Below are 144,179 nucleotides of genomic sequence, written 5' to 3' on the forward strand. Positions count from 1 at the left end.
GGTCAAGCAGTCAGGCAGAAGCAGTTGTCTCTTACTCAAGGGAGGATCAGCTGTTTTGTTCTATTCAGACTTTCAACTGATTGGATGAGGGTCACCTACATTAGGGAGGATAATCTGCTTTATTCAGTCTACTGATTCAAGGGCTGACATCAAGAAACACCCTCACAGATGCACCTGGAATAATGTGTGACCAAATATCTGGGCCCCCATGGACCATTTAAGTGGACAAATAAAATTAACAATCTTATATATAGTATATAGGTTAAGCTAAATTCACTATACATGGTTTTTATTTTCTCTGTTTAATTTGGATAATACTTATTGCTGTGTCTTCAAGTTTGTTGATTTGTTTTCATATGTGTCCAAATTGCTATTAATCCTATTCTATGTATTTTTTATTCCAGTGTTGTATTTTTCATCTCTACAGGTTCCCTTGGATCTTTTTATATATTCCATTCTAAAATTGTATTCATATTTTCTGATACTTATTTAAATATCTGGAGCATAGTATACTATCTGTTTTAATGTTCTTTTCTATTAATTCTATCATCTCTCTTACTTCAAGATCTGTTTCTACTGAAAATATTTTTGCAATAGGTCACATTTCTCTGCTTTTTTATAATCTAGTGATTTTTATTTGAATAATGAAGTCTGTGAATGTTATGCTTTTAACTGCTAGATTTTACTTCACTATTTTAAAAAACAGTGGCTTTATCTGGCAGGTAGTTTTGTTACTTTTGTGTTAGTTTCATGATTTTGAGGCTTTTTTTTAAGTGAAAGGCAAGTGACTACTCTTTATTTTACAGAACGGTTTCCAAGTTTTAAAAAATACAAGCTTCTTTAAATTATCTGATTCTCTTGTTTTTAAATCGACTTGATTTATTGCATTTATTTTTCTAAAGGAAGGTATCACTGTGATTTACTGAAAAAAGTCTTATTATTACATTCAATTGAAGATAATTTTATCATAGTCCTTGCCAGAGTTTTATAGAATAATGTAAATGAAGATTTAATTTAATACTTTGTAAACTGTCTTGTTACACAAACAGACCTTTTAATATGTCATACAGTTCCTAGAAAATGAAAATTACTGTTATGCCTCTTCCATAGAGGGTGATTCTATGGTAAGATAAATGTTGAACATAATACTAAGTCAAAATAAGCACTGGGTTTTAAAACACGTGAAGATTGTTTTTTTAAAGGTTTATTTTTGAGGAGGACCAGAATTTAATATGAAAAAATTATCTTTTATGGCATAGCTCCTCTCTTATCTCTACTGATTGTTCTGTGTATTTAACAAGGTGTCTCCCATAGGGGTCTATAATAATATCCAACTCTGTGTGATCTCTGAGAATTATTTGGCTTACAGTTCCACAGTAATGCTTCTTTCCTTGAGTTTTTATTATCTGCTTTGTGGGATTTCACTCTATACACGAACAGGTTGGTATTCAGCTAAAGACTCAAGAAGACCCCTGATAAAAACATTTCAGAGTTTTTTCTAGACATCTCCTTTCTCTTGGACACTCAGTTCCACATATTATAGCTGCCTTTACCTTCCTTACTTTTATCCTTGCCTTTTCTACTCAGCAAGATTGCTGGTCAATCTGACATCACCTGACAGACTCTCATTCTGTAATTCCCTCCAGTCAGAAAGCTGGGACAATCATAGGGCTCACCCACCTTGTTTGTTTTGCTTTTTTCAGGCATCAATAAAAATGCTGAATGTTGTCCATCATGTTAAAATGGTTACTTTCTATATTTTGTCCATTTCTTTTTCGTTTATATTACAGGAGGGTAATTCTGCACTATTTCATTTAATCACGGTCAGAACCTAAAGTTTAAAATGCATTCTATATTTACTTTCCATCTCAAATTATGTCTAGCCATGTTGTACAATGCATCTTATTAGTGATGCTACAATAAGATTAAATGCAGTTAAGACACTCAAAATGTCAACAGTATGAAAATGGTCCCAACTTTAATTTAAACTGTGTCCTGTAATTTCAGGAAGTTTTTAAGTCCAAAAATTAAAAACTGAATAATTTTACAAGTTAAAGTCTACAGTGAATTAATGCCTAAAATGAAATTCTTCTTCCTTGTGAATTAAAGTTCAAGAAAATTCAAATTTAAAATTCATCCTTCCCCATTTCTTATTCGGCTCAGTTTCAGCAAGACATTCTTGATGCTTGGTTGGGTCAAAATTCCTTTTGTAGTAGCCAGAAGCCTCTCGTTCTGTCTCTGTCTCTGTCTCTTTGTCTCTGCCTGTCTTTCTCTTTATCCATCTCTGTCTCTCTCCTTCCCCTTATGTTTTAGTTCCATGGTAAATTCTATCTTTATCTTATTTCTCAAGGAGTCTAAACAGAATTCACATTATAAGCACTGACCATCAGAGAATGTCATACGTGTTATTACTAACTTCTTGCAAGTTTTAGAAATGTTCAGTAGTGGTAGCCCAGGTCACCAGGTATTTTAAATAACTTTTTCTCCCATCTAGTATATATTTATAAATATATCTATATCCATATTTATAACTGTGTCAATATATGTCTCTCTTATTTCCCATTTCTCCTTTTATCCTTGAAAATAATTGCTAATGCATGAATTCTTTCCAGTGACATAATGTTCGCTCTTCCCTGTTTAGTCCTTTGCCCCAGTGCCTGCTTCTACTACTTCTCACCGTGAAATTTGTCATAGCTATTCTTTTTGCCTCACAGGGAATTATTTAATCTAGAGCTAACTTGAGACCATCTGGAAGAGGTGAACCTGTGGACAAGGTCACATTCAGGTTTTGTGGGGTCTGAAGTTTATATAATTTGCAACGTCCTCTTATTAAAAAAAAATAACATGGAATTTCAATTACTAAACAAACTATGACCTCTGATACTGCTCCTGTGTGTAATGCCTTTGGGTGGGTTAGCACAGAGATGGAAGGGATATTCTTGGAATCATGGCCTGTATCTGGATGTCTAAAAATAGTATAACCCTTCATGAAAGTGATCGAGATCCACATGCATATATACCGCTCAGCCCAAACTACGTGTTTTAACTTCCTTTTAGTTGGATCTCCAAAAATGTCTATGGCAACTCCCATCTCATCCATAAACTGGGGAAGACAGATGAGGGAAATTCAGAGTCTAAATAACTAATGGTCGTAACTGATTATGGCTCAGATAGCTTAATTTTGCCAATTTTATAAAACATATGGCCCTCTGAACACATTGCTAGGAAATTTCTGAGAGCTTTGGAGGGAAACTACATAAGAGAGACCCTGAAGCCTATGCTTCATTACTTTCACCATAAAGCAACTTATGCAGAAGCACTTCCATGCATCCAAGGTTAGCCTCTAGTCCTAAAAGAAGAATACAATTTGGATCCCCTAGTCTACCACTACATGACTATTCCTGGGACTAACAATTAGAAGTTGGGGCCCTAGTACCTTTGTCTAGTTCATGGGCAACTCATGTGCCTAACGTTTGAAAGGAAAAAAAATATATTCCTCTCCTTTACTATCTAAAAGGCTAAGAAGATTTTTTTCCCTTATGATGAAATGTTTGCCTTGCCCAACCCTGCTCAGGAAAAGATGCATTTTCATATCTCAATATCAAGGCACAGAAAGTTGGCCCACTCCTCTGCTGAGGCCAGTTGTAGCCTCACCTGAGTTTGTGGCTAGGATCCACAGAGCTAGCATGTGCTGTGGCCACTCTAGAGGACAATGCATGACTTTAGCTTCCACAGCAACCTATGTGCTAAGGCCAAAGCTTTTGTAAGTGTAAGGTCAAGGTTTAACAGCTACCCCATGCATTCTGTCATTGAGCCTGCAATCCATAACTATGGAAATTTTCTCCTTGCAGAAGCTAGTGTGCCCAATATTTGCTTGCCAGACCAGTCTCCATGGTTTTGCTGAAGTGTCAGAACTTCTCTGCTATTACTACATCCAGGGGCTGCCATACCAAACTCCATGGTCCACAACTTTCCTGAGGCTCACTTTTGCAAAAAACAAACAAAGCCTAAGCCCTACTGCATGGGGATTTATATATCTGGTGATGCTTCTATAAAGTATACTGTCTGACTTTACAAAAAATTGCCTTAAATGGTAGAGATCAATTAAGTTCAAAAGCCCACATGCTCTAAGGCCTAAATCAGGTAGTCAGGTGACAGTGGTTACAATTCAACTAAAAAAATGGCCTTGTATCCCAGCATATGCCTGTAAAAATCATGAAGCTTAACATGTCATATCCACATAATAGGCTCAATGCTGGGTTGGTTGAACACAACAAAAATATTTCCAAGTATTGTTTTTTAACCTAATATCTGTTGTATAGACAAAGTTTAGTGCTAAGAATATTAATATTGGGGACATAATGTCAGGATTGTAATCCTTGCTCTGCCATTTACTAAATATGTAACTTTGGGAAATTTACTTCCCTTCTCTGTGCTTTAATGATGCTTTCCTCATCACTTAAACTGGGATAACACTATGATACAGTAACACTATATGATAACGTACAATAATGCTATGATATAGTATTGTTACAAAGATTAAATGACTTCATATTTGCAAAACACATAACAAGCACTTTATAAGTGTTTATCAAGTATACATACATACACACATACATACATTAATTAATCAATTACATCCTGTTTCTCAAAGTTCACAGCCTAATGCACCCAAATGAAATGAACTCGACCGAGCTCCAGCTCTTTTGCTGCCATCACCACCACCTTGAAGGAAGAGCCCTTTCCACCAAGCTTACTGCATGGAACATCTATCCCAATCCTTCAGGCCCAAACTTCATATCTTGGGGTTTGAAGAGACTCAAAGATTGGCATTCTCCTTTCTTTCCTTAGCTCTGAACAAATTGAGAAATAAGATAACATAAGGCAGATGAGGCTAAAACACAAATTTTATTACTGTTAAAGCTAATGTTAATGACTATGGCTTATATTTGTAGTCCTGTAAACTTTCTGATACTGAACCTCAAAATTAAGCAACTTACCCACTCAGTCTGACTGTCCCAAATGGAACAGGTCTCCATACATGTGTCGTATGTATTTGTGTGTGTGTGTGTGTGTGTGTGTGTGTATTCCACTCTGTAAAACTTAGATGAGAAGTGGAGTAAAATACATATCCCTGCAGGCACCATGTACAGTAGTTAGTTCATAACCTCAGGAGCCTCCTGGGTGTAATCTGAAACCAGCCCCCATATGTGGAGGGCAAGAAGAGACAAAAGAGAGAGGCAGAGGCAGACAGTTCCAGGTTGATCAGTGGCAAGTTTAATAAAAAAAGGGAACTTACCTACAAGGCTTGCCTTGGGTGGCCAATAGGCTTCGAACTTGCCCACCAAAATCTTTTTATAGTTTATATACAGATGTTATATACAGTTTATATACAGGTGTTTTTTATAGTTTATATACAGGTGTTAAGTGGGCTCAGTTGTGTATACATCCAGATGGTTTCAATAACATATTGTTATTTCAAGGCATTGTCCATAGATAGCTTTTAGTGAGGGGAAGGCAAGCAAGATGTACATTCTAAGGTCAGGGGAGAGGGTGGGGAGCCTCCCTTTGGCCGGGTCCAGCTTGAGGGTCAACAGTGGTCACATTCTCTCAAAGACTTCCTACAACGTGTGCACCCATAATAATGGAATAAAGGAAGAAGAAATTACTTGACTATATGTCTCCAAATTATTTTTCCAAACTCACCAATCAGGAAATTGGAGAAGTGAGGGGATAGGAAGAGGTCAGCAGAATTGAGCTAACAGATAGGAAATCAGCCATTGCCATTAAAACATTTGATCACAAAGCACATCCAAACGCAGTGGCTAAAAGCAACAATCATTTGCTCTTAACCATCTGAAGCTCAGATGAGTACTGGATGATCTAGGTTGGGCTCAGCTGGGTGGCTCTGTCTTAGCCTACAGGTTTGCTTGCTGACTGGGGTGACTCTAATCTTTGTGCATTTATTCTGGGGCCCAGGCTGAAGGGACATCAGAGACATATTCTTTTCAAGGTGATGGCAAAAGCATAAATGAGAAAGAGAATGGAAATACACAAGATGTCTTAAGACCTAGGCTCAGATCTGACACAATGTCACCTCCAGCCACATGCCATTTGACAAAGCAAGTCACATGGCTAAGCCCAGAATCAAGAGGTGGGAATACACTCTACCCACAATGAGGTGACAGAACTGGAGAGAGGCAGAGAAAAATGAAGAATTGGGGTCTGTTATTCAATCCACTTCAAGTCCCTAATCTAACTGTCTGGAATGCTAAGCAAGATTCCTGGTGTTAATCTCTATACGAAACACTGCTTATGGCACACACACTCATTTGGAGACCCTTGCTCTAAACAAACAAAAGAAGAAAAAGTAAACACCACATTCTTGCCTGAATTAATGATGCTTAGCTTTTGGTACATTCTCAAATTTTTTTTTAATGAATGAATGATGAATAATTATATGCCTTGAATGTTACCTACACTCACTGAGTCCCATAATTATAATACAACTGTGACTAATTTAGCTATTAAAATGGTCATGAATAATCTTTTGTTATTATTAATTCATAGATTTTTTCATTGATTTTCATAGATGCTTTTGAAAATTTGTTTTTGTTTTTGTTTCTCTAGTATCTCAAACTTTGCCTTTGTTTTCAAGGTTTTTTTTATGCTAAATTTATCCAATTTGTCAATTTAAAAAATATCTCCAGCCTTCTGTAACTTTAAAGCTTTCTTCTTACTCCTTAATCTTTTGTTTTGGACTCTGACATTGAATGATGGCTTTGGAATGAGAATAAATGACCAAAAACAGAAGGCCTTAGAGCTATAGGGCCTGCTTTCAAACAGATGGAGATTATATCTTGATTTCATGTTATTTCAGTTTATTTTTAAAATAAGAAATTGAAAAATCTACTGTAACCTAAAAGAACAAGATAAATATTGTGACAACATAAATGTCAACTGTGACTGAAGATTGACTTAGAAGCCCCACATTTTTAATAAATTTGCATATATGTGGTAAGACTACAAAGCAATTTTGAGCAAACCTCAGAATATATGAATGCATATGAATGTAAATGTAAATGACATCGAAATACTTTAGAAGATCAGCATAGTTTTAAATAGTTGGATTTCCTAGGCATTTACTGAGCACATACTACACTCACAACATAGGGTGAATCCTTGTGGGTATATAAAGATCAAAATGTCATAATGCAAAGGATTTTGTAGAGCTCTACCACTTACTCACTGGCCTGCATCATTCAGTTCAATCTGTTGAGCTTCAGTTACCTCATGTGTATAAGAGTAGGCATTAGTTTTGTTTGTTTGCTTTAATCTAGAACCAAGTCACTAGCAAGCTTCTTTAATTTGCACAAAATTTCTCATTTCCCAGTTTACATTTGAGGAAACTGAGAAACTAAGTATAAAACATATCAGGTTAACATAAAAGTAAAACCTTGGAAGAAGGAAACCAGATATGTAAACAAAAGCTCTAGAGTTGGCCCAGTTTTAAATCAAGCCTCTGTCACTTATCTGAGCTGAAAAAGAATTATTTGTTGTGCTTCTGAATCTTCTCAGGAAAATGGTGCAATGGCATTTTTCTATCTCATGGAAATGATGTGAGGAATGAAAAGGAAATCCAAGTAAAGTGCTAAGAGCAGTGACCAGCATATGTTAAGTGCTCAGTACGTCTCACCAGATTAGGCATGAAATTCCCACTTGGTTTCCCAGATCCCATAGTCCATACTGTTTCCAGACATGATCAGGACTTGTAGGATGATTAAATAAAATTACCCTTGGCATTTACTTTCAGTGCCTGACAAGCAGTAAGTACTCAACAAACTTTTATTTATTTATTAAATAAATAGATGCAGCTCTTACACTTTGGGAACTTAGTGGAAAAGTACAAACACCTATTTGCATCCACTCTAAATTTTAATTCCTTCAAGTCACAATGACAATCAGATTCAGATTTTGAGCAAAACAGAAAGTGCTGCCCTACTGTTTTAGCTTATCATTATCTACTTCCAATCAGTATTTCCTAACCAGATCACAACTCTTGTTCACTAGCCTTGGCTCTGACTTTAACCATTTTTAAATTGACTGAAAGAAAGATCAGGAAGCCTTCTCTGAAAAAAAAAAAATCTAATACCAAGTAGGAAATTATTTACCTAACAAATCAGAAGGCCAATGCCCAAATCGGTTTAAAGCAATGACTCTTATCAGACCTTACTTTGCACTAGGCAGTATAGTAGGTGTTGGACTGTTGTAAAACTAAGGCGGACTGTTTTCTTTTTCTTTTTTTTTTGAGGCAGACTGGGGTGGTGGGTTGGGTGAGAAAGAGACATGGGAAAAACAAGGGCAATACATTTCAAAATGAAAAACTCGAGGTGTTCATAACCCAAGAATTTGTCAGTACTGATAAAGACAGGCCTTCTTAATCTGATAAGAACCAGTATTTGGTAAATTCATAAAAAATGTTTTATTAATGTATAAAATATTATTTTTTATTAATGATATAAATGATACACACATAACTTGTACATTAATTTTATTTTAACCTGAAACTATTAATGTATATAGATTTACTAGCCTTATGTCATAGACTGAACACTTTCCCTGGAGTCCAGATTCCTGCTGGAGTCCTGCTTCCCGTTTCCTTTATAAGCCACGCCCACCGTGAATCATCTTTGATTTCCAGCCTAAGTGTCTTTAAAGTGGGTCAGAATGTAAAGATAGTTTCAAAACAATACGTGATTAGAATCTAATTAAACTTTTAAAATAATTTTCTGTAGTTTACAGTTGTCTCATTAATACATAATTTGACATTTATATTTTTAATCAACTCTCTTTTTATAAGTTATTCTAAGATATTTAGGTTAGTTTTCAAAGAAATTATGACTCTCAAGAGTCTGTTGTTATAGTTCTCTGTTTGTTTTCTATTTTGTTAGTTAGCAGGTTGGTTAGTTGGTTTATTGATTAGTTCATTCATTTTCTAGAATTCTGTACAATAAACCCAAAGACCAAGACCTTGTTAGCTTGACTTTTAGAAGCTCTTGGGAATCTAACATAAAAGCTTCAGAGAAACTGACCCAAAGAATGTAAAGGTACCCCTGATTCAAATGATAGAATCCTGATGCACGTCTAGCCACTATCATAAGCAGAATTGCTGTCAGTTTATGTGTATAAGACTGGGTCTAGGAGAAAGTCACTGTTTTTCTCAGATAATCTGCTCATTTATTCTTAAGCTATAATCAACAACTATCTGTCTCCTTGTGGGAATCTTGAAGTCCCAAATCTTGAGCCTCCATCTGTCATTTGTTGACCTATTCTTTATTGTTCTACTCTTCTCCTGATTACACTGGGCTCCTTCTTTTATCCCTTCAGAAAACCCAGTGTGATTTGACCACATGATGTTTTTGTATGAGTTTTAAGTCTATTTGTAACTCTGCTCATCCTCTTATACAAGTAGTTATGCATATTTATATCCCATTAATTTACATAATGCTGAATTGTATCATTAAATAATTGTATAAACAAGTAGAACTGGTATAAACAGGTTGGAGATAAACACAACTGCCCCTTGGTATGCATCCATTTCAAATGCTCTTGGGAGCCCAAGCTGCTTGAAGGCAGCAAAAAGAAGCCAGTGGTAAAACAAAGTTAAGGTTAATCTTCAGAGTGAGTTATATGAAGGTTTCATGGAAGTTGTACTAGCTTCCTGAGGCTGCTATAACAAATTACCCCAAACTGTGTGGCATAAAATACCAGAAATGTTCTCACAGTTCTGGAGGCCAGAAGTCTAAAATCAAGGTTTCAGTAGAGTCATGATTCCTCTGGAGGATCTTGAGGAGGATCACTCCTTCTTTGCTTCCTCCAGCTTCTGATGGCTGTGGGCAATCCTTGGCTTCCATGTCTCATGGCACATCATTCCAATCTCTACTTCCATCTTTACATCCTCCTTCTCCTCTATATGTCTCAGATCTCCCTCTGCCTTTCTCTTACAAAGACACCTGTCATTGGATTTAGGGCACACCTGGATAACCTAGGAAAATCTCATCTCGAGATATTTAATGTAATTACATCTGCAAAGACTCTTTTTCCAAATTACCAAAAGGTAATATTCACAAGTTTCAGGGGATCGATGTGGACATGTTTTGGGGAGGTCCTCACACTCAGCCCACTACAGAGGTCTTCTACTATTAAAAGAATCATTCATATTGCTCTACTTCTCTGTTTGAAACACTTCAGAGGCTTTAATCTTGTTTATTCCAGCCAATGTATATGTCACTACCTATTATTCTGATCTCTACCCACATTCTCTTTGTCACTCAACACACCAGCCACATTGACCTTCTTCCTATCTTCAGACATCATATTTGTCTCTATCTCCAGGACCTCTGTTCTTGCTCTTCTTTCTACCTGGAATATTCTTCCAAATATTTTCACACAGCTAGCTGCTTCTCAGCATGTGGGCCTCAGCTTAAGATCATCCCCCATGAGACCTTCTGTGATGTATATCTGTCAGACACCAACAGAACAGAGACAACACATGCAAAACAGGATAATTTGAGGATTTACTTTTCAGGAGACTATTTATAAACATGAGTATGGGGAAACCCAAGTGATAGTGCAGAGTAGTAATAGTTACCAGAAGCCAGAATGAAGGACAGCTGTGTAGAGTCCTAGGAACAGTAACCTATAGACAAAGGACAAAGCCAACCCAAGGTCACCTTACAGGAAAGGAGCAAAAATAAGTAAATATTCAGACTTCATTTTCTTCCAATCTCTATAGGAAGCGAAATCCTCAAGAAGCCTTAGGTTACCAATCAATGTAGTCTTCCTGAGTCAGTCTCCTTCCAAAGCAGAGAGAAGGGTAGGGACAGGGGGAGAGTGGATGTGGAGGGGCAGACAAAAGGTATCAGTTGCAGTCTGTTTTAGTGTTCCATCACTAGGCACTCTTGGTCATTCCTCTCTGCTTCCTTTATTTCATAACATTTATTACTACATGAAATTATGCTGTCTTGCTGTTTGTCTGTCTATTCCACTCCAATATGTAAGCTGCATGGGATCAAGAATTTCTCTATATCATTCATCGCTCTATCCCTATTGCTTAGAACTGTGTATGGCATACATTAAATATTTGATAAATATTGTATGGGAGTTTAAATAAATCAATCCATATAGGTATTAATCAGTATTCTCCAGTGAAGCAGAACCAATAAGATGTGTATACAGAGAGATTTATTTTAAGGAATTAGTTCACATGATTATGGAACCTAGCAAGTCCAAAATCTGTAGTTCAAGTTCAAAGGTCCTCTACTAGCAGAATTCTCTCTTGTTGGGGGGTGGGGAAAGGGGAGATCAGTCTTTTGTTCTAGTCAAGCTTTCAACTGATTGGATGAGGACCACACACATTATTGAGGGCATTCTGTTTTACTCAAAGTCCACTAATTAAAATGCTAATCTCATTAAAAACACTCTCACCAGAACATCCTGAATAATGTTTGACCACATATCTTAACACTATGCCCAGCCAAGCTGACATATATAATTAACCATCAGAATACCACATGACATTAACAAAGAGCTAGGTTACTTTATTTTCAGATCCCTGAGAAATATGTATATCATATCTTCTAACCCCAATTTTACACATACTGACTGAAACTTAGATAAATAAATGGTATATCCAGTGGTAACAAATTTAGTAATTTCAGAACCAGAATTCTTTGTACATTATCAGTATTAAAAGGAACATTTTTGAGTATTTACTATGCTTACTACATGTATTATCTCATATATTGCTTCATCTCTTCCCAAGGTATTATAAGTATCTTTGCTTTCCAGATGTGGAAAATTAAGCTTAGCATGATTAAGTAACCTATGCAAGATATACTGGTTATTTACCTCTTCTGCCTAAAAATCTGCATTGTATCCATTCACCAGTTATGGAAAGATCAAGAAGTCGACCTCCTAAATTTAAAAAAAAAAAAAAATTAAAAATGCATTGAAGAAATGACAGACAAAATTTATGGAAACTTACTTTTTCCTCTGTTACATCATGCCACTGGTTGAACTTGTTACAGAACTGAACTTGCATCTGCTCACCCACCACAGCAAAGCCAATTTACAGACACCAGGTTGTGGTGAAGGAAAGTATAATATAGCATTTATTGAAAGACCCAGAAAGGAGTACAGGCAGCTCATGCTCAAAAGACCCAAAGTCCCCAATGGCTTTCAGGAGAGCATTTTTAAAGGCAACATTTGGAGGTGAGGGCTGCAGTATTCATGATTTTCTTCTCATTGGTAGGTGGTGAGCTAGAAGTGTGATGTTTCATGAATCTCAATCATCAACATTCTGATTCCAACCAGCCAGGGGTCTCTGTGCTTGTGTTCAGCACGTGGTCACCATCCTCCACCTAGGGAGGGAAGGGTCTTAGTTCCTGAAGAACAACTCAGATATCCATCAGATTGCCATGTATATCCCTTCAGGAGGAACTAGGACTCTGTTTTATTGCTGAACTATTGTCATTACTTTTCTTGTTTAACTGTTTGTCTCTAATTAGCAAGTGCTTGAGTCTGCTCTTTGGAACTCAGGGCAGACCTAGGATACTAAAGCCTTTTTCTGTAAACAAGAAATGGGGGACATGGAGGGTGTTTTGTACCTGGAAGGGCCCTCCCTCCTTTGTTTCACCCCCCCTTTTCTTTGATACCACTAGATTTTGAGGGGACAAGAAAGAGAGTGAAGTTTTGGATAGAGAAGTTAACTATAAACTCAGCTGAGGAGCTCAATTTTAGGGGGACTTGGTTTCAAACTAAATTTCTGACCAGATGAGACATTTTCAGCTTTCTCTATGTAAGCGACATTTATCAGAAAAATTTCTCAATACAATGATATTTTTGAAGCACACACTAAGGAATATTGCCCTTTTACCTACTGATTATGCCACTGAAAAGGAGACTTCTCAACTCTCACTTGGGAAATCTGGCACTGTCTGATAAACCTCTGGGTATTCGTGAACAATAATTTAGATTTAGAAGCCAAACAATGCTGATAGCAATTGTTAAGCAGCCATAAAGAAGAGGTGTACTACAAAGAGGTGAATTAGTCACAACCTCAGCTGCACTGCTCTTACAATTAAAATAAATTTGCATTATAGCATGTCTAGCGATATAGGTTTAATATTGCCAGATACAGGAAGAAAGCTAAAAACAAAAAGCAACAATTAATGAATAATCTTCTCCTTTGCCTCAGAATGCTTACTAAATAAATAAATAAATAAATAAATTGCTGGCTATTAGTGTTTAGGGTGAGGAAAACTTTACCATTATTTACTTATTGACAAATCACCTAATTGTTTCCCAAAGGCATTTGAGGCAAGTTATAGTGCAAGGATATATGGGAAAGATGATTAAAATCTCAAGAGTGAGGAATAAAGAGAGAGAAGTTTAAAAGAAGTGGATGAAAAGGAATCTTGTTCAGGCTCAGCATAGATTAAGAAATTTTAATGAAGAAATTTTAATTAAGAAATCTCTTCTGTTTATACTTGTACTAGCCAGCTCGGACTGCCATATCAAAATGCCACAGGCTGGATGGCTTAAACAACAGAAATTTATTTCTCACAGTTCTGGAAGGTGGAAGTCCCAGATCAAGGTCTGAGAGGGTTGGTTGATGGTGAGAGCTCTATTTCTGATTTGCAGACAGTACTTTGTCCTCACATGGCCTTTCCTCTGAGCTAGCAGAGAGACATCTCTCTCCTCCTTTTCTTATAAGGTAACCAATTCTGTAGGAATAAGGCCCCACCCTTATACCCACATTTAACCTTAATTACCTCCTAAAAGTCTTCATTTCAAATACCACCACATTGGAGGTTAGGACTTTAACTTATGAATTTTGAGGGGACACAATTCAGTATGTAGTAGTGCATTTAACATTTAACTGTAAAATATGTCATTATCCCTTAGTCCTGCACTTCTTGAAAATTCAGGATTAGGCTTTTCAGGTCAGCTTTGCACTCTTAGCCCTAACTTCCTACCTCTGGGTTCTGGTACCCTCCACTGGGCATCCATGAATCTCTGGCTTATACCTTATAGCTTATTTCATTGTGTCTCCTTCTCTAGAACCTTAGTCTGCAATAAATTATAAGATTCTGATAGTAGGGACTGTCTTACTTGTCTTGAATTCATTCACTCAGGTAGTCACTTCATTATCAAATATGCATTGACTTCCACTATGTGCCAGAGACTATCTTCAAATAAACTTCTCACCAAGTCTTATATTCCTGCCCTCATGTTGGTTACATTTTGTGGAATAGGGATGGTGAGAGTGAATGACAGTCAAAAACAATTAAACTGACAGATTAGAGAAATATTTTTGCTCAGTAAGTTCAAAGAAGTTGTTAAATTAGTGACTGTGATAAAGAGTAATGGGAATTCTTGACAATATTCATGGAAGAACTCTTTGATGTTAAATTACATTTAAGCTGAAGTCAAAAATGACAAAGCAACCACCGCTGCAAGGAGCTGTTTGTTTATGTTCCAAGAAGAAGAAACAGCATTTACAACATCTTAACATGGGAAATAATTTGGTATATTGGAAAAGGTGACCAAAGGTCTGGGTGGCCAATTAATTTTAAATAGGATAAAATGACAGAGTAAATTTGGAGAAGTAATCAAGGGCCAGGTCACAAAAAAACATGTAACACAGTTTGGTATACAACAGGAGCTTATAAACATAGAGTAAATGAACAAAAATATCCAAAGTGAGTGGTCAGTGTAACCAAAAAAGGGTGATTTGGAGATGTAATAAAACAACAGGCCCCTACCAAATATCCTAGAGCAGATCTCAATGTCTACACAAGGAAGGATGGAGACATAGTACTAAGCCCAACATCATCCAGGGCCCATGACGTTGGAGGCACTCAACAATGTCAATCATTATTCCTTCCTTCCATACTCCATCCATATATACTCGACTCTGCCCATTTTTACCCTTCACAGTTAGATGGTATATTTCTCTATAGACATACTTCTTAGTAGAAGACAAAAAAAACAATTATTATTTTCCTACGAAAGCACAATATCCTTAAAGAAAAAGACTAAACTAATACTTAAGCCTTATCAGATCCTCCCTGTTAATTTAAACTAATAAGCACTGAATACCTATTAGGTGCAAAAGATATTGCTGTCTGCTACAGGAGTTGTAAAGGTCCACAAGCCACTGTCTCTGTTTTCAAGGAATTGATCATATAACCTACCTCCTCAGAAGGCCAAAATTCTACTTCCAATAAATGTACAAATGCATGGGAGTCCAATAAAGACTTGTCAAATGGCAACTGAATGGATGGGTGTATAATGCAATTTGGAGATATAATGAAACCATAGGCCCCTGCCAAATATCTCAGAACAGACCTCAATGTCTGACCAAAGGAAGGTTTCTACTAAATGTTAGATGAGAGAATAATATATAAACTATGCTTTCCCTCCCCAAACACACACACTATTCATAGGGTAATGTTAGTATAGTACGTGTGCTCATAACTTCTGACAATTTAATTTTCAAATTATGTGTCCAAGTCAATTTTCTTTTTTAAAAATTGCATATAAGAAGAATTTAGGTGGAGTAATGATACTAATTATTGAATGATAGCTCTATGAGGCTAATAACAATTGATGTCATTTAATTTATCAAACAAGCAATAAATCAAAACACACTGACCGGAAGCACAATGTATCTGATTTCTTCACTGAGACTCAATAATTCTATTTACATGTGAAAAATAATACATAAGGAAAACTGGAATTTTAAGATTTCCCTACAAGTTCTCTTTAAAAGACAATTCTGTTCACGTAGCTGTAATTTTGCCAATATCAACAGTTCCAATAGCATTTTTTGGAAGGGTGATTTTGGCACAGCTTGGTTTAGACTAAGTAAGTACTGTATGATGTTTATACATTATAAAATAGGCATGTTTCTCAGGGACGTAAACCTGGGCTGTGAGATGTCATTAAGTATTTGTTGATAGAGAAATCAACACTGTAATTAATTAGATGTGGTAGAACCATCAGCTGGCTCACCTGCCCCCACAAAACTGGTTCCAAGAATCTCTCTCTTAGTCAAATCCTGTTCTTGTTCATTATTTCCTTTCAGCTGAGCAGAGATAGAAGTCAGGAGCCCTTAACCTTAAACCAGTATGCGTATCAACATGCTGGCTATGCTTTGGGGGGATAGTTTAGAACTGAAAAATCTATCCCCTTCCTTTGAAGTCTGTAAGAGATGGCAGCTTTGCATTAATTGTTTTATCTTCTTCCATCCTCACAACAGTCATGAGACTTAGACTGAACACAAATCATGTGCTATTTTTCAGATGAGGATGAAGGTCTGAGTGGCCTGGTAGTTAGTAACTAGCAGATTGGTCTAGAGGGCTTACAGAATAGATTTTGAGAATCTTTATTTTCACACACTTCACCCTTGGTGTCATCAGTTCTTTATTTTCCCAATTGCACAGCTTCAAGCAGAGATCTGTTTTTATTCCTTCTGAGGGAGGACCTCTCTGCCATCACTTAATTATAAATCTTGCACGTGATCCAATTTCAAAAGACTGGCAAACTGTAGTCATTTTTAAACCCAGTGGCAGACATTATCATAGAAATCTTTATGAGTGATGAAGAAAGAAACTATTAAAAGGAGAAAGTGGAGAGAAAAACTAAAGTGAAAAAAGGCTCATATCATCCCCAAGAAAAATGCTTCAGTTATTACATAAAAAAGAGGCAGTTTGCTGCTGGCACAAAAGAATATGGGAGGGATACTAAGGCAATTAGTGAAAAGAAATATTAGAATTTCCAGGACAGGTGGCTACACATACGTTTAAAATAGTAAGGGAAAAATTCTTCTTTCACTTTTGTAAGAGGGAATATCACTGAAATATCTTAATAGCATGTATATATATTTCATTTGTTAATTTTTCAATTTTAAAAACAGTATCCCAAAATGATTTAAATTACTTGAAATAAAGGGAAGAAAGTCACTTATATTTTCATCTCCTAAACATAGCTGTTTTCATGTCCATATGTCTTTCTTGTCTTTCTATATAAACATACATTGTTTAATATAACACTCTTCAAAAAGGTCATAGAAGGTCCCCTCTCGACGTTTTCGTTAAAATCAAATGTAGTAGTTGTTTGTATCAATTTAGCCTGTGATATGTTTTGTGTCGGAAAGTAACACATTAAATGAGTGTTTAAAACCAAAACCAAAAAAAAAAAGGTCATAGAATACTTGTATGGTCTATGCTTCAGAAAGTTCAGTTAAATAATGAATTAAGTTGTTCATCTTGTCTCCATTAGATTCACTTACTTTACTACTCACCCAGTACTTTATCCATGGTGGAAAAAAAATGAAGTTCCTTATATTGAATAGGAGGGAGGCGGGAATGAGTACCAACTGGCATTCTATCAGGGTGGCTTCTGGATGATTGTCCACTGAGCCTAGGAGGAAGCTAACCAATTCTGAGTACTTACCATGAGTTAGGAATTGAGCTAAGAAAAATGTTCAAGCAGATATACATGTATGCATAATTTCACATACTTCTGGACAGATATGCACTATTAATCCTATTTAGTCATAGTAAACTATATTTTTGAATGATACATGATAATGATAAATATTTCCTTTATGAAAATAAAGTCTCAAAACTAACTTATTTTAGGACAAAGAATTTGATTTGAGGACGCATGAGACTGTCTTGGGAGGACATCTCCTCTACTAAAACAAACCCAATTTAAAAAAAAAAAAAGAAACACTAGTAATAACCTCATCATTGATGTTCTGTCTTGTACATGATTCTTAACCCCTCTATAGCTCTGTCCTTAAACAGAACAAGTCTTGCCTCTTAAGGCATTATCTGCCCCATACAGTGCCAATGGCTTCCTCAAAATTTTCTGAGTCCCCTTTGACATTATAGAGGTGGGAGTGCCTTGCCTGCCATGAGCCTACACCAGATCTGTGTGATTTCTCCCACTTGGGAGCTCTTTGACCTTCTATTTTTTCCAAGGATATAACCAATGCACCTGGGAACACCAGTATTTTGCCTCCAGGTTTGCTTGAGGTTGGGATTCTTGTTCTAGGAGGATGGCTGGTAAGGGTCCTTTAAGGTACCAATGCTGAATTTGTTTCATGGAATCACAAGACGTTGGACCATCATAAGAGTACTGACCTGCTGATAATCTTCTCACAATATACCTGTAAATAAATCCCAAAGAATTCAACAAAAAGAAAAAAATCACACACAAAGTGCCTGGAAGATTAACTAACTTAATGTCTATCAAATGCTCGGATCTGAATACAAGCTAAGAATAAGTGTAATGAAATAAGCAGAAGTGTTCTAAAAAGTTAAGTACAAAAAGAAAAATGCTTTTAAAAAGCTAAATGGGGGCTTCCCTGGTGGCACAGTGGTTGAGAGTCCGCCTGCCGATGCAGGGGACACGGGTTCGTGCCCCGGTTCGGGAAGATCCCACATGCCGCGGAGCGGCTGGGCCCGTGAGCCATGGCCGCCGAGCCTGCGCGTCCGGAGCCTGTGCTCCGCAGCGGGAGAGGCCACAACAGTGAGAGGCTCGCATACAGCAAAAAAAAAAAAAAAAAAAAAGCTAAATGAATGAAATTCAAAGAAAAAAATAGCAAATAAGTGTAATAGCTATGTTAAAGAGTTATTTTTCATAATGAATAAATAACTATGTAGATCAAAGTTTAAGGGGAAAATCAGCAAGTTCAGTAGACAAATGGTAAGGATCACAGGGGCTTCATAAAATAGGAAATATCAATGATAATAATATTGAACACTACACATTGATTTAAGGATGCCAAGGTAAAAGTAATAGAAGTTTGTCTCTCAAATTGCATCTATTGGAAAAATGGCAATTCTCAGTGCTGGCAAGTATGAAGTAACAAGGGCATTTTAATACACTATAGGTAGACTAAGAGTCAACAGATTTGATAAATAGAGTTTAATGTGGGAAATATATATGTTTAAAGAGATCCACATCAATAATTTTTATAGAACAAAAACCTGAAATGTTGAAAAAATATGAAAATAACTAGAGTACTTTCACGTATTAATATCATGCAGCCTTTAAAATGGTGTTTACAGTGACCTGTCAGTCACTTGATTTTACTTTTTTATGCAATGTTAGCTGATAGACACAGAATATAGTTGTGAATAACATGCATAAAATTTAGACAGAAATGTCTTAGAATATATTTTGAAATGGATATTTTTACATCATGTGTTCTTAAACTTGAGTGAAACTAAGAAACTTGTCTAAAGTGCCTATTCCTGGTCTACAGTCCTAAAATTTCTGATTCAATGAATCTGAAGAGGAGGCACAAAAAGAATTTGTGATTTTTTTCTTTTGGCACTGAGATATCATTTTTCCAGTTTTATTGACATATCACTGACATACAACACTGTGTAATTTATGGTGTACAGCATAATGACTTGACTTACATATATTGTGAAATAATTACCAAAATAACTTTAGTTTACATCCATCATCTCATATAGACACACACAAAGTTCAAAGCAAAATTTTCCTTATGATGAGAACTGTTAGGATCTACTCTCTTAACAATTTTCAAATATTTCATACAGCAGTGCTGACTATATTTCATCATGTTGTACAGTAAATCTCTAGTACTTATCTATCTTACAACTGGAAGTTTGTACCTTCTGACCACATTCATGCAATTCATGCAATTTCCTCTCCCCCCATTCCCTGCCTATTGTAACCACAAATCTGATTACTTTTTCTAGGAATTTTGTTTGTTTTGTAGTTTTCACATATAAACGAGATTATACAGTATTGTCTTTCTCTATATGATTTTTTTCACTCAGCATAATGACCTCAAGTTTCACCCATGTTGTTGCAAATAGCAGGATTTCCTTCTTTTTATGTTTTAATAATATTCCATTCTATATATATTCACCACAACTTTATCCTTTCATCTGTTGATGGACACTTAGGTTGTTTTCATGACTCAGTTATTGTAAATAATGCTGCTAATGAACATGGCGGTGCAGATATCTCTTTGACATGGTGTTTATGTCTCCTTTGGATATATTCCCTGAAGTAGAATTGCTAAATCATATGGAAGTTCTATTTTTCTTTTTTTTTAACTTTTTGAGGAAGCTCCATACTGTTTTTCATAATGACTATACCAATTTACAATTCCACCAACAGTTCTCAAGAATTTCCTTTTTTCCATATCCCCGCCAGCATTTGTATTGCTTGTCTTTTTGATAATGGGCATTGTAACAAGTGTGAGGTTATGTCTCATGGTTTTTTTTTTTTTTTTTTTTTTTTTTTTTGTGGTATGCGGGCCTCTCACTGTCGTGGCCTCTCCCGTTGCAGAGCACAGGCTCCAGACGCGCAGGCTCAGCGGCCACGGCTCACAGGCCCAGCCGCTCCGCGGCATGCGGGATCCTCCCGGACCGGGGCACGAACCCGCGTCGCCTGAATCGGCAGGCGGACTCTCAACCACTGCGCCACCAGGGAAGCCCCTGTCTCATGGTTTTAATCTGCATTTTACTAACGATTTGCTGTGTTGAGCATTTTTTCATGTATCTTTTGGCCATCTCTATATCTTCGTCGGAAAAAATGTCTATTCAGCTCCTTTGCCCTTGTTTTTTTTTTTTTTTGCGGTACGCGGGCCTCTCACTGTTGTGGCCTCTCCCGTTGCAGAGCACAGGCTCCAGACATGCAAGCTAGCGGCCATGGCTCACAGGCCGAGCTGCTCCGTGGTGTGTGGGATCTTCCTGGACCAGGGCACGAACCCATGTCTCCTGCATTGGCAGGCGGATTCTCAACCATTGTGCCACCAGGGAAGCCCCTCTCTTAGCTTTTGCTTGTCTGTAAAGGTTTTAATTTCTCTGTCGAATCTGAATGAGATTCTTGCTGGGTAGAGTAATCTTGGTTGTAGGTTTTTCCCTTTTATCACTTTAAATATGTGCTCACACTCCCTTCTGGCTTGCAGTTTCTGCTGAAAGATCAGCTGTTAACCTTATGGGGATTCCCTTGTATGTTATTTGTTGCTTTTCCTTTGTGTCTTTTAATATTTTTTCTTTCTATTTGATCAATATGTGTCTTGGCGTGTTTCTCCTTGGATTTATCCTGTATGGGCCTCTGTGCCCTTCCTGGATTGATTGACTATTTCCTGTCCAATGTTAGGGAACTTTTCAAGTATAATTTCTTCAAATGTTTTCTCAGTCCCTTTCTTTTTCTCTTCTTCTTCTGGGACCCCTATAATTCGAATGTTGGTGAATTTAATGTTTTCCCAGAAGTCTCTGAGACTGTCCTCAATCCTTTTCATTCTTTTTTTCTTTATTCTGCTCTGTAGTAGTTATTTCCACTCCTTTATCTTCCAGGTCACTTATCCGTTCTTCTGCCTCAGTTATTCTGCTAATAATTCCTTCTAGAGAATTTTTAACTTCATTTATTGTGCTGTTCATCATTGTTTGTTTGCTCTTTAGTTCTTCTAGGTCCTTGTTAAATGTTTCTTGTATTTTCTTCATTCTGTTTCCATGATTTTGGATCATCTTTACTCTCATTCCTCTGAATTCTTTTTCAGGTAAACTGCCTATTTTCTCTTCATTTGTTTGGTGTGGTGAATTTTTACCTTGCTCCTTCATCTGCTTTGTATTTCTCTGTCTTCTCATTTTGCTTAACTTACTCTGTTTTGGTCTCTTTTTCGCAGGCTGCAGGTTCTTTGTTCCCATTATTTTTGGTGTCTACTCCCAGTGGCTAAGCTTGGTTCAGTGGGTTGTGTCGGCTTCCTGGTGGAGGGGACTAATGACTGTGTTCTGGTGGATGAGCCTGGAACTTTTTTTTCTGGTGGGCAGGACCGTGTCTGGTGGTGTGTTTTGAGGTGTCTGTGAGCATAGTATGATTTTAGGCAACCTCTCTGCTAATGGGTAGGGTTGTGTTCCTGTTTTGCTAGTGGGGTGTTCTGCACTGCAACTTGCTCGTCATTGAGTGGAGCTGGGTCTTAGCGTTGCGATGGAGATCTCTGTGAGGGCTCTTGCCAGTTGATATTATGTGGGGCCCAGAGGTCTCTTGTGATCCAATGTCCTGAACTCGGCTTTCCCACCTCAGTGGCTCAGGCCTGACACCCAGCTGGAGCAACAAGACCCTGTCAGCCACACAGCTTTTGGGAAGTCTGAGGTCTTCTGCCACCATTCACTAGATGTTCTGTAGGATTTGTTCCACATATAGATGTATTTTTTGTTTTTTGTTTTATATTCCATATATATGTGTTAGCATACGGTATTTGTTATTCTCTTTCTGACTTACTTCACTCTGTATGACAGACTCTAGGTCCATCCACCTCACTACAGATAACTCAATTTTGTTTCTTTTTATGGCTGAGTAATATTCCATTTTATATATGTGTCACATCTCCTTTATCCATTCATCTGTTGATGGACCCTTAAGTTGCTTCCATGTTCTGGCTATTGTAAATAGAGCTGCAATGAACATTTTGGTACATGACTCTTTTTGAATTATGGTTTTCTCAGGGTATATGCTCAGCAGTAGGATTGCTGGGTCATATGGTAGTTCTATTTTTAGTTTTTAAAGGAACCTCCATACTGTTCTCCATAGTGGCTGTATCATTTACATTCCCACCAACAGTGCAAGAGGGTTCCCTTTTCTCCATACCCTCTCCAGCATTTATTGTTCATAGATTTTTTGAAGAGGCCATTCTGACTGGTATGAGATGATATCTCATTGTAGTTTTGATTCACATTTCTCTAATGATTAATGATGTTGAGCATACTTTCATGTGTTTGTTGGCAATCTGTATATCTTCTTTGGAGAAATGTCTGTTTAGGTCTTCTGCCCATTTTGGGATTGGGTTGTTTGTTTTTTTGATATTGAGCTCCATGAGCTGCTTGCAAATTTTGGTTGTATTTTTAATGTGTTTGTGGAGAGGAAGGTGATCTCCACATCTTACTCCTCTGCCAGCTAGAAAGTCCTCTCCTACTGAGTCTTCTCAGTCTTTTCTTTATTTCCTTTTTTTTTCCTTTCTGTGTTTCATTCCATTTGAATAGTCCAGAAGGTCTCTATTTTAAAGAGAGATCCAAGTACCTGACAGGTTTCCTAGGGAAAAGCTGCACATCCCAACATCAGAGGTGGTGCACAGTGAGTGCATTAGAGTGTCAGGAGAGTTGCAGTCAAGGATTCAGGGCCCTTTGTGTATATGTTTATACAGTCATCCCTTACAGTTGGTGCTGCAAGCCTGCATGGGTTCTGACTTTGTGGTTTCCCTGTACGAGTAAAATCTTCAAAACAGTAGGGACACCCCCTCCTCTTACTGAAATAGTGGAATAGTATCCCAAGTGTCTATCTACAGACCTGGTATGTCTTTTAAGAAATACCTTCATTTATTGTCTCCCAGACACTGCTGATCAATGGCATTTTGAGGCTCAAGAACCTATTAAGGATTTCTACCTTCTGATGCTTGTTCAATTGGATCAAAATCTAGGAAAAGAATATTGAAGCATTATTTCTTGGCAGCCGCCTAATTCCCAACAATATTGTATAACAAACAGTACTAAACTGTTCAGTACACTTGAGGATCTAAATAATACTGATGATGAGGCAATGGTCGAGTCTCTGTGGTCAGAGTGTTTGAAGTTTTGTACAGTTGTTTGAGGTCAAAGCAATAAGTAAGCCAGAATATTAAGTATTTCAAAGAAGAAGCACCAAAACAAGTCAGCAACATCCTAATGAGCTTTAACCTCATAGTTGGAACTGTCAACTGTCTATTCTATTTTCTATTTTCTAAATGGATGTTTCCCAATGCCTTGATTCTCTTAAGTGTATGGGCATGGGAGTCTTGAGGTAGAAGGATAAACAAGCGAGTTATTTATAAGTGATTTAATAGAAAAGATTGTATAAGGAATCAAAATAGGTTCTTTTGGATTCGATTTTGACAACTTTTAATCTTTTAACCATTTAGTTAGGTCTTCCTAAGAAGAAGTATTTTGCAGAAATATAGATTCATTGTCTCTTTAGAAATTGACAACAATTTGAATATGGGTTACTATAAATTAGATATATAGAGAGATCAAGTTTAATAAAAACGTTATTAATGTGAGTAGAAAGGTGCTAATGTTTACTCTTATGGTATTGGTTTACAGTAGAGATGTATTACAAACAATATCTAAGATCATAAGATATGATAATTCTTTAAAGGTCACTTTGGCCAATTCCTAAATTAAAAATAAAAAGGTAGGAGGAGCAAGCTTCAGAATATAGTGGCTAAGGCTATTGCCTAAAACCACACAACTATTTGGTAGATAAACTACATTTTGAACAGAGGGCTCCTGATCTCTAATTGAACGATCTTTCCACAAGCCTAAGATAGTGTTGCTCCAAAGTTTAACTTGTATTTAAAGTTTGTTGTTCTTATAAATTTGGGTTCTTTTCTTTTATTTATTTATTTATTTATTTATTTGTGGTACACGGGCCTCTCACTGTTGTGGCCTCTCCCGTTGCGGAGCACAGGCTCTGGACGTGCAGGCTCAGTGGCCATGGCTCAAGGGCCCAGCCGCTCCGTGGCATGTGGGATCTTCCCGGACCGGGGCACGAACCCGTGTCCCCTGCATTAGCAGGCGGACTCTCAACCACTGTGCCACCAGGGAAGCCTGGTCCTTTTATTGATTTTTTCTGTCCCCTCCCCTTTTTTCATTCTAAGTTTCTCCCTTACATGTTGAAAGGGTTATAAAATAGATAATTATCCAATCTGGTATAAATCACAGAGCAATTTGATAGCATGAGCATGTTCCATATATGTTATGCTCAAATTCTTAATAAAAATTGTTAGCCTATAAGATGGCTTCTCTCTTCTTGCTTCTGCCTTCAGCCACTTATCCTTGTTAGCCTTGAATTTACAGTAGATTCAATTTTACAAGGTCTAGATATTATTGTCTGACATTACCTCCATCCAGCCTTAGTCATTCCCCAGCTTCTGCTGCAGGGCCATCTTAGCTTACCAAGGCCTTTCTCAAGGCACATCTGCTGGTGTCAGCTCAGTGACCATGCCTCACAATGTTTGACCATGCTCCATACCTGAGTTAACTTTGATATGATGGTGCCCTAGGTTGGTATAAATTCTTGGCCTCTCCTCCAATATTATAGGGATAGCTATTGTCTATGACTGGTTTGATAAAGTTAATTCTGAACATTAATATTAGCAAGTGTTAAGAAACATAATTGCCTAACATGTAAGTTATGTCTTCAGTCTTGCCTTTGAGAGAAATAAAGGTAATAACCGGTCTCCATCTGTTGAATCCATTCCCTTACTTCTAAGTTTCATCAGAACCCAAGTAGAGAAGATAGATGCTCTTTTTTGTCACCCCTCAACCAAAACAAAGTATCAGGAATATTCTTAGGCATTTCATCTGTATTTCCAGATTATGATAATCTATTTTCCCATCTCCTATAGCAAAAGAAAACCTATAACACTGTATCTATTCAGTTATCTTACTTTAAAAAATATTTACTAATTTGATAGGCAAAATAATATGAACTGTGCTTACAAATCTTGTATTACTTGTCAATATTCTATCATGCCTTGAATTTTAAGGAGTCTTTTTATAATACAGTGAAAGCTCCAGTTATTTATATCGAGTGAAAAATCATGCTACTCATTGTATGTTTCAAATAGAGATTCCCCAAATGGTAACCTAAGTATCTGGAGCTCAGACATGTTTTTGCATTACCTGTATTCAGATTTCTTCCTTCCCAGTAGACACACTTTGTAAATAATTCATAAACCATGTTTATAATTTTCTGCCAATTAATAATGCAATACCTAAAGCACAGAAAAATTGTCTGTAAGTGATTTACTGGTGATGGATCATTGTAGGATAATTTGGTGCATGTAAAATGCATATAGAAATCTCAAACATTTTAAAAACTAAACAAAATAATGCCATTTGCAGCAACATGGATGGACCTACAGATGATCATACTAAGTGAAGTAACTCAGACAGAGAAAGACAAATATCATATGATATCACTCATATGTGGAAACTATATTTTTAAATGATACAAATGAACTTATTTACAAAACATAAACAGACTTATAGATATCAAAAACAAACTTATGGTTACCAAAGGGGAAACATTTGCGGGGAGGGATAAATCAGGAGCTTGGGATGAATATTCACACACTACTGTATGTAACATAGATAACCAGCACAGGGATATAGCACAGGGAACTCTACTCAATATTCTGTGATAACCTATATAAGAAAAGAATCTGAAAAAGAATGAATGTGTGCATATGTACAACTGAATCACTTTGCTGTGCACCTGAAACTAACACAACATGGTAAATCAACCATACTCCAATAAAAGTTAAAAATAAATACATAAATCTCAAACAAAAATGAACTCTGGAGAATGTGAGAGTAAAATCATGTCTTTGGGTGTTTTCAAGTCTAACATGTAAAGAACAACAAAAAATGATAACTTACAGACACATCACATTTCAATTGCTAAACTTCATAAATATGTTTATATCTGTTATTTGTTAGTTACACTATGTTGAACATTTTCTTAGGAGAAGTAAAGGCAATTCTTATAATTTGAGAATTGTAAGAAAATTACCTAAATTTAGAAAAAGAGATGTGAAAATAGTAACATAATAGCCATAAAACAAAATTCAAGATCTCATTGTTTCAAAACTGGACTCACAAAAATATACAACCACAGAACATTAGAAATTGTTAGATTTTAACCCTCCACTTGAGCTTTTACTTCCCTATTTTGTTAAGTGATCCCATAGATGATCTGAGTGAGTTTTACTTCTCATATTACCTGCCCATTCATAATTTCCAGCCTGTAGATTTCATCACCAGTGATGAACGGATGTATGGATATTGGCACAGTGTAAAGAGAGATACATTGGACCATCTATAATAGATTGCTTACAGAATGGCTAAAATGATTCCCCTTCCTGTATCCATGCCCTATCACAAAGGAACATCTATTTCCACTCCTCTAAAACCCAGGTTAGCTTTGTAACTTGCTCTGGCAAGAGAATGCAGTGAAAGTGTCAATGTGGATCAAGGGGACTTTAGTGCATCTACTCTTGTCCTGCTTTCTCTTATATCCTTGTCATTAGCATGTGAAGACATCTATCCTAACATGCTAGAGCATGCAGTGTCATATGAAGCAGGGACAGTTATTCTACTGAGATGCCTCAGCAAAACTGGTAACTGATCACAGCTTCACAAATGAGCCTAACAGACTGGAAAAGTCACCCAGCCAAGCCCAGTCCAAATTACCAATCTGCAGAATTGTGAGCCAGTGGTTGTTTTGTTAAGCCATAACTTTTAGGAGAGTTTATTATGCAGCAGATGCTAACAGATACTCAGTCATTTTAGCAGTAGTAAAAAATGTTGCTGTTTGCTATAGGTTATTGACCACCCTGCAACACACAAGGCTCTGTCCAGCTAAAAGCCTAAAAAGAGGAACATTGTCTTTCTAAGGTATCAGCAGGAGCTCAGATTGACATTTTACACTGGTGCCACTTAAAATACAAAAGATGCTTGTTTCTGGTTACAAGCAAAGGATAACCTGTTCCAGCCAGGTCATTCTGTGGTAGGATTAAGGAGCAGAGCCAGTGATTAGAAAATCTCTTTGCAGCCAAGGGCAAAAACAGCGATGACTTATAATGATGGAAAGATTTCTTTGAAATTAATCTCCAGAGTACCATGGTCCATCAGCCAATACCAATATGGAAGATCAGGTGAGAAGTAGTCTAGTTACTCAAACAAAGTGACCATTTAGAAAGCTTGATGCGTGTTGCCAGGAGGATGAGGGACATAGCAAATGGCACTTGACACTTGCTTTGAGAAGTCTTTTCTGCCAGCAGCATAGAGGAGACATGGGGTACATTGAGAACAGCCTGTGACAAGAAAGTATAGCAAGGCATTTCAAGTTGGGACATATGGGCACCCTGTGGAAGGGAGGTAGACAGAGTGGTCTAGAGGAATTCATCCAAGAAAGCAGACTGGATGGGTAAGGTGACCCAACAATGGAAAGGATGATGGGAAGAGAGGGTTTGAAAGTTAAGAAGTAAGTGGCTGAAATGAGTCATTACCTAGACCAAGAAAACTGGAACTGAGAGAAATTATATAGGCACTTCAAATAACTACTCCCTCTCAAATAAAACAGCACAAAAGAAGGGAATTAGCCACATACAAAGAACACCTGGGCCAAATTAAAAATTTTAAATCCATAAAAGATTTTTCTCTCCCTTAACTCTTGTACCTTTATTTATTCCTACCCAGAAAGAACCCAAAACATCAGTGACGAGTTGGAGGAGAAAATGAATGAAAAAGAGAGGGAAAAAAAATAGTTCCTTCCCCATCTCAAGTTTTCTGATTTAAGTTAGGGTTCCCTAAGCTTTTTAAAATTGAATAATATGTGGTTTGATAGTATATTGAGGAGGACTGCCTTTAATAAACTCTTTTTAATTACTTGAATTTAACCAGATAACTTATTTTTAACTTTAGTATCATCCAAGTTTGGGGAAAAACAACTCAGGTAAGGTGCTTTGGAACGACATTGGTCAGAAAGAATAAAGTGGTACAAGTGTAGCTCATGCAATAAATAAGTTTTACATATACATAAGTAGAGTTTAGTTCTAATTCCCTTTAGAAGATACATATTTAATAGTTATAATGAAATTACCTTAAAGGAGGAAATGATTTTATTTAACCAGAAAAAGAGATGACTGATTATAAGTCCAAGTGTTCAAAATGAAAAAAATAAATGATAGACATTTCTTCCCATAATCCCTAGCTAGCTGTTATATCATTTTTTCCCATGCACTTAAAAGTATTTTGTGGCAATGATATTTGTACACCAAGAGTGCATCCCATTTGGACCTCCCTTCTTCTTGGTAATTTTCACATATTTTCTTTCCAACCAATTATTCAATCAGCTGCCATTCATTGCCCATCTACCGAGCAAAATCATGTGATTGATGTTAGAGAGAAAGAGCAAAAGTCACAGCCCCAACCCCCACTAAAAATTTATAACATAGTACAGAAAATAAAACAACAGACAAATACATTCAGATAATTAAGATCAGTATGCAATATATGGAAACACAACAGAGGGGACTTTTCTTAGCTAAATATTTAAAGATGAACAGAAATGTTCTAGGCAGAGAACCAGGAAAAGGGAGTCCTCCTAATAGGAAGGATGTTGGATGTAAAGACATAAGGACATGAAACCAACATGGTGCATTCAGGGAACACCAGGTGTCTCAACTGACTGCAGAGAAGGGCATTTGGGTCCAAGATATAAATAAAGGGAATAAAGAGATAAGAGCCAAACATTCAACAGCCTTATTCTGAAGGCAGTGAGGAACCCAGCAATGGGAAGATTGACTTTCATGTTTACAGTTTAATGAGTAAATGTTCAATTGAATCTCAAAGTCATTTCCTACCACCAGCCTCACAGCCTTATGCTCCATGCTCTGAGGGGTCTGTGGTTTGTGTAAGTCTACCTTTTCCCTAAGGTATGGGCTGTCTGGCTGTCACCATTGTCCATTCCTTGGAAATATGATTAGTAATTTTACAGAAGAGAATGAAAGAAAATAGCTATGAGTTTGGTAATTGTCTGCCCTTTTTCCATTTCCCTCTTTTTTTTTATAACGCTCTGGGGACACTTTTTTTTTTTTTTAAGATAGTAGAAAAGATTTAGTGGAAAAGTAGAGAAAACAGACTAATTGAGAGGAGATGAAAAAGATAGCAAAAAATACCAACCTAAGATTAAGATAAAAGAGTTAAGGCTGAGAAACGAGAAGAAAAATAAGCTAGAAAGACATGAGAGAGTAACTGAGATTTGGTTAAGTAATTAGTGCAACATTTGGGGCCAGGTGGCTGACAGAAAGAAAATAATAAATAAAACAAGCAAAAGAAATATTAATAAAGCAGTCTAAATAAAATGGTGATAAAGAACATTTTATTACAATACATTATTGATTTATATTGCATTATTTAATACTTGACCAATAACACTTAGATACTGACTCTGGATGTTATAGCCATAACATAAATGGGAAATTAGAGAATTTATTTATTTATTTTTGTATCTGCAAAAGACAAATGAACACTGAGGTGAATAGTATCTACAGAGGTGCACAAGTGGTCAGTGCTTTTACAGAAAACCTCTGTTTCCTTAATGCCTCCTTTATAGTGACATGCCTGGGCTTTTCAGTAAATGTTTGTGATTGGGAATAAAGTGATGAATAGGAAGCCACAAAGTAAATCAATAGGAAATATGTAAATAGAACTCTTAGCTCATGACGTGCATTTTTAATCATAGCTCTACAAAGCTGTTCTCACATGTATAAAAAGCAGTAAAATCACAAGGGAAACTCCTTCCTGCTTCCTCATGATTCAGTACTTTAATCCAGGGTAGGACTTCTCAAACATAGCCCTGCTGACATTTGAGTCCAGATAACTCTTTGTTTGTGGAGGTGTCCTGTGCATTGTAGCATGTTCTAACAGCATTCTTGATCTCTACTTACTAGATGCCAGTAGCATTACAACCAGAAAATATCTCCAGATATTGCCAAATGCCCTGTGAGGGGTAAAATCACCCCCCTGTTGAAAAGCAGTGGTCTAGTAGAAATGGCCATAGTTCAGGCTAAGGCAGAAAATAGATCTGGTCCCATAACTAACTTTGCAACTTGAAGCAAACCATTGTTGTTTCACTTCATTCATTCATTTGTCTAGAGACAAAGATTCTCTCATTGAGAAAATTCTACTCATATTTCCCTGAACTCTTTTCTCAACTAAGCTTGACTTTTGGACTTCCGTTATCCTCTCTGCATTGTCCAGTTTTAGCAAGAATCCTGATTAGTCAGTTTAACCAGAACTCCCACACTCAATATCTAATTATCTTCAATATCTGATTGAGTTTCTCACCTCCACATCCCTAGATGAAGTCTGATCACCCTGCATGCCTTCAGCAAGAATCCTGTTAGATCAGTTAAACCAGAATCCTCCTTACTCCTGAAGTTTCCTCTAACTAATTTTCCATCCACTGACCTCCACCCTAACCCTTGGCCATAAATTCCGACTTGCACATGCTGTATTCAGAGTTGAATCCAAACTCTCTCCATCACTGTAAAATTCCAACACAATGGTCCTTATTCCTACCATGATGGTCCTCCCTTGAATAAAGTCTTTCAAACTATGCTTTAACAAGTGCCACTGAATAATTTTTCTTTGACACTATTTCCTTTTTAACTGAACAAGATGCACTAGGTGTGAGCCTAACAAAAGAGGAAGTAATGATAAGAGGATTGCCAAAGCAACTCAAGTTTGGAAAGATGTTTGTAGCAGTCATTGATGCAGAGAGTTGGTGAAGACCAGAATCACGGATAGGAATCAAAGTTATACCTGGGGGAATGATGGTCATTATCAAGAGCAAAGAGGCTACTATGGAAGTTGAAGAATGAGGAGGAATACTGATGGCAGTAGGGTCAATAGCAGAGTGAAATTGATTCAATGAAGAAGAGTGGAGAATGGATATGAAGCAAGTAGAACTAAGGCTGAAGGACTGCACATGTGGCTGGAGCTGTCTGCATATGCAGGACTTTGGGCCTGTTCTGAAGCTTGGCATGGGACACTGAGTGACATACAGATTAGAGAATGCTCACCCATGATGTCTCATCATACTTGCATTTCATGTTTCATTTCAGAAATCATTTGTTAAACTTAAAGCACTGGCCTGGACACTTTTTTAATCATTTATTTAATATTCCCAACATCTGCTTTCCTTACTTGCAAAAATTGAGATAATACCTTTTGAATAATCTGATGTATATGAAATGAACTACAACAGAACTTGACTTGCGGAATGTTCTTAATAAAAGCTACATTACCTCATTTTTTTCTCTTTTCTCGGGAAACACAAAGATAAATAAAACATAATGCTTTCTTCCAGTAAAGAAAGGGTGGGAATAGTGGAAAGAAATAGTTGAATGATTTCATAGCATACCATGCATACAAGGTCTCTTTCAGTATTCAGAAACTTCTATGAAGTAAATATTATTACCTGCTTTTAATGGACAAGGAAAATGAGACTCAGAGAAAATAAGTTACTTAATACTCATATGAAAAATTAAGTGATCTAAAAGTCACACGTAGATGGGTCACCCCAGAGTCCATGCTCTTTCACTCATACCACACCTCTGCTCTCTAACATCTATCCTGATAGAATCAATTAGGTTAATGTTATTTGTAAAGGATAAGTACACTATAAATTATGAGATGTTATTATAATTTCAAAGTCAGGAGGAGAAAAACACACCTGGCAGTTGGAAAAAAAATGGTAATCTGAATATATCATATCTCAGAATTTTAGAGGAAGTATTTGCTATTCTGTTAGCTTGTGGGAGTAGACAAACAATTCCAAAAATATGAAAAGAAACAGGTATCAAATATTTGGGAAGCCTCCAAATTTTGCAAGGAAGTTGGCAAGCATTTTTAAATGCAGAATCTCATTCCAACGTTGCTAACTGAAGAATGTGGACAAGATTTCAATGGATGAAAATATACATAATGCTAATATTCTTTATTTAAAGTGTGCAAGATAATTTCTGAATCCATAATACTTTCTCTTAAGTATTCAAGGCAGCCATTCCTTCTAATAGACAAAGCAATTACTTATTTCCTATGAATGAGAGAAACATACTTGCATGGACAGGATAAGTTATGCTATTGGATCATGATGAGAAAACAGAAATCTTTCTTCATCACAGTTACTGTAACATGACATTTTCTAAAAACTTCTTTTCTTTTAACTAAGAGCAACCCCCCAAAAAAGAAACAAAAAAAAGATAATCAGTAAGCCCTTCTGCATTGATATATTTGAGGAAGCTCATATATCATAAGATGAGTGGTCTTCCATTGTCTTCGCTGGGAAAAAGGGAAAGTTGGATGAATCTGAGCAGTTGCTTGTAATTGTGCTACTTCAAATTGCCATATCTTAGTCTTGGACATTTTATCAGTGCCAAGCATTGGAGAAAAATAGTCCTTAATAAGATAGTATTTGAACTAAGGAGCCACAATTTTGTCATTATTACCAGCACAATGGAAAGGCTCACCGGAATCAGCCAGCCAAGCTCTGAAGGGGCTTGAAGTTAATTACATCAACTTAGACAATAAGTTAGTCTTTGTGGTTCCAGTTATCTCTGTGCACAGTTGGCTCTATTTTTTTGTTGTTGTGTAATGTCCCATTAATCACAGTTACATTTGTTCCCTGCCATGTGATTCATCATCCTTTCCCCCTGAAAGGACTTTCATTCTCCAGGACTCAAGATAAACCACTAATTTAAAGTGGCAGTGGCCAACCTTGCCTATCACAGTGGCTTACTGTGAATGAAGAGGGTCAATGGCTGACTTGAGGAGTTTCAGTCGACTCAAATTATCTCCAGTGATTGGGTTCAGGCACTGGGACAGAGATCAGGTGTTACAATTACAGGATGGACTCCTGAAATGGAGCTGGAGGTGCATTTGCCTCTGGAACTGATCCAAGCACCATTCATTTAAAAAAATATGACAAAGTGAAGTATATGGAAAAGGAGGAAATATAATAGAAAAAACACTGGCTAAGTGTGGAGATAAATGTGTTCTAGCTTTTGCTTTAAAAGAAAAGAAGTATGTTACTATGAACAAGTCATTTCATCACTCTGGGTCTCATTTTCTTAATTAAAAAAAAAAGTGATGACCTTAAAGAAGACAGTGTATCTACTTTTTTTTTTTCTTTTTCTTTCCCTGAAGTCTGATTTCTTGGATTTGTGTATTGGCATGGGAAGGCCTACTTTTGATCAACTATCAACAAAAGAATCATGTAAAACATTCTGAATTTTTTTCTAAAAATTATTATTTGGTGAATAAATTAATTCCTGCTGTAAATTATAGCTCTTTCCCCTTACCAAATCTGGGGCTTCAGGAAGAGGTAGTAGCTCTAGGCCAGCTGATGTTTATTTTCTTTTCATGTCCTGCTAATCCTAACTTTGCCAAACAATTGCAAATCCCTCTTAACTCTCTGGTTAATTATTTTATGCTGTTTAGCAGACTAAGGAAGAAACAACTTGTATGAGTCCCTCCAAGGTATTTTTTAAGTTTGGTTAAAAGGATTCATCACTTAATACAAATAGCTAAACCCAAAAGGAAATTTCCAGAGATGTGGACTATTGATGGAAATTTTGGAATTGTAAACCAATTATTATTTTACCAAATTAATATTGTACATAAGGATAATCATTTTTATCACATCAATTCTTACTCTTGAGATGAGGCATCACAGAAATATCACCCCTCTGAATCTGTTCCCTGTATTAGTATAATTCATTTACTTATTATGTGCAGACCACCTTGTACTGTCACTATGTTTCTTTTTACCTGTCAGTGAACTTCTTAAAGACAGGGTCTAGATATCACACATTTGAAAATTCAGTTTTCCATAATCCCTAGAGAGAGTACTCAGTAAAGTGGTAAATATAATTCACTACCCAGTGCAGTGCTGATCAAGGAATATTTATTTTCCACCTCTGCAGTCCCGCCCTTAGGCCTTATGAAGAGCTCCTAATTGCCACATACATTGGTCTAAAATGTGTTCTGGACCACACATATATCATTACTAAACTTCAGAACACTTGTGTAAAGCAGCTGCTTCCACCTCCCATTTACAGATGAGAAAATGGAGACATAAAGAGTTTAAATTATGCCTATTAAACTGTATACTGACTAGATAGTGGAGTTAAGAACCACACCCAGGTTATATGTCCCCAATGCCCTTGCACTTTCAATTACTTAGTGCTGGCTAAAGCACATAAACTGGTAGACTTATGATTACTGGGAATCATGGAATTAATGTATGTGAGGCTCTGAGGAAATCTCTTGGCATGTCTATCTCTTATAGCCAACATGTTAGGTCCCATAAGTTTTCAAATTAAGAACCAATTAAGATTGTATGGAACATGGGAAACATTTAGACCAAATGAGAATGAGCTGCATGCAGCACGTAAGAACCCATCTGTACTTTCATAAAGATCAGTGCTTCTCAACCATGGGCAATTCCATGCCTCACAAGATATCTGGAGGCATTTTTTAGTTATCACAGTCGGGGCAATGCTACTGACCATATATTGCATAAAGGCCAACGATTCTGCTAGACACTCTACAATGCACAGAACAGCCTGCCTCTACAGTGAATTATTGGCCCAAAATATTAAATTGTGCCAAGATTGAAAAACCCTGATACAGTCAGATAATAATTAATTAGAAAACATAATTGTAAAAGACATTAAGTGCACATTAAGAATAATAACAAAGGCTAGAGACATAACAAATAAAACATAGAGAGAAATATAAGAAATGTACAGATTCATTTGTGGGAAAAAACTATACAACTTTTCTCTAGAACATATTTAGAAAAGAAAAACAGGAAAATACATACAGCTCATTCTAGGATAGCAAAACTTAGTCATGTAAATGTGCTAATTCTCCATAACGTAATCTCTGCAGGCAATGAGATCCCATAAAGTTGTGTTCTGAGATGCTGGAACAGCCTGGGGCAGAAGTATACGGGGTAACAAGGTTACTATAGTAAACTAAGAACTGTGGCACCTTGTAGAACATTGTAAAAATTAAAATTTTTCTCTTTGTGAAAAAAGGTTAGCACTGGAAGATTCCAACAGTTTTGAAATTTAAAAGTCTCAGTCATGTAGTGATGTTGAAAAGTTTGTGTGTGTATATTATGAGAGAGATGATCACGGTTGAAGTAAAAAGATAACTAGGATGCTATTGTAGTGGGATGGGTGAGCAATGGTGGTGCTTGTTCTTGGTTGGTTACAAAGAATATTATAGAAATTGGTTGGCGAAGGGAAGTCTGAAGTTAAAGCTAAGAGCAGTTGCTTTGTGGTGGATATCTATAAATGTAGAGAGAGGAATTATTCAAAAATTACTTAAGTTTTTGACCCACATGACTTCTAAAGTTTAGATTTGTTATTTACTGGGATGGGAATAACTGAGACAGCAGATTTGCATGTAGGTGGAAAAGAAGAGCTGGGTTTGGAAATCTTAAGTTTGAGATGTATATTAGACATTCGATAGATCTCATAAACAGTTAGATAATTGAGTGTGAAGTTCATTGGGAGAAGTCAGGACTTGAAATACACATTTAGGAATCATCAAGGTTAAGGCACATAAAATCATTCAGTTGATGAGGTAACCTAAAGTGAAAGTTGACAACAAAGAACAGGTCTAAGAACTAAATACTAAAACATTTAAATCTTTAAAGACCTGAGAAAAGAGTGAAAGATACTGAAAATGAGTGGTCAATGAGATTAGAGGGCAAATTACAAAGACATAAAATCAAAGTGCAAATAGGATATTTTATAGCTTCCAGTTTAATTGATAAAACCATTTTGCTAGCAATTAGACTGTTTACCAAGAGTGATAGAGTGTTTTAAATAACCTTCAAAAGATAAGTACCACTTTAAAGAGTTTATCATTAAAAATCCACGATATAAACAAAACTTACCCTAAAATTCTAAATATATCTATTTTCATGTATTGGCAATTTTTTTAAAAAAGGAAACAACCCGTAAGAAAGAGGAATTTACAAATGTGGATAATCTGAATAAATTTTTATAAGTACTTTGATGTAAGTTAACATTATAAGAATATGATAATAGCTAATTATGTTCACACAATATATTACTTATTGTTTTATTTTAAGTCTACAAAGATATTCATGTCATCAGCCTTAGATAATTCAAACTGTGCTCCACTTAATGGCCCATCTTTGAATAATCTTCTTATATTTCTAGTGTAGCACTCTGTCTACTGCCATAGCAGTTATAAAAGTTTCATGTATCTTACACATTTTATGAAGAAATATTTTCTTAAGGGAGTTATTGCTCACACTTTGAGAAATAACTTTCAAAGATAAACTCACACTTAGGGAATAAATATATACTGAAAGAGCAGAAAACAGTCTGTATGTTGGCCATGAATATTTGACTACATTAACTACTCTAATCTTTCTACTTTGTACAGCTACAAAATTATTTCAGTGAACAACAGTGGTCCTTTTCCCATCCTTCCATCCAAAAATAATTATTACATTATTGATACATGACAAGCACTACTAGTTGTTAATAAAACTGAATAAGACTTACTTTCTGTCTCCAAAAGAAAGACAAGCACACAATGAAAATACAAAATGGAAAGTGCTAGAATATGGGTATGCACAAAATGTTTGTTATTAGAGCATAGACAAATTTGGGTAGAGGTAAGGGGATAAGGAACACTCCTTTGAAGATGCGATACCTTAGCAAAAACAGAAAAAAAAACTAGCTGGAATTAGATAAAGATTATAATGAAGAGAAGAAAACACTGTGCAGAGATAAGGGCAGGTAGAGAGGCTCAGGTGAGAGATAACATGTCTGTACTGTGTTCAAAATATATGAAGGTCAGAAGACAAGATTACATTCCAAGTGCTGAAGGTACACTTGGACTATTCTACAGGATAGACCATACATTCACCCATAAAAAAAAATCAATAACTTCAGGAGGATTAAAATCACACAGAGTATATTCCTCCACTAAAATGGTATGAAATTAGAGAATACAACAGATAAAAATTTAGGGAATACATAAATGTGTGGAAATTAAACAACACACTCCCACATAAACAAAGGGTCAAAGAAGAAATCACAAGGGAAATTAGAAATTATGTTGAGCTGAATAAAACTGAAAACACAGCATATCAAGATTTATGAGCTACATTGAAAGCAGACATTAGATGGAAATATATAGCTATTAATACCTATATTAAGAATGATAGCAGGTACCAGTATTAGTTTGCTAGGACTGCCATAAGAAAAAACTATAAACTGGGTAACTCAAACAAGAAAAATTTATTTTCTAACAATTCTGGAGACTATAAATTTGAGATCAGAGTGTTCATATGGTTGCTTTCTTCTGAGACCTCTTTCCTTGGTATATAGAGGGCTCTCTTCTCCCTGTGTCTTCACGTGGTCTTTTCAATGTACATGTCTGTGTCCAAGTTTCCTCTTCTTCAAGGACATTAGTCATATTGGTTTAGGGTCCACCCTAATAACCTAATTTTAATTGAAATACATCTTTAATACTCTATTCACTGGTAGAGTAGGAAGATACTGAGCTAACCTTCTCATTCATACACCAAAATTACAACTACTTACAGAGAAACTATTGATGAGAAAGACTGGAACTTATGAGAAAAGACCTTCTAGAACTAAAGATACAAAGAAGGAACCAAAATGAGACAAATAAGAAGGACAAAGTCACTGTACAGTCAAGGTCCATGACCCAGGGTGGGCAACCCACAAACGAAAGAATAACTATAATTGCAGAGGCTCTCTCAAAGGAGCCACGGGTTGAACCATATATTGGGCTCCCCAGGCCAGGGCTTCTGTCTTAGGAAGATGAGCCCCTAGAACATTTGATTTTGAGGGTCAGTGGAGCTTACATTCAGGAAAGCCAGAGGGCTGTAGGAAATAGCAGCTGTGCTCTTCAAGGGCACATACAAAATCTCATGCACTCTGGGACCTAGGGAAGAAGCAGTAATTTAAAAGGATCTGGGGTCAGATCCACCTTCTGGTCTTGGAGAGTCTCCTGGAGAGGCAGGAGGCAACTGGAGCTCACCCTGGGGACACAGACACTGGGGGAAGCTATTTTTGGAAGCTCCTTCTACCATGTGGACACTGGTGCTGGAAAGTGCCATTTTGGAATCCTCTTTCTAGCTTATTAGACTGAGGACCCAGCCCTGCCTCACCTACCAGCGTAGAGGTACCAGTACTATGACACCTCAGGCCAAGCACCTAACAGGGTAGGCACACAGCCCCAGCAACCAGCAGACCATCTTCCTTAAGACCTCCTGAGTGACTTCCCTGGTGGTCCAGTGGTTAAGAATCCACCTTCCAATGCAGGGGACGTGGGTTCCATCCCTGGTCAGGGAACTAAGATCCCACATGTGGCGGGATCTTAGTTCTCGTGTGCCACAACTACTGAGACCACGTACCACAACTAGAGATCCCACACACCAGAACTACTGAGGCTGTGCACCACAATGAAGAGCCCGTGAGCCACAATGAAAAGATCCTGCGTGCTGCAAATAAGACCCAATGCAGCCAAAAATAAATAAATAAATAAATATTAAAATAAAAAAGACCTCCTGTGCCCCCAGCCACCCTTGGACATGGCCCTGCCCATCAGGGAGACCAGGACTCAGCCCCACACACCACTGTGCAGGTACTAGACCTGGGACCCCCAAGACCCTGTAGCCAGAGACTCCAGGACCAACCTCCAATGACCAATGAGCAGGCACCAGCCCCAGGATCTGCTGGCCTTCAGCCTCACCCATCACACTTCAATACAAGCTTTGGGACACCACAAACCCCACAACCAGCTGTGTCAGGAACTGGCTCCACACACCACAGGTCTGGCACCAGCTCTAGGATCCCAGGGTCCTTCAGCTAGACCCCAGCACCTGGCTCTGCCTGCCAGTTTGCTGGCACTAATCTCAGGACCTGGCTTCACCCACTGGTGGGAGGGCATCATCCTCGAGGTCTCCTGGATCCTGACTCTGCCCACCAGTGAACTAACACTACTTCTGGGGCCCCTCAGGGTTTTTCAGCCAGCTTCCTCATGACCCTGTTCTGCCAACCAGTGGCTGGCAGCCTCCTCACAAGGCAGGACTTGGCAACCAACCAAACCAGGTGCCAGCAACTCCTACCAGACTGCCCACAGTAGTCAGCTCACCACAACAGAAGTACCAACGCAGCCCACATTGAGGGCACTCCTAGAGCATATAGCTCTGGTGACCAGAGAGGAGTGTGCTGTTGAGATGCATAGTACATCTCCTACAAAAAGCCACTTCTCCAAGGTTGGGAAACATAACCAACATACCAGATACATAAAAAAACCCCAGCAAGTTAGGCAATATGAGATGACAGAGGAACATGTTCCAAAATAAGGAACAATATAAAACACCAGAAGAACTAAGTGAAGTGAAGATAGGAAATCTACCCAAGAAAGAGTTCAAGGTAATGATGGAAAGATGATCAAAGAACTCGGGAGAAGAATAGATGAACAGATAGAGAAATTACAAGTTTTTTAACAAAAAATTAGAAAATATAAATAACAACCAAACTGAAATGAAGAATACAATAACTGAAATAAAAAGTACACTAGAAGGAAACAACAGTATACTAAATGATGCAGAGGAATAGATCAGCAAGCTAGAAGACAGAGTAGTGGAAATCATTGACATTCTGGGACTGCTATTCCTGATTATGAGCAACAGGTGTTACTTGCCTGTTAGTTTGCACAATGCAGGGTTGGCATCAAAGTACACCATATCATGGTGGAGGCACAACAGAATATAAAGGCTCTAGGATTCCCTGGGTGAACCTGGGACTTCTGCTCGCTAGGTACATGTGGGCAATATTATAGAATATGTCATATTTGTTCAGTATGCGACCTCCCTTCCTAGGTTGCACAACCAGAGCTGAAACGTTTGGATGGAGCAAAAGGTGCAGTGGATTCCTGTGGAAGTTGTAGCCTCAGGACTTGAACAAATAGCCTGGGTAGATATACCAGGGTAGTTCTCACCCTGGATCATTGGACAAGAGCATCTCCAATCTTAGGAGTTTCATAAAATGGGAGGAGTGTGGGAACATGCATTTTACCTCTCCTCATTCCTGCAGAAACCTCTGCTGTGTATGGCACAAAAACACTGGGATACAAATCAGAACAGTTGTGGTGACAGAAGGCGGACTCAAACATTGCCGGATCTGTCCTCCCCAATTGAAGTTCCTCTCATCCTGCACTCCCTGTGTAATGGCCTGGTCAGTGCACAATAACTTGGACTTTTCTTAGGCTCCAAGACCAAGAAGACACACTAAACTCACTAGCCAAGGTGGTAACGAGCAACTGAAAAGCCCTCAATTATCTGCTGGTGGAACAGGGTGGCATTTGTGTTATTGTCAACATCTCTCGCTGTGTGTATATAAAAATAATTCAATAAAGGTAAAAATTGAGCTGTAGGAAATCCAGAAAATCACCTATGAGAAATCTACAGCCAACATCATGGTGGAAAACTTAAACCTTTCTCAACTATGTTGGACCAAGACAAGGATTTCTGCCTTAACAACTTCTATTCCACCTTGTACTGGATGTTCTAGCAAGGTAATTATGCAAGGAAAAAAAATGCCAGCCAAATTAAAAAGGAAGAAGTAAAACTATATTTATTTTCAGAAGCCATTATTTTTTATGGTCTTAAGAACCTGCAAAATAACTATTAGAGCTGAAAACAAATTCAGCAACATTGAAAATATCAATATAAAAATCAGCTATATTGTTATACGATAGCTATAAAAATCTAAATTAAAAAAATATATTTACAATAGCATGAAAGAGAATAAAGTACTTGGAAATAAATGTAGCACAAAAGGTGCAAGAATTGTACACTGAAAAGTGCAAAAACTCATTGAAAGAAATTTTAAAAAATCTAGATAAATGGAATGACATCCATATTCATGGATTAGAATACATAATATTATTAAGAGGGCAATAATTCCCAAGTTGCTCTAGAGATTGAATACAACTTCTTTCAAAGTTGCAGCTGTTGTTTCAATATAAATTGACAAGCTGATCCTAAAATTCATATATAAAAATAAAAGAACCAGAATTGCCCAATCTTGAAAAATAAGATTAAAGTTGCAGGATTCACACTCTGCAATTTCAAATTTTTTTACAAAGCTATAGTAACCACAAGACTGTGTGGTACTGGTAGAGTATGTAAATAGGTATAGAGATCAGTGGAATAGTATTTAGGGTCAATTGATTTTTATTAAGGCTTCCAAGACAATTCACTAAGGAAAATAAATCTTTTTAACAAATGATTCTGGCACAATTGGATACTCACATGCAAATGAATGTGAAGTTCTATTTCACATTACATACAAAAATTAACTCAAAATAGATCAAAAACCTAAATGTAACTACTAAAACTACAAAATTCTTAAAGAAAATAAGGAAGTACATTTTTTGACCTTGGATTAATCAATTAATTTTTAGATATGACACCAAAAGAATCAACAACAAAAGGAAAAAATAATACAAGACCAGTTAGGCTACAACAAGATTAAAAACGTGTGCTTCAAAGGATAATGTCAAGAACATGAAAAGACAACTCACAAAATTGAAGAATATATCTGAAAATCATATATTTGTTAAGGGTTTGGTGTTCAGTATATAAAAATAACAATTAACACCCAAGTATTAAAAGACAAATCACCAAATTAAAAAATCTGTAAATACCTGGATAGACATTTTCCCAAAGAAGATATGCTCATGGTCAAGAAGCACATTGTGCACTTAACATCATTAGTCACTATGGAAAGGCAAATCAAAACAAAAATGAGATATTGTTCCATGCACATTAGAATGGATATAATCAAAAAGATGAACAATAACAAGTGTTGGAGAGCATCTGGAGAATTTGGAACCCTCATACATTCCTACTGAAAATGAAAAATTTTGCAGTCACTTTGGAAAACAGTTTGGCATTTTCTCACAATGTTATATATAGACTCACTATTATAACCTGGAAATTGCACTTTTAGGTGTCTATGTATATACCCCAAAGAAATGAAAGCATTCATCCATACAAAACTTACACACAGATACATAGCAATATTATTCATAACATCCAAAAAGTGGAACAACCTTAATGTCCATCAACTGAGGAATGAATAAAAAATACCTAAAAATTTGTAAAATGGAATATTACTCCACCATAAAAAGGAATAAAGTACTGATGCATGTTACAACATTGGTGAACCATGAAAGTATTATGTTAAATGGAAGAAGTCAGGCATAAAAGGTCATATCTTGTATGACTCTTTTCATATAAAATGTTCAGAATAGGCAAATCCTTAGTGATAGAAAATAGATCAGTAGGGCTTCCCTGGTGGCGCAGTGGTTGAGAGTCCATCTGCCGATGAAGGGGACACGGGTTCGTGCCCCGGTCCGGGAAGATCTCACATGCCACGGAGCGGCTGGGCCCGTGAGCCATGGCCGCTGAGCCTGTGCGTCTGGAGTCTGTGCTCTGCAATGGGAGAGGCCACAGCAGTGAGAGGCCCGCGTACCACAAAAAAAAAAAAAAAAAAAAGAAAGGAAATAGATCAGTAGTTTCCAGGAGCTGGGTATGACAAGGTCACATCCATTGTCCTTCCATTGGTCACAGAAGGTCATAGGGTCAGTCTCAACAAAAATGATGTGCAGCCATCCACATATACTGGAGAGAGCCACCAAAAATCACATAGCAACTCTTGGAATTGTGTCTCTTATAGGAGAGAATCAATTAAGAAACTAAAACGATTTACCATATATATGTTATTAATTCAGTCTCTCACTTACCTCTTTGTCTTTTCAGATATTGCATCTCTAATATCCTTCTGTGCCTTGATGCCTGGTAACTTCTATGAAGTTCTTCCAATCAAATCTCTATTATAAAATTAAGCATATGCTACCATGATTTTGTTTTTATTTATTTTCTATTACCTTTGTCTAACAGTAAGCTACTCAAGAGTCAGACTAGAAAAATTCTCTTTGTTACTTGGATTCAGAAACTGTAAGTGCTCAGTGAGTATTTGATGAATTAATGACAGAACAATGTCAAGTTCTGTTATTAAGCTAGGCATTTTATGTCTTATTTCATGACATTCTCTTCTTTCCTCCTCCCTCCTTCCCTGCCTTCTTTCTAACTTTAACTAACATTGGTTGAGTGCCTTCTATTTGTTCAACAATGTAGCATGAAAACAACAATGAATAAAGCATTCTTTGTATTATTCAGGGTCCCACAGTTTACTAGGAGACAGAAATACTTGAACAAGAAGTCAGATTAACTTTAATAAATAAAGCCCAGATTGATGATACCAGCATGAAACTGAAATCTGACAGTCTCAATATCTTACCAGAAATTCAATTGCAGGGCTTTCTGTATTCCAATTCAGGGCATTTTGAATGGCATTATCTTAATTGTAGAATGTCTAAGGGAATTCTGAACAAATTACCTTTCTGTCAAAATTCCTTGGTCATATTTTTTGGCTGACACACTTGCTTTACTTTTCAGACAGTTGTCCTTTATGGCTCATATAAGACAATCATTTCCTCTAAGTCTATATTTTTGTGGTTTTCAAACTGGCCTGCTGACTTTTAAATAGCCCTTAGCATGTTATCAGAGCTTCCATCAAATCACCATTATTATCTTTACCCCAACATATTACGGTTATCACCAATGTGTTCATTGTTAATTAAATAATTAGCTATACTATAAATGTTAACATTTATAGTATTTGATATGGCTAAAATGGAAGCTAGTCATCTAAATTAAAATACTTCCTGGGACTTCCCTGGTCACGCAGTGGTTAAGAATCTGCCTGCCAATGCAGGGGACACAGGTTCGAGCCCTGGTCCGGTAAGATCCCACATGCTGTGGAGCAGCTAAGCCTGTGTGCCGCAACTACTGAGCCTGTGCTGTAGAGCCTGCGAGCCACAACTACTGAGCCCACGTGCCACAACTACTGAAGCCTGTGCCTAGAGCCCATGCTCCACAACAGGAGAAGCCACCGCAATGAGAAGCCTGTGCACTGCAATGAAGAGTAGCCCCGCTCGCCACAGCTGAAAGACCGCATGCAGCAATGAAGACCTAACACAGCCAAAAATAAATAAATATTAAAAAAAAGCAAAACCAAAAACCTTCCTGGTTGAAATAAGGAGAAAAAGAAAAAACACTTTTTCTAGACAGATGAAGCTCTCTGAGAACAAAAATACCTTTGCAGTAACACAATTTTGAGGGTAATGAAGTAGCTACAAGTTTTGGTATTCTGTTCAGAACAGACAAATCCACAAGGGAAAAGGTAAAGAGCTAATTTTCACTGGTGCAACAAAGTTTGATCTTTCCCTTAATGTAAGCTTTCTCTGTAATATCAGTTGATTGGGCTTGTCAACTGAAGAAAGTGAGTTGATAACACAATAATCCAACATCTCAGATGCTTTTGAGGAAAACAATAGGCTTAATTATCTGAAATGATTAAATCATTGTCCTAGGAGGAAATTTCAATCTTACCACCATCCTTTTAACTCTTTTTGACTGTAGAAAGAGTATTGTGTGGGTTCTTCATGTCACACTTTAGAAGAAAACTTAAGCATTGTTGCTTCAATTGCTGTATAACAAGTTACCACAAAACATGGAAGCTTTACACAGTACATTTTTATCTCTCACAGTGTTCTTGGGTGAGGCATTTGGGAGTGACTTAGCTGAGTGTTTCTAGTTTAAGGTCTCCTGTGAGGTTACAGTAAAGATAAGAGACAGACTTCGGCCATCTGAAAACTTGCCTGGGACTTATCACGCAGAGGAGCAAGTCACCTCATGCTGGAAGTGCTATCTTATATTTGCATTAGATGTTAGCACCACTTGTTCTCTAAGGCCAAGTTCTGGTTCTCCCATCAGAAAAATGCTATGACTTTACCTGGAGAAAACACTAAAACCAGTAGACACTGAAGGTTTCCTATCCAAAAGTTATTTTATCCCTTTCAGCTCTCTGCCTCTTATTTTATTCCTTTGGTGGGGGGAAAAAAGCAACTACTGCCATCCATCAAAGGTGGAAGTCATGAAAGAGCGAATTGGTCTTGAATTTAATCTCATTAGGGGGTCAAGACAAAATTTGTATCAGAGCTGACAGTTTTGAGGTTGTCCTTAACTTATTGTTTTTGGCAAAAAAAAAAAGATGAGATGCATTTTTCAAAAGTAGAAGAGAAAATAATCTCCCAGGTATCTAATTTGTATGTTAGAAACAAGCCTTGGCTATCAGGGTTCATGGAAGTTTGAGTTTGTACTGAAAGGGATAGTCAACTCTCAGATAACAAAGGAATGAAAGGGAACATGGGCACAGATAACCCCAAACTGTGGCATCAGAAGGTACTGTTGAGATGACTAAGTTGACACAAGATCTGATAGCTCTTCCCAGCCCACCCACTGTGGGTATGATTCTCTTATTCTTTTCTTTTTTCTATGTAAGTACTTTTCAATGTCATGCTTGTCATCTATGCTTACAAAGCTTATAGAAGAGGAAATACATAGAGAAACCTCAGTCAATAAAGGTCTCTATACCTCCTTTTGACTTGATCCTGACCAGCTAAAATTCCAACTTCTTCTCTCAAAACCCCAATCATCTAGAAAATCCAGGCCACATATCTATTAATTCCTGTACACCAGAACCAGCCTGAATTGCTTGATTTAAAGTAACATATGGGTGAAGCAATGTAGGAGGAACCATGTGTTGAATTTAGAGAGAGTAGAAATTAAAGGTTGCTTAATAATGGACCCCCACCTCCCTGAAAGGGAAGGACATCTCTGTGTGAACCACATAGAATTTGCAAACCAATCAACATGACACTGAATAACTGACATTTGAGTGTTTACATCAGATGTTCCTGGAGTCATAGATCTTAAGAAGTATGCACCTACCCTAATGTTCAGGGCTCAGTGAGAGCTGGATTCCTACAAGAATTTATAATATACTTAATTTGAGGAGGGTCCCTCCTCCAAACATCCCTCATCCCACTTCAGTTGAGTTCAATTTGACAAACATTCTTTAGACACATGTTATGTGCCAGGGACTAAGATACTGAACATACAACAATGAATAAGATAGGGTCCCCCTTGCTCATAGACTAGTGGGGAAAGTAGCTATAAGTAGACAATTTCATTGTATTATTATAAGCTCAGTGGTAAAAGTAAGCATTGAAGACTATGTAATTAGAGAGAGATGTAATTGCCCCTAAATGGGGCAAATCTTTCTTTTCCATCCATAAAAAAGGCACCTGAGGGGCTTCCCTGGTGGCGCAGTGGTTGAGAGTCCGCCTGCCGATGCAGGGGACACGGGTTTGTGCCCCAGTCTGGGAGGATCCCACATGCCGTGGAGCGGCTATGCCTGTGAGCCATTGCCACTGAGCCTGTGCGTCCGGAGCCTGTGCTCCGCAACGGGAGAGGCCACAACAGTGAGAGGTCCGCATACCGCAAAAAAAAAAAAAAAAAAAAAAAAAAAAAAGAATGAATTTAGAAGAAAGCAACATGCCAGGGATAAAGAAAACATGTCAGAGAACATGGTGAGGGGTTATGAACCAGTCAAGCAGGTTGCTCTATAAAAAGTATCATAGTAGCTACCAAGTTGGAAGAATGAAGCAAGAGATATCAAAGGACATAGACAGGGCAAGTACAGAAAATTCAAGGACTGAATTTGGACTTACATGTTGAATGTTGACGTTTTTGCCCATGGAGTTTTTCTTACATGTTTCATAATTTGTCTGTAGTTCAGTCTTCCCTAAAGTATATTGGGATATTAATATTATCTATCTTATAGAATTCTGTGGAGGATTATACTGATATGTACAATATACACACATACACACACAAAATATGTATATGTATACACGTTACAACTGTGCTGGGCTGGCATGTAAAAATTTAGAAATAATTCAACAAATATCTATTTTTATTGTTTTATTACTATTTTGTTATTTTTGGAATGACATATTATAGAGTCTGGGACTAGATCCTTGATGTTGATGGATGTTCCTAAACATCCTTCAAGTATCTTGGGGCATATGATTAGTGGCAATTTTTTGCTCTGTTTCAACAATGCCTCTTCTCCAACCCCAGTAATTGAGGGTGAGGGATTGTGGCTTCTCTGCAGTTTGTAATTTCCTCTTATCCCTCAAAATCCTGACATTTGATTTAATCATTGTAAGTCCTGCTTGGATACAAGCACACATCAAATGTGATCCATGGCTCCCGATTCCCCATGATCATTGGCTGATTCTCTTATTACGACCAATAAAAATATTTTAATACTTTATTTCCTTAATAACTATGTATTAAGTGTCTGACATAGTTCATTTAATCTCCACGAGGTTATTGCAACTGCCCCTACTGTACAGATAAGACAACTGAGTGTCTGTCAGAGGTTAACTCACTTATACAAAATCAAATCACTTGGGTAAATTGGAAACCCTGGATTGGAACCAAGGGCTGTTTGGTGTTGGAGCTCAAGCTCTTTACTCTTCCTCCTGCTGCCTCCTCATAATTCCATCATCAAGTCATAATGGTGTCTCCTGTCTTGCACTGCACTCTCAAGAGGTTTGCCAATCCCTTACCCTGAAGCCATCTGCCTTAATCTTGTGATTTGGAAGGATCAAAGGCACATTCCTGAATTTCTCCCTTCTTGTCTCTATCTTCTGCTGAATGTTCTGATGTAGCCTCTCTCTCTCCCTTTAGTGAACACCTGCAGCCATCTGTCTGAGTCCCCTTCACTCCCCTGCCAGCTGATTAACCCCCCAGCATGCTAAATCCTGGTCGTTCACAGTAGCAGCAGCACCTCTTGGGAACTTAGAAATGCAAATTCTCAGGCCCACTCCTAACCTCCTGCACCAGAAACTCCAGAAATGGGGACCTCTTGGTGATTCTGACACATGTTCAAGTTTGAGAATCACTGTGATAGTCTAGTAGTGTGGACATCACACGGATAGGCCCACACATTGTTTAGCCGTGTAAAAATGCTAAGTGGATCCTCTCTTGTTCAAATCAGTGAAATGATAAAATACAAAAATTTTAAAATATTCTCTCATTAGAAAATTCTGTTTTATCAATTGGATGATTACAATAAAACCAGGCCTTTGATAAGTGCTTGTATATGCAGGGGTGGGATGGTGCACAGAAGGAACAAAGGAATCCCATTGAAACATTAGGAAATTGTTGGCTAGAAACTAAACTCATGGACTCTGAGTTACAAAAAATGCAGCAGTTACATTTTGAAGACCCAAAAGACTTTGTTCTTATGTTGATTTCTGGGGAATGGGCCAGTCCACTTCTTATTCTACAACAAAATGTGCTATTTGCTTTCCAAATTCTTAAGGAAAATTAGAGAGAAATGCAGGGAATTAAGAAGAGGCCGATTACCAAAGGAAACAGAGAAATTTAATTATGACACAAAGGAAATGCCCTGAAGAAGCACTGCTTGTGAGGAAAACTATCTTAACAGGAGAACTGTTAAACTTGGATGAACTCAACAATGTTGAACTCTTACACAGCTAATTATACTCTTTCTTTATCCTGCTTTGCAGAACTAAGCAGAAATATTGGTTTGATTATGTGACACTGTCCAGATCAACCAAGGGTATCATATAATAAAAGGCATTTGTTCCATATTATGCTTCAAAAATCTGAAAAATTCCAAATTCCCAAGCACCACTGAACCCCTATGTTTCAAGGAAAGGATGAAGCAGTGAGCCAGGAAGCTGCATTCTTTATCCAGGTACCTTTCCACAGTGCACCTCTCACCATTCCCCTTTCACACCCAGTTCCCTCTTCCTCCTCCACTTAAACTAGCTCCCACACAACAGGCAAGAACCTTGCAGAAATGATCCTTCTTCTGAAATCCTTAGAGAGATAGAGTTGCTTTTCCTCTGTGCTCCCATTTTGCCCAACCCTTACCACAGAAGTGAAGTGATTTTCCTAATATCACACAATAGCACAGATTTGGAAACCAAGCTCACCCTTAGAAAAAGAGGTAAAAGAAATATAAGAAAGAAGTGTTGAGTACAAGCAGGGCCTCCACCTAGGTGTTCAAATGTCTTAAAACTCTTGGTTCCAAAAATTCAGAGAAGCACAAAGACTGTCCCATTCTGTAATCTCAGTAGGATACTCCTGAAACATCTGCCTTCAGAAAGGGGACATTAGCCAGTCCCCTCTCCTGAGTGGCTATTTCCTCTTCCATTCAGAAGCAGAGAAAGAGGTAACTTATTCATACTATGTTTCTTTTTTTTTTTTAACATCTTTATTGGAGTATAATTGCTTTACAATGGTGTGTTAGTTTCTGCTTTATAACAAAGTGAATCAGTTATACATATACATATGTTCCCATATCTCTTCCCTCTTGCATCTCCCTCCCTCCCACCCTCCCTATCCCACCCCTCTAGGTGGTCACAAAGCACCAAGCTGATCTCCCTGTGCTATGTGGCTGCTTCCCACTAGCTATCTATTTTACGTTTGGTAGTGTATATATGTCCATGCCACTCTCTCACTTTGTCACAGCTTCCCCTTCCCCCTCCCCATATCCTCAAGTCCATTCTCTAGTAGGTCTGTGTCTTTATTCCTGTCTTAGCCCTAGGTTCTTCATGACCTTTTTTTTTTTTTTCTTAGATTCCATATATATGTTAGCATACGGTATTTGTTTTTCTCTTTTTGACGTACTTCACTCTGTATGACAGACTCTAGGTCTATCCACCTCACTACAAATATCTCAATTTTGTTTCTTTTTATGACTGAGTAATACTATGTTTCTTTATTCCTCTTTAACTGCTCCCCACTTCCCAATACAGCTCTTCTTAAGAGTCATCCATCATAACACCTAGCCTATGCTGCATTCAAGCCCTAATAGGTTCCTTTTTACCACAGGGAGATTATTGTTACGGCTTGAATGAGCAGCAGCTTGTATTTACTTCTCTTGTAAATCGTTCATTATCTTTGCAAGGAAGGACAGTTTCTTGCCATTTTATTATCTGAGATACTCATGTTAAATCACTTTATGTGCACTTTTATTTGCAAATCATATATATCCATCCTTCAATTTCAATTTTAGGAAGAATAAAATATTTACATCTTGAAGTTTGACAGCTTGAAATTTCTTTAAAAAATTTCTGATCAGTTTTTAAGCTGCAATAATCAGCTTCCAAAGACTATAGCATTTTGCCTTCAATTCAGTTAATAAAATAACAGAAGATGTGAGGTGTGGACGTGCTAATGGTGGAGAACTTTGGCCCTGGAGACAGGCTGACATGGCTTTTATAGGAGGTGCTGCTTTTTACTAAAAGTGGGTTACTAAACATCTTTAAAAGCAGTAGTGATGGCTAATATTTATTCTAAGTTCCCTTAGTGAAAGTTACTGTGATAAGAACTTAACAAGTATTATTCTCTTTCAGATTTATGATAATCATGTGCAATAAGTACAAATGTTATTCCCATTTTACAGATGAGGAATCTGAGGTCAAACAACTTGCTCAGAATCACATAGCTGGTAGATAGGGAACTGGGATTAAAAACCAGGCAAGGTGTGCTCAAAGTCTACTCCTACTGCAATGTTCTTTTAAATGTGGGTTTCTTATTTTGTAAAATGAGGATAATAATGTTGCCTATATGAGGGGTTCTTGAGAGGATGTGGAGAAACAGTGGGACTAAGACAGGCAGCACACTGCCTGTCTGGCTTTGTAAAGTCTCTTTCCAGAGACCACCATGAGAAACTTCCCAAGGTCACAGGCAAGTAAGGAGCTGAAGTTATGCAGGAACTTAAGGGAAAGTCAAACAGATGATAAAGAATTTTGGAGAAATTTAGAAGATGGGAGCATTTAAATATAAGATTTGACACTTTGGGAAATAGCACCTAGTTCCTATTTTAGAATATATCACAACATATATACCTTATATCAGAAGTTCTGATAAAAGGAAAACTCTTCTCAGAAATGTAAAAGAAGTATAACTTGCTATGTGTTTTTTTACTCTCTTGGGGTTATTTTTTTCCAATCTTTCTCTTATGTTCACCTTTTTCTTCATACAGTTTTTTCCAGCAATATGACAGAACTATAAATGTTTTGCATGGTTTATGGCATTTATGGAAGGAAAAGAAGCAACTTTTTAACTGTTCTCTCTGTGCCAGGACCTTAGTTAGGCTCACTCCATCCTCACAAACTCTGTAAGAAAGATGCTGTTATCCCGTATCACAGATGAGGAAATTTGCCTTAAATCCAGGGAACAGGCCTTACCCTCTGTCTTGTCTGACATCCAGGGATAATCTCAAAAGAGTTGATTCTCACAAAGACCTATAAATAATAAACACTGCATCAACAATGAAAATCCTATGTGTCTGTTTTAAAGAAAAATCTTCAATTTGTTTCCCTTTTATTTATTAATGTAGCAAATTACTCTCTTGTAGCTCTGTGTTTGATTCTCCAGGGAAGAGAAACCTGTTTTTACTTACTGTTTTTCTGACTATAGACTGACAACTGGTTTACCGCTCTGCATTCTCAATCAATTATAGGGGGCTCATTGCTGGGATCCAGGTACCGCAAGGGCAGAGCAACTGGTCCTTATTTTGAGAGAGCCGCAAGTTTAGAACTGTACTTAGAACTTGAGCCCTCAGCATTCATTTGCTAACTTTGGACTTGCATGGTTTGACTAGACATGAGATACAGATGAAGTGAGCTGAGTGTGCATTTCATTCCTCCTCCTAACCTTTACCATGAGCTTCCATGCACCCAAAATCATCTGTTCTTTACCTTATCATTTCAGCTCCTGCCATAAGAGGATTTTGCTAACTTACCTTAATTCTGAACCATAACCATTCTGTTCTTCCTGCAGATATTTTCCCCTTCTGCCTCCTTATTTCTCCTTTTATTCTAAGGTTGAAATTAAGTCACTTATTTCCAGAATTGCATGGTGGTTTTTTTGTTTTTTTTTTTCTTTTTTCCAGATTGGTAGCAATAAAATAATGAAAACTGAAGTCCTAAACACAGAAGATAGGGAGAAACTGAAGTTTCCTTTTTATATCAGAAACTTAGGCTCCCTGGAGGCTCTAACAGAGCTGATTGTCTTTCACTCTAAAATTGTCTCCTGGCACAAGCATAGAAAATAGCATTTCTTTTTGCATTTTTTAAAAACACAGTAATGTAGAAAGGTTGATTTCAAAGACTTCAGGTGAATTAGCTTGATTGTATATCCCTGAGGAGATATTACCACAAAGGAAAAGAGCTAAGAGGGGAATATGCACTTAGGACTTAAGGATGCTAAGAGTTTGTACTTGGTCATATAAACCCAGGTGAAAGAAATAGGGAAGGGAAGAACATTGCACTTGAAAAAAATTCCAGGATCTGACTTCATAGAGAGAGAGACCCTGGCTTAGTCACATTGTCCCCTGAGACTTGGTTTCTTTCAGCTGTGCAAAATGTCAATGCTATTTTCGTTTAGATTAATAAAAGAGTATCAAGAGAGAAGAGGAAAGTAGTGGTGCTGCTAAAATCTGCAGCCATCCTTGGCTCTTCCCTTCAGGTCTCACTCCAAAAGAGGACCTTTCCCCCACATAAAAAATAGCCCTCTTCCTGAGCATTGATTTCTAATACATCCCCATCCTTTGGGATGCTGTTAACCAATTACAGCCTTTCTCCAATATCAATTCCATTCTCCCTCCAATATCTTCATCATCACTTTCTTAACTGGTTCTTTCCATAAAGAATTTAAAACACTTGAGTCTCTCTCATCATAAGGAAAGAAACAAACCAAACATGATTTTCTTTTGACCCCATGACCCCTTCATGAATTGCTCCCTCATTGTCCTCCTCTAAGAGCCAATCATTCCATTTTCTTTAGAGGCTTTCCCCACTTTATCCAATTTCCCACTCCCTCCTCATCTCTGTCCCCTCTTCTCCTTTCTATTTTCCCTTTTAAACATTTTCCTTTTGTCTTCTGATAGTCACCTCTATATCGCCACTAATAGTATTTTTACAAGACATTATTTGTTGGCTTTGGCCATGAAAGGTGAGAATTCAACTTTTTTTTTCCCTTTCTGTTTCTCTACAATTTTGATAGTTATTATTTTATTTCCATTTCTCTTCTAAGCTCTTAATTTTATATCATCTTTGTGGTTTTCCCTCACTGAGATGAAAATATGATTACACCCTTCTTTCTACTTTACCTTCCCCACTGCTCCCCCCTATATTCTGTTAACTGTAACTTGACTTTTACATTGAAAAAAAATATATAAATTTTTTTCTGTTTTCTAAACATTATTCTGTCTTCTGTGTTTTGTCAAAGGTTGATCCTTAAAGGTTGACATCAACTAAACAGTGTTCAATCCATTTTCTTCTTTTTTGCATTGTTGAAATAAAAACACGTGTTTCTTTACCTTCTTGCTAATATTTTTTTCCCTTCTTAGTAATTCTAATTTGGGATCCATCCCACATTTATTTTTGCAGTTTACAGGTTTAATATTCTAATTTAGACCAGTAACTTTCTAAGCCTGATTCTCAACAGTGACTGTGATTTTTGTATATTGGGTTCCTGCTCTAACTCATATCTACCTCAAGCCATATTTTGCTACTGTCAATTCTGTGAATTCTATTAAAATTTGATGCATACAACTGCCTGTAATATTTTTAAAATGTTTATACTTAGGATATATATTTGTGGGAGGTGGTGGCTTTTACTAAATTCAAATCATAAAATAAATGTTATTTGAGAAGCACATATTCATGAGAAATTAAATATTTAATACATATTTTTAGAAAGGAAGATGCCCTTAGACTTGTCTAAGCATTTTTTAAAGGTAATAATAAATAACAGAATGTTCAAACCACCAATAGTTTACTTTCTAGAGTTATCCAGAGAACTGAGATGAGTGGAAATTTTCATATATAGAGATGAGATTAGAAAGATACATTTGCAGATAGAACGTGATAAAATAGAAACACTCCATACTCTTATTTCCCTATCATTGCTTTATTATATTCAACACCCTATAAAATCATAGTTGTTTTAATCATCTTCATGATCATCATTATAGTTGCCAATGTAGAATTTCAAAATAAAGGAACAAATCAAATTACAAAAATTTCCTCTGAGTCTTCCTCATTTCCAAGCCCATTAGCCTTATTATTATTTTTTTTTAAATTTTGGCTTTATTGAGGTATAATTGGCATAGAACATTGTAAGATATTTAAAGTGTACATTGTGGTAATTTGATATACATATATATTGTGAAAGAATTCCCCCCATCTAGTTAACTAACATGTACATCACCTCATATATTTGCCTTTTATTTTTCTTTTTTGTGGGAGAATAGTTAAACTCTATTTTCAGCAAATCTCAGTTACATAATACAGGATACTGTTATCAACTATAGTCAACATATTAGATTTTCAGACCTTATTCATATTATAGTTGAAAGTTTGTACCCTTTTACCAACCTCTCTCTATTTTTCCCACCTGCGGCCACTGGCAACTGCTCTTCTACTCTGTTTCTATGAGTTTGACCTTTTATTTATTTATTTATTTTTTAGGTTTCACATATAAGTGACACCATGTGTCTTTCTCTGTCCAACTTATTTTGCTTAGCATAATGTTCTCAAGATCTGTCAATGGCAGGATTTTCTTATTTCTAATAGCTGAATAATATTGCTGATACAGGGTGTATATATACCTCATACTTTCTTATCCACTCATCCATTGACAGACACTTAGATTGCTTCCATATCTTAGCTATTGAAAATAATGCTGCATGGGGGTGCAGATATCTCTTTGATAGTCTGTTTTCATTTCCTTTGGATACATACCCAGAATTGGGATTGCTAGATCATATGGAGGTTTTATTTTTAACTTTTTTGAGGAACTCCATACTATTTTCCATATTGGCTGTATCAATTTACATTTCCACCAACAGTGCACAAGAGTTTCCTTTCACTGCAGTCTCACCAACACTTGCTATCACTTATCTTTTTTTGTGATAGCTATTCTAACAAAGGAGAGGTAATATTTCACGTTGGTCTTGATTTGCATTTCCTTAATGATTAGTGATGTTGTGTACCTTTTCATATACGTGTTGGCCACTTGAGTGTTTTATTTGGAAAAAAAATCTATTCAATTCCTCTGTCCATTTTCAATCAGATTGTTTACTTTCTTTGATATTAAGTTGTATGAGTTCTTTATACTTTGGATATTAATCCTTTATAGCTTTGCAAATATTTTCTTCCATTTTGTAGGTTAGTTTTTCATTTTGTTGATGGTTTCCTTTGTTATGCAGAAGTTTTTAGTTTGATGTACTCTCACTTGTTTATTTTTGCTTTTGTTGTCTTTGCTAGTGGTGTGAAATCCAAAATATCATTGCCAAGGCCTACATCAGGAAGTTTATCCCCTATGTTTTCTCTAGAGTCTTATGGTTTCAGGTCCTACATTTAAGACTTTAATTCATTTTGAGTTGATTTTTGTGAATAGTGTAAGAGAGGGGTCATTTCATTCTTTTGCATGTGGCTGTCCAGTTTTCCCACCATCATTTATTGAAAAGACTATCTGTCCCCCATTGTATAGTCTTGGGGTTTTTGTCATAAATTAATTGACCATATATGTGAGGGCTTATTTCTGGGCTCTATATTTTCTTTCATTGATCTATGTGTCTGTTTTTATGCCAATACCACACTATTTTGATTATTATAGCTTTGTAATATAATGAAATTAGGAAATGTGATGCTTCCATCTTTGTTCTTTTGCAAGATTGCTTTGACTCTTTGGAATCTTTTGAAGTGTCATACAAATTGTAGGCTGTCTTGTTCTATTTCTGTGAAAAATGCCATTGGAATTTTGATATGGATTGCAGTAAATCTGTAGATAACTTTGGATAATATAGATGTTTTTAACAATAGTACTTCTCCTAATCCATAAGCATGGGATATCTTTACATTTATTTGTGTCTTCCACAATTTATTTTATCAGTATCTTATTCTTCAGTATACAGATCTTTTACTTTCTTGATTAAATTTATTAGTAGTTCTTATTTCTTTTTTTGCAATTTTTGTGCATGTGATTGAATTTTAACTTTTTCTGTGTATAGAAATGCAACTGATTTTTGTATATTGATTTTGTTTCCTGCAACTTTACTAAATTTATTTATTCGTTCTTATAAATTTTTGGTGGGGTCTTCAGGTAAACCCATTAGTGTTAATTTCCAGTGTGTATTACTTTTCTAAAAGTACTATTTCATTCTTTTAATCATATTCTAACAGGGTGTTTTAATCCAAGTTTTCTCTCCCTTAGTTTATCTTTATGCTTATAAGCTCTGACATAAAAAAAGAAAAAAAAGAAAGAAGGAAAGAAAGAAAAAAAATAAGAAAAGGGAGATGGCAGAGGTCAAGCAAATAAACTAATACTTTTCTTTGAAAGTAGAATATACCACTTATAGCTTCAATGATTTCAAGTTTAAAATCTTTCAGAGTTCAGATGTAAGCAAGAGGGTCAGAAAAAACAAGATTTGCTTTATAAAAGAAGAAAAGAGCTTGCTGCCCTGTATTTCAATCCATTTGATGTTAGCACAGTACCAGCTCAGTGAACATTTTTTAAATGTCATTTACTCATGACAGAGGCAAACAATCTCACCTCCTGAAGGTGATACTTTGTTAAGAAGCATAATGCCTTCCTAATAAAATCCAGGTGATTTATAGCAGGTACACAGAAGAAGCAGATTTGGGATAAAAATTGACAGTTACCCAAATATCAGAAATGCCAGCTGCTGCATTTTGGTTCCCTCTGGAAAGGAATTCACCCTCTTGCTGGGAACCATCTGCATAGGAGTAGGAAGAAACATTCCCAGGAAGTCTCTTCATATCTATGTGCTAAAATAATCTAAACAGACTCTTATCACCCTCTTTCATGTGGTTAATGATAATAAAATTAATAATACATATTTTAATACCAATTCATCATAAACTAGCAAGAATAATAACTAAAGATATTAATGAATAACTAAACATTTGGGGTGATGTGTTCATTTAAGTTTGAGTATCCCTTCCTTTAAGCCTTCCTCTCTGATCATGCCCAATCCCACAAGGACTAAGGACTCTTCATGGCACCCTACCGTAGCATCCTGAGCTTAACCTTTACAACAACTGACACACGGTATTTTAATTATTGCTTTCCTTTGTTTTGTTTACTGAGATTAGAGATTACATCTCACTTGAATATATATCCCCAATATGTGGTTTAGTTCCTGGTGTATAATAGGCACTTAATAAATTTTAATGAATGAATGAATTCACAAAGCACTTGCACACACAATTTCTCATCTGATTACTATAATTATACTGCTGAGTTGAAAGCACGGAAAATTTTATTAGCACCCCTTTCACAGATGGGAGGGAGCAAAAATGATTTGGGACATGACTTACAAATGTTATACTGAAAATCAATGGCAGAGGCAGTGTTTCAAGCTCTGCTCTTTCAAGCTGCTACCTTGCACAGAGAGATGATGATGAACAACAGATTTAGTGCCCACGTCTCCTTGGACCCTAGATGTGTGCTACAAAATGAAAACTCTAAATAAACTAACATTTTTTTATCATTTGTAATCTATAAAGAATGATATGGCCAAAAGTGACCATTTATGTATTCATTCAGGGGGAACCTATTTAGAGACTAACTGGTTAGGTTTTCACTCCTAACATCTAATCCCTTGCACATCATTATCCATGCTGTAGCCAAGTGAACTTTCCAAAAGGTGATTCTGTTGTTTCCTAACTTAAAACCTTCCAAGGGCTCATGGTACCTTAAACCATTTGCTTTGCAACATGATCCTTTATGACGCAATCCCTTCTTACTACATCAGCTTCATCAAGATGCAGTCTACCCTCTCTGCTGGGCAACTCTTGTCTCATTGGTCTTCTATACTTCCTCAAAAGTGTATATATTCCCCAAAAGTGGATAAGGGATGGTAGAAAAATGGATGTTATATGTGTGAATATATATGTATATCTATAGTAACAAAGATATGAACATGTAGTACACAGTGTGTGAGCAAATTAATGTGGAGGTCTTCTGAAAAATAAAGACCTGCATCATAAGGTATTATTATAGCCATTTAAAATAGTGCCTAGGGCTTCCCTGGTGGCGCAGTGGTTGAGAGTCCGCCTGCCAATGCAGGGGACACGGGTTCGTGGCCTGGTCTGGGAGGATCCCACATGCCGCGGAGCGGCTGTGCCCGTGAGCCATGGTCGCTGAGCCTGTGCGTCCGGAGCCTGTGCTTCCCAATGGGAGAGGCCACAACAATGAGAGGCCCACATACCGCAAAAAAAAATAAAATAAATAAAATAAAATAGTGCCTCAAGTGGCTATTTATTTTCTCATTTAGGGAGCATTTATTGAAATCTATAATTATATCCCTTACTAGAGAGAGCCTTCCAACTTCCTCATGTACTTTAAAGCCCTCTGTCCTGGGTTTCTAGAGGACCTTAGAACCTTATATTTCTCCTTTCATAAAACTTATCTTTTTTTTCCATGTCTGTCTCCACCATAGACTCTAGGTTCTGTGAGGCCAGAAAACCTGTTTACTTTATTCATCACTATGTCCTCAGGATTTAGTAGAGTTCCTGTCATATAGTAAATGTTCAATAAATATGTTTTGGATGAATAAATGATAAAAAGGCATATGAATGTAACATGCTGGACTTGGCTTAAGTGAAAAAGATAGAAAATTGAAATGCATTGTGATAAATGCTGTGAAAATACATCTACCGGTTTGTCTTTTAAGCATCCTCTTTCTTTTACTTCTTTTGGGGAATCACCTCGTCTCACTTCTTTCACTCTTGGCATCATTGGTTCAGGCAGGCTGACCCAAAGTCTTATCCTCAGGATGTGCATGTGGCCAAAACAAGGATGCTTAATGTCAGTAGAGGCACCTTGACTGAGACTAATAGGAAACGGATATCATCTTCCCTTTATTGTTGTTTAGTAGAATATAAGCCTATATCTGCAGGGAGCCCTGTCTTTGGACCGCTTGAGCAGAGTCCACTAAATAATGACACCATTACCTGTGAGAGAAGAATTGAGCTAGCAAAAGAGAGACCAAATTCCAAAAACATTTTTGGAAAATTCTATCAGGTCATGCCTGAATTTAGTGAGCCTTTTAAATTGTTCTTTTAATCGATAGTCCACTTTAACTTAAACTTAATTTTAGTTTAAGTTAGCTTGAATTCAGTTTCTGTAAGCTTCAGTGGAAAATATTTGAACTCATGTACACAGGCAAGTAGAAGGGACAATGGGAAGGAGGAGACTTTAAAGAAGCCCACATAGAGAAAGTTATACCTGAAGCTAAACTCAAACTAGTGTTGTTAATACTTGCAGAAAATCAAACCTGAACTTGGTACTAATTGCATTTTTGGAACCCATGTTCTTGATAGAAGGAGTCATACAGAAATGTATAGCTTTATTACCTGGAAACAAAATATGCCTAAGACTCATACTTATACTTAGCCAATAGTCTTCCCTTCCCTGATCTTCAGTTATCTGGGTGTTGCAGCGAAGCATAACTTCCAAAGTTGTGTACCTACCAGAGTGGTGGAAAAAGCAAAAGATCTTGAACCCACTCTAATTGCAACATCTAAAGATAGTATTAAAATACCACAGGAATGTTTTTCAATTGCAGAGATTTTCCTGTTTCTTATCTGTAAAAATTGGACAGTAATACTTATGTCAAAAGAATGAGATAACATACAGCAGACACTGGCATATAGCAATCAGTTTTAGTTTAGCTAGCCAAAATGTTCTACTGAGAGAATCCTGGATCATGAATTCTTACAGGAAAAGATATTACATCACTTCTCTAATTTAAGTATAAAGTCTAACACAATTTGGACATTCAAATGTTTGTGAAGGAAACAAAACTTTCTCAAAAGACCAGCATAGGCTCACTGGACCCAATTCATCATCCAACTCTCTTTTCTGTCCACTGTAACCATGCACGGTTCTATTTTCACTACTCCATGGAAATATCTTATGGAAATATCTCATCTCCAAGTTCAATAGATATATTTTAGCTGTTACCTAACTTAACCTCTAGGCAGCAATTACATTCCATGGGCCTTTTGGGCCATTTTTCCTTTCTTAAAACTACCTTCTCTAAGTTTAAAGAACCCACTTTCATTTTCTTCTCCTTAGTAAATACCTGCCTCTGGGTAGTCTTTCTGTATCTGATCATTAAAAGCTGGTGTTTAGGGGCTACTAGGGGCTGAGGGGAGAAGAAAATGGAGAGTCAGTGTTTCATGGGTACAGAATTTCAGTTTAGGAACACAAAAATATTTTGGAGATGGATGGTGGTGATGATATCACAACATTGTGAATATACTTAATGCCACAGAATTATGCACTTAGAAATGGTGAAAATGGTAAATGTTGTGTTATGTATATTTTATTACAGTAAAAATGTTCATGTTGATCCAAATTGTGTCCCTGCCTTCTTTGTTCTTACCATTCAATACTTTTTTTTGGACTAATCCCATCCAATTCCAAACTTTCAGCTAACTCTTATGCCTTAAGCTATCACTTATACTTAATTTAAAAATATATTACCTCTAGTTTCAAATGATCCCCTAGCTCCATCAATTCAGTCATTCAGAAACCATTCACTGCTTGCCATTTTCGTGTCTAGCACTGGACTAACAATTAGGAGTAAGCTGTAAACCAACAGATATTTTCATTTGAATATCTGTTCTAGTCTGGGTTTACCCAGAAGTAGACCCCAAGACAAGGCTTGAATACAGATAATTTGTTTGGGTTGTAATAAGCACAAGAGAATTGGTGAAGTGAGACAGGGAATAGTGTGTTAATGAGGAGTTAGGTATCACTGTGGAATACAAGTATTTCATCCTTTTGGAGACCCTCTGAAAACTGTGTAAAACTACCTGGGAATTATCCCACCAGAGTTTTGGAAAGCTATCACACGAATCAACAACTCCCATCTCCCACTGTTTGAGGATTGCCCACAGGAGCATCAACTATCTCATACTTGTAGATTGTGCCTGTTTGAAACAGAACAAGTCCCAATGATATTGGAGAAATTTTTCAAAGAAGAGGGACTCAGATCCAGACTCCTGAGATAAGGAATTAACAGTGTGCTGAAAGCTACACTCTACAACTACCCTGGAGAACTCAAGTAGACCAGGACAGTGTGGACCAGTGAGACAGCTTGGGACCTGGGACCATTTGCAGCAGTGCTGCAATGCTTGCACCTGGACAAACCTCTCCTCGAGCAACAAAATACAAAGAAACTATATGGGACTACAACTAACTGCATGCATGCTCAGTAAGGGCAAATTATAGACAGAAAGATACAAAAAGACCAAAAAACCCAACTGCCACTTCTGAAGAGCTGGGAGCAAAAACCAGGTGTCAGGAGCAAAAGCAGGGTACTGTGCCTGACCCCTGCACTCAACACCACAAAGGGGTGGGCAGAACACCTAAGCCACCCCTCTGGCCTGACTCCTGGACATACCCCTGCCCTCACCTCATATAAGGAATCAGCTTGCTCCTGCTCTGGGAGTGAGCAAGGTAATCTGTTACTTGTTCTTTCTCCCTTACTGCTGCAGTAGGGGCCCCAATAAAGCCTTGCCTGAATTTCTTGTCTCGCCTCTAGTCAAATTCTATTGATTGGGGAAGGCCAAGAACCCTGGTCTGTATCACCAGGACAGCAGCACTTGTTACATCTCCTGGGCCTCTCAAATCAGCATTCCCCAAACTAAACATTCAGTCATCTCTCTCACACCTGTTCCTGTGTCTTCTCATCATAGTAAATAGCACCAGTATATATCCCAATCAAATGTGAAACACAATGTCACCATTATCACAGTTATTATTCAGTAAGTGATATTTTCCAGCCACTGAAACAAGTTTATTTACTGTCTCTTACATGTTCAAAAATGCTGCAAGAAGGAAGTATGTTTCTTATTCTATAAGTAAATGTAAAGATCACAGCCTTCAAGTAATTTGCCCAAACTCATAGGATTGTGATATAATAGAAGCAGGTTTAAGATCCAGATCTGACTGATTTCCAAATATAGACTCTGAACTATTTTATTATATATATACATATATATAATTTTTATTATACATATATAATTTTTATTTTATATATATATCATTTTCTGCTTCTGTAAAATGAGGATAATGTTACTTCTTCAAAAACACTGATGTAAGAATTAAATATATTAGCACATATTTAGTATCTGACATGGAGACTATCATCACAGATATTTCATGCATGTTGATGGCCCGGACTGGTCCATCTCTTTCTTGGTAAAGCAGTTGAAACAAAAGCACCCAAAACAAAATTTTTAAAAAGAGTGCTGTGCTTTCTTTTTGCTTCCAGTGCCTTGTATAATGTCTGAAATAATAGTAGATGTTCAATAATGTGTTCATTTTTACTCAGTTTTTTCCCTTAAATGTCTCCTATCTTCCAAAATCTACCACTTCAATTCTTTTTCCACTTGCACTAAAATGATATAGCCAAAATGAAAACTGCATTGCACTGCATCCTTGCTTGAAGCGTTCAAGGATTATCAACACTTACACTGTAATCCATAGTTTTTCAGCGTGTTACTGAATGTGCTTCATTGTCTGTGTTGTTTTCCTATACACACAACACCCAGCTCTTCAGGGTTCCCTGTTGGTTCTGGGATACTTCCCTCTAAGGCCTCTGTGCCTTCACTCTGCCTGGGATCTTCTCTCAAACTGATTTTCACCCCCAGATCAGGTTACTCATGCTCTGTGAATACTTCTTTACTTGACTATTGAGCTCCATACCTTCCTCCAATCCAGTCTATAAGTTCCCCCTTAGTATGTCCTCCATGCCTTATGCATACTCTGTAATAGTACCTATTGCATCCAGATGCTGCACTCCACAAGAGAAAAGATTATAGTTTATTATATTTATTATATTTAGTTTATTTTATTATATTTATATATTTATTATATTTAGTTTATTTATTATATTTAGTTTAACTATATATATATAGTTTATTTATTATTTCTTTAATCCTGAAATCTAATCAATGAGATAATAAATGATTAATTATATAGTTTAGTGAGTTAATTGAATGCAGTTGTAGTTCACGCTAACCTTTCTAAAATCTACAAAGAAACGGTCTCGAATAGTTTTATAGGTAGAAGTTACATTTTAATAAGTCATGATATGTAAGTAAGGCTAGTTGATTAAATAACATTTTTGCACAGATTGATCTGGAACTAAAAGGAGATAAAAGAACATAGTTTTTTAACTAGTGGGAAAATCTACCAAGTCACAGTTTATATATTATGCTTTCTCTTCCCTTGAGGGCTATGGGACTGGGAACCAGTCTGAGAATGTGTGAACACTTAACCACCAATCTTAGTTTTGTTTTTGGCTTTTGGGAGTCTCAGAGAAGAGCAAAAGCAGAAAACAAAGGTCTCATTTTAAATTCTGTTACACAAAGTTATAAACATGTGCTGGATATAATACACGGGGGTTTTGAATGCCAGGCCAAGGAAACTGGAAAACGTTAAAAATGCTCCAAACTAAGTTTTAGAAATGTTTGTTCTTGCCTTTATATGTATTTCTTTGTCTCTGCTTGCAGGTTCCGCTAAAGCTCAAAAGTTTTAATGGCACAGGCACTTTGGAACCCAGCGAAAATTTGGTTTTCATTATATGCCCCAGATAATAAATCAGCTCCTATTGATTTGCAACTTGACTGAGGTCTTCTAAAAAGACTTAAATTTCTTTTCTGGGTTGTTAGATTGGACCGATTTCACTCAATTTTGAATTTCATTACAAACTGCCTTCTGCATTCAGTGGAAAGCTGATTTCCTTTGCAAACCCACCAAACGCATCTCTCCAAACTGTAGTTGAACTTTTCTTAGTGGGATGTCTGCAACCTCCATGATAAATATTGATCTTGTATTCAGACATTCTAAAATAAAACATTTCCCATTTTCATGTGTTTCACCCTGTGGAGGTAAATCCTCCAAAGAAGAGGCTAGTCTTCACCTCTCATCAAATAACTAGTACTACCAATTTCTATTGAGCCAAGAGAATCTGAATAGGTTTTCAAATGCCTTTTCCCAAAATCACCTTTTAGAACTTGAAGTCCAATAATCAAATGCATATTGAGAATTTGTGGTGTCAACAAGAAAATTACAAGCATGCTCACATATAATCTACGCCTGGGAAAGGGATTTCTTTTCACTGATGGAAAACTGATCATTTTGCCTAAGACTACAGATGTAAATACCTAATGGATATATTAAATTTTAAACAGTAGAAAAAAAATAAAAGCATTATTTTTTTGTTTGTTTTTTTTTTTTTTTTTTGCGGTACGCAAGCCTCTCACTGTTGTGGTCTCTCCTGTTGCGGAGCACAGGCTCTGGAGGCGCAGGCTCAGCGGCCATGGCACACGGGCCCAGCCGCTCCGTGGCATGTGGGATCTTCCTGGACCGGGACACGAACCCGTGTTCCCTGCGTCGGCTGGTGGACTCTCAACCACTGCGCCACCAGGGAAGTCCGCATTATTGGTTTTTGATTAACATGCCAGAGGTCATTCTGCCTCTAGCTCGAGTCTTTCTAAATTCATCTATCAGTTAGAGACATACTAATCTTCTCCCTAAAATCTCAGTTTTATTCTGTTACATCTGAGCCCCTCAAATTTTACTGTTTCTCCATGGTTTAAATTTCCAAAGTCTTAGCCTAAGGATCTAAATCCTTTGTATTCTGATTCCAGCTTATTCTTGCAGACCCATTCCTCTCAATTTCTGCAAGAATGGACTCTTTTCTTAAGTACCTTGGCCCAGTAAAGATATAGAATTTTCTAGCTTTTCCCTGTCTGTATCTCAAGGACACCAAGTTCTCTCAAATTATTTCATAATTGACAAATTTTAATACCACAAAACCTTAGACAAGGACTTAGGAGTAGGTTTATTTGGGTGGTACCCCTGAATACAATTGTGAGGGAGTGGGGAGAGTGTGACAAGGAGAGGAAGGTACATTATGAAGTAGGTTACCATGGTGGAATATGGGACTCAAAGCTCTTGGGGAATTTCAAGTCTGCTAGGATGAGCTTAAGCATTACCTTTCTGAAGGCTGGAACAAGGGGCATTTACCCCCTAACTTTCATTTCCCAATAGTGGGGAATTCACTTGGAGGCATTTATTCACCCACCCTTCTGTGCTGTACCAGGTACATGAGCTAAATAACCTTCAGTGACTTCAGAGAAATCATTGCAGTAGAAAAGCAGTCTCACTAGGTATGTTTGGGGTAGGATGCTGTCAGGGTAAGTGAAACCATCCACCAGAATGTCACTGAAATCAGAGGTGGGCTGAGGGACATGGTTTGGGGCACCAGTAGCATTGGACCATCTTCCACTGGCATTAGAGTAAGGCCCAGAGCAACTCAGGTTTGCTTTCTCCTTATTCCTGACTTCAGATGGACTTCCTGGCTTCTGGTTTTATAGCTTCTCAGCAGTTCATGGGTTCTATTAATGGCCTCATGAATGGCTTCTCACAAGAAAACATGCCCCCAAGACCTCCAGTCATTATGTGGTTCCATAGTTAGCAGTCCTTCTTCCAGTGGACTGAGGGATACAGACATTACATTCCTCCCCAAACCCTGTCCTTCAACCAAATGCTGTGCTCAGTGACCACCAATGCTTAGAACCTTCTTTCTATATAGTTCATCTTCCCACATCCCCTTTATAACCACTATTTAACATCTCTTATTTAACATCAATTTTGAGTTTTAGAAAACAGCTTTATGCTTCAAAGTTCCACCTGGCTGCTGCATCATCTATGACATGTTTTATGATTGTCCCAATATAAAATGATCCCTCTTTTCTATTAATTCCTATGATAAAAACAAAAAGAGTAATTATTTCTCTATGAAATGAAAATGTCAACAGATACACCCTGTACTTTTAGATTCAAATCAATGTAGAATTCACCCTTTTCAAGCATTCCAGGGATTCTGGGAGGAAATCACTCACATTTTCTCCAGGTACCCCTGATTAGCAGTTTCTGCTGCTTCTGAATTAATTCAATTTGTGGATCATCATGGAGATGATGTCTCTATTCACACATGCCAAAACAAACCTGATATGTAGCTCTCTTCTCTTGAGTCCAGCAACAAAAATAACAATAACATACCTATCCTTCTATATGAAACTTCTATTTGCACAGAAGACTGAAAAAAAATTCTAATGTATCACTGGAATACAAAAATTACATTGGCCATTTATACCAAATAGGGATTCAGTTTTCTTCTATGTTAATGAGTGTCATGCAATCATACCTCCCTTTATTCTGTCATGCCTCTCTTTACCTCAATCCTAAATCCCTTTTCATCTTATATTCTGAGTTCATTTCTTTCAAACCATACTCTCAACCCTCAGAATCAACCCCAATGTGACCATCAAGGTGTTTACCTAATAAGGTCTTTTACTTCCCTCAAAGAAACGTGGAAAATAATATTTTGCCTTTAAAGGTGTAGTCATCAATAGAAGATAGACATGGATCTGGAAATGGTGAAGTGTCTTCTAAGAGAGATCCTCACTGGATTCTACTCTAAGGGCCCAGATACTGCTTAACTAGCCCCCAGTAATGACAAGACACTAAGAGAATGAATCACGAAGTAAACAAATACAAAACCAATATGTTCTCAGTGTGTCATTTTATCAGTTTACAATGAGAAATATAATCATCTTGTGGGCCAGAGATGTTCAGATCTCTTGTTTAGCCTTTTCTTCCTCTGTAGCTAATGAACAGGGACACCAAATCACAACCAGGAACAGTCATTAAGTAACCATGTGAAATCATTGTCAGAGAGTGTAAACAATCAAAGTCTTTGTCATCAGTGCAGTATCTCTTTAATGCCCTTCAGTAGGCATGAAAACAAGAACTGTGAAAAAAGTCCCATGGTCAAGGGCAATTGGGCTAATATATTCATGGTGATCTTTGCCAGTGACAGCTGATAGCTTGGACACTGATCATAAATTCCTCTGATTCTTCTCTTTCTATACTACAAGGCAAACCCATTCTTATGGGCACATTATTTTATAAGTATATTAATATATTTGAAAATGTCACTCTGGAGTCTAGTTATCCCAGGCACTATATTCTGCTTCAGATAATTCTACATCTCTTTTCTCTGTCTTTTTACATTATCTTACAGCTTAATTTCTCTCTGTTCCAAGTTCTTAGAGCAGTTACATACTTTGGTTCAGGCACAGCACTGATACTTTACAATTTGTGGCTCTAGTCTTTAAAACTCACATTACAAGTTACATTTCATTAGGGTGCATTTTATAGTCTATATCTTCTCCTATTCAACTGATATTTGCCTCATGATAGATATTTGTTTATAGTCCCAGTATTTTCTTCTTTAATTATGAGCTCTCTAAAAGCAAGGGCAAAGTCCAGGGACAGTAGGAGACCTACAGATATGTGAACTATACTATATAAACTGAAATGCAAATGAATAACTGTAGCACCATTTCACAAAACTTATAAAAAGGCAAAAAAACTGTCTCAAATACTGTTGATAAAAAGTCGTCATTAGGTTTAATATTGAGGAATTGAAGATGATTTTTTTTTCTGAAAATGAGTAACATTGGCCTTGATACAGGGCCATGACCTACCCAATGAAGAAGAGTATGTGATGAAAACCACACTGGTCACTTCAAGAATTATAAGACCCAGGGAGAGAGATTGCATCCAGGAAGAGGGATGTGATGGGCTTCCCTGGTAGCGCAGTGGTTGAGAGTCCGCCTGCCGATGCAGGGGACACAGGTTCGTGCTCTGGTCCGGGAAGATCCCACATGCCGCGGAGCGGCTGGGCCCGTGAGCCATGGCCGCTGGGCCTGCGCGTCTGGAGCCTGTGCTCCACAACAGGAGAGGCCACGACAGTGAGAGGCCTGCGTACCGCAAAAAAAAAAAAAAAGGAAGAGGGATGTGATTTGCCAAATGGGATGAGAAACACATTTTAAGTTAAATGATGGATATATTATCATTGCATGAGAATCAGCACGAGAAAATGAGAAGCAAGGTGGGTAAAACTCAGTAGGTGAGTTTGAGGTATAGCTCTTCTTCTTGCTGCTGAGACACCTTCGTAAATTTCTGTTTCCTCATCTGTACAGTAAGGATGATAAAATCTGCCTTAGAGAGCTGTTGTGAAGATGGCTTTGTAATAGCTCGTATTTATTGAATATGCACCATGATCCACCTAGGGACTCTGCTTGTATAATCCCATACAATCCTTCTAACAATACTGAGATAGGTATTAATACTTACTATGGAGAAAAAAAGGCACAGGGAGATCACTCCGTGTCATGCAGGTAATGTATGTTAGAGTTAGAATTTGACGCCAGCATTTTGATCCTAGAGGCTTTCTGCTCTTAAGCCAGGTTGCTGCACTGCCTCCTAAATGACCCATTACCTTATTAAAGATTTCCTTTTTTGAGACAATGTACAAAAAGTCTTTATACCAGAATTTAGAACATAACAAAGACCATTTCTTCTTACTATTTTATTGTTATTAAATTTATAATTATCAAATTCTATGGAAAATTATTAGCCTGGATGTCAGGCAACCTTAATTCTGGTGTTAGCTCTGTCACTAACAAGATGTATGGCTCTGGGCAAGTCGCTTCCTTCTCTGGCACTTATTTTTCTCGCCTGTAAAATAAAGCACTGATATTGTCTGAACTTACTTTTTGTCCCAATATCTTATGATTCTTAGGGAAATTTAAGAACTATTCATTAAACATCTTAGAGGTTCCACTAAACATACATTAAAGTCTTTAACTTTGTTTCCTGAGTACGTGGTTTTACTAAGTATTTTAGAGAGGATGCCGGATTGGAGGGGAATTAATAAAGCTAGCATTGTGTGTGTGTGTGTGCATTATGTACGAATGAGAAGAAACTGAGCAGAAAAAGAAAAGCGAGTAGAAATCTCATTTTCATTGTCCAGAAAGAGGCTCAGAGCTGCAGAAGTGGAGAAATTTCACTGCCTGTCCAGAATTATCTTGGATGTCCCTTGAAATAAATTGATCCAGGGTCCTAACATATGTAATTTCAATTTCGTTAATGGTGGGTTTGCAGCATTAGCGGCAGTTGCCAAAAAGTGTTGACATTTATTACAGGCTCAGACATGGAGAAAAATGATTCTTCACATGAATACATTTGCCTAAAGCAATGATAGTCTCAGAGGGAAATCATAAACAGAAAGAAAATGCTACTTGACTGCCCTCGAATCTTGAAAATCCTAGAAAGGCTCAAGAACAAATAATTAGCTAAATTCAGAAAAATTTGCTTCTCTTTTTCCTTAGCTCATTGCCATGGATTCTGCTGGTGCTCTGCCAATATCCTCTTGGTACTTTCCATTTTGTGTGTGCCAGTGACCTGCTCAGGTACCTGTGCTTCTCTGCCTGGGGGCTTTCTCTGGTTGAGCGAGGGGCAGGCCAGAGGTACCAGGTGGTTGATACTCCTGTGAAAAGTCCTCAGGTAATGCCACTTAGCACCTACTGGATGAGTATCTCAGCTTCCTCATCCCTCAGGTAGGAGGGACTTTGAGGTCTGTTCACAGTGTTCAGACGTCCTGAGCAAGATTGAGCCCAAATGCCCATGTCATTAGCATGCTCACTAATACACCTTGAATTGGCTTCTGTTTTGGCTTTGAGAATACACCTGCCAGATCTCTGACTGCAGGAAATTAACTGCGAGCCCCATCTGCTTTCTGTTCTCAACTCCAGCACTTTTGCACCAAGACCATGCTTCCCATGGATTTCTCTCAGCCAACAACTGAGAGATACAGGGATACTAAGGCAGATGCAATACTTCTCTGATAGTTTACTAGGGTTCAAGAATTCCCTGTAGACCTTAGCGAACTCACTTAACAATCTAAGAAGCTTCCAACCAACCTTCCTTCCTTCCCTCTCTCCTTCACAAAAAAGGAGAGAGGGAAGGAAGGAAATCTGCTTCTCAGCTTCTCCTAGTTCCTCCCCGTTTTATTTTGTACAGATATTTTCCCCTAATAAAATCATTATGCTTCTAATCCCATCTTGGTGTCTGCCTCTCAGAAGACCTGTAATAATACATCTGTGTTCCTTTTTCTGTATTATTTCTCTGCTCCTTACCAGTGTTTCCTGGGATCACCCAAGACACTATTTGCATTCAAAACTTCATCTCATACTCTACTACCGTGGAAACCCAATTTAAGATGACCCTTCCTCCTTTAATCTATAACACCTTGAAACTTGTAAATTCTACATTCTCTCTACTACACATACATACACCTTCACACACACACGCGTGTGCAGAACGCACACAGTGGAGTACTTCAATAGAAAATCATTTGAGACGATGTCCTTCCATAGGTTTAAACAGAGGATTGCAGAGAATGTTAAATACTGACATATATTGGGAGACTCCAGAGATTTAGTGGGAACAGTTGAAATCTTAGATTCTCCATGATTGATTATGTTCAGTTTTTTTATTTCTTCTTTGATTTCTTCACTGGCCCACTAATTGCTTAGTAGCATGTTGGTTATCTCCACTTGTTTGTGTTTTTCTTTCCAACTTTCTTTTTGTAATTGATTTCTAGTTTCATACCACTGTGTTTGGAAAAGATGCTTGACATGATTTCTATCTTCTTAATTTTATTGAGACTTTTTGTGATCTATCCTGGAGATCCATTCTGGCCTAGCATGTGATCTATCCTGAAGAATGTTCCAGGTGCACTTGAAAATAATGTGTATTCTTTTGTTTTGGGGTTGAATATTCTGTATATATTTATTAAGTGCATCTGGTCTGTGTCATCTAAGACCAGTGAAATTGTTTTCTTATTGAAATTCTGTCTGGGTGATCTATCCATTAATGCAAGTGAGGTGTTATGGTCTCTAATATTATTGTATTACTGTCAACATCTCCCTTTATTTTTGTTAATATTTGCTTTGTATATTTAGGTTCTACTATGTTGGGTTCATATATACTTACAATTTTTAAAGCCCTTTATTGTGATGATTCCTTTATTATAATGCAATTTCTGTCTTTGTTTCTTGTTACTGTCTTTGCTTTAAAGGTCATTTTGTCTGATATAAGTAACGCTACCCCAGCTTTCTTCTTGTTTCCATTTGCATGAAAATATTTTCCATTCCTTTACTTTCAGTCTATGTGTGTCTTTAGATTTGAAGTAAGTGTCTTATAGGAACCATATATATGGATTTTTAAAAATCCATTCAGCAACCCTGTATCTTTTGACTGGAGAATTTAGTCCATTTGCCCTTAAAGTAACTGTCAACACATATATACTTATTACCATTTTTTTTTAACTTGTGTTCTGGTTGTTTGTGTAGTTCTTGTCTGTTCTTTTCTTCCTATCTTGTTTTCTTCCCTTGTGAATTGATGACTTTATTTACTGTTATGTTTGTATTCTTATCTCTCTATTTTTGTGTATCTGCTTTAGTTTTCAGTTTGTGTTTTTTATGAGGTTCATATATAACAGTCTATGTATATAGTAGTCTATTTTAAGTTGATGGTCACTAAAGTTCAAGCACATTATTAAAGTACTACATTTTTACACCTCCTCACACATCTTATGTTTTCGACATCATATTTTACATCTTTTTTTATTTTGTATATCACTTTATTTTTTTAGATATAGATTTATTTTATTACTTTTGTCTTTTAACCTTCATACTCTCTTTATAGATGTTTGTTCCACAACATTTAACCTAAGTTTGCCTTTACCAGTGAGATTTTTGCTTTCATAATTTTCTTGTTTCTAGTTATAGCTTTTTCTTGTTCATTTAAAGAAGTTCCTTTAACATTTCTTTTAAGGCTTGTTTAGTGGTGATGAGCTCCTTTAACTTATACTTGCCTGGGAAACTCTTTAGCTCTCCTTCAGTTCTGAATGATAACCTTGCCAGATAGAGTATTCATAGTTATATACATATATTTTTCCTTTTGGCACTTTGAATATATTGTGCCAGTCTCTTCTGACCTGTAAAGTTTCTGCTAAAAAATCAGCTGATAGTCTTATAGGGATGCCCTTGTATGTAAGCAAATGTTTTCTCTGGATGATTTTAAGATTCTCTCTTTATCTTTAACTTTTAACATTTTGATTATAATTGTCTTGGTGTGGGTCTATTTGGGTTTATCTTATTTGGAACATTTTGTGCTTCCTGGACTTAGATGTATGTTTCCTTTTTCAGGTTAGGAAAGTTTTCAGCCATTATTTCTTGAAATAGGTGTTCTGTCCTCTTCTCTCTCTCTCTTCTCCTTCTGGAACCCCTATAATGTGAATGTTGGTATACTCAATATTGTCCCAGAGGTCCCTTAAACTATCTTCATTTTTGTAATTTTTTTTTCTATTTCAAATGGGATACTTCTACCACCCTATCTTCCAGATCACTGACTCATTCTTCTTCACCTCTAATCTGCTGTTGAGTCCTTCTAGTGTTTTTTTCCATTTAATTTATAGTATTCTTAGTTCTGATTGGTTATTTTTTATAGTTTCTATCACTTTGTTGAAGTTTTTACTGCATTCATCCAATCATACCCTGAGTTCTGTGAGCATCTTTATGACTATTACTTTGAACTCTTTATCTGGTAAATTGCTTACTTCCATTTTTCTTAGTTCTTTTTCTGAGGTTTTGTCTTTCTTTCTTTTGAAAGCTATACTTTTGTCTCCTCATTTTGCTTAACTCTCTTTGTTTCTATGTATTTGCATATCAGCTGTATTTTTCAGACTAGAAAAAGTGGCCTTACATAGGAGGTGTCTTGTGGGGCCCAGAGGAACAGTACCCCCTGGTCACTATAGCCAGGTGCTCCAGTGTTATCCTCTGTGTGGGCTGCATGTGCCTTCCTGTTGCGGTTGGGCAATAATTGTTGTAACTATGTCCCTGGCCCAGCTCACTGCGTGACTCAACTGTGACTACTGCAGACACATTGGTAGGTAAGGACAGTCCCCACCCTATAAAGCCTGGCTGCAACTTCTAGGTGAAGACTATGTTTTTCTTAAATGGCACTAGCCAGCAATTTCATCAGAGAAAATTCTACAAGATTCCTGCCCCTCCAGCACATGCTCTAAAATTAGTCAATGAATCACAATCTCATATGACTCAGGTACTCTTCTTGCTGCTGACTGTGCATTGGAACTTGGAGTGGGTGAGTTTGTGTGTGAACCCTTCAACAGCAGAGTCTCAGTTTCCCACAGCCCTCTGGCTCTGTCCCACATAAGCCCTAATGGTTTCTAAAGCCAGATGTTATGGGGGTTCACCTTCCCAGTGAGGGTCCCTGGACTGGGGAGCCTGATATGGGGCTTGGACCCCTCATTCCTCAGGGGAGACGTCTGCAGTTGTAATATTCTTCCAGTTTGTGGAGTTTCATACCAGGTGTGAGTTCGGACTAGACCACATCTCTGCACCTCCAACCCATCACCATGTGGCCTTTTAAAAATATCCTTAGTTAAAGAAAATCTGATCTGCTAGACTTCACGTTGTTCTCAGAGATAGTTGTTCTCTATGTAGTTGTAGTTTTGTCGTGTCCATGGGAGAAGGTGAGTTCAGATCTTCCTACTCCGTTATTTTGATTTGGACACTCAATCCCTGAGATTCTGATTTTTGAGAAATATTGACCAACACTAGTTTGTAGAACTCATGGGAGGAAAAAAATAAGGCGGAATCTAGAGAAATCTGAATAAAGGAATTTGATATGGCCAAAACCATTCCAGAAGTTCAATATGCAGTATGGTAAAAAGTTTTACTTTATTTGAACCTAATTTGATATCCAAGGATATCCAACAGCATGGTCAGGTACAAATACACTAAAATAGGAAGTTCTTGCAGGAAAGTATCTATAATTTCAGGGAGGTAGTGATGAGGTATTTCTCAGAGGTCAACCTATTTTCAACTAAACATCTATTTAAGCATGAAAATCATAGCATTGTCAGAAAGGAAACTGGATGGTGTTAGGTGTTGTGCAGAACCTCATGCCTTTCCATGCAGGCAGAGCTATTATGGTAGGAAATATGACAGAACTGTAAAACATGGTTGAAGTCACCTAAATAAATGAATAAATGTAAGTATAATTGTGTACACTCTGTAAAATCATAAAATGGCAGAAAAAGATAATCAAGATAGAAAACAAAAGACAAGTATAGACAGTATGGTTTAGTTCAAATCTTGATGCAATTTTATTGTCCTTATTTCATAGAGATATTCATCACAGTCATATTCAAACAATATGACCCCTCCTTCCAAGAATTATAAACTATATAACTATATAACTATATAACTATATAACTATATATATATATATATATATATATATATATATATATATATATATATATATCAGTTACTGAGGATATAGAGACCCAAGTTCCTAGAAGGTTAAAATGATTCCAAACTATGAAAGATGCCAGGGTCTCAGCCAAGTGTCCTGTGTTTTAAGACAGTGCCAGTGGGAAACCAGATGACTAAGCAGGACCAAAGGATGAAGCCCACTTGGATAGATTGGGTGTGCAGTTGGAGAAGCTAATTCAATGGGTGAAGCATTTACCTGAGGTAAACCAGATAATTAACTTATGGCAACATAGAGAGTTATAAGGCTTCCCTGGTGGTGCAGTGGTTAAGAAATCCACCTGCAAATGCAGGGGACATGGGTTCGAGCCCTGGTCCAGGAAGATTTCACATGCCACAGAGCAACTAAGCCTGTGCACCACAACTACTGAGCCTGCGCTCTAGAGCCCATGCACCAGAACTACCCACGTGCCTAGAGGCCGTGTTCCACAACAAGAGAAGCCACCTCAATGAGAAGCCTGTGCACTGCAATGAAGATCCAACACAGCCAAAAATAAATAAATAAAAATTAAAAAAAAAAAAGAGAGTTATAGACTTCATGAACTATCTGGGGAAAATGATGCTGAGACATAAACTATTGTGCCCAAGACTTCTCATGAAGTAAGTGATTTAGGGAAGGGCAGTAAGGGGTCACAGTATCTGCTGAATAAATCTGGGGAAGGCAGGGCTTGAAGACTCTCAACCAGAGTTGCAGCTCTGCAGCCAATGGTGTACAGCACAAGTCTGTTAGAGAGAGACATTTCCCATCCACTATAGCCACTGAACAGGCATTCTTTAAGGGACTAGGGCAGTGATTCTCAATTCAGAGTGATTCTGCCACCCAAAAGACATTTGACAATGTCTGAAAATATTTTTGATTACTACAACTAGAAAAGTTGCCACTGGCATCCCTTGAGTAGAGAACAGGGCTACTGATAAACATCATACAGCATCCTACAGCCCCTATAACAAAATTTATATGACCCCAATGTCAATAGCACTGAGACTGAGAAATCCTGGACTAAGGCAATGTTGACAAGCTTCTCAGAAATTCTCAGTGAGCAAGAGAAAAGGGACTTACTTGACATAAGGCGGGGGTGGGGATTACACTTCATGAGCGCCTGTTATGTGTCAGGTCCAGCACACAGCTACTCTTCAATCTCACAAATGAGAGTAGATATTATGACATCACTTTATAGAAAAGGAAATAGAGTTTCATAAGGAGAAGGAACTGCCCAATAAATAACTCATTTTAGCTTAAATTTAATCCAAAGCTTTTAGATACAAAGCCCAGAGATGAGATGTCACTGGGAAAAAAATGCAAAGTTATTTTTTTCTAGTTTCAAAATGGAAATCCATTTCATTGATCACTTTTTTTTTTTTTAGCAGTACACGGGCCTCTTACTGTTGTGGCCTCTCCAGTTGCGGAGCACAGGCTCTGGACGCGCAGGCTCAGCAGCCATGGCTCACGGGCCCAGCCGCTCCGCGGCATGTGGGATCTTCCCGGACTGGGGCACGAACCCGTGTCCCCTGCATCGGCAGGCGGAGTCTCAACCACTGCGCCACCAGGGAAGCCCTCACTTACAATTTTTAACAAGGCAGGAAGTGTCATTGTGCTCATGACTGGCTTTATGTGTCAATAATTTTAGCCTGATTTTAGTAGCTTTTCATAAATGTAGACACCATGCTATTAGGATGCTTATTTAAACATTAAAGTTTATTTACCACTGAAATATCAGGAATATCAGGAATGTCAGGAACACAGGAATATCAGGGAGGTAGGATTGCAGGTTACTTTTATTACTATCTAACATTTTTCTTGAATTTTTCAACTTTTTACAATAAGCATATGTTAGAAACTATAAAGTTTCCAAATAGCTATATTTTAATGTAGTATATAATTATTTTAAGAAATTGCATAGAGGATAGAGACTCATTTATTTTGGAATTATATGGATTTGTTGACCATGAAATCTAAAATTCCATTTCATTGAATATTTCCTTATGTATTACAGAAAATGGGGGAAAAGGAAAAAGGGGCACACAGTTTTTGCCTCTAAGGAGCTTGCAAAATTCCAAATAATGCAAATGTTTGGGGTGCTTTCTCCTCAGAGCTGCCCTTGAAGTTTCTGTGTATAATCCCTCAGCCAATTATAATTCCAACTTTTCCACAAATATTTCATCCACCATTATTGGGTGTGATATCCTCTCTACCTCCACTCTCATAGCACCTTGCTGGAATTTCTGATGTAACATTCTAGCTGCGTTATTATTAGCTTCCTCCCTAAAATTATGAGTCTCAAAGGCCAGGTTTTTATGCTTATTCAACTACATATTCCCCTATCACCTAATGCAGTGTCTTGCACATAGTAGAAAGTCAATAAATGCCTGCTTATTTGAAATAATTCCAGCCCTGAGGCCAAACGCTCACAGATTTCCATAATCTCAGAGAAGAGAGAGGTGTGGAGGTGTTGCAGAGTGCCTATGCTTAGCAGGCACGTTTATATTCGGGGTTAGTGGCCTCTATTTTTAATTTACCGGATTTTTCTACAGTATCGACTTTTTTCTTAAATAATTCCTTATTTACATCGGAAGATCAAAAGTCTTTCAAGCTTAAGTCTTGCCTACACACACATTTATGAGCTGTGCTCACAAAATGCTCAGGAACATTAAAAATTCCTGACATGATAAATATGTCGCACCACAAGGTTTTAAGATGATCCAAGTAAATAAATACGTAACTCGTTTGCGGAGCAGTGCTAGACAGAGGGTTAGACTGCTCAGGCGCAAAGTTTAACAGGGCATCTAACAGGAGTGGATAAAATCCACTGGAACAATGAGTGAAGCCTGCCATCTACAGGCCAATAAATGTATCACCATGTAGGTACTGGTAGACTTTGAACCCAGGGTGTAATAAGTCTTAGGTAATACTCAGTATGGGAGCTCAAAGAGACGATTCTATGTTGAATTATTGGGAGCCAATGCTCTGTTTCTGTCCTTCAATGTCAGTATATAAGCAAAAAGTTAAAACTGCCTTAAAAGCAATACTCTCTTCCACCTGGTTCCCTGCAAAATCATTACTTCACAAAACTGAAGAAAAACTGTCTCCCATTTTTATTTTTACGATGATGCTCTGCACTTTTTTAAATTGTAATTATCTTTGTGTATTTCTATCTTCCCAGGAGTTAGTTAATTCCTACAGTGCAAGGGACCTATAAAATTCATCTTTGTATGACCTCTTGCCTAGCCCAATGTCTGACATGTGGCAGATATTCTAAAAAGATATAATGCCTGAATTATTAAAATAATGAATGAATAAATAAATGAGAAAATAAATCAACAAACTAATTATTTCTTGGTTTCCTTGTTCCAAATCACATAAAAATTTATGAATAAAATATTGTAATCTAATATATATGTATATGAACACATACAGATTTATGTATAAATATGAATATATGTATGTGTACATATGTATGTATATGTATTATATATATACATATATACATATCTTTGTGTGTATAGCCAGTTGTTTTGCAACCTCTATAATAAATCAAGTGTTTTAACGCTTTTTATTAAAATCCTGAAACCCGTATATTAAGATCTTATAAATTCAGCTTTAGGGTCTTGGCTATGTCATTTTATCAGACAGAATATTCTGAAAGATTCATTTTATTTATAAAGCAAACATGGCACCAAGGCCATAGTTATGGTTTCTCATTTATGTTTTTCCTTTCTGTGATTGACCAGATAGCTCTCATCAGATGAAATGAGAGCCAAGGAAAAATGTTTAGATTATTATGGAGATAGAATAAAAAAGAAGGTGCAGAAGTAAGAGAAATATTGTTTCTTTTAAGAGAACTTGGTTCTCTTCCCACTTCTCTATCAACACAACCTTGAAGAAATTTTTTTGCACTTTTAACCTTCAATTATCTTTAAAAAGAAGGGGCCACGTGGACAGACCTAGAGATTGTCAACTGAGTGAATAAGTCAGACAGAGAAGGACAAATATCACATGATATCGCTTATACATGGAATCTAAAAAAAATGGTACAAATGAACTTATTTACACAACAAAAATAGAGTCACAGATGTAGAAAACAATCTTATGGTTACCAGAGGGGAAAGGAAGGAGAGGGATAAACTGGGAGATTAGGATTGACATATACACACTACTATATATAAAGCAGATAATCAACAAGGACCTACTGTAGAGCACAGGGAACTCTACTCAATACTCTGTAGTGACTTATATGGGAAAAGAATCTAAAAAGAGTTTTATGAATACATATATACGTATGTATAAAACTGATTCACTTTGCTGTACAGCAGAAACTAACACAACACTGTAAATCAACTATAATCCAATACAATTTTTTTAAAATAAGAAGAAGGGGCCAATATTCATTGTTCACTGCTGAGTAACAGGCACTGTGCTTAGTAGTTCTATGAACTGTCACATTTAATCTGCCCAATGGCCCTAGATCTGGGAGACGTCTACTGATACACCCACTTTTTGGACCAGGAAACTGGGTCTCAGAGAATTTTTCTGCAGGGTTACATTGTGGGAAGTACACTGAACCCAGCTCACACCAGCTTATAAGAGCTCACTCTGTGTTCAGGGGTGTCACTTTGGTAGCAGAAAGTCAGCCACAGTGGAATTGTTTACAACATGTAAATCAGCAATTCCTAGGAAGCAGCCCTGGCCCCTGCCCTGAGAGCCAGCTGTTAAACATGTACCAGCATACCACGGGGTATGAAGCAATAATAAAAGTTTAAGAATATTCAACTCCAAAATGTATGTTCTTTCAACAGACTGCAGTACCCAAGAGTTAAGGAATTGTCCATTTAAGACTTACATAGAAATTTATAGTTGGTAAGAGAATATTTTACACAATAAAAAGAACCTGATTTCCATTTCACTTTTCTTCCTCCCTGTTTTCTACCCCACCCCTTCCCCCTATTCATCACTGCCACACACTGAGCTTCTGCTAAGTGCTAGGTTCTTGACATAAATTGCAATATTTATATAACACTGAGGAAAATAAGGTCTGGATCAGTCAAGGGATTTAGAAAAAAAACATGGATTAACTAAAGATGGAGCCCTGAATACAGAATAAATATGTCACTCTTTTTATCTGCTATGAGCGTCATATGGTTACGCATAACTGCTCGTCATACTGAAAAGGAGTATTAAGAGTTAGGAGAAGAGGAGCTTCAAGATGGCAGAAGAGTAAGACTTCTTGGCAGAAGAATTAAGAGTTAGCAGAGATCACCTTCCTCCCCACAAATACATCAGAAATACATCTACATGTGGAACAACTCCTACAGAACACATACTGAACTCTGACAGAATACCTCAGACCTCCCAAAAAGCAAGAAACTCCCCACGTACCTGGGTAGGGCAAAAGAAAAAAGAAAAAATAGAGACAAAAGAATAGAGATGGGACCCGCACCAGTGGGAGGGAGCCGTGAAGGAGGAAAGGTTTCCACACACTAGGAAGCCCCTTCGCGGGTGGAGACTGCAGGTGGCGGAGCGGGGAAGCTTCAGAGCCACAGAGGAGAGCACAGCAACGGGGGTGCAGAGGACAAAGCGGAGAGATTCCCGCACAGAGGATCGGTGCCGACCAGCACTCACCAGCCCGAGAGGCTTGTCTGCTCACCTGCCGGGGCGGGGTGGGGCGGCTGGGAGCTGAGGTTCTGGCTTCGGTCAGAACCCAGGGAGAGGACTGGGGTTGGCTGTGTGAACACAGCCTGAGGGGGCTAGTGCACCACGGCTAGCCGGGAGGGAGTCCGGGAAAATGTCTGGAGCTGCCAAAGAGATGAGACATTTTCTTGCTCCTTTGTTTCCTGGTGCGTGAGGAGAGGGGAAAAAGAGCTCTGCTTAAAGGAGCTCCAGAGATGGGTACGACCCGTGGCTATCAGTGCGGACCCCAGAGACGGGCATGAGATGCTAAGGCTGCTGCTGCCACCACCAGAAAGCCTGTGTGCAAGCACAGGTCACTATCCACACCTCCCCTGCCGGGACCCTGTGCAGCCTGCCACTGCCAGTGTCCCGTGATCTAGGGACAACTTCCCGGGAGAACACATGGTGCTCCTCAGGCTGTTGCAACCTCACGCCGGCCTCTGCCGCCGCAGTCTCGCCCCGCATCTGCACCCCTCCTTCCCCCCGGCCTGAGTGAGCCAGAGTCCCCGAATCAGCTGCTCCTTTAACCCCAGCCTGTCTGAGCAAAGAACAGACGCCCTCAGGCAACCTACATGCAGAAGTGGGTCCAAATCAAAGCTGAGCCCTGGGAGCTGTGCTAACAAAGAAGAGAAATGGAAATTTCTCCCAGCAGCCTCAGGAGCAGCAGATTAAATCTCCAAAATCAACTTGATGTACCCTGCATCTGCAGGATACCTGAATAGACAACAAATCATCCCAAACTGAGGAGGTGGATTTTGGGAGCAATGATACATATATTTTTTTTCCCATTTTTATCTTTTTGAGAGTGTGTATGTGTATGCTTCTGTGTGTGATTTTGTCTGTATAGCTTTGCTTTCACCATTTGTCCTAGGGTTCTGTCTGTCCACTTGTTTTTTTATTAAATCTTAAAAAATCTTTTTCTCAATAATTATTTTTTTATTTTTCATTTTAATGACTTTATTTTATTTTACTTTATTTTATTGTATTTTATTTTAACTTCTTTCTTTTTTTCTTTTTTTCCTCCCTTGTATTCTGAGCCGTGTGGACGACAGGCTCTTGGTGCTCCAGCCAGGCGTCAGGGCTGTGCCACGGAAGTGGGAGAGCCAAGTTCAGGACACTGGTCCACAAGAGACCTCCCAGCTCCATGTAATATCAAATGGCAAAAATCTCCCACAGATCTCCATCTCAACACCAAGATCCAGCTCCACTCAACAACCAGCAAGTTACAGTTCAGGACACCCTATGCCAAACAAATAGCAAGACAGGAAGACAACCCAATCCATTAGCACAGAGGCTGCCTAAAATCATAATAAGGCCATAGACACTTCAAAACACTCCACCAGACGTGGACCAGCCCACCGGAAAGACAAGATCCAGCCTCATCCACCAGAACACAGGCACTAGTCCCCTCCACCAGGAAGCCTACACAATGTACTGAACCAACCTTAGCCACTGGGAATAGACACCAAAAACAATGGAAACTACAAACCTGCAGCCTGTGAAAAGGAGACCCCAAACACAGTAAGTTAAGTAAAATGAGAAGACAGAGAAACAAACAGCAGATGAAAGAGCAAGGCAAAACCCCACCAAACCTAATAAATGAAGAGGAAATAAGTAGTCTACCTGAAAAAGAATTCAGAAAAATGATAGTAAAGATGATCCAAAATATTGGAAATAGAATGGAGAAAATACAAGAAACGTTTAACAAGGACCTAGAAGAACTAAAGATGAAACAAGCAATGATGAACAACACAATAAAATGAAATTACAAATTCTCTAGAAGGGATCAATAGCAGAATAACTGAGGCAGAAGAATGGATAAGTGACCTGGAATACAAAATAGCGGAAATAACTTCTGCAGAACAGAATAAAGAAAAAAGGATAAAAAGAATTAAGGAGAGTCTCAGAGACCTCTGGGACAACACTAAAAGACCAACATTTGAATGTTGGGGTCCCAGAAGAAGAATAGAAAAAGAAAGAGACTGAGAAAATATTTGAAGAGATTATACTTGAAAACTTCTCTAATATGGGAAAGGAAATAGTTAATCAAGTCCAGGAAGCACAGAGAGTCCCATACAGGATAAATCTAAGGAGAAACATGCCAAGACACATATTAATCAAACTATCAAAAATTAAATACAAAAAACAAATATTAAAAGCAGCCAGGGAAAAACAACAAATAACAAATAAGGGAATTCCCATAGGGTTAACAGCTGACCTTTCAGCAGAAACTCTGAAAGCCAGAAGGGAGTGGCAGGACATATTTAAAATGATGAAGGAGAAAAACCTACAACCAAGAGGACTCTACCCAGCAAGTATCTCATTCAGATTTGACAGAGAAATTAAAAGCTTTACAGACAAGAAAAAGCTAAGAGAATTCAGCACCACCAAACCAGCTTTACAACAAATGCTAAAGGAACTTCTCTAGGCAGGAAACACAAGAGAAGGAAAAGACCTACAATAATAAACCAACAACAATTAAGAAAATGGTAATAGGAACATACATATCAATAATTACCATAAATGTAAATGGATTAAATGCTCCAACCAAAAGACATAGACTGGCTGAATGAATAAACAAAACAAGACCCGTATATATGCTGTCTACAAGAGACCCACTTCAGACCTAGGGACATATACAGACTGAAAGTGAGGGAATGGAAAAAGATATTCCATGCTAATATAAATCAAAAGAAAGCTGGAGTAGCAATTCTCATATCAGAAAAATAGACTTTAAAACAAAGACTATTAAAAGAGACAAAGGACACTACATAATGATCAAGGGATCAATCCAAGAAGAAGATATAACATTGTAGATATTTATGCACCCAACATAGGAGCACCTCAATACAAAAGGCAAATATTAACAGCCATAAAAGGGGAAATTGACGGTAACACAATCATAGTAGGGGACTTTAACACCCCACTTTCACCAATGGACAGATCATCCAAAATGAAAATAAATAAGGAAATGCAAGCTTTAAATGATACATTAAACAAGATGGCCTTAATTGATATTTATAGGACATTCCATCCAAAAACAACAGAATACACATTCTTCTCAAATGTGCATGGAACATTCTCCAGGATAGACCATATCTGGGGTCACAGATCAAACCTTGGTAAATTTAAGAAAATCAAAATCGTGTCAAGTATCTTTTCCAACCACAGTGCTATGAGAATAGATATCAATTAGAGGAAAAAATCTGTAAGAAATACAAACACATGGAGGCCAAAAAACACACTACTTAATAACCAAGAGATCATTGAAGAAATCAAAGAGGTAATCAAAAAGTACCTAGAAACAAATGACAATGAAAACACAAAGACCAAAAACCTATGGGATGCAGCAAAAGCAGTTCTCAGAGGGAAGATTATAGCAATACAATCCTACCTTAAGAAACAAGAAACATCTCAAATAAACAACCTAACCTTACACCTAAAGCAATTAGAGAAAGAAGAACAAAAAACCCCAAAGTTAGCAGAAGGAAAGAAATCATAAAGATCAGATCAGAAATAAATGAAAGAGAAATAAAGGAAACGAGAGCAAAGATCAATAAACTAAAACCTGGTTCTTTGAGAAGATAAACAAAATTGATAAACCATTAGCCAGAATTATCAAGAAAAAAAGGGAGAAGACTAAATCAATAGAATTAGCAATGAAAAAGGAGAAGTAACAACTGATACTGCAGAAATACAAAGGATTGTAAGAGATTACTACAAGCAACTATATGCCAATAAATTGGACAACCTGGAAGAAATGGACAAATTTTTAGAAATGCACAACCTTCCGAGACTCAACAAGGAAGAAATAGAAAATATAAACAGACAAATCACAAGCACTGAAATTGAAACTGTGATTAAAAATCTTCCAACAAGGGTTTCCCTGGTGGCGCAGTAGTTGAGAGTCTGCCTGCCGATGCAGGGGACACGGGTTCGTGCCCCGGTCTGGGTAGATCCCACATGCTGCGGAGCGGCTGGGCCCGTGAGCCATGGCCACTGAGCCTGCGCGTCCGGAGCCTGTGCTCCGCAACGGGAGAGGCCACAACAGTGAGAGGCCCGCGTACCGCAAAAAAAAAAAAAAAAAAAAAAAAATCTTCCAACAAACAAAAGCCCAGAACCAGATGGCTTCACAGGCAAATTCTATCAAACATTTAGAGCAGAATTAACAATTATCCTTCTCAAAGTCTTCCAAAATGTAGCAGAGGGAGGAACACTCCCAAGCTCATTCTATGAGGCCACCATCACTCTGATACCAAAACCAGACAAAGATGTCACAAAGAAAGAAAACTACAGGCCAATATCACTGATGAACATAGATGTAAAAATCCTCAACAAAATAGTAGCAAACAGCATCCAATAGCACATTAAAAGGATCATACACTATGATCAAGAGGGGTTTATCCCAGGAATGCAAGGATTCTTCAATATACGCAAATCGATAAACATGATACACCATATTAACAAACTGAAGGAGAAAAAACATATGATCATCTCAATAGATGCAGAGAAAGCTTTCAACAAAATTCAACACCCATTTATGATAAAAAACCCTCCAGAAAGTAGGCATAGAGGGAATTTTCCTCAATATAATAAAGGCCATATATGACAAACCCACAGCCAACATCATCCACAACAGTGAAAAAGTGAAACCATTTCCACTAAGGTCAGGAACAAGACAAGGTTGCCCACTCTCACCACTCTTATTCAACATAGTTTTGGAAGTTTTAGCCACAGCAATCAGAGAAGAAAAAGAAATAAAAGGAATCCAAATTGGAAAAGAAGTAAAGCTGTCACTGTTTGCAGATGACATGATACTATACATAGAGTATCCTAAAGATGCTACCAGAAAACTACTAGAGCTAATCAATGAATTTGGTAAAGTAGCAGAATACAAAATTAATGCACAGAAATCTCTTGCATTCCTATACACTAATGATGAAAAAACTGAAAGTGAAGTTAAGAAGCCACTCCCATTTATCAGTGAAACAAAAAGAATAAAGTATCTAGCAATAAACCTAAGGAGACATAAGACCTGTATGCAGAAAATTATAAGACACTGATGAAAGAAATTAAAGATGATACAAATAGATGGAGAGATATACCATGTTCTTGGATTGGAAGAATCAGCATTGTGAAAATGACTCTACTACCCAAAGCAATCTACAGATTCAATGCAATCTCTATCAAAATACCACTGTCGTTTTTCACAGAACTAGAAAAGAAAATTTCACAATTTATATGGAAACACAAAAAGACCTCGAATAGCCAAAGCAATCTTGAGAAAGAAAAACAGAGCTGAAGGAAGCAGGCTCCCTGACTTCAGGCTATAACACAAAGCTACAGTGATGAAGACAGTATGGTACTGGCACAAAAATAGAAATATGGATCAATGGAACAGGATAGAAAGCCCAGAGATAAACCCATGCACATATGGTCACTTTTTCTTTGATAAAGGAGGCAAGAACATACAGTGGAGAAAAGACAGCCTCTTCAATAAGTGGTGCTGGGCAAACTGGACAGCTACATGTAAAAGAATGAAATTAGAACACTCCCTAACACCATACACAAAAATGAATTCAAAATGGATTAAAGACCTAACTGTATGGCCAGACACCTTCAAACTCTTAGAGAAAAACATAGGCAGAACATTCTATGACATAAAGCACAGCAAGATCCTTTGTGACCCACCTCCTAGAGAAATGGAAATAAAAACAAAAGTAAACAAATGGGACCTAATGAAACTTTAAACCTTTTGCACAGCAAATGAAACCATAAGCAAGACGAAAATACAACCCTCAGAATGGGAGAAGATATTTGCAAACGAAGCAACTGACAAAGGATTAATCTCCAAAACATACAAGCAACTCATGCAGCTCAATGTCATAAAAACAAACAACCCAATCCAAAAATGGGCAGAAGACCTAAATAGACATTTCTCCAAAGAAGATATACACTTTGGCAACAAACACAAGAAAGAATGCTCAACATCATTAATCATTAGAGAAATGCAAATCAAAACTACAATGAGATATCATCTCACACCAGTCAGAATGGCCATCACCAAAAAATCTACAAACACTAAATGCTGGAAAGTGTGTGGAGAAAAGGGAACCCTCTTGCACTGTTGCTGTGAATGTAAATTGATACAGCCAGTATGGACAACAGTATGGAAGTTCCTTAAAAAACTAAAAATAGAACTAGCATAAGACCCAGCAATCCCACTACTGGGCATATACCCTGAGGAAACCATAATTCAAAAAGAGTCATGTACCAAAATGTTCATTGCAGCACTATTTACAATAGCCAGGACATGGACGCAACCTAAGTGTCCATCAACAGATGACTGGATAAAGAAGATGTGGCACATATATACAATGTAATATTACTCAGCCATAAAAAGGAACGAAACTGAGTTATTTGTAGTGAGGTGGATGGACCTAGAGACTGTCATACAGAGTGAAGTAACTCAGAAGGAGAAAAACAGTACCGTATGCTTACACATATATATGGAATCTTAAAAAAGAAAAAGAAAAAATAAAGATCAGAAGAACCTAGGGGAAAGACGGGAATAAAGATGCAAACCTACTAGAGCATGGACTTGAGGATACGGGGAGTGGTAAGGGTAAGCTAGGACAAAGTGAGAGAGTGGCCTGGACATATATACACTACCAAATGTAAAATAGATAGCTAGTGGGAAGCAGCTGCATAGCACAGGTAGATCAGCTCGGTGCTTTGTGACCACCTAGAGGGGTGGGATATGGTGGGTGGGAGGCAGGGTGATGCAAGAGATATGGGGACATATGTATATGTATAACTGATTCACTTTGTTATAAAGCAGAAACTAATACACTATTTTAAAGCAATTATAGTCTAATTAAGATGTTAAAAGAAAAAAAAAGAGTTAGGTGAAGACCCTACTTTAGTAGGTTTATGATTGAGAAACTGACATAACCTAGAAAATGTCAGGGCCACTTATGTCTTCATTTCCTATTCTGCTGTGCTATACCTGCCCTATCGCAATGAATGCTTAGCTTTCCAAAATGGAAAAGGGAATGTAATCTTATTTAAGAGTAATAACTCAAATATTACTGTACTTTACCACGATTAAGGTGCTGACATAGTTTGAGTCCTCATGTAGTCCATTGGTGAACCACATTGCTTGTCCATGGCCACTCCTTCACCCCTACACACAGTCAGTTTCAAAATACCAGGCACAAAGTGGAGATCAAGACAAACAATAGACGCTAGAGAATCAACAGATGACAGGGGCAGAACACAACCCATTAATGGCACGTGGGCAATGTTTTCTTTTACTCCAGAGCCGACCACAAGATGAACATGTCCTAAGCTTCATTGTCCTTATGTATACGAAGCAGACAGCACTCTCCATTTACAAAGAGTGCAGATTGCAGATAAGGGATGTAAGTCCGTAGCAAGTGCATATACATAGTTAATGCAAGATAAATTAAAGCCATTATTGTTTCAAAAAGAAAAAAAATGTCCCATTAAAAAAATTAAACATCCAAAAAGGTGAAATAAGTTATTCCATTGATCCCATATATTTCCCAAGCAAGTTAGTAAGAATTTGCAAAATCTTCTCCCAATTGCCCCATATCCCATATCCAGTGCCTGCTCTTAGTGTCACAAACAACCCCCTCCATACACTCTTCCCTGTATCTTCCTCCCAAAGATAATTAGTATCATGCCTTCCTTCTTTTATAATTCTCTCTCCATGTTACCCATTATTCAGATTATCTACAAGAAAATAACAATGAACAGGAAAGAGGAGGGGCTCTCACTGAACAGGCTTGGAGTCCTCTCCCTTCCTCCAGCACCTGCAGCTCTCTCCTCTCAAGCTTTGTGAATCTCATGAGCCCAGCAAGCAAGCAGGCTTAGGCACTCTCCCTGGAGGATGAGGATGAGAGTACAGAAAGTTAAAATTCTCATTAGGGGTGGGAGGGAATGAATGTGGAGAAAGGCTGGGGCCCCCTCACATGTTATTTGATCCTACACTCATCACACTGGTGCTGGAAGGGCAAAATCTCCATAGGGTGTAGATACCAGGTCTTGGGCTCTGTTAACAACCTTGCACTAAAGTTATTTATTTTTCAGAATGGTCCTTGTTGCTTCCTCCTCCTCCTAAATGATTCACCTAAGGGACCTCAACTTATATTTAATGAAACTGTGCTCTTTTGAGATTCTCTCCTACATCTTAGTGTGACGTGCGTTTTACTTTGCCCTGAATTTATTTGTGGGTTATGATGGAGTCTACTGAGATGGAAAATATACTGGAGATGTTACTTCACATGTTCAGGACTTTGCCATTTTTAATGGGCTTTCCCAGAATCTCCATCTCCTCTTCCTACCCCACCTCTTCCTCCCCCTCCCCCTCCCCCTTTTCCTCCTCTCTTCCATTGCAACATGCTACATGTCTAATAAAAATAAAAGTTGGGTGTTTTTCTTTATTTATTTTTGGAAACCCAATCATTATCTTTACTCTCATTGAGACCTTATTTTCGAGGACTATTTTTACAAAGTGACTTTTACAGGCGATATTCTGTGCAACAGAGATTTTTCAATCACTGTGGTAGAATCCAGGATACTGGGTCTCAAAGGTGGAATTGCTAGGGAAAGTGTGTACGCCTAGCTGCTGCTGTTATCCTGACCTTATAAACCATCTTGCAGGTGCCTGTCTCTTTGGCCATCTCAAATTGCCACAGGAAGAGGTGATGACAGTTTGGTTTCACCCAGTCCCTTGAGTTATGAATAATTTTGCTAGACTCTTGTCATTTTCTGGCAGTTCTCATGAAGTTTGCTGAATTTGCAAACAAAGACAAAAGGCAAACAATGGTCTAAGCTGCTCTGAGATTGCCTCATTAAATTGCAGCCTGCCGGAAGCTTTCTGCTTATAGCAATGAACACATCTTAGCCTACAATGATGTCACCATCTAAAACCCTGTTCACATTGCTTGGAATGATAGAGCTGTCCCATGTGCAACTAAGCAAAAAAAGTTTAATTCATTAAACATGTAAGGAAGGAAAAAGGAAAGAAAAGAAAACTGCCCCAATTTTCAGGAAAGCCAATTTTCATCTTGCCTGCTGCTATATCAGCCTTGTCACCAATGAGCAGTATACCTGAGTTCTTCAAGACTCAGTTTAACCTCTGGAACTTGGGTACACTGACACCCTTTGTGTTTGGGGAATCCACTGAGTCCTGCACATGTCTCCTGTTCAGAGATGGAGTTGTGTGACATGTTCACCATAATCTTTTAAATTTCAGAAGTAGTATGCATTTGTGAGGTTATGGGAAAGCCCTTTAAAAATGGCAAAGTCCTGAACATGTGAAGTATGGTCCCAGGGTATTCTTCATCTCAGTAGCCTTCATCATAGCCCACAAACAAAAGCAGGGAAAAGTAAAACAAATGTCAGACTAAGATGTAGGAGACAATCTCAAAAGAATACAGTTTCATTAAATGTAAGTTGAGATCCCTTAGGTCAACAGTCCCCAATATTTTTGGCACCATAGACAGCGCAGGGGCGGGGGGGATTTTTTGGGCAGTAATGCAAGCGATGGGGAGAGGAAGATGAAGCTTTGCCCACTCGCCCATCGCTCACCTCCTGCTGTGTGGCCCGGTTCCTAACAGGCCACCGACCTGTAGCAGTCTGCGGCCACAGAAGTTGGGGACCCTGGCCTTAGGTGAATCATTTAGTCTCTGGAATTCAGTGTCCTCATACATAAATTATGACGAAATGGACAAATCTGTTATCCTCACAAGGTTACTGGGAGATTATAAGAGACTATTTTTATTTTAGATAATAAATGTATTAAAAATTATTTTAAATAAATCATTTAAGAAAACTTGAAGTCTATGGCATTAGTTGTCCCAAGGGAAAAAGTGTCTAGTTATTGAAGAATTTTTCCCAAACAAACACTATCTGGATTCATAGCCTTCTAAATTGAGTTTAGCCTGTGCTCAATCTACTCATCTATAAAATGAGGTAATAAGACCTAACCCACAGGGTTAAATGTGAGGCTTAGTACAATAAAACAGTGGAGAATGTGTCTGACATATCATATTTAATTAATAAACACTTGTTTCCTTTACATGTTTTAACTCCTATGGCATGGAATTCCATGTGATTGTAGACATAAAAAAATTACATTAAGATAAACATTTCTGACAAACAGCAGCACTAACAGCCAAAGAAGCAAGTATCCAGCCTCTAAGTTCTTGAATTCCAGAGGGAGACCAACCTCCTAGACAGGAGTGAACCAAGCCTCACCCAGGGCAGGGACCCTGTGTACAGCAGCCTCCGTCTTGACCTGTTTGATCATAACTTCTGAAGGAGACCTGGGCTTCCAGGGTGGAGAGAGTTGTGACAAAAGCATCATCACTAGCAACACCAAGAAGCTGCCTGAGCAGCAGTGCCCTCCTCTCCCTGGATTGTGCCCTCCCTGAAGATTACCCTTTGATCTTTCATTCTGCCCTTCTCTAAAGAACAGAAGATTCTTTCTATGAAGATACTAGCGAGTCACAAATCGGCCATCTCAAAACCTTCCTATGAAGCAAAAGAAAGTAGAAACTCACCCCTCCTTTCTCTCCTGAGGAGAGGTGCCCATACCCCATGTCTTTCTACAGAACAGAAAGTGGAGCTGCCTCTCCCAGGCCAGGAGAATGTACTCTCCTTATTTAAGCAGAGAGAGAGAAGCTACCCTACACCAAGTCAAGTAGACCCCTGGCCCAGAACAAAGCTAGCCTGTTCTGTGACCAGATGCCACTCCACACCCAAAACATGAGGTCCATCCCAGCCAGACACAGTACTTCCAATGGAACTGAACCCTCAGGGGGAAGCCCACTGACTGAATAGTACCCCCCTGAAACCTCCCGCATATAATCTGAACTAGATATGCCTTCCTGACCTGCGGCAAGTGGTATGTGAGGCTGGCAGCTTGTCCCAGACTGGCCTCTCCCGCCTTCATCCTCCATGTCCTTCTATGGACCAGATGTTTCTATTGCTGCTGCTGATGATGATACTGAACAAACCATCTGGACCACATAGAAATTATGAGAGAAAGTGCCCTGAGGCCAGGTTTATGATAAGACTGAAGCTCAATGGTGGTGCTGGTAGTGGTAACTCTCTCCCCTTGAGGAAGCATCCTCTTGCCTCCAGCCACAACCACCCACTCGACATTACCTAGGGCCCCAGTTACCTTTTTTCTCATGGGTACCCATACTGATCAATGTCAGGACAATTACTTCCTGAGATACACCCTATGTTTACAGCCACTAGGGCACCGATCCCAATCAGAGGTAGATGTAGGCTCTCAGCCAGCCAGAGAAAGAGAGAATTGCTGTTGTCAAGGGCACCACCACAGCTGCTATGGAAGGCTGAGACGATGCCCTCGATCATCTGTAGCAGACTCTAAGGCCCCAAGCACTTCTATATCCATCCACACTCCCAGCCCCTGAGATGTATTACTTCAAGTATGACAACAACATGTTGACCTTTGACTCCAGCTGAGTCAATCGCAACCTCATGGACCAGCTTTGTGGCAAGCAAAGTGTTCTCACCAAATATAAAGAAATTCTGGGTGATCAGAAACATAACTACTCACTGTGATGACTAGCCCCTTCTAGAGCAACTCTGCTTTGCTGAGGTGGAGAAAGAAGCCTTCATTGATGACCTGCATTGTCCCCAAAGTGACCTCAAAGTCACCTTGTCTTGTTCTCTGTTCTAGAGAAAAAGTTCTAAGCAAAGTTCTAGAGATGAATGGGAAACTGCTCAAATAACCCCACTGTCTGAGAAATGTGATTTGGTGGCCAGATATATGGACATGACTGTGGCCAAGGGGAACAGGGGCCAACTCAGGGAACACCTGTCTCTCCCACCCCATAACCTAGGAAGAGTGATTCATACACAGAGATGTGGGGTCAGACGGAGGGGAATCCCACCTCATATCATCCACCTCCTCAAATACTCACTACAATAAATCATTCTTGGAAAAACCATTAGGCTTTAAAAGATATGCTGTACTATGTATTTTTGGAGAGCATTTGGTGAGAAATAGCTAGAAAAATGTCTTATTGGTACAGCAAAACAAGGTTTTATTTGCTGTGAAATGTGTGTCTAAACTTTGAGGTCTCCAAATATCATGCTATGATTTCTAACATCTCTCTCTTGAAAACATCATTTTCCAGTAGGTCTTTGTCACCGTGGTCCCATTTAGCCAGTGAGCACTTCTTTTCAGCCAAGGTTGGTAACAGAACTGGCATGAAGAAGTCACAGCTACAACATTAGCTCTCAGTGAAAATGACCTTGAAGACAAAGCTCCAGGCAGCATGACGACTTTCCTCTCAGTAAACATTTTTACAAATCATGTTTATACATGCCACTCTTCGCAGTCATTGCAGGGAACACTGAACCTGTATCTATTTCTCTCCAGATTATTCAAAGACTATTATGGTTGCTTATTGATGGATTAGACAAGAGGTCTTGGTTTTCTAAAAGTAAGAAAAGAGCAATTTGGTGTGAGTTCTTTGCTTCCTGCTCTATCCACACTTTTCTTATTTACCTTTGAGGACAATAAGAAAATCAAGTTAGACAGCTAGACCCAAACTGTGTGTCCTATGTAACAGCATATCTCAGCCTTGAGTCTGCAGAGTAGGAATATAGTTCTTGGAGGAAAATTAGGATCTTCCCTGGGAGCTATTAATTCAATATACAAATTGTTATAATAAAATTGAGGTTATATTGTTGACTAAAATTTCCCTACTACACATGAAAATTCTTCTACTATTAAGAGAAGAGGGGTTGGGTTTATTTGTACTTATAACTTGTATTTGTAACATAAAGTGGGTACACATATTGAGTAAATTATTAAGCAACGAAAATCAGTGATTGAGTACAGAGTACCCCATGAGGACAGCTACATCAGAAACTAGAAAATCATGACCTTAGTGCTCAAGCCATGGAAGCATCAAAAGCTTTAGTTCAGTATATAAAACATATCTATGCATGTGTGATTTAGATAGAAACATGGGAAAATTCAGAAGAAAAGTAACCAATAACATATGTCAAATTTCAATATGCCACAGTGTTTGTATAAGAAACATGCTTTAAAACTTTAGTCAAAAATTATCCACTCATGTATTTCCAATGTGTTTGCATATGTTTGTGTGAGCCAAACTAATTTCAGATTTCGTGTTGTAGTATTTAAATCCCAAATACAAGAATGTGTTCATATACTGATGTATTGAGTCTGAAAATATAATATATGGTATATAATTTTTTAAAAAAGAGTGAAAGGAACACCACAAAGGGAATCAGTTGAAGCAATGCGAGTTAAGAATGCAGAGGGCATCTCAAGGAAGGAATACAAAGTTGGGGTCAGACCAAATTCACCTAGTATCCCAGTGCCATTACTTATAAATGGCATGACCTTTGGTAGGTTTACTTACGATTTCTAAAATTAATCTCTTTGAGATTCAGTCGATTTCCTCATTCGAAAAATGGTAGTAATAGAGGTGATTGTCAGAATAAGTTGAGATATGTTTACTTCTTTTAATACAATTTAATAATATATAATAAGTTTGAAGACATACAGGTTTACCTCAGAGATATTCAGTTCCAGACTGCTACAATAAAGCGAGAATCACAATAAAGTAAGTCACATGAATTTATTTTAGTTTCCAAGTGCATATAAAAGTTATGTTTACACTATACTGTAGTCTATTAAGTGTGCAATAGCATTATGTCTAAAAAAAAGTGTAGATACCTTAATTTAAAAATACTTTATGGCTAAAAAATGCTAACCATCATCTGAGCCTTCAGCAAGTTGTAATCTTTTTTGCAATAGTAACATCAAAGATCACTGATCACAGATTATCATAACAAATATAATAATAATGAAAAACTTTGAATTATTGAAAGATTACCAAAATGTTACACAGACATGTGAAGTGAGCAAATGCTATTGGAAAAATGGTGCCAATAGACTTGTTTAACCAAGGGTTGCCACAAACCTTCCATTTGTAAAAAATGCAATGTCTGTGAAGTGTGATAATGTGAAGCACAATAAAATAAGGTACTGATGTATTAATTTTATCTTTACTATTAATCCCACCTATTGAACACCAACTATTTGTCAGGTGCTATGATAGATCCTTGACATATGATCCTTTCTTTACTCCTCTGATAGTAGCCATTTTCCTCTCCCAAGCTAATTTCAATAGGATCATACACATACATTGACTTAAACTATAGATGACCAACTTGCCTTAATTTGCCCAGAACTTTCCAATTTTACACTGAAAGTCCTATGTTCCTAGAAACCCCTCCTTCCCAGGCAAACCAGGATAGTTGGCATATTAGCTGCCTAGGGCTGCCATAACAAAATACCACAGACTGGGTTGCTTAAACAATAGGAATTTATTTTCTCACAGTTCTGGAAGCCAGAACACCAAGATCAAGGTATTGATAGGTTTTCTTCTGAGGCCTCACTCCGTGGCTTGCTGATGGTCACCCTCTCACCGTACCCTCATATGACATTTCCTCTCTATGTGTACATCCCTGGTGGTTCTCTGTGGGTCCAAATTCCCTCTTCTTATAAGGACACCTGTCAGATTGAATTAAGGACCCATGCTAAGGACTTTATTTTAACTTAATCACTGCTTTAAAGGCCTTATCTCCAGATACGGTCACATTCTGAGGTGCTGGACTTATGCATTAAACATATGAAATTTGGGGAGCCACAGTTTAGCCCATAACAGTTTGTTACCTTAGTTAAGCTTCATACAGTCTCTGTTATTCAACAAACTTTCTTTAAGCACTTACTTTGAGCCAGGACATGTGCTTAATTATTCCACCCAGCATCTGAAGCCAGCCATCCATGCAGCTCCTATTCTCATTATCCCATGAAAAATGAGGAGGTAAGTACTTGAACAAAAAGTAGAAAATAAAATGACCATTATTTTCATGGAGGCCTGAGGATTACATGTGAATTGTTGAATCACTTTAGGGGGAGACATCTTTGACCATATGAGAGAAAAAATCATAGATGTGATGAGAACGAAGAAGTCAATTTTGTTTAGATTGGACCATTGGAAATAAATGATACTTTATTATTTTGACCTACACAAACAGAAATTTCACCTATTTCATAGAGCAGAGTCTTCTTGCAGTAAATATCTCAGTTCATAGTAATTCTGCCTTCTCTGGGGATAGCCCTCACATGTCAGTGGCCATGTTACTACTTAAATGACAATCCGCCTCATGGCCATATTTGATGGATGAAGGGTATGCACTTAATCCAGTCTGATCCACTTAGATATCCAATGAAGAGCAGGGAGGCACAAAGAGACAGAAAGTCATAAAGCTGAGTCAGATTAATGACAGGCTTCCAGGTAGAAGATTCAAGTGTCTCTGCTGTTCCAAGTTAGAATCTCCCTGGTTACTTTCCTTCCCAAGTTGTTGATACCCTCTCCTATTCCACCAGATACTTGAACATCCTTCCAAATATTTGCTTTTTTTTCTTAAACTAACCAGGGTCAGATTTTATCACTCAAAATAAAATGACATAAATAAAAACAGATCTGTTCTAATACAGGCATCCTGCTTGAGTTCTCTGAACTTGAATCCCTTATGCTTGGCCACCATTTTATCACAGTGCTAGTAAAGTCCTAGTCAAAGAAGAGGAGTTTAATAAACATTGAAAGGATAGAGAAATAAATGAATGAGTGAAGAAATAAAATATATTTAAATAAATTAAATGCAAAATTTTGCTCTCACTTTTTTTATCTTCACTTGGGAGACAAAAGATGCATGGTTTTTAGTTGATTCTAAAATCAATTCCTGTCCCAAGAAATTTGGCAAGATCTCACTTAGAGAGTAATCAGAAGAGCATGGGATTAAGTGTCCTGAAATCATTTGCTAATAACCTCAGACATAGGAGGTATTGTGAACCTAGCCTTACCTTTGAAAGCCCCAGCACAGAAAACTGGGAAAAATAAAGGCTTGAGCATATCTGAACAAATTAGAACTCTGGCTTCTTCTAACATCCCTTTTCACAAGTATTTGGCCTTCCAAATGTCCAATGAAACATGTCTGTCTTTTGGCATTACCTTAAAAGGCCAGTCTTGACAATGACTTATGAGAGGACCCAATAAAATAAATGTTTTCCCATATAAATTTGAAATCAACTGAGATAGAGTTAGAAATAAGGTCAAGGGAAATGAAAATCTTTTCTCAGAGACAATTAAAAGCTGTTTAGGTGGATGTGGCTAACTGTGAAAGTACAGTGCCTAATAACATTAGGATGACCCTCCCAAACAGACACAAGCAGTTCTTGCTGGGGGTGAGGTCTTTACCAGACTTCTTGCAGGGCCTCTGCTGCACCACAACACACATGCTCTATTGATGGGCAGACTCCTAAAAGGAGGGAAGAGAAAAGGACTGAGTTGAAACTAACAATGGGAAAATTGTGGAGAGTGGAAAGGGAACAGGAAGTTCCTGTGAATGTGTTTCCCTCCACTTGGAAACAAACAAGCACGGGAAAAGAAAGTTCCTCATAAAAATAGTGCAACTGCTGTGTTGATATTTTTTGAGGGGTAAAGAGGTATGGTATAGAGAGGATGTGAAGGCTTTAAAAAAATAGATCTAGAATCAAATTATAACCATGCCACTTAAATCTTTGATAAGTTACCTGACCTCTCTGAGTACAGATTCTACATCTGTAGAAGCAATCAGTCTACACCCTTACACAGATTATGACAACATAACATGAGTGTGACAAATGTGCTGAACATTTTTCCTGGCACAGTATTCAAATAAAATCCTTGAAAAATAGGGCTTCCCTGGTGGCACAGTGGTTGAGAGTCCGCCTGCCAATGCAGGGGATGCGGGTTTGTGCCCTGGTCTGGGAAGATCCCACATGTCGCGGAGAGACTGGGCCCGTGAGCCATGGCCGCTGGGCCTGCGCGTCCAGAGCCTGTGCTCTGCAACGGGAGAGGCCACAACAGTGAGAGGCCCGCATACCACAAAAAAAAAAAAAAAAAAAAAAAAAAATTCTTGAAAAATAAAAGGAAAATAATGAAGTTATAGTATCAGAAAGCTTATGACATAGCAGGGAGAAAAATGGAAGCTCAGTGCCTGAATCAAAGTTACTATTAATGGCAGGAAGATGTAATAAGAATTTATTATGCACCAGGAAATATATTGCACAATTTATATTCCTTGTCTTATTTAAAAGAGATACTAACCATAGGGTATGAGTAGTGATATGCACCCCTTTACACAGAAATGAAAACTAAGGACTGAAATGGCTACATAACTTAAGGTCAGTCAAGTGGGTAAGCAAGAAATTCAAACCCATGTTGTCTGGGTTCAAAGACTGTATCTTTAACTGTGATGGTATATTGTCTCCCCATAATCAATGAGGAAATAAAAGATGCATAAATGAATGGGACGGAGGACCCTCCAGGAAGCAATGGGTCATCGATTTCAGCTCAGGCACTAAGGACCTTGATCATCTTCATACTCTTGCCCAAGGCAGACTCCCACATGAAAGTTTCTTTTCCTCTTTGACCCTGGCAAGGCTACACCTGCAATGATGGATTAAACTTTGAACATTGAAAGAACTCAACAAACAGCTCCAAGAATAACAGTTCAGGTGAGTAGAAAGACTGATTCATAACAGGAATTTTAAAAAGGAATGAGTTTCAAAGATATTTCAAATCTTAGCCAAGTGACAAGAAAAAGAAGACCTGATTGTTATCTGTGCATATTTAAGGAAAAGAAGAATGACTGGAATGTATAATATTAGTTTCTTTTTTTTTCTTTACTTTTTTTAAAATTATGTTTAAGAAGCTAAGGTAAATCCAGGAAAGAGATCACAGAGGGACTAGACTTCGAAAAATGCCTTTAGATATTTAGGGCTGGACCCAGAGCTAAGATTTGGCAAAGCTCTCACGGAAAAAAGAATAATGATCCAAAGGCTGGGGAAATATCCCTCAGTTTCCTCTTAAGGATTTTGTCATGTTCAAAGTGGATAAAGAAGGCTAAGTCCTAAGTCAATAGCAGGCTTATATAAGTAGTACACTGTTGGCAGGGGTGAGAAAAAGAGAACAGCTAAGACATCCTGAAAGTTATTCTGTTTCCTCCAAGGGAACAGGTTTAAGTGACAGAAAACTGACATTGAGTATAATATCCAGTTCAAGTAAACTATTATGAATTCATTATTATGAGAAATCAGGGAAATTTGAAGGTAAATGCTTCCCATGGGTGTATCTGGGAAAAGGAGAATGTAAAACCTCTAGCAAATAGATCAACACAGATTTGTGTCTACATAATGTTTGACATCATATTATTCGTTCAAGAATAATAATGATCATTTTGTTGAAATTTGATTTGTACCCAGTGTAGTGGGAAACACATAAAAAAAATCTCAGTGCAGAAAAGGCAAAGCAACATGCTCAGCTCTGTGGAGTTGTTTTTATTTTCTAATCCTGTCATTATCAACTTGGTTGCTTATCAGCCAATTTTCAGGAAACTAAACACTATAGTTGGGTTCTAAATTTGAAGGGCGGTTTTGATGCTGAATTTCTATGTAGTTGATTGCATTATTTTGCTTAAATATTCACTGATCTTAATCTTGCCCACCCATACAAGGCCCTTTCTTGGTGCCTTCTTTTAGGAGGAACAAAAATTGGGGAAGAAAGCATTGTTTCTTGGGGGATAGACTCAAATACATATTACATTGTTTTTAATGGGTCATTAGGTAAAAACTCAACTCCAGAAGGTAACTCAGAAGCACTTCCAACAACTACTTGTATTTTTACTCAGGATACTATGAAACAATACCAAAATATTAGCTTGTACTGATTCCTCAGCTCTCAGTTGTTGATATTTTTCTTCTTAAAAAATGTCAATGATTTAAGCAGGATTTCTATCCCCAAATATTAGGAAGTTGTTTTTTTTTTGTTTTGTTTTGTTTTGTTTTGGTGTGGGGGTGATTATCATCCATAGATAAACACATGTTCATCACCTGGTCACTTATTCTAATTCTTGAGGTGACAACTCCCTAACTCAATTTACTTCTGAGTTCACAGTTGGTGATGAAATTCAGTTACAGTTGCTTCTTTCACACTTAAGGCACTGATATTTGGAATTTTGATAGTTCCTAACAGAAGTAATACAAACCATAATACAAGTGAAACTTCTCAAGTTACAGTATAAGATGCAGAGATACACCACCTCTTATAAAAATTCTCAGGGGAATGTATTAGACATTTGTGTTCCTATGGTATGCACACCCCAAGACAGACTCCCACATGGTGTTCATGAATAAGGAAGGACAAAGTATCTTAATAAATGCCTAAGAAGCAGAATTATCCAAACACCTTCTAGCATCCTTTATGAATAAGAATAATTGATCATCAGTGTAAACCAACAAAGTTACATTCAGATGTTAATTTTATAAATAATGCTTATTGTATCATTTAGAAAGAAGTAGGTTATGCTGCCATAACAAATAACCCCCAAATTTCAGTGGTTTAAAGCAATAAAATAGTTGTTTGTTGTCCAGGAACCATTGTAGTTTGGCAAGGATAGGATCCTCCTCTGTTTCTGATATAGTTAGAATGCAGGGTTGGATAAAGTCTCACCATGTAGAAGATCACCTTGCTCCATAGCACAGAAAAGGGCAATATGGAGAATCACATCCCAGATAGTAAATTCTTCTGCCCAGAGGAGATGTGTATTTTATTGACCTAGATAAGTGGTCTAAACATGTCTAAACTTGAATGCATGGAGGAACTAAAATCTGACCATGTGCTTAGAGGAAGAGAACCAGAAATACTAGTGAGCAGAATTTGTATCCTACTTACAGAAAGAGTGTTATTCAATCGTTTGAGGGAAGCTATGGAACTCTCTTCAGTGTAAAACTCATTAGGTTTATGACAATCTTCCATTTAATTGTAGACTGTTTTGTTGGCTCTCCATTTATTTATTGCAATTTATTTATCTTTTTAAAAAATTAAGCATCTCCTTAATTCCAAGTCTATATGAGACTTCATGGATTTAAGTAGAAGATTTCTGCTCTCTATTTGCTCAATTTTTTAGGTAAGCTCAGGCTTCTCTAAAAGCAAAATATATCCAACTCAGGAGAAAAGCTAATCTGGGTAGGTTTTCTGAGGGACATAACATTAGAGTAAACTTTTATAGCATGGGGAGATGTTACAAAAGCACCTGGGTGGGGCTTCCCTGGTGGCACAGTGGTTGAGAGTCCGCCTGCTGATGCAGAGGACAAGGGTTCATGTCCCGGTCCGGGAAGATCCCACATGCTGCCAGAGCAGTTAGGGTTAGGCCCGTGAGCCATGGCCGCTAAGCCCATGCATCTGGAGCCTGTGCTCCGCGACAGGAGAGGCCACAACAGTGAGAGGCCCATGTACCGCAAAAAAAAAAAAAAAAAAGCACCTGGATGGAGAAGTGACAGAAGCATCTGTATTCCAGTCCAGAAAAATGTATGTTCCAGATACTTGTAGGCAGATTCTTGGGAGGTATTAATTAAAAGCTCACACTTTTTGTCTCAAGTAAAACTTGAAAAAATTAGAAAAATTGTAAGGCTATATTTACTATTTTAGAGGTCAGAGATTCAGATTTCTTACAAATACACACAAGGAAGCAAGAGATGGTAAGCATTCATCACTAAATTGCATATCTGAAAGGATGGTGGATGGGTGGATGGTGTCTTGCAGAAGGTTTTGATATGCACAGAGGTTTCACCAAGGAATGTGAACCAAATCCATCTAAAGAACTTAGAGCTTGCCCTGAAGCCTTAAAATAACTTTCTCCTGTTTTCAATACCTCCTGCTTTCCCTGAAACCACTGTCAGAATGTTGAAAAGTCAGACTTCACTTGCAGAAAGAAAGAAAATATAGATAGTTGAGAGTGTAAGGAAGTCTGTTGGATAAGGATTTATTTGAATAATTACTATTTTATGTTATAAATATCTGAACACTGGTCTGTCTCCTTTTTTCCTGTAAGACCACTGCCCTATTTGAATAAGAGGTGAGTACTTCAGAGTGCCACTAAGCACCAATATATCTTTTCACCACTGAGGACTTGAAACTTTATTGAGAATACATGGAAAGCAGTCAAAAGAATATGGCTTTTAGAGACTTTCTAATTTTGAACCCAAGCACCATGAAAGCATATTATTTATCATTGCTGAATTCTTATTTCCTCAACTATACAATGGAACAAATAACTACAGCAGAAATGTGGGAGGGTTAAATTAGATTAATCAAAGATTAATATTCCACATCAGTAACAATCTCCTCAGTATTATATTGACATTATCTTTTTCTGAACTCCTATAGAGGGAATACTTGGTTCCATTTAATTTAACATGCCATTATATACACTCAGCAGCATACCATCCTACAAAGCATTTCATGGTGTTTTACAATTAACAGAATCTTGCATGCATTATTTTATATTCATGACCTTTACCCTTGCCACTCTCTGTGGACAAGCTGTTGTCATCATCACATCCATTCACAGTTGCACAAACATGCCAAGTCATAATGATTATAAATGACAGAGTAGGATTCATCAGAAAACCTGGAATTCAGCTCGAATTCTGACAAAAGCTGCTGCCTGATCTTAGAAAACTCACTGGCTTTTGAGTCTCAATTTTTTCATCTCTAAAATAGGTATAATTATGATTTAACTATCTCATACAGTTGGTGAGAATATTAAGCAATAAAAAATATAAAGCAATTGTTCAAGGTATATTGGTTCTCTTCCTTGAAATCTTGTATTTTGCTCTGTAGTCTAAAGTTTATTACCTTTTTTATGCTATTGTCTGTTTTATCAAACTTCATGGACCAAGGAAAGGACTGTCCAAGAAATAAAATGTGATCACAGGAAATGTATATTTACACATTGTGCTTACATCTATATGTGTATATATATATATATATATGTACATATATTTAATATAGTTATATAAAATAGTTCACATACATTTGTATATAAATTACATAGCAGTATTCACATTAGTATTAATATAAATATAATAAAATTCATATTATTAGTTAGGATGATTATAAAATTTACCATGATACAGATTATATATAACAATATGAATTATGGATATACAATGCATATTTGAATATGGACATTTTGATATACTATGTTAAGTATATAGTATGCACAAGATGTGCCTATATTTTTTACACTTATCAGGACATTTTGGCATAGTTGGACTACAACAGGGCATAGGTTATATATGCAAAAAAATAAGCATGACTATTGTACTAACACTGGAGTTGAATATTGCTGAAGGGAGGGGATACAAACATCATTCGCCCCTACTCCCAGGCATACACACACATACACACAGAAACACGCACACACACCCCACCACAAAAACCAACAGTATTTATTTGTCAACAAAGCTTTACTTGAATGCAGAAAGGCTTCCTAAGATAAACAGAACCAATGTCCAGAACCTTATCTGACCAAATGGCAGCTCATCTGGCCACCTGTCCTGCGGAAGCCTCTGAGGTTCAGATTTCTGCAATGATGACTAGGGGTGCCTCTGGTGGGTAGAATAATGACCCCCCAAGTTATCTATGTACTAATGCTAAATGCCTGTGAATAAGGAATAAGTTACCTTATATGGAAAAAAAAGATCTTGTAGATGTGATAAGAATCTTGGAATGCAATATTATACTGGGTTCTTTAGATGGGCCCAGTGTAATGACAAGTGTCCTTATAAGTGAAAGAGGGAAGCAGCAGAGTCAGAGTCAGAGTGATGTGGACTCAAGCCAAGGAATGTGCACAGCTCTATAAGCTAGAAAAGGCAAGGCACAGACTCTCCCTTAAAGCGTCCAGAAGAAACACAGTTCTCCTAACACCTTGATTTTAATCCCATAAGACACATTACAGACATCTGATCATGGAGATTTTAAGGCAATAAATGTATGCTGTTTTAAGCCACTCATTGTGTCAATATGTTACAACAGCAACAGGAAACTAATACAGTGCTCTTTTCCTCTGGCACCAATGTTGCTTGGCCAGAGTCTCACTGTTGCAGGGATTACTCTCAGAAAATGCTCATTTATGCTTTGGTCTAAACCAAAGTGTGTTAAAGCTCCCCTGGCCTTTTGTGGCCTAGAAAATTACTGCCTATTGCCCCTAACATTTCACGCATTGTGAGTGTGTGCAACCTACAGATGTCTGTTTCACTCCTAGCTCACTGTTTCTAGGTCTGCAACATGAACCTTTGGGGAAAATGGGCTGAAGAAAATATGCATAACAGACACCATGTTACAAGAATAATCAGCCTCTCTTCTCCTGTCCCAGTTAAGCCCACAGACCACATCTATTTGTCCAATACCATATCACCAATAGTGTCTGACTCATGGTGAAACTTAATACACATTTATAGACTGACAGCACAATCCTGGGCCAGCCTTCTGCAAATACACACCATCTTCCCTAAATTCCTCATAACACCACCAAGGGCTTGCTCCTTGCCTCAACAATTACCCTTCCAGGCTACTCCTACACAAGACATAAGAATGTGGACTTCTCTTCCAAGCATCCTAAACTAAACATGTTGTGGGTTGAATTATGTCCCTACAAAAGATGAAGTCCTAACCCCAGGTACCTGTGAATGTGACCTTATTTAGAAATAGGATCTTTACCTAATACAAGAAATCAATTCAATATGAGGTCATATTGGATCACAGTAGGCCATAATCCAATGACTGTTGTCTTACAAGAAGAGGGAAATTTGGATCCAGATGTAAAGGGAAGGCAACATTGTGAAGGAAGTCAGGGGCAAAGATTGGAGTTATGCTGCCACAAGCCAAGGAATGCCAAGGACTGTCAGAAACCACTGAAGAGAGGATCTAGAAGAAAGACATGAAACAGTTTCTCCCTGAGGGTTTCCTGAAAGGACCAACGCTCCTGGCATCTTGATTTCAGATTCTGGCCCTGTACTGTAAGGAAATACATTTCTGTTGCTTTAAACCACCGAATGTGTGGTAATTTGCTGCATCAGTCCAAAGAAATGAATAGGGTAAAGATAGTAGCTATGCTACTCAGTATAATTCTACATCCATCCACATGCACAAACCACTGCACTTTCTTGTTGATTTAGGTTGACAAAGATGAATCTATTTTGCCATCCCAGCAGGAGGGGATCCTGTGCACACTCCCCTGCCTGGCAGAGTCCCCACTGGGGTAATCTGCATGCATTGACATCATCTGGTTATAAAGTGAAAGTTAACATGGCAGCACAGCGGTGTTCCCGTTAACTACTGATTTGTTTTCCCATTTGTGTAAATACGAACTGAATTATCTGCGAAGCCAGGAGAAAGAAACCTCATCAGGGAGTCTTATAGGTTGTGTAAGTGTTTCCGACACCTGGGCCTCTCTGTACATACAGAATCCTATATCTGAGCTGCTTATTTTCTTTTGCAAACAAACGTTCAAAATTCTTAGCACACGATTGTCATCTGAATCCCTCAGGGAAATAAACATTATGCACTAAAAATAAAACCAACTACCCTGCAATTCAGGGACCCAATTCATACTACTGCCTCAGTCTGACAAAAGCAGGGTGGTCTATGGTCGCAAAACCTGGGCAGTGAGAATATATCCTAGAGTTATCCTAAACTACCCTCAAAGTCTCAAAACCAGGTATAAACATGGCAGTGTCCAACACCCTAGGCTACCCAGTGAAGGGTATTTTTGAAATCTTTCCCCTTTATAACAGCAATCTGTCAGTCCAGGGGCCATTTGTATTTCTTCCTTGGTCTTAATTGAATTCAGAGAATTAGTGAGATGCCAAAGAGCAGGATTTCAATCAGATAAGGAATGACTGAAGCCATATAAAGTATAGGTCTTGGGAAAAAAACCTGGGAAAACAGAGAAGGTCATATTTCTCCAATTGCAATAACATTTCTTAGAACATGGAGATTCTAGGAGAAATCTAGTATCCTCTCTTTGCAAGTCATCAAATCCAACTTCCAGGGGGATTGGGGATATATTGTTTAAGGGTACAAACTTGCAGCCAGTAGATAAATGAGTCCTGGAGATCTAAACACAGTGTAATGATTATAGACAACAATGTTGTATTATACTTCAAAGTTGCTAAGAAACTAGATCTTGTTACCACCACACAAAAGAAACAATAATTATGTGAAGTGATAGAAGTATTGGTTAGTGCTATGGTGGTAATCATATTGCAATATATAAATGTATCAAATCAATACTTTGCATACCTTAAACTTACATGCCCTGTGTCAATTATATCTCAATTTAAAAAAAAATCCAATTTCCAATACCCTGTGATTATTCATTCAAGACCACATTTGAATGTCTTACTCACTCTGAGTAAAGGAGGCCAGGCATAACTAAGATGTACAATATGCTGTCCCTGTACTCACGGTGATGACAATCTAATGAACAAGCTCTCACTGGAAGGTCTGCTTTGGAGTCTGAGAAATAGTTAGCAATTGGCAGCCAAAATATCTACATCTATTTTCTACCTCTGACACTAATAGTTATCTGTGTTGTAGTCCCCATATCTCTTAAAGCTCAGTTACATTAATATCAAAATGGGGAAACTTACTCGGGTTCCATTAGAACCTGGTTGGCTGATATCTTCATTGAGCAGAGTTGCCCACTCTCCCTGTACCACCAGCCTAACTCCACCCTCTTATATAATGGAGAAATAAACTTCTCTTGCTTGAGATTTTGTAATTTTTGTCTCTGTTATATAAGCTTAACCCATCCCTACCTATGCCCCCTTCTTGCCTCCATGTGGCATTATCCTGTTCTTGTGTCAGGGAAGATTATGTTTTAGGATACACAATTTATCTCAATGATATCAATAACAACACTTCATGTCAAGGATTGTATTTGCAAGGATTGTACGCTGAATGGTACATCATAATAATAGGTAATACCTTTCCTGTATAAATTTTGACACTTTGAAAAGATGGATAAATAATAAAGTTATATAATATGCTATAAAAAAATGGGGCAACTTTGCCTTTCTTACATTCTCATTAAGAAGATAAAGCGCATGAGACCATTTTGAAATTCAAATCATCTAACAAGTGTAACCTACATTTGTTACAGTTTTTTGATAAAGAGTGCTTTAGTATCTTCCCGAGTCCTTTGAAGCTCATAGTTTCATTGCCAGACAGCTCTGAACGTGAGGCTTTCTATTCTTATCTCATAGCTTGGCTCTCCTTGGAGGATAGATAATATTCTTGTGCCACACAAATCTTAAAATTAGACTGAATATTTTTACAAGTACCTCAAAAAGGAAAGAGAAAGCTAAATGTTAGTGAGAAATGAAGATTTTACTAAAGATTCCATAGGGAAGATGAAGAGAAAATTCACATCACTCACTACAGAGCAAAGAACTGTACAATTGTCCCTTAAATATTTCTGTTACCTTGGAAAACCTCTCTCTGGACAAATGGGTAAACTTTACTCTTCATATATTGCCTTTGTCTCTTTCTTTGTCTCTCTTGTCTTTACTCAAACTCTTTATTTTCTTGTTTTCTGGAGAGTATCCTAAATATATATGTGTGTGTATATATATATATATTATATATATATATATAAGAGAAAGTATAATTAACATACCATATAATTCATTTATTAAGTGGTGTAATTTAATATTTTTGGTATAATCACAAGGTTGTGCAACCATTACCACCATCTAATTTAGACCATTTATTGCCACAAGAACTCCCATACCCATTAGTATTCTCTCTCTATGACCCTTCACCACACCACACTCCCCACACAGCCCCTAATCTATTGTCTCTCTCTGTCCAGATTTACTAACACTGGACCTTTCATGTAAGTGGAATCATACAATATATAGTTGTTTGTAACTGGCTTTTTTATTGTCAAGTAATATTCTACTGTATGGATATACCACACTGTATTTAGCCATTCATCATTTATGGACATTTGGGTCATTTCCAATTTCTGGCTATTATGAATAATGCTGCTATGAACATTCATATACAAGTTTTTGTGTGAACATATGTTTTTATCTTCTTAGGTAAATACTTAGGAGTGGAATTGCTAGATCTGAGGGTAACTTTATGTTTGTCATTCTGAGAAATGGCCAAACTGTTTCCTAAAACAGCTGCACAATTTTACATCCCCACCAGCAATACATGAGGGTTCCAATTTCTCCACATCTTCATCAATACTCATATATCTTTTGATGTATTAGTGGATTGGAAGTAGAACCTCATCATGGTTTTTAATCTGCATTTTCCTAATGACTAATGATGTCAATCAGCATTTTGTGTACTTATTAACCATTTGTAAATATACTTTGGAGAAATATCTATCAAAATATTTTGCCCTTTATCCTAGTCTGTTCAGGCCACTATAACAAAAATAACATAGACAGAGTGACAAACAACAAACATTTATTTTTCACAGTCTAGCATCTGGGAAGTCCAAGATGAAGGTACTAGCAGATTCAGTGTCTGGGGAGGAACTGCTTCTTGTTCACAGACAGCCAATTTCTCTCATTGCATCCTCACATGTTACAAGAGGCAAGGCACTCTCTGGAGTCTCTTTTATCAGGGCACTAATCCCACTCATGAGGGCTCCATTTTCATGATCAGCTTAACTCCCAAAGGTCTCACCTCCAAATATCAACACATTGGGAATTAGTTGTCAACATGTGAATTTTGGAGGGACATTAACATTCAGTCTGTAAAAATGATAATTTGATTTATTTATCTTTTTGTTATTGAGCTTTAAGAGATTTTTTAATGTAAAACTCCTTTATCAGATGTATAATTTGCCAACATTTTCTCCCATTTTGTGATTTGTTTTTCCTTTCTCAATACTAGTGTTTTCTGAACAAAAGTTCACATTTTGATGTAGTCCAATTTATCTATTTTTTGGTCACTTGTGCTTTTGGTGTTATATCTAACAATTTACAGCCTAATCCAAAGTCACAAAGATTTACTCCTATGTGTTCTTTTAAGAGTTTTATAATTTGTCCATGGTATGTGGAAAACACCCAACCTCATTATTTTGTATGTAAATAACCATTTTTCTCAGCATCATTAATTTAAAAATCTATTCTATCCCCATTGAATTTCAGATCCCTTGTTGAAAAATAATTAACCATAAATGTACGGTTTTAGTTCTTGTTTTTTAATTTTGTTCCATTGACCTATATGCCTATCCTCATGCCAGTTCTACACTGTATTGATTATAATTGCTTTACAGTAGGTTTTGAAGTTAAGAAGTGTGAATCTTCCTGCTTCGCTCTTCCTTTCCTAGTTTCCTAAAGTGAAAGTTTACATTACAAATTTGAGATCATTCTTTTTAAAATATAGGTATTTATAGCTATAAATTTCTTTCTGAGCACTACTTTTACTGTATCCCATAAGTTCTGATGTGTTGTTGTTTTCATTCATCTCTAGATATTTTCTAATTTTCCTTGTGATTTCTTCTTTAAACCATTGGTTATTTAGAATTGTGTTAATTCCCAAAGTATTTGTGAATTTCTCAAATTCCATTCTGTTACTGATTTCTAATTTTATTCCACTGTGGTCAGAATACATACTGTGTATAATTTTAATGCTTTTACATTGAATGAGGTTTTACATGTTCTATTCTGGTGAATGTTCTATGTTATACTATAATATGTTGCATGGAGCTCTCTACAGATGTTTATTATACTTATTTGATTTACAGTGTTATTTAAGACTTTCATTTTCTTGCTTATCCTCTGCCTAGTTGTCCTGTCCATTATTGAACAAAGGGTATTAAAATCTCCTATTATTATTGTTAAATTATATACTCCGTTCAATTCTATCTGTGTTTTCTTCATGTTTTTTGGGAGCTCTGTTTTTAGGTATATATATGTTTATAATTATTATAATTGTTATAATTTTTTGGTGGAACAATCCTTTTATCAGTGTGAATGTCTTTTTTTAATCTCTAGTAATATTTTTTGCTAAAAGTTTATTTTGTCTGTTATAAGTACACCACTTTCTTGTGATTATTTTTATATTATCATTTTCTATCTTTTTACTTTGAAACTACTTGTTTCTTTTAATTTGTATGATATATAACCTGATTTTTTTAGCAATTTCTGTCTTTTTCTTAGATTAATTCATATTTAATGTTACCACTGATATGGTTGGAAATACATGTGCCATTTTACTTTGGTTTCTATATGTCTCATTTTTCTATTCCTTTATTTCTTTATTGTCTTTTTTTTTAATTGAGTCACTATTGTCTAGTGTAACATTTTAATTTCTTTGTTTTAAATTATGTTTTGAGTTACATTCTTAGTGGTTGCTCTAGGATTTACAATATATACCTTAAGTTATCAGGATCCACTTTCGATTTGTACTGATTTTGGTCAAGTGAAAATAGAAAATTTACTATTACATAGTTCAATTTATTCCCTCTTTTTTATTCTATTATTATTGTACATTTTACCTTTATTTATGTTACATACCCATAAATACATTGTTCTAAGTATTACCTTATATAATATTATGTCTTTAAAAGAGGTTGAAAGATGAAAGACAAACAAGTATAGTTTTATAGAGTTTGTTATATTAACCTTCTTACTTTCCCTTGCAGGTTTTCTTTATTTCTTCTTGCAGTCTTCAGTTATCACCTGTTTTAATTTCTTTACTCCAGTGAAGCTTTGTTTCTACCTCTCTCCTTTTTGCTACTATTATCAAATATATTACATTTCCATATAAGTCCAGCAATGCATTTATACAAAAATTGTTTTATACAACTGCTTTTTAAATCAGTTAAGAAAAGAAAGGAGAATAGATATGCAGTTATACTGTCTTTTGTAATTACCTACATAGTTAACTTTACTGGTGCTCTTTTTTCAAATGGGTTAGAATTACCATTTGATCTCACTTGCTTTAATCTTGTAGAACATCTTTTTTTTTTTTTTTTTTTTTTGCGGTACGCGGGCCTCTCACTGCTGTGGCCTCTCCTGTTGCAGAGCACAGGCTCTGGACTCGCAGGCTCAGCGGCCATGACTCACGGCCCCAGCCGCCCTGCGGCATGTGGGATCCTCCCAGACCGGGACACGAACCCGCGTCCCCTGCATCGGCAGGCAGACTCTCAACCACTGTGCCACCAGGGAAGCCCTTGTAGAATTTCTTTTTGTATTTTTTGTAAGGCAGGTCTTTTTGTAATGGATTCTCTTTCTTTGTTGTTGTTTAATCTGGGGATTTATTTAACCTCTATATTTAAAAGACAGTTTTGAAGATATAAGATTCCTGTTTAACAAGAGTGTGTGTGTGTGTGTGTGTGTGTGTTTCCAGCACTTTGACTATGTCGTTCCATTGCTTTCTGCCCTCCTTTATATCTGATAGAAAGTCATATGTTAATCTTTTTTTTTCCTTGTATAGTATGTCATTTTTCCCTTTCTGCTTTCAAGATTTTTCTCTTTGTCTTCATGTTTCTATATTTTGACTACAATATGCCTAAGTGTGGGTAATATCTCTTGGTTTATCCTATTTGAAATTTGTTAAACTTCTTAGATGTGTAGATTAATTTTTTTCAAAAAAAAATGTTTATAACCATCATTTCTTTGAATAATTTTTCTGTCCCCTTCTTTCTCTCTTCTCCTGAAATGTCCATTATATGTTGGTACATGTAATGACATCTCACATTTCCCTGAGACTCTGTTCACTTTCTTCATTCTTTTCCTCTCTGTTCCTTAGATTACATAATCTTTATTGCTATATATTCAAGTTAGATTATTCTTTGTTTTGCCAGTTCACATCATCTATTAATCTCCTCTAGTAATTTATTTATTTTTTCATTTTGGTTATGGTAATTTTTTTTTTTTTTAATGTAGTACGCGGGCCTCTCACTGTTGTGGCCTCTCCCATTGTGGAGCACAGGCTCCGGACACACAGGCTCAGCGGCCATTGCTCATGGGCCTAGCTGATCCGCGGCATGTGGGATCCTCCTGGACCAGGGCACGAACCCCCGTCCCCTGCATCGGCAGGCGGACTCTCAACCACTGCACCACCAGGGAAGCCCGGTTATGGTAATTTTTAACTACAAAATGTTCACTTGTTTCTTTTGAATAATTTCTATCCCTACATTGATATTGTCTATTTAATAAGATATTATAATACTTTCCCATAATTTTTTAAGCATGGTTTCTTTTAGCTCTTTGAACATATTTATAATAGCTGTTTTGAAGCTTCTGTGTACTAATTATGACTTCATGGGCCCTTCAAGGCAATTGTATTACTTGTTTTCCTTTTCTTTTTTTAGGTCACAATTTTTTTGCATGTTTCATAATATTTTTAAACAGTATATTTTAGATAACATATTGTAGCAGCTCTGGATACTGACTTCTATCTTTTCACTAGGGGTTGTTACTGTAGTTTTCTTGGTCACTAGTTTATTTGTTTAGCAACTTGACTCTACTAATCCTGTAAAGTCTATTTCCCTGACAGTGTGTCTCAGATAGCTCTACTCAAAATTTTTCTCTTATTTTTATATTTTATCCTGAGTATGAGGAGTCACCCCTGGATTGGCTAAGGCACTTATTAATTAAAGGTTGTTTAACCCACTTGACAAGTTAGATTTTTACACTTTACTGTTAGATGTGTTTGTGGCTTTAAGACTATTATCATAGTTGAGGGATTAAGATTTTTGTTCCACATTAAGTGAGGAGCCAAGTAACTTGGTTTCTTCCACCAATCATTCCTGATAAGGAAAACTTGAATGAACATAGTCTTCTAGACTCCCAGGAATAAATGTAATTTTGTTTTTGTTTGGGTCCCTCTGACCTATCCTTGGGTCATAGTAGCTTAGTTTTCACTCAGTGTATGGTCAAAGGTTGTGTTTAATGTTTCTGTGCCATTGAGGTTCTTGTGACTTTAAGGTTTTTCTGCTTTGTGTTGATGAGGGTCTGTGTGTTGCTTGGAGATGCTTTCAAGTTTGCCCCACATCTTGCAATAATACTCCCTGAGTAGGTGCAGCCTACACATGTGCACAGACTTTCTGCCCTCTGGTTTAGATTCTGAACCATGGAAGGTCCTTCTTAAGTTGTCCCTTTTCTTAGTTCTCTCTATTAAAATTCTGGCTGATCTGCTATTTTATTCAGATTGTGGAGCTATCAGTCTCCTTTTAATTGTTCTCCACCAAGACCTCCATGTTTTTTAGACAATGCCCTTAGGTATGGTGTTTCTCAACCTATGCTCTAAATAAAGTTAGTCTCTGAAGCTATGAAGCTCTGCAAGAGTTTTGGTCAATTGCAAAGTTAGAGTCAGCATAGTCAACACAAGATGACCCTCATTTTTGTCACCAACTACAAATTCTGTGGTTCTCCAAACCACCCTCATTTTCTTTAATTCATTAGAAAGACTCACATAACACACTGGAAGCTACTATATTCACAGTTACAGTTTATTACAGAGAAAAGAAACATATTAAATTAAGCCAAGGGACAGGACACATAGGACAGAGTCTAGGAAAATTATCAAGTGCATAGCATCCATTGTCCCTTCCCCATGGAGTCACAGACATATTACTTTCCTGACACCAATGCACAACAGCACATACTGACATCTTAATGAAAACTACATAAATACAGACTTCATTAGGTCTCTTGTTATTTTCTAGCTAGTTCTTAAAGAGTTTGAGAGTCAGCAGACCTGAGCTTTCATTTTATAGATAGGAAAACTGAGTCTCAAGCAGATGTTATAACTGGTCTATGGTCACCAAAAGCATTGTGACATGTTGGAACTAAAGTCTAATATACTGGGGTTCCTGTGAGCACTCAAGTATAAGAGGCCAACCTGGAGTGTTTCATGTATTTTAAAGAAAATACTTTTGTATAGTAAGATAATATTACCTATTTAGGGACCGTTGTGACTTTCTTTTAAGATAACTTCCTCATCTATTACAGCAGTCTCTCCTCATGTAATGCCACTGTATATAGTTTCAATTTTTATGTCCACATCTTTTCTTTCTATGAACTTTACATAGTCAAAACCCCATTTCACATATGAGAATCCTGAAGCAAATAGAGGGTGGTGATTTTCCCAGTGTTACCTAGCTTGTTACACAATCCACAGTAGAAGCCACAGTTCCTTACTTTCAGTTCAGGCCTCTTTGCCAATATGCCCCATTTTGCTGACTGTTGTTTCTATCAGTATCAAAGGATATCTCCTGTCCTCCTACCTTAAGCATCAGCATGTGAAATTACAGCCCCTCTGGGTAATTATTCCTCTCTTAGGTCTCCAGCTTGATGCAACATTAGAACCCTCATTCACTCTTCATTTTCTTATGTATTAAATAGAGACAGTAATAACCTGACTTCTATTTGTCTTACAAAGTCACACCTTCACTTTTTCCCTACTTGCTATTTAGTATGCATGCAATTTTTATTTTTTTTTTCTGATCTATGGATTTTGGAAGTGAGAGAAAGGTTAAGTACTATCTCTGGTGCCAAGGTACTGAGAAAAGCCCACAAACTCCTATGTTCAAAAGCAGGTGCAGAAGATCAAAAGATAACAGATACAAGAAAGATGCCTCTGAGAATAAACATGCCTCGACTAAGACTAAATGATGAAATAATAGACTGATTCCTTCCCTCAAATATCTCACCGTGGTCATGGGATAAAAAACTGGCTCAAATTGGGGAAAGATTATACAACCTTGCAGAGGAGAGGGAATGTTTTGTTTTGTTTTATTTTGCTTGTGATTTACATGAATGCTGTATAAATGAACATGTTGGAACTAGATTGAATATGTCCACTTTCTTGCTTATATGAGATATGGCATCAATATAATTTATTAAGTCTGTGAACTAGAGCATAAAGTTTCTCTATTTTATCATGTTGCCACAAAGATCATAGCTATTAAATGGGTATAATATTTTTACTGTTCCTACGCCAACTTGGTCCAATCAACTGAAATAATTTTCATGTGGATAGAGGCAGACATACCACAAAGCTGAAGAAAATTAGCTTCAGGGTCCCTTATTTGCATGGATTTCTTAAGACATCCTGAGAGGTAATTTGTAATGAATTCACATGATTATATATTTCTGGAATTTTTTTTCCAAATAAATACTTTTAATCTCAATGGGTTAAGACAAATGTCTCTTTCTATTGCACTTTCACTTTCCTTCTGTTGTACTGTTCTTCATATGGGATGAATTTAATTAACTGTGGGCATTTTTGAATTCCACATAAGTGGAAATCTATGAACGCATCACTTTTTAATTAGTTGAATCTATTTATATCACTATTATGTCAGAAATACCATTACCACCCTTGTGCTAGTCACTCATACTGGTGGCATGGCAATTTAGGACCAAAGGTTCATATCATGACAAATGTGTCTTTTGGTGTCCATAACTAGGAATACACAAGTAATGTAAGAGAAATGAATGAAATTTACAAAGTCAGAATTTAGTTTGTGAAAATACTTTCAGTCATCAGACAAGTAAGTAGAAGGTAGTTTTCATTGATTCTTAGTCGAGACAGATTTTTTACTTCAAGAAATATATTAAGTAAAGTACAAATTTACATGATTTAAAATTAAAAATACACCATGATTTTTTAATATTTTATGGGAATAATATGACAGAATTTATCAGAATTCCTGTGTTTCTAGGGCATGAATATATAGTAATACTGCAAACTATAATCATGTCTGCAACAGCTCAAGGATGAAAGAAACTTAATAAAGGTGTTGCTAAATTTTACAACAATCCTAAATATTTTCACAGCAATACCTCTAGTAAGTTGTTAAGTTGAAAGGTTTCTAAATTATCATTCATAGTGATGCTAAATGTAGAACAACCATGGTATAAAAAAAATGACTTACCATTATCTCTTTACATCCTCCATGGGAATTATGTTATCAAATTCTTGTAATGTAAAAAGGTAATGAGTGTGCAGACAAAAGTGTAGGAAAAAAAAAGGTATTATAAGGGATATGTCAGGAAATTAATATATGAAATAGTACATTATTTTCCTAGATCTTGTGATATTGGCAATATTTGTCAGCTTGTTCAAATGTGACTTTTGCTGTGATCTTTTTGTCTTTCTGATTGAACATTTTACACTTAATTGTGTATTTGTTACTATTAATACTTCTAATACTTAAAAAATATTAATACTTTTAAAATTATTTCCCCAATTTTTATAATCTTTCATCTCTTCAAACCCTTTATGTGCCCCTGGGTATGAACATCATACATTATTCTTATCCTTCAACAGTGCTCATAGCCAGGCAAAATGAGGTTTGCAAAGCATTGTGGAGAGCTAAGAGTAGAACTTGGCAAAATTTCCCATGCATTATAATTACCCAGGGGGCTTGTTAAATAAAACACAGAGCACTGGGTTTCTTCCCCAAAATTTCTGAGTCAGTGGGTTTTAGATGGGGCTGATAATTTGCTTTTCTGTAAGTTCTAAAGAGGTGCTGATGCTGCTGGGACCACATCTTGAGTGACAATGGTCTACACATTAGAGGAACATAAGTCATTAAAGATTAGTCAGGGATTTAAGCAGTAAGTGAGGAGGTTAAACTCCTACTTTGTTGCTGGTGGAGGTTCTTGCTGGCTTATTAATAATATAGTGGGATAAAACAAAATAATAAAAACCAAGTGATATGTTAACTGACACCAAAGTTCCTCTTAGCAAAAGAATTAGCAAGCCAAGATTTAGGAAGAAATCACAAACAAATTAAATTGAGATGCATAAAACTATCATAGCAAATTGGAGATAAGGGTCAGGAGAATAAATAAAAAAGACAAAGAACTCAGGTAGGAGAGAAAGGTCTAGGAAGATGAACCTATGGATATGGGTGATTCATGAAAAATTTCAGATGAAGGAAGGGTAGGGAATTTCCAAGAGCAAACATGTCTAATATTCCATTTTAATTTATTTCTGTTGCTGTGTTAAAATGTCCTATACTGCCTCAAGCATGCAGTAAAAGTCTACTTTATATGTACAGCCAGGCTTGTGATAATAGGGAGTAAAAGGATGGGGAAACAAACAAATAAAATTTAAAATTAAGTAATGACTCCTGCTCAACATTCATTCTTTTGCTGAAGATTATGTATAAGGAGAGTCGCAAATCTATAACTTTTAGGTGGATCTAAGATCAGATAAGTAGGAGTGTAGTGCCCACTGTGCAATTGGAAGCTGCAGAGCTGAATGGTGGGGAAAATAGAATGTATATTTCATAAAAGCAGCTTTTGAGCACATAATTCAGGAGCATATGGGAAGCAAACCCCATATTTCCAAACAATACTGGAGAAAAGTGACTGAATTAGTTTGTAGGCCTATCATAATAAAATGTTACATATTGTGTGGCTTAAACAACAGAAATTTATTTTCTTTCAATTCTGGAGGCCAGACGTCCAAGACCAAGGTGTCAGCAGGATTAGTCTTCTCTCCTTGGCTTGTCAATGGCTTGTCTCTGTGTCTTCACATGGTTTTACCTTCATGTGTCTCTAGGTCGAAATCTTTCTATAAAGACAGTAGTCATATTGGATTAGAGCCCACCCTAATGACCTGATTTTAACATAATTGCCTCTTTAAAGAATGTAGTCACATTCCATATTCATTATAGTTACATTCTGAAGCACTGGGAAATAGGATTTCCATATATTAATTTAGGGAGGATATAGTTCTGCATCAGAGTGACCTTTGAAGGGAGAAGACTACTTCCTGGATAACAAAAGTAAAAAAAAAATAGTAATAGTAGCAATTCAACAAATATTTATTGAACAAACTGTAGTTCTAGAAACTGACCAGTGAACAAAATAAATAAAAGAGTTAATTCAGAAGAGCTAGTGTAGGGAGACAAATAATAAATAGCTAAGTGATATGGTGGGTGTTGATAAATTCTATGGAGAAAATTCTAGTAGAAAAGGAAACAGTAAATGCTGGATGGAAGGCTGGTCTGCTATATTAAATACAATAGCCAGGAAAATTCTCACTGACCAGGAACATCTAGGCAAAGACATGCTTAGAGGTTGAATATCAGTTGAATATCAAGTGATGATAATTATAGCATTATATGTACTTACTATCTGTGTTATTTTATCAGCTTTTAGTGCCTATTGTATATTAGACATAATTCTAAGCACTTTACATTCATTATGTCATCTTTAGTTATCTCATTAGCCTAATAATATAGGAACTTTCACTCTCATCTTTTGATAAATGATGAACTTGAAGCTAAGAGAAGAGTAATTTTCTCAATATCACACAGTATTAACAAGGTAGATTTTGATTCCAACATTTCCTGAATCCAAACCTAATAATCTTCTCATGATTTTACAATAGGTGTTTAATATATATGGGTCCAGATTTTGAAAGTACCAGCTGGTAGAACCATTTTGCCACTACAGGTGAGATCTCACTGAGTTCAGTGCTGCCAGATAACTATAACCTCACATAAATTATTTTATTCAAGGCTCAGTTTCTTCATCTGTGAAGTGGGGTTAGCAGTGTTCTTCTCAGGGGATCATGACGAGTATTAAGAGTTAATCTTTGTTAACCATTGAGCACACTATCTGGCACATATCAGGTGCTCAGAAATAAGAGTTACTATCATCGTCATTATCACCATCACCATCATCATCACCATCATCATCATCATCATCATCACCATCTACCATTGTCATAAAGGCTCTAGGTAACCTCCCATCCTAGAAAAATAATCCCATCTGTGAGATAAAAGGATTAGACTAAGTGATCTCCAAAATCCTTCCTACCTCTAATACTTTATGAGTCTATTTAAAATTCTCAAGTGAGGAAAACAGTGTTATTGAAATGCTAGAAGTGTATACTTGGTTCTAAATAGAACATAGACATGTCAAAGGGCATTTGACATATTTCCCAGACATAGGTGAAGGTACAGAGACATTATCTACAGTGAGCCTTTATGTTGATGAACACTGAAGAGCTTGATGATTTGTGCTTTTCTGTCTGTCCTACTTAGAGTCAAAATTGAGAGTTGTGCACTTATAACAGGAACATTCATTCACAAATCAAGCTAGATGTAACAGAGAGCTCATTGAAAATGGGAACATTTTAGCCCATGACAACCACAAACTAGTACAAACATCTCTATAGAATGTTCTCATCCATGAAGGACAAAATAGGAAAGTTTCCAAACTTTTTCCCTCTAAGTTCTGGCTTGAATCTAATATTTTTCAATTCAATGTTATATTTTTCTGAACAGAGAAAAATAGAAACTGGATGTTAGGCCAAAATTAAAACATGAAAAACAAAACAAAAAAAAAACTAAGAGATTATTTGGCTCTAGATTTTACCCTATGTAGGAAAGCCCAAAACATTGTCAGACAGTTCTGACTAAATTCTTTCAATAGCTGGTGATTCATTACCTTAGAGCAGCCCATTTATTATGTTCAAATTATTAGATTCTTCTTGAGCTTCTACTCAATATAAGAAAATGTGAGGAACTTTATCCCCTGCCCCCCAAAGAGGAACAAGGATTCAAAGCATTCGCACATAGTAAAAGACCAGAGATAGAGTCATTATGTGAAATAAAGGGCTGAACCAGCCAGGAACATATATGGATGACTGCTTATACCACTGTTCAGGAGAAGGGATGATACTGGATTGCGTGTCTGGGTCTTCAACGGATTCAAATACAGTTATATTCAAAAACCTCAAAGAGATTAACCTGGACAGGGAGTGAAACACCTGTCTCACAGTCAGAAAACTATTAAAGATGTACTAATTTAGTGGTTAAACTCATTGCTTTGGGGTAGTTTGTTAAGGACCAATAGTTAACTACAATGCTGTGAAACAGAGCTAAAGTCACCAATATGAGGTCTGATTCTCAACTGGAGAAACCAATGAACAAGGCAGAAGAAATTGCAAAATCTTTACATAGAGAGGTAAGGATGAAATTAAAAAAAAAATTCTTAGGAAGTCCTCCCCTCAAGCTGAAGTAAAATTTCATAATTTACTAGAGACACAGATGTCAATCAACTGAGAAAATAATTACTTCTGAGGAAATGAAAATAATAGCACAATCTTCAAAGGACTTAAAAACAGTTATATTCAAAAGCTTCCAAGAGATTAAAAATACATAAACCATCCAAACAAAAAAAAAAATAAAAAAATTGGAAGCAAAGAAAGGTGAGCATAAATCATAACAGATCAAAAATCTATTAGAAAATTTTTAAATCATGGCTTTAAAAAGTCATTACACACTTCTGAGACAGTTCTGTAATCTGAAAGAAGTAGTAAATTTCAAGACAGTCAGAAAAATTCTCCAAGAAAGTAGTCTAGTGAAATAAATAGTTAAAAAATAAGAAAGAGAAGTTAAGTGATATAGATGAATAGATTGAGAAATTCTAATGAAATATCACAATTGGCACTGTAATAAGCTGCCCAACTCTTCCTTCAGTGAGGAATTTGCTGATCCAACTTCTGAGAATACTGTTGGCAGTGTGCATATGTCAACTCTTTATGGGATTTCATCACCTACAAAGAACTGCTTTCCCTAACCTCAAAACACTTACTGGACTGGCTCTCATCAAATAACCAATTCATATGGGAGAATAAAGGCATGATTGTCTTGTTTTATTTGAGGATAATTCATGATAGCATCTTCATGTGTTCACTCATGTTTCTTTCAGCTCCCTTCTATAGGTCTTGAGCCTAAAGATACTGCTTAAAAGACATTATGGATTCGAACTTAGCATTTGCTTCCTGAGAAACCCAATGGAGCCATTTAGTTCCAGCAATGACTCATGAAACCAGATGCTAAGACAGGGTTTTACAACTGTATCACTCACCACATGGATGCCAAGAAAAAATACATTTCTAGCTTCTGGCACAAGTGGGTGGTCTAATTGTTACAGTGAATAAGCTAACAAATGTGATTAAATGGAAATCACATAAAAAAGAGGGCAGAAAAATGGAACAAAGCACAAAGGAGATAAATAGAAAGAAAATAGTAACATGAAAGACTTAAACTTAACTGCATCAATTATCACATTAAATGTAAATATTCAAATATCTCAACTAAAAGGCAGAGATTGTCAGATTACATTTTTTTCAAGCAAGGCTCAACTATATTGATTCTATATTATAATTCTATATATAATTGTGAGCTTTGTGTTGCAATGCAGATAAGTTACTTGGACGTTTTGGATATTTAGGCTTTGCTTTTATGACATGTTGGATGCATCTGGGGAAGTGCTTAATTGAAGGTTTATATTTTCTGTTACTGAGGTAAGACTTTCCTGAGTGTTCTACCCAATTCCTCATGAATTATGGAATTTTCCAGTCTGACTGGTGAGAACAGGCAATATTTCTGGTCTAGTGTGAGTTCCAGGCACTGTCCTCAACTGTCCTTTTGAATATTTCTATCTGAAGTCCTGGATTATTTTCCTCACATGTATGCCCTGATCCTTCATGGAATAGCCTAATGGGATATTCAGAATGGGTCAGCTCTCTCCTCTCTGGCATTCTGTCAAGCAAATTCTAACCACCTTTTTTCCCCTGGACTCTCAGCTCTTTCTCTATTCCCCCACACCTGAACCATGGCCTGGAGATTCTCTCAAGGAAAGGAATCAGGAAATCATAGTGTTCAACTCAAGTTTTCCATTTCTAATCAACCACTATCTTTTTCTTTTTTGCCTGATTTCCAATGTCTTGAAAACCAATATCTCATATATTTTTTTGTCTTTATTCTGTTAGCTATTTCAAGCTGGGGGAAAATCTGAGGCTAAAGTCCCTCTTACCTCATCTTAGTTGAAAATACAAGAATAACATAATATGAAAGGAACAAAAGCATGGTTCAAACATTCATAAACCATGTGATCTCAATCCCATGAAAAAAATACATACAAATATTGGCAGATTATACAGAAAAGAGTGAAGAGGACATCTATTAAAATATATTCTCTTAAAAAAAATTACAACACTGAACAAGCTTCAAATTCAAAAAATAAAATGATTTTTAGAAAGTTTTTTAATGTTACGGGAAATTGGTTGTGTACAATGCTAGTAAAAATTGCAAATTTCAAAACTCCATATAGCCATGTTCCTCAAGCTATGTTAGAAGTTCCCTGGGATACCACAGTAAACTCTCAGTGGTGCTGTAGGATAGCTTATATTTTGAGAGAAATACAGTTATATTCAACATCTGTTGGATGCTACAAAAACTACTAGCACAAGGTGGTTCATATTTTCAAAAGTAGTCTGTGTTCCATTCCTTTGGGGATGTCATATCTTTGCAACACTGAGTTGTCAACAGTTACTATGATTAAAAAGTACTTGTGTAAACAGTGTGGAGCAGGAAATTAGGGTGGTAGTATCCAATCTAACTCCAAGGATTAGTGGAATCGAGCCATGCCGTGCTTGATAAGTGCACTGCTTTTATCCCATTAGTAATAATTATAATTATTTAAGAAGCAAATAAAAATGTTATTTTTATTTCCATTTATTTATTATTTTTTTAAATGGTTATAAGTTTTGAGGACACAAATACTTAAGTTGTTTAGAAATAACTACTTAATAAGTGGAAATCTTAGATATCTGTCCTAGGAGGTGCCATGAAAAACATTCTAAGATATTCAGTGTGCCAAGAAAGATGGAGACCTTCTACCAATAGCATGATCATACAGATTCATACACACAAGACCAAAGGAAATACAACATAATGTTAAATATTAACAGTGATTTACTCACACAATCAGAAACATCATTCTTGCTTGTTTGTTTGCTTGTTTGGTCCTGTACTGCATTACCACTAGATTCAGCTAAATGATTAAGACCAGAGACAAAGAGGAATGGTATAACAGCCATGCTCTTAAGGGTAGAATGGGCAATAGCAAAACAAAGGCAATGCTCATCAAGTGGGAAGAGACACTGTTTGGGCAGGTGTGGGGAGTAAGTGTTAGATGAAATCTGTCAATAGACTTGAGGCAGAGATCCAGATGTAAGAAAATAGTTGGCAGTAGGAAGAGCTCAAAACATAAGGAATAGATTCATAAGCAGCACTCTAGGACCAGGGAAATGCAGGAAAACATCACACATCAGCTATTGAGGACCTGAGGTCCTGGGAAGTCTTTCAAAGCAGGCTCTTGAGAATGAATGTTGGGAGGAGTTATATGAGGAAAAAAGACAAGGAAGTTATGACTGGAACAAAAACACAAGTCATCTAATTTGGTTAGGGGCTAAGCCCTACTCACGAGCTTTAAGTCAAAGGCAGGATTGATGCTGAGCCCTTAAGCTTGAGTCAAGCTTATTCAACAAGCATCCTAATCAGAGGTAGAGTACTGAACCAGATGAGGTTATGAGATATCATCTATGAAAATAAACTGTTTGGCAGGTGATGAGGAGGAGATAGCATGGTTGACTGCATTTGTTTTTAGTCTCTATCCTGACATTTTTGAGCTTTGGGAATTTGAGCAAATCATACTCTTGAGCCTAAGTTTCCCCCTCCATAAAAAGAGAACAATAATCCACCCTGACCGTGAAGGCTGTTATGAGATACAAGGAATTTTTCCTCAACCAGGACTTAACCTTTTTGAATACAGAAAGTATCTTTGATTCACTACTTTCATAAAACTGTCACTGTTTATTTCAACAACATATGTGAAATAGTTTTGAAATGTTTCTGTGTTCCAAACTTTAATGTACCAAACCTTCTTATTCTTCTTTTTTAACTATTGTGGTAAGAGCACCTAACATGAGATCTGCCTTCTTAAATGTTTAAGGGCAAAATACAATTTTGTTAACTATAAGCACAATGTTGTAAAGCAGAACCCTAGAATTTTTCTTATTTTATTTAAGTAAAAGCTTATATTTGTTGAACTGCAATTCTATTTTTCCCTGCCTTCAGATCCTTGGCAACCACCATTCTACTTTCTGTTAAGCAGAATCATGCAGTATTTGTCTTTCTGTGACTGGCTAATTTCACATAGCATATTGCCCTCCAGGTTCATCCATGTTGTCATATTTGGCAGGATTCCTTTCATCTTTTAAGACAATAATATTACGTTGTATGTATATACTACAATACATTTCCTTTATCCACTCATCTATTGATGAACATTTAGGTTGTTTCTTTATCTTGGCTCTTGTGAATAATGCTACAATGAACTTGGGAGTGCTAATAACTCTTCAAAATCTTGATTTCAATTCTTTTGGATATTTATGAAGAAATTAGATTGTTGGATGATAGAAAAAAATTGAAATATTTTAATGCATTCTCCATACTATTTCCCATAAAATTTCTATCAACAGTATAAATAAATTCCAATTTCTTCACATCCTTGACAACAATTGTTATTTTTTGATTTTTGATAATAACCCTCCTAAGGGTTATGGAATGATTTCTTATTGTGATTCTGACTGTATTTCCCTGATGATTAGTGATGTTGAGATCTTTTGATATACCTGATGACCATTGGTATATCTCCTTTTGTGAAATACCTACTCATGTCTTTCACTCATTTTTTAATCAGATTATTTATTTTCTTGCTATTGAGTTCCTTTGATACTTTGAATATTAACCCCTTCTCTGATATGTGGTCTACAAATATTTCCTCCCTTTCCACAGGTTGCTTTTTCACTCTGTCAATTGTTTCCTTTGCTGTGCAGAACCTTTTTAGTTTGATGTTTTGCTTACCTAATTTTGCTATTGTTGCTTACACATTTGGTGTCAGACACAAGAACTCATTTCTTAGGCCCAAGTCATGAAGCTTTTCCCTTACATCTTTTTTAAGAGTTGTATAGATTTAGGTCTTACATTTAAATCTTTAAGCCATTTTGAGTTAATCAAACCTTCTACTCTTGTTGAGATCACTGCCATTCTTGAAATACTATCTGAAGGCTTCCCTGATGTGCCTGGTCAGAACTAACTTCTTCCACAGTGTTTCCATGGTATTCTGCTTGGATGTACCTTCCTCCTTTCTGTTCTTTGTCTTTTCTCTCTGTACCAAAACTATATTGAGCATAAAAATGAATAAGATATTGTCTTTTTTAAGAATTTGCAATATTTTCTATTAGGAGCCAGATGTTAAATATTTTAGTTTTTGTGGACAAAATATGGTCTTTGTCACATATTACTCTTTATATTTTTGCAACCCTTTAGAAAGATAAAAATTATGCTCAGCTCATGGATTATAAAAGATCAGACTATGGGCTGGATTTGTAGCATAGGCTATGGATTTTCAATGCTGTTATAGAAGGTCACAATTTAATGAGAAAAAATAAAGAACAAACAGCTACAATAATGAGAAATCAAAATACAGGGTGGAAAACAACATACGTACAACATTTTGATAGCACAATAAGGAAATAACTAACTCTTACATAGCATCTACTAAGTGTCAGGCCCTGTTCTAAGTACCATACACATATTAATGCATTTAGACCTTACACCAAACTTATGAAGTAGGTATTATTATTAACTCTGTTTTATAGATGAAGAAACTGAGGCATAGACAGACTATATAACTTGCCCAATGTCACACAGCTAGTAAAAGAAGATATTGAATTTGAACTCAGTGAATTTGTATTTACTTCCTACTTATTGAACTCTAATCTACTTTATCCTTTATCTCTATGTTGTAAAACCTATTTATTGTAATACTAGTTGTGACCCATTATTTCTAAGTATTCCTTTTATCTATTTTATTTTCCCTTTCACCCCCTAGCCAAAAGAATGTCTAAAGAGGTACTTTCTGAGAGTCTTGAATTGGAATACTTTGTCTAGTCAGTAATAATTTTTTGAAGGGATGTGGTCTGAAGAAGAGACAAAAAGGAGAGATTAAAAACTATAATGTCTAAGAGTATGAGAATTTTTAAATCTTAATAAATGAAGCTGAACCCCCACCCCATGTACTTTATATGTTGCAAAAGAATCCTAGATTCTCATCAATTGCCATAAACATGGCTGCAAGTATGTTTGGGGGCAGGGAGCTGGGAAATGTGCAGCAGCCTTTTAATATCCAATGTGCATGGACATAAGTCCTTATTTCCATATCTGGGGGATTCTTCTGGCAAAAAACAGTGCTGTATTTGGGGATTCTCAACTGGAGTTAAAGGAATTAAATTCTCTATCTACTTCCTATCTCTCTCCACGTTTCATTTCACAATGCTCTCATACCTTCCTCTATTGCATTTCTATTTGTATTTACACAAAACATGAGCCTAAAATAGAGATGTTTGCAATTATAATAATTAACTCAAACCTTTAGATTTTATAGAGTGATTAAATGCATGTTCTTGTTTAATATTTACTTTTTATGTGTGGATAACATCAAAGATTACAGAAATTAAATGAATTTTGCAAGATCTCACAGCTGATCACAGTCAGAGCCAAAAATGAAAATCCAGCTCTGGACAATGAGCCCACTGAATTCTCTACATTCAATGTTAACACACTTGTGGTATTTTGAGGAAAACATTATTCTCTCATTGTTTAAATGTCAAGCAAACTTGGCAGGAAACCCAACTCTGCCACTTAAAGGTATATAGTGTTAGACGAGACACTTTGTCTCCCTAAACCTCAGTTTTCTCATCTGTAATATGAATATTTTTTAACAAATATAATTCCATTATAAACTGCACATACATGGAAGTCACTTAAGAGAAAGTTTACCTTCTTTTTTTTCTTTTAAGAAATGTGATTGAGACAGCAGAAGCAAGAAGAACTACATTCCCACAGCCTGTGAAATGAAAAACACATTCACAGAAAGATAGACAAAATGAAAAGGCAGAGAACTATGTACCAGATGAAGAAACAAGATAAAAACTGAGAAAAACAATTAAATGAAGTGGAGATAGGCAACCTTCCAGAAAAAGAATTCAGAATAATGATAGTGAAGATGAGGAAGGACCTCAGAAAAAGAATGGAGGCAAAGATCAAAAAGATGCAAGAAATGTTTAATGAAGACCTAGAATAATTAAAAAAAACACCTAGAAAAATTAAAGAACAAACAAACAGAGATGAAAAATCCACTAGAAGGAATCAATAGCAGAATAACTGAGGCAGAAGAACAGATATGAGACCTGGAAGACAGAATTGTGGAATTCACTGCAGTGGAATAGAAAAAAGAAAAAAAGAATGAAAAGAAATGAAGACAGCCTAAGAGACCTCTGAGACAACATTAAACACACCAACATTCACATTATAGGGGTCCCAGGAGAACACAGAGAGAAAGAACCAAGAAAGTATGTGAAGAGATTATAGTAGAAAATTTCCATAACATGGGAAAGGAAATAGCCACCCAAGTCCAGGAAATGCAGAGTCCCAGGCAGGAAAACCAAAGGAGAAACATGCCGAGACACATAGTAATCAAACTGACAAAAATTAAAGATAAAGAAAAATTATTAAAAGCAACAAGGGATAAATGACAAGCAGCATGCAAGAGAACTCCCATAAGGTTAACAGCTGATTTCTCAGCAGAAATTCTACAAGTCAGAAGGGAGTGGCACGATATAATTAAAGTGATGAAAGGAAAGATCCTATAACCAAGATGACTCTAGCTGGCAAGGATTTCATTCAGATTCAACAGAGAAATCAAAAGCTTTACAGAAAAGGAAAAGCTAAGAGAATTCTGCACCACCAAACCAAATCTACAACAAACGCTAAAGGAACTTCTCTAAGTGGGAAACACAAGAGAAGAAAAAGACCTACAAAAACAAACCCAAAACAATTAAGATAAAGGTAATAGGAACATATATATCAATAATTACCTTAAATGTGAATGGATTAAATGCACCAACCAAAATACACAGGCTCACAGAATGGATACAAAAACAAGATCTGTATATGTGCTGTCTACAAGAGACCCATTTCAGACCTAGGGACACATACAGACTGAAAGTGAGGGGATGGAAAAAGATATTCCATACAAATGGAAATCAAAAGAAAGCTGGAGGAGCAATACTCATATCAGATAAAATGGACTTTAAAATTAAGAATGTTGCAAGAGGCAAGGAAGGACTGCACATAATGATCAAGGGATCAATCCAAGAAGAAGATACAACAATTATAAATATATATGCACCCAACATAGGAGCACCTCAATACATAAGGCAACTACTAACAGCTGTAAAAGAGGAAATCGACAGTAACACAATAATAGTGGGGGACTTTAATACCTCACTTACACCAATAGACAGATGATCCAGACAGAAAATTAATAAGGAAACACAAGCTTTATCTAACACAATGGACCAGATAGATTTCATTGATATTTATAGGACCTTGATCCAAAGACAGCAGATTACACTTTCTTCTCAAGTGCATATGGAATATTCTCCACGATAGATCACATCTTCGGTCACAAATCAAGCCTTGGCAAATTTAAGAAAATTGAAATTGTATCAAGCATCTTTTCTGACAAAAACATTATAAGACTAGAAATCAAATACAGGAAAAAAAGTAAAAAACACAAACACATGGAGGCTAAACAATAAGGTAATAAATAACCAAGAGATGACTGAAGAAATCAAAGAGGAAATCAAAAAATACCTAGAGACAAATGACAACGAAAACACAACCTATGAGATGCAGCAAAAGCAGTGCTAAGAAGGAAGTTTATAGCAAAGCAATCCTACCTAAAGAAACAAGAAAAACCTCAAATAAACAATCTAACCTTACACCTAAAGGAACTACAGAAAGAAGAACAAACAAAACCCAAAATTAGTAGAAGGAAAGAAATCATAAAGATCAGAGAATAAATAAATAAAATAGAAACAAAGAAAACAAAAACAAAGATCAATAAAAGCTGGTTCTTGGAGAAGATCAACAAAATTGAATCTTTAGCCAGATGCATCAAGAAAAAGAGGGAGAAGACTCAAATCAGTAAAATTAGAAATGAAAAAGAAGAAGTTACAATGGAGAAATATAAAGCATCATAAGAGACTACTACAAGCAACTCTATGCCAATAAAATGGACAACCTGGAAGATATGGACACATTCTTAGAAAGGTATAACCTTCCAAGACTAAACCAGGAAGAAATAGAAAATGTGAACAGACCCATCACAAGCACTGAGATTGAACTGTGACTTAAAATCTTCCAACAAACAAAAGTCCAGGACGAGATGGCTTCACAGGTGAATTCTGTCAAACATTTAGAGAAGAGTTAACACTCATCCTTCTCAAACTCTTACAAAAAATTGCAAAGGGAGGAACACTCCCAAACTCATTCTATGAGGCCGCCATCACATTGATACAAAAACCAAAGATACTACAAAAAAAGAAAATTCCAGACCAATATCACTGATGAATATAGATACAAAATTCCTCAATGAAATACTAGCAAACAGAATCCAGCAGCACATTAAAAGGATCATACAACACGATCATGTGGGATTTATCCAAGGGATGCAAGGAATCTTCAATATACACAAATCAATCAATGTGATACACCATATTAACAAATTGAAGGATAAAACCCTATGATAATCTTATTAGATGCAGAAAAAGCTTTTGACAAAATTTAACACCAATTAGTGATAAAAACTCTCCAGAAAGTGAGCATAGAGGGAATCTACCTCAACATAATAAAGGTCATATATGACAAACCCACAGCAAACATCATTCTCAATGGTGAAAAATTGAAAGTATTTCCTCTAAGACCAGGAACAAGACAAGGATGTCCACTCTCACCACTCTTATTCAGCATTGTTTTGGAAGTCCTAGTCATGGCAATCAGAGAAGAAAAATAAATAAAAGGAATACAAATTGAAAAAGAAGTAAAACTGTCATTGTTTGCAGAAGACATGATACTATACATAGAAAATCCTAAAGATGCCACCAGAAAACTACTAGATCTAATCAATGAATTTAGTAAAATTGCAGGATACAAAATTAATACACAGAAATATGTTGCATTCCTATACACTAACAACGAATGATCAGAAAGAGAATTTAAGGAAACAATCCCATTCACCATTGCAACAAAAAGAATAAAATACCTAGGAATAAACCTATCTAAGGAGGTAAAAATCCTGTACTCAGAAAACTATAGGACACTGATGAAAGAAATCAAATATAACACAAACAGATGGAGAGATATACCATGTTCTTGAATTGGAAGAAACAATATTGTGAGAATGACTATACTACCCAAAGCAATCTACAGATTCAATGCAATCCTTATCAATTTACCAATGACACTTTTTACAGAACTAGAGCAAAAAAATTTTAAATTTGTATGGAAACACAAAAGACCCTGAATAGCCAAAGCAATTTTGAGGGAAAAAAAAACGGAGCTGGAGGAATCAGACTCCCTGACTTCAGACTATACTACAAATCTAGAGTAATCAAGACAGTATGGTACTGGCACAAAAACAGAAATATAGATCAATGGAACAGGATAGAAAGCCCAGAGATAAACCCATGCACATATGGTCAACTAATCTATGACAAAGGAGGCAAGGATATACAATGGAGAAAAGACAGTCTCTTCAATAATTGGTGCTGGGAAAACTGGACAGCTTACATGTAAAAGAATGAAAGTAGAACACTTCCTAACACCATACACAAAACTAAACTCATAATGAATTAAAGACCTAAATGTAAGACCAGACCCTATAAAACTCTTAGAGAAAAACATAGGAAGAACATTCTTTGACATACATCACAGCAAGATATTTTTTGACCCACCTTCTAGAATACTGGAAATGAAACGACAAATAAAGAAATGGGACCTAATGAAACTTAAAAGTTTTGCACAGCAAAGGAAACTATAAACAAGACGAAAAGACAACCCTCAGAATGGGAGAAAATACTTGCGAACAAATCAATGGATAAAGGATTAATCTCTAAAATATATAAACAGCTCATGCAGCTCAGTATAAAAAAAACAAACAACCCAATCAAAAAATGAGCAGAAGACCTAATAGACATTTCTCCAAAGAAGATATACAGATGGCCAAGAGGCACAAGAAAAGTTGCTCAATGTCACGTCACTAATTATTAGAGAAATGTAAATCAAAACTACAATGAGGTATCACCTCACACTGGTTAGAATGGCCATCATCAGAAAATCTACAAACAACAAATGCTGGAGAGGGTGTGGAGAAAAGGAAACCCTCTTGCACTGTTGGTGGGAATGTAAATTGGTACAACCACTACGGAGACAGTATGGAGGTTCTTTAAAAAACTAAAAATAGAATTACCATACGACCCAGTAATCCCACTACTGGACATATACCTGGAGAAACTCATAATTCAAAAAGACACATGCACCCCAATGTTCATTGCAGCACTATTTACAATAGCTAGGTTATGGAAGAAACCTAAATGCCCATTGACAGATGAATGGGTAAAGAAGATGTGGTACATATATACAATGGAATATTACTCAGCCCTAAAAAGGAATGAAACTGGGTCATTTGTAGAGACATGGATGGACCCAGAGACTGTCATACAGAGTGAAGTAAGTCAGAAAGAGAAAAACAAATATCATATATTAACGCATATATGTGGAATCTAGAAAAATGGTACAGATGAACCAGTTTGCAAGGCAGAAATAGAGACACAGATGTAGAGAGCAAACGTATAGACACCAAGGGGGGAAAGCGGAGAGGGGGGCAGTGGGGTGGGGCAGGGGAGGTGGTGCTGGGTGAATTGGGAGATTGGGATTGACATATATATACCAATATGTATAATATTGATAACTAATAAGAACCTGCTTTTAAAAAAAATCAAATTCCTATAAAGAATATGATTAATCATACAAATTACAAAAAAAAGTTGTAGAAGTTGATCTTTCCATTATAAAATTTTTGCTCTTTCCACTAGATGGCAGTGTCTCTATAAAACTCAGCCTGAAACAAAGGACCAGCTCTTTTACAGGCCTGAGTGTCCGGGCCTGTAAAATGCTTTCCTTGGGCATTAATAAAATTGTTATTGCCTCACTGTGTCTTCTGGGCACGTATACCTTGATCTCTCTTTTACCTGCCTTTTAGAACATCTTTAAGTGAATGAAGAAATATCTAAAGAATATTTTGAGGAAATCACTTTGTAAATTTATCAAGATTTTACTGTCCATTCCTAGCAATTTTTGGAAATGTTATAAATTAACCAACATTAAAAATATCTCTTTATATTTTAGATTACACCTGACCCTCAAAGCTAGTGTGCTCTTTTCTACTGTAGTGAAATTTTTGAGAGACGGTAGGTGGGTTTGGCCACCAGCCATGACTTTTTCTGACATTAAGAGTGGTCAGGTCTTGGCATTAACACATCCTCATCCTTCATCATTTCTAGTTGCTATCATGAATGCTAAATGACTCTTTTCTGAAGAGTTCATGCTTTTTCCAAAATGCTTGCATTTAATCTTGTTTACCAAGAAGCAGTCAACTCAAGCTCAAACAACCTGTATTTGCCACTTATATTTTTTTCAGTGCTAGATATTTCCATTTTTATTTTTAATTTTAGTTGATAAAATAAAGATCAGAGAAGACAAATGACTTGCCCATGGTCTTGAAGCCCATAAGAAGAATAGCTGTGGTACTCTCACTCCACAAAGGAAATTTCAGCAAAATACATTCTATATAACAGAAATATTTATAATACATTGAGTTGTGATCTGGGCAAATCCTCAAAACAAATATGGGCAAAATTCTCAGATTAACAGTACACTATTTGTGAGAGGAACAAATCCTTTAACAAGATTTATTCATGCAATCAACAAATATGCTTCGATGTCTACAATATGTCAAGCCCAGTACTAGACTCTGTTGTTATAAAGATGAATTAGATTTGTATGTGAGCCTCCAATCAAAAGGCTAGACTATGGCTGCCCCCAGCACCTCCACCCAGCAACCCCCACCCAGAGGATAGAGCTGCTCTTTTTTACAAAGTTTTGGAGATAAAATAAGCTAAAAACTGATTAAGGGAATAGACTGTCAGGTGACTAGAATGCGGCCTTGCAGATAATATTTGTTTCCTTCAAAGTCCATCTGCTTGCTTATAGATTATTCCAAAAATGCTGTCGTATTATTGAAAACCATTGCCTGGAACTGATTTCAGATTAATTTAAATTTTTGTTCTGATTGTCTAATAAATATGTGATCAATTTGTGAAACTTAGAAAATAGATAAATTTATAAACTATTTTTTTTGCTTCCAAGAATCCTATCAGTATTGTTAATATTGTTAACAATTGTTAACAATCGTTATTTGTTAATATTTAGTTGTGCCTTCTTCCAATTTTACATCATCAAAACTTTTAGTCTATTGTATAGATGTGTCAATTTTTTTAGCTCTTCCTCTAAAAAGAAAAATTGAAATTATTTCTAATTTTTCATTATTAAAACTAATATTGCTGTTATGAACATCTTTGTCTGCATTTTTGTTTCAGCTTGATTCCCTACAAGTGCTTGTTAAATAGTTAAGTAAAGGCATTTATTACTCTTTTGAGAGTGATCAAAAGAAAGAGCTTTTCATTTTAAAATAAAAATTTGGTCCAGTTGCTTTGGGACCAAATTCTGATGTGAACATTTAAAAGGTGAAGATGGCTTCATTCCAAAATCTCCAGAACAGAGACATTTTGTCTTATGAAAGGCAGACAAACAATCCCCACTGCTTGGTGAATAAAGCACTAATCCTTTAATCTGTCAAGGCAGCCCCACCCATATTTCATCATAAACTGGGACCAAATCATATCTATAACCAGTTCTCTTATTACTGTTTAATTACTGCTTTATCTTCCTTCTTTCTCTACAGTTTGCCATTTTCTTATGCACATTATGTCTACAAGTCAGCTCATAATCTTCCTGTCTCATTCTCATTCTTGAGTTCATAACCTTCCTTTCATATCCTTCCAATTTCAGTCAAATCTCACTTTGTTGTAACTGATCATTTTAGATGAAATTGACCCTTCTTCTGATAGAGATGCAGAAAATTATTAAAGCATCCCTACAGAAAACAATTTAAACACTCATTATAATTTAATTGCATGCTTGCCTGTACTATAGGTATGTGCACATTTATCTTACCTTCCCTGATGATAGAGTTCTCTCTGAGGTTGTGATTTATGCCTTTATAATTCATCTTAATGGAAGTCAACAGAATCCCACACAAGTGAGATGTGCCCAAAAATGTGGCCAAAAGATACTTTTGAAAGCCCTTTTCCATAAGTTCTGTAATCAATTCTTCTACCTGCTTTCCTGCTGTTCTTTGCAGCTCTTCTCTGCCTCCCCCATCCCCAATTAATCTGGCTCATCACTACTAGGTTTTAAGTCCTAGTACAATCATCTTCTGACTTGTCCTATAATCACTTTCAAGTCTGGTCTGACCCCTGCATTGAGAAGTTTAGAAGGGGAAATAGTGCAAATTGACAAAGTCATACAGACACTGGTGTTTTCTACCTCAGAAGGTTTTTGTGATGAGATCGGATAAGATAGCCCACAGGAAAGTGTGATATCACATGTCTGGAAAAGACATTCTTTCTTCATGAGTGCTACGGACTGAATGTTTATGTCCACCCAAAATTAATATATTGAAACCCTAATCCCAATGTGATACTATTTGGATGAGGGGCAGTGGGGAGGTAATTAGGTCATGAGGGTAGAGCCCTCATGATGAGATTAGTGCCCTTATAAGAAGAGGCATGAGAGAGCTTGCTTCCTCTCTCTTTAGGCCATGTGAGGATACAATGAAAAGACAGCCATCTTCAAAACAGGAAGAGAGCCCCCACCCAACATCAGATATGCCAGCACCTTCATCTTGGACTTCAGCCTCCAGAACTGTAAGAAAAAAAATTCTGTTGTTTAAGCCACCCAGTCTAGGTTTTTTTGTTATAGCAACCAAAAGTGACTAAGATGTGGAGCCACTCCACAACTCAATATCATTTAAACAAGAAAGTGTTATCTCACATGAAGCTACTTAAAATTCTGTGAAATTGAACAAAACACACTCCTAATCTCCATTTGAATCAAATTCTATTAAACTAGTCAAGACAGCTGCTGCATAGTGCCTGAAAGGAGATGTCCACTCTTCAGGCAAAATTTAACATCACTAGGGAAAGATGTTATTGGCCTGCAGCAAAAATTTCAATGTGTCAGCTGGTGTCCATGCTCAGAGGGATATAAATATTAATATATGGCAGATAGGACAACTGGAAAGAAGATATGGCAGAGGGTGGAAAAGGCACTCGACTCATTATTAAGAGCTTTGAAGTTTCCCAGACCTAGCTTTAAATCCTAGTTCTGTCACCTGTCAGCTCTTTGACCTTGGGAAGGATACTCAACATCTTTGCTCTCATTCTAAAATGTGAATAATTATGCAAAATTCACAATTAATTATATAAAATAATTCATATAAATGACTTTTATGGGTTGAATTGTGTTCCCCCAAAATTCATATGTTAAATTCTTAACCCCGAGCACCTCTAATTGTGTCTGTATTTGTAAGGTCTTTAAGGAGGTAATTAAGTTAAAATGAGGTTGTTAAGGTGGGCCCTAATCCAATCTGATTTGTGTGCTTATAAGAAGAGATTAGGACACAGACACATTCAAAGGAAAGACCACCTGAAGACAAAGGGAGAAGATGGCCATCAAAAGGCCAAGGAGAGAAGCCTCAGAGGAAACCAACCCTGCCAACATCTTGATCTAGGGCTTCTAGCCTCCAGAATTGTGAGAAAATACATTTCTGTTGTTTAAGCCAGCCAGTCTGTGGAACTTTGTTGTGGCAGTCCTAAGGAAACTATCCCTTAAGCACAGTAACTAGCACACAGTAGGCTTCTAATACAAGTCAGTTATTTTCAATAATTATTAATGTTTATAATCTAACATGAAAAAATAATTTTAAAAATATTATTTATATGATAAATAGCTAAATAAGGTTTCTTGCTTAAAATGCTCTGGATAAAATTCTTCTCAAATTAACCAGTTAAAGGAGTAACACATGCATTTACATTGAATATTTGGTTCCAAATGTTGCCGTGTTGATGGAACATATTTTACTGAACTTTTTTTTTTTTTTTCAATAAAAACTTGGGAAGATCTCCTAAGCCAAGAACCCCTGCCAGGTATGAATGTAAAAGCAGTGCCAAGCTCTTCCTGTCAGAAGAAGCCAGTGCTGCTCTGTCAAAAAAAGTGATGGATAGAGTAGCCAGGTCAGTACATGGAGTGAAGAAGCTATAATGGAAAGGTCCAAAGGAATGTCAAAGAAAAACATTGCCTCAGAAAAAACAATTCAGAAGAGGCAGTCCTTGCTAAGACACAGCTTCTACCACACCCTTGGCTAAATGGAGGTTCTTCCAGCCTAGTTCCCCATGAGAAATTAGAGCTCAGTCAACACTGCAGCTCCAGGTCTCATCACTATGACCCACGGCCAGTTTGTGCCTGACCAAGGTCCCTGTCATGTAATTTAAGATGTGGATTTTGAAGGCACCCACGGTGCACCAGGAACCATGAAATGCACTCCTGAACCTCAGAGAGAAACAAAATAGTGCTAAACCAAATATAGTAGGAGGCTATCTGAGAGTCACATCCAGATCTCTTTGTCTGAATTTCATTTGTGCATATATATATATATATATATATATATTCATTATTACATATATATATATATGTTATTGAATTATACTTGATTTACAATGTTGTATTAGTTTCAGGTGTACAGCCATCCGGGTCTTTTAATTCCAAATTCTGCTTCCTTTTGTGGCAGACTACTACAAAAGTGTGAGGATGATGAGACATATAAAATATATATCTGGAATGTGTAAGCTTGAGGGAAATAAAAATAAATTCAGTATAAAAGCTTCCTTCTTAGAAAAGTAGCAGGGAATAGTGAAAGATTTTTATTTGTTCCTTTTTCTTTCAGTTAAGTGAATATAAAAATTACCCTTCCCTTTCCCACAAGATTGTTACCAGGTTTAAATGAGAAAACAAAGCATGCAAAAGTACACCACTTTATTTTAGGAAATATTGGAATTGAATGTAATGACTGGACTTTGGAGTCTTATGATCCTGGCTGGGCTTCTGAGCCCTACAACCTAATTCTGTAGTTATGGGCAAGTTTCTTAGGGTCTCTAAACCTCTGTTTCCTCATCTGTAAAATGAGAGTCATAGCAGCTTTTTTTGCAGGGTTTGATGAGGATTAAATGAAAGAATTGATGTAAAATGTCTGGTATATAGATCATGCTCCATCATTTTACTGTCCTGTCTCCTCTGTATAATTATTTGGGATTGCTTTTCTGGACTTCATCCTCCTACAAGAAAATATGTCTCCACAAACATTTTTTTGTGTTTTACTTTTGTCCTTCCCTATCTAGTCTAGAGGTTACTCAGAAATACCATACTGATTACTAGTATTCTTTGGAGTGAATATTGGAAAATATTAACAGCCACTTTATGGATTCAGAATTGACCCCAAGAGGTGTTCCAGTATTTTGTTGTGTTATTTGGCTTCATATTTTCCCCACTGTATTTCACTGCCTACCGTGTTGGCAAGTGATATGGAATAAGGAAAAAATAAATCTGGGGCCAAAGCATATACTGGAATTCATCATTCATTTTTGGTAGCCTGAGGCTGCATCTGTAATGTGCCAAAACAACCAATCTATTCAGAAAGAAAATCTTTCAAGCTGCTCATTTGCCATCAGGTCTCTAAGAATTAACCTGATTCAATGAAGACATGGCCTTCATTTTTTAAATAATCTTCCTTTTATCTGTGTCTAGATTTTGTATGGTGATGACAAACTCTGTTGAGTCATAATAGGGAGAGATTTGATGGGAAATTTTATTTCCATTATCTACGTTTTTTAACTGACTGGCTTAAGAGAACTCAGTAATTTCACTTGCGTGTGTTTATTAGGGATTTAATATGTAGCCACAGTCTAATCATTTCCGACATCAATTTAGCTACGTTATAGTAAATCAGGGAAATGAAGCATGCTTCATAACTTTCATTACTATTAAAATAAAGGTCACATTCAAAGAAGGGGGAGCATGAGCTGGAAATAAATGCCTGGTTTTAAATGTTTAGGGATTAAAATTTTAAATTGCACAGCTCAATTCTGTTAATATTGAAATGCATAATTTGAAACACTGGCAGATTCAATAAAGAGGATTCAAATGAAGGAGTCAAAGCTTTAAAATTTCCTTTAACTGGTTGTAAATATAAATCACTTGGGAAGTTCTTTAATAATGCAGATTCCTGGCCCCCATCCTGAAGATTTGGATTCAGTAATCTAGGGTAAGGGCATTGATAAAAGCCCCCAAGGGGGATTCCCTGGTGGCGCAGTGGCTGAGAGTCCGCCTGCCGATGCAGGGGACGTGGGTTCGGGACGCGGGTTCGTGCCCCAGTCCAGGAAGATCCCACATGCCGCGGAGCGGCTGGGCCCGTGAGCCATGGCCGCTGGGTCTGTGCGTCCGGAGCCTGTGCTCTGCAATGGGAGAGGCCACAACAGTGAGAGGCCCGCGTACCGCATAAAAAAAAAAAAAAAAGCCCCCAAGGGTTTTGAAGATCACAGTTACAAATTAAATTGCTGTATACTCATCTGACTTGCTCCCTGGTCTTCACTCTGGTTTCCACCAATAGCTTGGGACCTTAGACTCTTCCTGTCTCAAAATCTTGTAATTACCCTAGTTGTAGGGTTTAAAAGGGTCTCATATTTGTAGCTCCTATTACTGAATATCAAATAACCTGTGTGCCTGATGTCAAATACAAATAAATTCAGAGTTGTATAAAGAGGAACTTTATTCAAAAATACTACCACAAGAGGTCTGGATCTGCTTTTCAGAATATGTACCATAATGGAATGATTAACCATGAGAGAAGATTGCCTGAATAGGAGCAAAACTGTGAGGAAGAACTCAAGTTAGGAGGTTTGTTTTCAAGGAATTAGGGGCAAGATGTTTTGAGGAACTAAATATCAGGGCAGTGACAGCAAGAATGTGTAGCAGAGACAGAATTCAGGAAAGGAGTTAGTTAGTAGAGAAAATAAATGGGTTTTGATAAATTACTGGTTTTACGAAATTAGAAGGAGAATCATCTCAATTTAATACTGGCTCAAACAACTAGCCTCTCAATGGCAACTCTTACCAAGGCAAGGAAAAGATAAATTTGGGGTACTGAAATGAGTTAGATTTTGAAATGTAGGAATGTAGGCGGGTCCTGTGAACTCTAGGAGAAAAATGCCTGGTAGGCAATGTAATACAGAGGAATGAAGATATGAATTGGATTCTCAGAAATAAACCTAAAGATTATCAGTATTGGAAGAAGCTATGGGCATTGAATTCCATGGCTTCTAATACAGCGGCCACCAACCACATGTGGCTATGGAGCAGTTGAAACATACTTAGTAGAGCTGAGAAGCAGAATTTTACATTTTATTTAATTTAATTAATTTATATTTCATTTGTCACACATGGCCAGTGGCTGCCATATTGAACAAAACAGAACATTTCCATTATCAAAGAAAGTGTGACTGGACAGCACTGGATTAGATCTCCTGGGGACAACAAATAGGGAAAAGGGCTAGCAATTTAACCACTAGGAATCCAACCGTTTAAATTAAATTAGGATCTTAACTATTAGCAATAAAACCATGCTTGTTTCCTAGCCCTAATAACTCTATCAGTTACCTTATTTTCCCATGTCCTGGTCTGAGTCTTCACAATCCAACTAATATCCTATTTTCTCCAAGTTGGAGACCCTACATTGCTCTGGCCAGTCTTCTTTGTGAATACTGTCCTCCTCTACCCACGACTCAGCATAGCATCCCAACAACTCCATCCAGTCTCTCTAGCACCGACCATCTGCTGACCTTGAACTTTGCCAGTTACTCATTGGCTATACTTGCCTGCCTCAGACCCTTACATCCAACCTAACACTGCTTTTTGCTCCCCATCACATCAGTCTCTGGATGCTCTTTACTTGTTGCATAACTTCACTCCTTCATCTGACTTACTGTTTACTAAGAGAATAGCATAGCCTTCCGAATTCTCATTGTGCCAAAAGGAAAACCGAGAGTGTAATACGTGGCAATAGAAAGAGGAGCAGCCTGAGAGTCTGGAGACTGGAGCTCCATTGCAGCTGTCTTATTTTCTCCATGGTGTTGTACCAGAATGTCAGCCATTTATCACCTCATTAAGGAGAGAAGAGCACCTGACATGACTCAGCCAGTTGGGGGACTTCACAAACTTCTTCTACAAATAAATTCCTCCATCTCACCTACAGTAGAGCTTTAGGACAACCAGCCATCTTAGCCTGTGATCAACTGGTTGCATTATTGTCATGTCAACTTTAGTTTAAATATTTCCAAAACTCTTTGAGATGGGATTAAGACAAAAAATGTGGACTTTGGAATGAGACAGGTGATTTAGCCTAACTTTTTTCATCTGTAGATGGGATCTATATCTATTTGTAGGGTTGTCACAAATACAGGAAAAATTAGTTTAAAAGATCTGGTATATTAATCGGGACAGCTGGCTGTAATTGACAGAAGCACAGTTCAAACAAGCTTACACAAAACAGGATTTATTATAAGGAAACATGTGGAACTCCAAGATGAGCTGAACAACCAAGCTTCCAAAAAATAGGAGACAGAGCAAACTGGAGACCACGTGACTAGAGTCACTATTCATTCTCCATTTTCACTATTTTCACAATGCTTTTTTAGGTATGTTGACTCCATATCTCTTACCACAGCTGGCTTTTTCTTGTAGCAAGGTGTATATGGTCACAGGGAGCACCCAGTCTCACATCATCATGATGTCATCGCACCAATGGAAATGTCTCCTCTGTTACAACCCTCATGTCAATAACTCTAGGAAAGATTTTTCATTGACCTATTTTGAATCAGATGCCGTCATGCTGGACAAGGAGGTGAGACAGGGCAGATCTTTTTTGAAATATATTTTAAAGAAGCAATTCACAGAAGAAGTAGATGCCACTCAAGAAAGACAAATTAGTTAGTGTTCACTCATCTAGAATATGTTGTTGATGCTCAACAGTTAGTGGCATAACGTATGCAATGTTTTGAGGACTTCATGATCTTATTAAATTATTAAGACCCTGATAAGTGGTCCTTGCTCTAATGTCAGTACATTTATTATACCTAAGCCGATCAAATATCAACAGATATCTTTATTAAGAAAGGGTTATCAATACTCTATTATTTTAAAAAATGTTGGAATTTTGGGATGGAAACAGCCTGAGCTTACCCCTGTTCCCCACTGAAATTCTAACCAATAAGAAGAGATAAGAATCACTATCAAGTAGAGTTCAAGGTCTCATGTTTATTAATGGTTTAACAAGAATTTAATCCCTGCCAAATGCAGAGATTCTGTTAAACTTTATCAGAGGACAAGCCTGTAACATGAAAGCAAAAAGGTATTTTCATTCCTAGCTCTGAAGCCTATGGGTGCATTGTGCAGGTCTTACATAGCTTCTACATGGGTGAAATATTACCAAACTGCAGAGACTCTGGATGTTCTGACAGAGGGCTGGTCAGTGTCACAGACAGAGAAAAAAGATTGTAAGGCCAAGCAAGAAGCCAAGAAAGTGTGGACATATACTAAGTCCAAGTTCAGGCTGGTATGAGAGATCAGGAAGCAGAAGCCTGTCCTTTCCACACTATCTCTATACTCTATTGAAGTGCATTCCAAGGCAACCCAGGCTACTTACTCCTCCAGAGAACCAATACGCCTCCCACAGCCTTCCCTGTAAGGCAGATGGATTGCCAAAATTTCCTTCTTCTGTGTTACGATGTAGAGATACAGGAGAGGAGAAAGGGTTCCCCTAAATGTATTTTTGACATTGACTTTTATCTTAAATGATTGAAGAACTCCTAACCCCACCTCCCCATTAACTTCTTTTCAACTAGTTCAGGATATTCTCATTGGTGTCTTTCCTTTTCCCTCCAAAGTGGTCTACCTGAATTACTTCAAGGAACGCTTGTATCAGATGCAAAATGTTGAGAAACACTATTCCACCTGGTCTCATCCCCCAAAACAATCTGGTTCCCATCACAGTGCAGGCCAATGTTAAGTTTTCTTATGGCATAAGCAAGTGTGCCCCAAATATCATCCAGTAAAGTGCACATCCTTCTCTTCACCTTACTTATTTTACTTATTACATTGTCAAAGAATCAGTTTTGCCTTTTGCTTCTAAAGCTTATCTAAATATGCAGCAGTCTTCCACCACAGAGTGAAAAGACAGCTCTAGGACTTTTTTTGGAAAAAGGCTCTAACTGAAGCTTGAGAACAGCAGTCAGGGCTCACTTTCAGTTTTTTTGTTTGTTTGTTTGTTTGTTTGCAGTACACAGGCCTCTCACTGTTGTGGCTTCTCCTGTTGCGGAGCACAGGCTCCAGACTCGCAGGCTCAGCGGCCATGGCTCATGGGCCTAGCCGCTCCGCAGCATGTGGGATCTTCCCGGACTGGGGCACGAACCCGTGTCCCCTGCATCGGCAGGCGGACTCTCAACCACTGCGCCACCAGGGAAGCCCCCTCCCTTTCAGTTTTTAACAAGGTAGTTTGTCGCCCTGGTAACTGGGTTCTGCATTCAAAAATTGCCGTCCCAATTTAGTCTGAAGTTAAAACCAAGATTCTAAAGAGATGATTCTAAATGCATGTGTTAGTTCATTCAGACTACTATAACAAAATACCATAGATTGGGTGGTTTATAAAAAACATAAATTTAGTTCAACAGCTTTGGAGGCTGGGAAGTCCAAGATTAAGGTTTGGGCAGACTAGGTGTCTTGGTGAGAACCTACTTCCTGGTTTATAGTCTTTTCTTGTGTCTTCACATGGCAGAAGGAGGGAGGGATCCCTCTGTGGTCTCTCTTATAAAGATGTTAATATTCCATCCATGAGGGCTCTGCCCTCGTGAACTATCACCTCCCAAGGGCCCCACCTCTGAATACTACCGTCTTGGGGTTAGGATGCTAACATGTGAATTGGTGGGGGCTGGGAGGATGCAAACATTTAGTCATTAGCAATGCATTTCTTTGAATTCTGCATATATATATATATACATATATATATATGAATATCTTTTTCCCCAAGTCGTTGAATTAATTGTATATATCTGAAGAATAATGTTTAGAAGATTTGCATTTTCAAATGAATTAAAAGTATGTTATGTTTTTGATATTCATTAGGTACAATGTTTATTCTGTAAAACAGCAACATAAGTAAATATAAGAAATACCAAGAGGTTTACAATGAATTCTCTAGGGCAATTGTGAAGTACAGTGTACATTTTTCCACAATATTAAGTGAAATACTTTCTATAAAAAGATTTTTTTAACTTGAAAAGTGAATCAAATTGTGGTGCAGAGTTGGTTCAAAACATGAATTATTACATTTTTAAGATTTTTCCAAGTGTTTTTAAATAGAATTTTACATTTTTATTTCAATTACAAATGCAACAGATGCTCAAAGACAATAATTTAAAAAATATATAAGAAAGATAAGAATCCCACATGACTATGACCCAGCAATCCCACTACTGGGCAGATACCCAGAGAAAACCATAATTTCAAAAGACACATGCGCCCCATTGTTCATTGCAGCACTATTTACAATAGCCAGGTCATGGAAGAAACCTAAATGCCCATCAACAGATGAATGGATAAAGAAGATGTGGTACATATATACAATGGAATGTTACTCAGCCCTAAAAAGGAATGAAATTGGGTCATTTGTAGAGATGTGGATGGATCTAGAAGACTGTCATACGGAGTGAAGTAAGTCAGAAAGAGAAAAACAAATATAGTATATTAACACATATATGTGGAACCTAGGAAAATGGTACAAGTGAACTGGTTTGCAGGACAGAAATAGGGACACAGATGTAGAGAACAAACGTATGGACACCAAGGGGGTAAAGTGGTGGTGGGTGGTGGTGGTGGGATGAATTGGGAGATTGGGGTTGACATGTATACACTAATATGTATAAAATAGATAACTAATAATAACCTGCTGTATAAAAAAGTAAATTAAATAAAATTCAAAAAAAAATCCCACATGATTATTTTCCCCCATACCACCAGGAAATAACCACAGCAACATTAAAAATTATATTTTTCTGGGTTTTATAGAATCTATATTTTCTCATGCCTTTGTTCATTTGTGCTTCTTGTAAAAATTTCCAAAGCACACAGCTTGTTTTTACCTCTGCTAGTGCATGTTTTTACCTCTGCTAGTGCACACAGCTTGTTTTTACCTCTGCTAGTGCATGTTTTTACCTCTGCTAGTGCTTAGCTCTAAAACATCCTTCAGTCTTTATTTGTCTGATATCAAGTCCAGAAAGAAATGATCTCAG

The sequence above is a fragment of the Stenella coeruleoalba genome (assembly GCF_951394435.1).
Source record: "Stenella coeruleoalba genome assembly, chromosome: 4".
In the NCBI taxonomy this organism is placed as follows: Eukaryota; Metazoa; Chordata; class Mammalia; order Artiodactyla; family Delphinidae; genus Stenella; species Stenella coeruleoalba.